This window comes from Conger conger, chromosome 12 (assembly GCF_963514075.1).
Source record: "Conger conger chromosome 12, fConCon1.1, whole genome shotgun sequence".
Lineage (NCBI taxonomy): Eukaryota > Metazoa > Chordata > Actinopteri > Anguilliformes > Congridae > Conger > Conger conger.
Genome location: NC_083771.1, coordinates 7,664,423 through 7,777,381, shown reverse-complemented (window position 1 = coordinate 7,777,381; position 112,959 = coordinate 7,664,423). Strand labels below are relative to the sequence as shown.

Below are 112,959 nucleotides of genomic sequence, written 5' to 3'. Positions count from 1 at the left end.
ACAGAATGCAGGGGGGGGGAAGGCCGAGAGAGCGAGAGCGAGAGTGTCTGGCAAAAATAATGAACTAAAATAATAAAGGCAAAATAAATCAAACAAAACTGTTGCTTTCGCTCTGTCACTTTGCAGCTCTGTTGCTTTTCAGCCCCGTCATGCTGCTAATGCTACCCCGACACGAGAAGCAGTTGTCACACAAACAATGGCAGAACCCATGGAGGCACACATAAATAGTAAACCATCAACTAAACGGCAACGCAAAGTATTTGTTCCTGCATGACTTTAAAATAAAGCACACTTTCATATACTAAAGGCTGCGTGCAAATTGATGTGAAACAATGTTGCCAATGTTATTAGTTAGCTGGGAAGGGCAAATGATCTCTGAAAGTTATCTTCTCTCCACAAACGTTATTTAGGAAAATAAAAAATACCCAAAAATTTGTGAAAGCATTTGAAAATATACCACATTTCCTGACATTTGCAGATTAGCTACCAATGTGGTTAGTTAACGAGCACAGTTAACGAGTGGTATAATTTCTGCCGTTGGGTCAGTGCAGAATTTGGATTGTTCACGTGGTTATATACTTACCACATAAACACCACCAATTCATAGTCAGCCATGTTTTTTTGTTTAATTTGGCGTTGTGCACCTGGAACACTTGGAGGTTGGAAGTTTGATCTCTGATGGTAAGTGGAAAGCAGCATAACTTCCGGAATTGAGTCTGCTTGAATCGTGGAGAAACCATAGGGAGAAACGTTACATGGTTGGAGTAGTCTCAGACAGCCCGCCACACTCTCATTCACACTGCAGACCGCAGCTGAGCTCACAGAGTGGAGTCAAAGGAAGACCTTTCCTATGTGGCTTCCGCAGGCAGTCCATGGACACCCGGTCGACCAGCTGGGGTTGCAAAATGACCACGAAGGATGTGGATCCCGAACAGGCTGATCCCTCCCACACCCTGGGAAACTCAATCACCAATCATATAGCAGCATCACCCTATGGCGCTACCGGCCAGGTGCCCTTGGCACAATCAAAGTACTCAACTGTCCAATGTACCATGTGATACAGTCATGGATTATTTTGCTATCGTCGGTGAAAGGGGGCATAACCACTGTGAAAGCCTTCGGGTCTTTCCTGAGAGGAAGGCTGTTCCAGTCGTAAATGGTAAATGATTTGCATTTATATAGCGCCTTTATCCAAAGCGCTGTATAATTAATGCTTCTCATTCACCCATTCACCCATTCATACACACACCCACACACCGACGGCGATTGGCTGCCAGGTAAGGTGCCGACCAGCTAGTCAGGAGCATTTGGGGGTTAGGTATCTTGTTCAGGGACACTTCGACACAGCCCGGGCGGGGGATCAAACCGGCAACCCTCCGACTGCCAGAGGACTGCTCTTACTGCCTGAGCCATGTCGCCCTCGTAGTCATACTGTATGCTTGTCTATCGGGGTGAACAGGGAGTAGTGGAACGTGTCTATGACCATCTGAAATCTGTGCCTTCGTGCTGTGCAGCACTTGGGCTCACCTCCCCATAAAGACCACCTCCATCATGGGGGAGAGGCTTGAGATGTGGATCCAGATAAGGGCCAGGGCCCCTGGTGCAATCCAGTCCCCTGGGGCATCACTTGGCTTGGCCTGCTCCCCTCCCTCTTCCTGCAATTTGGCACTTCCAGCAGTACCAAGAACGACGGTGACGAGTTGACCGGTCCCTGGTGCTGACCAGGCCTGGGTCAAATTTGTAGGTGTTTTGGGTTCACATACTTTTCTACACCTCTTTGAGCTTGTCTGGTGTATTGGAACCTATTAAATACTGTAAAAAACAGCAATCCCTGCCTTCTGGTACTCTTTGTTGGCTCAACTGCAAGAGGCAAGATCAATTGAGCACAGACAAGTATGGTCTGGTGCAAACGCCTGGGGCTCATTCCAGTCTTTATCTCCTCTGACTTTGTCTGTCCGCCATCTTTAAGGACATTCCAATCTGTTAAATGTTGGTTTTAAAATGTTTTATTGGAAACACCAATGGCACTAGCACCACCACAGGCTCCTTGTATAAGGCATCATTTTTAAAAGAGATTTATGGCATTCTTTGTGACTGATACTCAATCACACATTAAAAAAACATTAAAGGTCACACTCACAATCACATTTACAGTATTTACTGACAGTACAGAGCACTTAAAGTACCAAAACAAAATAGAAAAATTCATATTACAATTCAACAACTGTAAACCTGAGAGATGTGACAGTTTAACTGTCACACACAATATAAATTATCTTTGGATCAGACTTGGTCCTCCTCGGCCACCATCTTCTCGATGGCGGTCCAGTCCAGTTTGCTGAGGATACTGCCAGTGCTCTCAGAGGGGGAGTCCCTGTCCAGCCCCTTCAGCCAGACTCCAGCTCCACTCCCTGGAGCTCCACTCCGCTCTTCCACAGAGCCCTGAGGAGAGAGCACCATACACCAGCGTGACATCCTATCCCACTTACACCCATGAAGAGCATTAGTATTCAACCACTTACGAAGATCTATCCATCTACAAAAAGCCAGGGATAAGCAAGGGCCGAGATTGTTATGATTGAATATAAAAACCTTTAAGCCTTAATTAGGTATGTAAAGGAGACATATCCCCCCACATGAAGGATCTGGATGTATCTAAAGCAGGGGTGTCAAACTAAATTCCCAGGGAGCCACAGTGACTGTGGGGCTTTCAATCAGCTGCCAATTGTGGCCTTGAGAACAAGATGTGTGGATTATTTAGCCAATCAATGACTTGAATGAACCACTGGTGCCAGGAACAACCTAAAAACCAGCAGTCACTGTGGCCCCCCAGCACTGGAGTTGATATCTGTGGTCTAGACAGTACGAGGACTACCGTGATGTGTATGGTGGTTAATGCAGATGAAGACTACAGTCATGTGTATAGTGGTTAATGCAGATGAAGACTACAGTCATGTGTATGGTGGTTAATGCAGATGAAGACTACAGTCATGTGTATGGTGGTTAATGCAGATGAAGACTACAGTCATCTGTATGGGGGTTAATGCAGATGAAGACTACAGTCATGTGTATGGGGGTTAATGCAGATGAAGACTACAGTCATGTGTATGGGGGTTAATGCAGATGAAGACTACAGTCATGTGTATGGGGGTTAATGCAGATGAAGACTACAGTCATGTGTATGGTGGTTAATGCAGATGAAGACTACAGTCATGTGTATGGTGGTTAATGCAGATGAAGACTACAGTCATCTGTATGGGGGTTAATGCAGATGAAGACTACAGTCATGTGTATGGGGGTTAATGCAGATGAAGACTACAGTGATGTGTATAGTGGTTAATGCAGATGAAGACTACAGTCATGTGTATGCTGGTTAATGCAGATGAAGACTACAGTCATGTGTATGGTGGTTAATGCAGATGAAGACTACAGTCATCTGTATGGGGGTTAATGCAGATGAAGACTACAGTCATGTGTATGGGGGTTAATGCAGATGAAGACTACAGTCATGTGTATGGGGGTTAATGCAGATGAAGACTACAGTGATGTGTATAGTGGTTAATGCAGATGAAGACTACAGTCATGTGTATGCTGGTTAATGCAGATGAAGACTACAGTCATGTGTATGGTGGTTAATGCAGATGAAGACTACAGTCATCTGTATGGGGGTTAATGCAGATGAAGACTACAGTCATGTGTATGGGGGTTAATGCAGATGAAGACTACAGTCATCTGTATGGGGGTTAATGCAGATGAAGACTACAGTCATGTGTATGGTGGTTAATGCAGATGAAGACTACAGTCATGTGTATGGTGGTTAATGCAGATGAAGACTACAGTCATGTATATGGTGGTTAATGCAGATGAAGACTACAGTCATCTGTATGGGGGGTAATGCAGATGAAGACTACAGTCATGTGTATGGGGGTTAATGCAGATGAAGACTACAGTCATGTGTATGGTGGTTAATGCAGATGAAGACTACAGTCATGTGTATGGTGGTTAATGCAGATGAAGACTACAGTCATGTGTATGGTGGTTAATTCAGATGAAGACTACAGTCATGTGTATGGTGGTTAATGCAGATGAAGACTACAGTGATGTTTGTGGGGGTTAATGCAGATGAAGACTACAGTGATGTTTGTGGGGGTTAATGGAGATGTGTAGTGTAGTGGGGTCAAGTCTGACCTGGTTGTCCAGGCCAAGCAAGCGTCGGATCTCCAGAGGAGGGTTCCATGGGCTCAGGAGCTGCTCGTCATCACTCTCCTCCTCCACCTCCTCTCTCACTTCCCTCTCTCTTCTCATCCTGTCCTCCTTCAGGGGTGGCCGTATTCCCTTCATCCAGCCTACGGGACAATTACACCATGATATTCCCAAGCCTATCAAAACCTATTCCCATTATCCAGCCTATGAGACAATTGCACCATGACATTCCCAAACCCGTCAAATCCCATTCTCAATATCCAACCTATGAGAAAATAACACCATGATATTCCAAAGCCTGTCAAAACCCATTCCCATTATCCAGCCGATGGGAAAATTACACCATGATATTCCCAAGCCTGTCAAAACCTATTCCCATAATCCAGCCTATGAGAAAATGACACCATGATATTCCCAAGCTAGTCAAAACCTATTCCCATTATCCAGCCAATGAAACAATTACACCATGATATTCCCACTGGTACAGAATCACACAGAGGATGTTTTCAGTGGTTAATTAAATTGCTCTAATTAAGGGGGCAAACCTTTGCCCGGTCTCCTGCCCCTGGTGTCTTGTACACCCCATCTCGTCAGACGGGCATCTGGGAGTGCACCTGCAGGAGCCACAAGGAGTTACAGAAAGAGTTACAGCATACCATCCTACACTTTTAATGCTTCAAGGTTAAACATGTCTTACTCTAGTCACTTGCCAATTGATCAAATCGTAAAAACAAGCCGTACTACTTTTTAAAATATCTCCTCAGTGGATGGCCTCATGTGCCCCCAGGAGCTCGAAACAGCAATTCTACAGTTACTAGTCAAACACCCGACTACTAGGATACCCTGCTACCCCTATATGTGAGGGCTATTCAATGTTTTTTTGATACAGAAATATTTTACAGAAGACTAAGATCCGTAAAGCTGTTGGACCCTTAACCCCACATTGCTGCTTAGTCTAATCAACCCTAAGTCGATTTGGATAAACTAAATGCCAAATTCAACTAAATAACAAATTATTATTTATGATTTACAGAGCAGCAGAAAGGCACCAGGCCTGAACCCCCAGAGAACAGCTCACCAGGTCTGTGCATACGGCGGGTGGTGAGCTGATGTTCTCCACGCTGGGCAGATATGCTCCGTACTCCTGCGGTCCTCCCAGGAGAGGCAGATGTGTGGAACAGAGCGTCCCTCCCCCTCCTCCCCTCAGGCCTGCTGTAGCCGTGAGGAGCAGCCCTGGAACACACACAGCCCTCCGACCTGGTTACACTCACTCACACAACTACAACTCCCAGCACTCACAAAACTACAACTCCCAGCACTCACACAACTACAACTCCCAGCACTCACACAACTACAACTCCCAGCACTCACACAACTACAACTCCCAGCACTCACACAACTACAATTGGAGGAACTCAGGATAAAAAATAATAATGAATGATCTTAATGATCACAACTGAAAGTCGCAGCGTCTGTATACCTATAATTTACCAATATAACTTACAACTTATAAAGAAATCATATTTTGAGTGCACAGCGTCCTTAATACTTTTAAAGGTAATAACGGCACAGAAAGCTGCTGACCTGCGGCTGCTCTGATTGGTGCTTTGTGAGGGGTGGGCCTTGGGCCTGCGGCTGCTCTGATTGGTGCTTTGTGAGGGCTGGGCCTTGGGCCTGCGGCTGCTCTGATTGGTGCTTTGTGAGGGCTGGGCCTTAGTGAGGGTGGGCAGGGCTGGGGACGGCTTGAGCAGCTCTGTAATCAAGCTACAGGCCTCTCGGGCTCTGAGGGTGTGGTGTTCCAGCAGCAATGTCCTGCTCGACAACAAACAACATTAAACACACAGACCTCGACACATACAGTGCTCCAAAATGGCTGCCATGATCAGAAGTGCCGACAGTACAAACTACAAGAACACAAAATCTTCTTTAAGAGTTAAAATGGCAGTTATGTTGGTGAATATTTGCACATGAATATATATATATATATATATATATATTTGTGGGTACAGTTTGTCAAAAGTGAGTCTGTAAGGTAAAATGGTTCCATGAAGCACTCACTTTTCCTTCTTTTCCTTCATTTTCTTGTTGGTAGAAAGATCTCTGGAGGTCAGATTCTGTAGACAGAGCAGATTAACGTAAATACATACAATACTATTTAGACCACTATTTAGCCTATTTGAAGCATATTAATGACTAATTAAAGGAAGGTAGCGTTAAAGACACGGCTTGTTATTCAGTGTACCTTGGGTCAGGCCAGTAACCTTAGGTTTGGTCAGAGACAGTTGAGTCAAGGTCTGATATTATTTTCAGACATATGCAGACCCTGAGAAAAAAAACTAGCCATATTTAATAATATTAATAATAATAATAGAATGGGGTCGTGACCACAGTGAGTCAGGACCTCAGTTTAACATCTCATCTGAAAGACGGCATCTCCGACAGCACAGTGTCCCCATCACTGCACTGGGGCATTGGGATTTATTTCACTAGAGGGAAGATCGTCCCCTACTGGCCCACCAACACTACTTCCAGCAGCAACTTAGTTTTCCCAGGAGGTCTCCCATCCAAGTTCTGACCAAGCCCACACCTGCTTAGCTTCAGCCATTCAGCAGGAGAAGGGTGCATGGTTGTATGGCTGCTTGCATTTAAAATACTTTGATAAGTTTATGACAAAAACCCAGTTTTGTTCTCATCAGTTCTCTGGCTGTTTTGTGAGTTAGCTGAGTTAGCAGATTAGCTGAGTTAGCTGAGTTAGCAGGGACAGGAGGGTTAGTTAGCACAGTCAGCTGGGTTAGCAGAGTCAGCAGGGTCAGCTGGGTTAGCAGGGTTAGCAGGGTCAGCTGGGTTAGCAGGGTTAGCAGGGTTAGCAGAGTCAGCTGAGTCAGCTGGGTTAGCAGAGTCAGCAGGGTCAGCTGGGTTAGCAGAGTCAGCAGGGTCAGCTGGGTTAGCAGGGTTAGCAGGGTTAGCAGGGTCAGCTGGGTTAGCAGGGTTAGCAGGGTTAGCAGAGTCAGATGAGTCAGCTGGGTTAGCAGAGTCAGCAGGGTCAGCTGGGTTAGCAGAGTCAGCAGGGTCAGCTGGGTCAGCTGGGTCAGCAGAGTCAGCAGGGTTAGCAGGGTCAGCTGGGTCGGCTGGGACCACGATGCACAGCCTGACCTGAGTGGACGAAGGTGTGAAGGGCCGGTGCTCTTGCTCTCTCTTCTCCTCCCTCTGTCTGCGGTATTCTGCAATCCTTTCTTTCTGCTTCTTCTTCATCCATGCCCGCAGTTCCTCTCGCTGCTCCTCCTCCTCCACCCCCATGTTGTTCTGCTCACCCCGTCTATTACAGAGTAGAGATGAACCAGACCAGACAGACAAGTATTTGAATCCAAAACAATGATGGATTTGACTCAAGTCTGAAATTAACCAGAAATTAATCGGGACGTTTTAACATCGTCAAACGTTCGACCAGCGACCTGCTAACACACAGTTGTGCATCATGTATGTGACTGGAATATGCTGAGTGATTAGGAGTATTGATTGGCTCCCACTGGGCTGTTACCTGAGAAACCTGTCTCTCAGTGAGTCTGATGGGCCGAGTGAATAGGTGGAGGCACCTCTCAGCCCGCCCAACTCTGTCAGGGTGTCGCCCGTGTCACTCAGGTCCAGAGGCCCGTCTGAAAACCTGAGAGGTCAGAGGCTGGGTGAAACGGTGCAAAACGGGGAGAGTGTGTAACATGGGGATAGTATGTGATACAGGATCGTGTGCGATACAGGATAGTGTGTGATACTGTCCTGATATGGTGATATGGGGCGACATTGGTTCATGATGGTAAGAGCAGTCGTTGCACCAGGGCTGCCGGTTCGATCCTGCCCTGACTGTGTCGAAGTTTCCCTGAGCAAAACACCTATCTCCCAATTGCTCCTGACAAGCTGGTTGGTACCTCGTATGGCAGCCAATCACCGTTGGAGTGTGAGTGTGTGTGTGTGTGTGTGTGTGTGTGTGTATGAAAGGGGGAATGAGAATCATCAATTGTACAGCGCTTTGGATAAAGCTGCTATATCAATGAGAATGTGTGGAAGGGGGACAGAGCGTTCTACTTTAGCACACAGTATATGGATTGAATGCAGCACACACTTACTTTCCAGACCTTTCCATCATGGAATCAAAAGCTGCAAAAGAAATTTACAATTTTAGCCCTCAGTAAACAAGTGATGTCTTGCAGAGGCTAGCAGGTAGTTTGCTCTGACAAAGTTGTGGCATTCAATGCAGAGATTAAATGAAAGGCTAAATTGAATTGTTGTCATTTCACCTCATTACGTAACTAGGCACAAGTGACACAGTGAGAAAGTCCAGAAACCCTTTAAAGGCCTAAAGGTAACATTTGACGGGATACCCTGATTGGACAGCTATGAAAACAGGAAAGAGCTCCTGAAAAGGTACTAATAAACTGGACCCTCACACCTGCAGCACAGGTAACAGCTATGAGATCCCCCTCTAAAAGAATTGGGATTTTGCTTTGGCTACTGAAAACACAGCATTGTATACTAACGTGGCTTTGCGACGATGCACGCTGCCTCTTACCGTCTGCTGATCTTCCCACACCACCCCTGCTGCTGGTGCTCTGCTCCTCCACGTCCCTGAAGCTCACACTGAGGCCCAAAGAGTCCCTGAGGCCCAGACCGAGACGCGAAGAGTTGGGGAGGCTGAGAGGCTGGAGGGTGACAAACACACATCGTATCGGACAGAAACTTCTAGAAACAGCACAGACACAAAGTCGGGTGGGCACGGATGGGGGCGATATGTTTAAACGGCATCATAACTTGGTCATAGGACCAGTTTAGACAAGAAAAACAGCATTAACACGTGCTGAAGTGACAGTCTGAAGACTTTTGACACTTAAGTTTTATTCGAAAAAGAACAGAGATTCCTAGTTCATTAAAGTTTGTGTGTGGCCTACCAACAAAATGGCTTGCGATTAACCCCTTCTGCCCCAGACCAAAAAATAATTCTGGCAAACTCATCGGGTGGGCGACACTAAACTGAATTTGTAAGCAGGAAAAACAAGACAAAACAAAACATCTGTTTAACACATTCACAACAGCAAATCTTTTTAAACCAACACCAGACCAGTGCCTTCACTGTTATTCTATTGGATTAGCATTTAGCATTAGCATTCCCACAGTAGTGTTGCCTCATTTGGACTTTGAATAAAGAGTCTATCCTTTTTCAAATTCCTGGGAGATCGTAATCCGGGCAGCAGGGGTGGGCTACGCACCTCTATCTCCACGAGTAGCCCGAGTGGCTCCTTATCCTGGCCGGGTTCAGAGATGCCCCACAGGCCCGGTATCACAGGGGGACTGGGCCTCTCACTGGGTTCTGGAAGAAGCAAACGGATCATTCCCGGTGTGAAATTACAGAGCGAAGCTGTGCCTTGTAGACGGGTGTAACACACGGCAATAGATAGGAGGCGTGCAGACCTGAATTCGCCAGTGAAATTACAGACACAATACAAGCCCACGGGACAAACGACAAATCAGGCTGCAAACTTGAGATTGTCCTCGTGTATTTTCAAAATAAAATTAATATTCAAAAGTAACTCAATGAAACCATTGACCACAACCTAAATAATGGCAACCTAAAAAACGGAGCTTTAAAAAAAAAATTACTTTTAAAGCTTCAAGGCTTACTGAATTGTATGAGAGTAGCATCTGTAATGGGCTGTGAGCCAAGCAGAAGCAAACTGACACATACAATGAACCATTCAGTGTCACAGGCACTGGAGAATCTGTGTGTCTACCATGGCCTTCATTGTCATTTACTCAGTATGCCCGTGCACACCAAAAACTATAACTCCTGCAATAACGATGTGAGTATCCATGCTGATGAACCAAAACTTTCTCTAAATAGTCTCCCGGCTCTGTCATCTGCCATTTTGAACATGACACCTTGTAAATCTGGATGGATTTCGATTGGCTGTCTGTGTATAAATCGTTTATGCAGCTGGAAAAAAAATCACTCTGAAAGTGATCAACAAAATCGTCCATCATTATCGTTGTCATTATAGGTGTGGACATCCACTTCAGTTAGAACGATAAAAGAAACAAACTTTTTATAGTTAGCTTCATAGTTATAGCTCTTGGTGTGGATGGAGCTCTAGGGTTAGAGTTACCCAGCAGTGTTTCTAGCACAGTCTCCACAGTAATTTCTCAATGTTCTGAAGGGTTAGAGTTGTGTCTAGTGTTTAGAAGGTCAGGGTTAGAGTTACCCAGCTGTGTGTCGAGCACAGTCTCCACAGTCATTTGCTCAGTGGAGGTGTGATTTGGGCCAGGAGCTCCAGGCCGGTGGGTGTGGGGGGAGACGGGGGTGGAGGTCGGCCCGGTCGGGGAGGCAGAAGCCTGGCGGGAGGGCAGGTGCTCCAGCAGATCCTCGTCCTCCAGATTAATCACGTTGATGAAGTGGCGTCCTGCGCTGACCTGAGGGAAGCCATTCTTCATGTTATTGGACACATAATTGCCATGTCCAGTAGGCCTGTAGCTACTAGACCAGGCTCAGTTAAGTAATTGTCTTGGATTCAAACACTTTTCTGTGCTCGATTGATCTTGCCTGGTGCAATTGGGCTAACCAAGAGGACCAGAAGGTGGGGTTCGCATTTCTTGAGAGTATTTCATAGGTTCCAATACACCAGACAAGCTCAGTTAAGCATAGCATAGCATACAAGCATACATGGCCAGCGTATGACCATATACAACATACGAGTGATCAGACCTGGGTCAATTACGTAATTGTTCTGGATTCTATACTTTTCTGGTTGGCTCAATTGCAACAGGCAAGATCAATTGAGCACAGAAAAGTGCAAAACAATTATGAAATTTACCCAGGTGTGCAAGTAATGCTATTTAATGAATAAAAAAGTCAATCTGACCGTGTCCGGTCCCTGCTGGACCGCGCTCTCAGCCTCCCGGGGGAACATAAAAAAAACATTCCAAAACATTACAGAACCTACTCTTCAAATTATTAAAAACTGGTCCATTACAACTGAAGAGTTTTTCATTTGGAGCCAACTGCAGGGATCAGCAACCCTGGGAGTCAGGTGTGAAGACTGTCCGGCCAATCATTAGCAGTAATTACCCGGGAGATAAGAAAACCCGGGCTGGATTTGGATTTGAGGGCCGGAGTTGACGGTCCCCGGCTGAGTCATACCTGCTCATGGGCAGGCCTCGGCCCCCGGGAGACGGTCTTGATCTGGACTGAGATGCAGGAGGCGGAGCCTGAAGTGTACACAGCGTCCTCTCTCCTGCTCTCACCTACAGGACCACAGCGTTACAAACCCTGCTGGACCAGGGGAACATCGGCAGTGGAGGCCTCCAGCCACCACCACAGGCTCCACCATTAAAGCGCAACTACACACAGGCCTGACTCATTTCCACACGTATTTTCACCACATATCAAATGTAACATTACAATTCATAGAAGATCAGTATTGCCTTTTCAATGTCACTGACTAAATGTGCACAGTTTTATCCATTGACAACAGCACATTTTAAGCGATTGCTGGAATGAAAGAACCTAGAAGGATTAATGCTATTCAAATCCTTGCAATCAATATTTCATGTACGGTCCTTGAGGCATAGCAGAATACCTGAAGCTTAAGTCAGAATGTCTCAAACCAGAATTTAATGAATTAAATAAAAACGAATAGGACTTATTTTATAATTTGGTATAATTAAAATATAATTTGGTGTCCTATTGGAGTCAAGTGGGCCACTAATGAATTGAGAAATTGATAGTAGCTAAGGAGAATAAGAGCAGAGCAAGCAATAAACGTAAACATTTAGCACTTATTGCAAATAAAAAACCAAGGTGTTTCACAGAGATAAAATAAGAGCGAGCAAATAAAATAGCATTAAAAAATCTTTGTCAAAACAAATCATGACCATGTGCACTTGCAGGTCCCGCATCAGCCATTGGGGGTCGCTGTTGCAAGATGAGGCCCAGCTGTTAGGCGACCCCTGCTGGTTAATCTGATGCCAGCAAATTGCCTGTTATGCTGAAGTGACTCATCTGTGTAAACCTCCACTTTAACAAGATACATTTTCCATATCAGGGAGAGGAAGCCGCAAAGACAGCCCAAATTGCAGCCTTGTGTTTTTTCAGATAAATATGTTTGTTATGCTGTTATACCAACAGTCTAAACACGCCTGGAAGGCAGAGTTTTGGACTCACCCTCTGGCTCAGGAAGGTCAGTCGTGTCATCCTCGGGGCCTCTGTGAGTGTCCATGGGCCTATTCTCCGGTTCAGAGCCAAACGCCCCCTCCTGGCTGTACTGGTGTACTGCTCTACCCATGTCTGTCTCTGTCTCCACCTCTTCCAGTTCAGATACTCTGTGGAATATCACAGTTACGACTGGCCGCAATGAGCTTTCCGTCCCGGCTGTAGGAGCAGCAGGTGGGGGTGACCCTCTTACCCTGCAGGGAGCGGGGCTTGAACACGGACTTGTGCTTCTTCTCCGAGTTCAGGTCCCAGGTACGCACCGTACTGAGGGGAACGGAGGGGTTTAAACATACATGAATAAGTGCCTGGCTGTGGAACGGTGCAATAAACGCAATGAAAAACATGAAAATGAAATGATAAAGTGCCAATTGAATCATGAATTTCATTTTCGTCTCCGTGCCACTTTGAGGACATGCCTGGTAATAGCACTTATTAGCACTCATTGTGGGATTATATTCATGCATGGTGATTACATGGGTATGACTTCTTACACACCCATCGTTTGAGCACGTCAGGAACTCTTCCTTGATCTTTGGATGCCAGCAGCCACTGTTCAACATTGCAGTGTGACCCTGTTTCAGGGGTCAGAAAAATGTCTCACTTCAATAGCGTTTCACTGGCAACGGAAATATGTCAGAGAATAAAGCAACAGAACACATATTAACCATTTAAGCTGTAAGACCAGAAAAATGTCATTTCAATGTTCCTAACTACACATTCAAATGCGGAAGTACTGGTCACTACTGTTATAACAGGTCTTGACTTACACCCAATCCAAACATGAAGCAACATTAGCAAATGAACAGCCGAATGACAAGAAATAAATCTATAGAACACGTTTGTTTCAATGAAGTCTAGACAACAAACAGAGCGAGCGTTGTCATTCTGGGACCAAATATCACTCGCTCCGTCTCCATTTCAAGAACATTTCACTGGTGCATCCCGCCTCTAAATTGTTCCTCTTGGTGGAAAACCAATGACCCATCGCAAAGGCCACTGGGAAGGAACAAGAGTGCTCGTAGTTTCCATGCATTATGAGAAAAGCTGTATGCCAAATAACTAAGTTTTACAAAATGCCATTTAGAAATACTGACAAATTATTTTCCAGAAAGGAAGATGTCTGTCCAGCGTGTTATCCGATTGGTTCCGATGTCGTCAGGTCGAATCCTCAGATAATATCAAGAGAGGTTTGCGATACGACATTGCCCCCCTGGTCCTACTCTTCTATGGGTGAAAGGGACCCTCTTGGCGATGACCGTACCTTCGTGTTGGCCATGTCCACGATGTACTGATCCCCCTTCACGCACTCCAGAACTGGGAAGCCATCCCGGTCCAGGACCTTAGCCTGAGCACTGCCTGCAACCACCAGGATGACATCGCCCGTGACGCTGTACTGCAGGGACTTTATCTGGTGGCTGTAGGGAGATCAGAGAGAGAGAGAGAAGCTGCCATTTACAGCAGAACTAGAGAGACCACCGTGTACAATTGTACTGGAGAAACTTAAATGGAACAATATTTCGGTCATTGCCAATTTTGCAGAAATAAATAATCAAGAAAAGCAAAAACTTGGATCGACAATTTCATCTTAGAGAGAAATGGCTCTTTTAATCATTTAACTTTCAACATGCAGCTATCAAGTACGTAATTGTGCGGCCAACTAGCTAACCTGAAAGAGATGCAGCTACCAATACATAGCTAAGCTAAACCAACACTTGCAAAGAAACAAACTAACAAAGGGTGTGACACATGGAGTCTTGCTAATAGATACAGAAAAAATATTTAGATAATATTGAAAAATACATAACTGAACGTACCACTCACAGGGCTGCAGGGATCGAAAGGCCTGCAGAGCAGCATCCATCCCGGCAAAGTCCCAAAATCTCACATCATAGTCGTATCCCCCGGTAACCAGCCGAGCACCCGAGGGGTCCAAGCCCAGAGCGGATACCTGAGTGTCACAGGTGAGAGGTAAACATTCCATCTCAGGTAAACATTCAACATTCAGCCACAGGTAAACATTCCATCTCAGGTATACATTCTGACAAAGGTAAACATGAATAATTCGGACACAGGTAAACATTCTGATAAAGGTAAACATTAAACATTCCGTCACAGGTAAACATTCTGATAAAGGTAAACATTACAGAACATGCAAACAGGTTTTGTAGCTAATGATTCCCTGGAGTCAATGACTGAATCTCCTGGCATGGCTTTTACAGTATGAAAGGATGTCTTACCGTTTTTGTGCCATGCTGCAGTGTGATTTCATGCGTGTCTGGAATTCTTTTGACTGGGTTCTGTGAGAAAGGAAAAAAAGAGAACATCGATGGGCTTGTAAACTTTACTTCAATACCCAGAATGCACAGTAATAAATACAAATGGCGTACAGCAATTGAACCCAGGAACAAAAAAACTAAACAAAATGGCCACCAATATGGGCACCAAGAATCATGCCTCGCGGCCCTGCCATGATGTAAACTTGGCTTACAATACAATGGTAGAACCAATGCATTTCATTTAACATTTATGCAAAGTCAACAAGCACATATTAATCATGTGAACAAGAACCACCAAATCTGCTATATCAAAGCATGCCATAGACCTGCACTTCAAGCATTTAAAGTTTGAATGTATAGTTTATGAATGTTATGAATGAACCAGTTCGTAACATTTAGCCAGGACGATACCAAACCACGCATACGTCATCGTCTTCGTCCTGCATGTCTTCCTCGTCATCATCATCGTCCGCCAAACTGCCTCTATACCCCGGAGGAAGTGGGGGGCCCACAATGTCGTCGGGGTCTCCGTGGGTAGCAAGCTTGGAGGGGATGGGGGGGCCAATGAGGTCGGAGCTGGAGTCGGAATCAGAACCACTATCGCTGCTGTCCCCACTGCTGCTACTCTCCTGCGGCCTGCAGGAAGACAGGACGTCAGTGGCTATTCTCCAACTGCAATGCGGCCATTTTGTGAGGACACTGTTATCTGCGCAGAAAAACCCCTTTTTGTGAGGACATTTATCTTGGCAAATCCTATTTTCTGAGGAGAAGAAAATACATGTTTGTGAGGACAACTATTTGGGTAGAAAAACCTGAAGGGCTATTATACATTACTGGCATTTGGCAGAAGCTCTTATCCAGACAGACGTACAGTTGATTAGACTAAGCAGGAGACAATCCTCCCCTGGAGTAATGCACGGTTAAGGGCCTTGCTCAAGGGGCGGATGTTATTGTGGCTACACCGGGGACCACCGATCTTGTGTGTCCCAATCATGTATCTTAACCGGTCGCCCAGGTTTTACATTTACCTTATAAGGTTTTACATTCAAGTTCTATCAAGGCAATCAACCTTTTTCCCCAACTCAGAATGCAAATAATAATTTCTGCATTTCTGCTCAATTCAGGATAATGGAGATTTGAACATATGCCTGAAACAGGCTGCAGTCGACTGCATAACTTCTATCAAGGTGAGTAAGGACCTTTTTTTTACATGCAAAGTACCAAACCACCTACAAAGCCTTCATGAAAGGGTGTTTGCTTTCTTTCATCTCAAAATCTTGAAAACAACCTTGTCCATTTCACTTCCAGGTTTCACAACCTGTACAAGCAGCCTATATCCTGGCGTTAACTGTCCGTGTTGAAGCACATTTAAATGATTTACCTTTTTGCTGCAGGTTTGTCCCTGCAGGTGGATGCAGCTACCGGTCTGACTTTGCTCTTCTGAGAACTCCCTGCTTCCTTCTGCTGGGCTTCATCCTGTCGTCTTTCCTCTAGGCAACACACAACTGTGTTAACTACACACACACACACACACACACACAACTGTGTTAACTATAACCACACTCACACACATACACACACAACTGTGTTAACTATAACCACACTCACACACATAGACACTCGCGCACACGCACAAACACACACAAACACACACAATTTTGTTAACTACACTCACACTCAAACACACAAACACACACACACACACACACACACAACTGTGTTAGCTACACTCACACTGTGCTCAAATGCATAGAATCTCACTCACCTAACGCTCTATTGCTCCTTTCGATTGCTGTTCTCCGGGTCTGCTCAAAGATAGCCTCCAGATCAAAGGTGCGAGCCTTCTTCCCTGATGGGGTAAAAAGAACATTGTCTTTTTTTTATAAGCCCGGCTATAGACGATCCAAACGAGATACTTTGATTTTATTTAATCGAAGTATGTTTGGTAAAAACACATGTAAATCAAAACACCCACTTTAAGATCCCCCTGCTAACATGTGGATGCCCTAAAACCCCAGTTTAATTGTATTTGTCTTATTTTCTGTGCAGCTCAGTTCTTTAAAAGATCAAATCCATCGTTTTGGGGCACCAAACATGACCACAGTCCTGCACTACTCATTTTTGTCATCATGATTTCATTTCTTATACAATTCCCTATCAATACTTTTGAAGAAATGCTTCTTGAAAATAATGTATAAACAAATTAAATCAGAATGGGAAGTAAATTTCAAGTGCTTTACTCTTAACCAACAATCACAATGTTCTGCCTAAAAAGATAATGAATGTGTAATCAATTAGCCTTTCCAAAATGCTTAATAAAAATAATGATAATCCTGAAATTAAGTTGATAGTTTATTCAATCCTGCTGTGGCAGCTGTGGCCGCTTATCTGGGTAGCAATCCAAATGTGAGGGGTAACTGCTATTACTTATATCGTAATAGCAGTTTTCAGACAGAATATTAGGTAAACAGGTGTAATCACAGTTTTCGTTATTTCAATCATTTTCAAAATGAATACATTTGGATGGGAAGGGGCATTTGGATGCATTTTACCTTCACATTTTGCTGTAATGTGTATCAGTTTGTATATCTATGTATAAATATAATAAACAACTGTTGAATTAAGTAGTGCACTCATTAGAAAAACTGATATGCCTTTCGAATGGAAGCACCTCAGTCTATCTTCATCTAGAATTTGGTTAGCAAAAATCCAGCCACGTAAATTGCTTGAATGCCTGTGCACTTTAACCTGATGTAAATCATACTTTTTCGGTCCACATCATTCAGCAATAATATGATCACGTGAATTATTTCTTGCAAGGGGGTAAATATGCCACTTGACAGGAAACGCCCTCGGATTAAAATATTTAGCTTTTACTGTTTTTAAAAGCAGCAGTTGAAGTTAGTAGCCTGTATTATCTGTTTTGGCTGCAATCATTTGTGTTTACCATGCAAGCTTCAGACTATGACGACGTGACCACATTTCTGGGAGAATGGGGATCTTTTCAAAAACGGATTATGTTACTCCTCTGTATAAGCGCAATACCAAACGGGTTGTCACTGTTTTCCATCGTGTTCCTCGCTGACACGCCAGCTCACCACTGCGCGATACCATCAAATGCCAATATTAGCGCGGAATGGATAAACTATTCTATTCCACTGGAAGAAGACAAAGGAGTGATGCGATACAACAAATGCACCCGTTACAAACTGGACGTAATACAACGTCTTTCGGACAATAGATCCGTGCCTGGAATTGACGTGAATGTTACTGAAATAGAGCAAGAAAGCTGTAAGGATGGGTGGGAATACGACAAATCAATTTACGTTTCAACCATAGTGTCCGAGGTAAGTACATACACGCGACTGAAGAGGCTTTAATATTTCATTTCATTACATTACATTACATGGCATTTAGCTAACGCTCTTATCCAGAGCGACGTACAACGAAGTGCGGATCAAACACAAGTGCGAAGAGGACAGTTCCGAGTCCTAGTGTAACCATACAGATATAATCGGAACCCTTGAAGAATACATCAACTTCCAAGCTAGCATACCACAGTTGGCAGCTAGAATACCCTGAGTACAACAATACAATTGCTAATAAAAAAACAACAATATCTATACAACTATATAAGTGCCATTACAGTCTATGGCATATATAAGGCTAATCACGGTGATTATGAGTTGGGGAGGGAAAGGTGTAGTCTGAAGAGATGGGTCTTCAGTCTGCGCGTGAAAGAGGTCAGAGACTCTGCCGTTCTGACATCCACCGGGAGGTCATTCCACCACCGTGGGACCAGGACAGACAGCAGTCACGAGCGAGAAGTGCAGGTGTGGCGAGGGGGAGGCGCCAGACGGCACGAAGTGGCAGAACGGAGGGGTCTTGCTGGTGTATAGGTATTGATAAGTGATTGAATATATAAAGGGGATGATCCCTTAACTGCCTGGTACGCGAGCACCAAAGTTTTAAATTTGATGCGAGCCATAACAGGCAGCCAGTGGAGGTTGCTGAGCAGGGGGGTGACATGTGAATGTCTGGGCATATTGAATACCAGACGGGCTGCAGCATTCTGGATCAGTTGTAGGGGTCTGATGGCAGATGCTGGAAGGCCAGCCAGCAGAGAATAGCAATAGTCCAGGCGGGACAGGACCATTTCAGAAGGAGTTGGGTAGGATCGTCATACAGATTGCATAATAATTAAGATTACACTGGATGAACAGAACACTTAGCCTACTTTAATTGCAGTAATGCACATAAAATATGACAGCAACATATTAAAAAAGGCAAGATAGTTTACTTTACACAATGGTCCAGTTTTCAATATTACCCAAAAAAAATTATGAATATTGCCAGCACAGGGGTTTCATTCATTAAATGGGTAACACTTTACAATAAGGTTTCATGAATTGGTATGAACTAATTAAGTTACATACGTAGTTGCATAACTAGTCTACTACGGAGAAGTTCATCTGTTTTGGTGGTTGGCCAAGTGGCAATTCACTAGCGGTAAAGCCTTCTGTAGACACCAGTGAGATCTTCGCTGCAGCGTCCATCTCTTCTGCGCTTTTAGTAAGCCCATTATCTGACTGGGTATCCATCTCCTCTGCGGGTAGGCTACTGTTAATGCGGCAACATCGTTGTTAGGAGTTTTAAAATAATTTGGGCAGGCGAATGCGTGTCAATGTGTATGTATAAAAAAAAGAAACCAATAGCAGACTCAGGGGTGTTGAAAAAAATAGCAGGTTTTAATTAAGGCAGATTAAGGGGCAGACAGGGTAATCACAAGTTCAAAAACCAGGTGGTCAGTCCAAACAGGCGAAAGTACAAAAGCGTGCTCAAAAAACAGGCAGGGGTCAAACAAGAAAGCAGAAAACAAAAACCAATCCGACAGAATGCCGCAAGGGCTCGGGAACAAGGAGGCTAGAACAAGGGTAAACGAATATCAGGGCTCGGGACTCAAAAACATGATAGGACGAACTAGCGAATTGCAACTGCGAAGGACATGTATAAATGAGACAACCTAGGCGGGGCATGGGAGTGAGGGCGGTGTAACACATGAACATCAGGTGAGAAACATGAACGGCCAATAATACAATAACGAGGGGGAAACGAAAATGCGGACTCGATTCACAAAGGCACACATGTAATACAAACGGCTCCGGACTAGGGAGTAGACGATTGCAGAGTTAAGGAACGTAGTGATAGGGGAGAGCAGGTGCGAAAATTTCGCTGAATCAAGGCAAGCAACTTAGGGATAGAACAGGGAGGTGGAGTTATAGAGCAGTTTTGAAGTAGAGGTAGAGTTAGTCTTGGTTTCGTGATTAAATTACAAATACCCAAAACTAGTGAATGTTAGTTTGTTAGTTCGACGAACATGTTAGTGTGTTAATATAATTAGTAATGTACAAATGCATAGTTGCCAACTTTCACGCTTTCGGCGTGAGACACACGCATTTGCCTGTTTTCACACGCACATGCAAATGCGTGTGTCTCACACCGAAAGCGTGAGAGTTGACAGCTATGCAAATGATATGTTAGTTGGGATTAGTATATTAGTGAAACCCTGAAATGGAGAGAAAGCAGGAAGCAAGAAAAGCGAAACAGAAGGAATCGTGGGTGGGAAACCGGAAAATTCCGAAACCACCCGAATAGTGAAGCACGCAGACAGGAGAGTGATTCGGGATAAGAAAACATTCAGACACAGACATCACAGTGGAAGACGGGTGCAAAGACTAATGAATGTGAACAGAAAACCAGACATGAATATGAAAAATAATCCATTTGCAAAAATACCAAATAAACTAACAGACACAAATCAGGATCATGACAACAGTAAAACTAGTCAACCAAACAACATCATCGGTAACTGAGATCGATGGTTGCCTTGGCCCTAGGCTGCAGCCTGTACAGCCTGTGTGGTTAATCCCAACAGAGTCTGGCGCTGGACTGAGGTCACCTCCAACTTCTCCATCTCCTTCCGCCCCCTCCCACGTTCAATTGTCATCTCTAAGCTGTCATGCGTGTAGCCAATTTATGAACCTTATTGTAAAGTATGACCATGAAATTAAAAGTATAACAGCATGTACATACTGTATGTTAACTTGTGAAAGTCTAACTTGTCCAGTAAATATGTGCTCTGTCCTCAGTGGGATCTGGTATGTGGTGATGCTTGGAAGGTCCCCGTGATCACCTCCACATGCTTCTTTGGCATCTTAGCTGGATCATTTATTTCTGGGCAGCTGTCTGACAGGTAAAATAAAAACAGGCTGGTCTCAGTTTGTAGCTAAACATCTTATTTCATGTTAGTTTAGAGGCATACTATGCAGCATATTCACCTTTAAAACACGAAAAATTATTTTATGCCATAGATCTTTAAATAAATTGTTTTCAGTGTGTTCCAATGAAGCAGGTACATTTTTGAATGTTCAAATTTAGTTTCACATGGAATCCTACAGACATTATAGAAAAACCAGTAATGCCTGTTAGACTATATGGAATTAATTCAGATATGAAAACAAGAAGGAGCCTTTTTAACTGTCAAACTATCTAACCAATGAATAGAGAGAATACTTAAAAATAGGTACGGGGAGCTTTCTTTCACAGACTGTTTTATGTCTTTCTCCTAGGTTTGGGAGGAAAATTGTTCTGTTTGGAACAATTGGACTTCACACTTTGTTCACATTCATCCTGATTTTGTCCACATCCTGGTTTATGTTCTCCGCTCTTTTCTTTTTTGTTGGAATGGGTGGACTTAATACCTTTTTGATAGCATTTGTCCTAGGTAATTATGAGTCTGTGTTGTTGTTCTTCAATATACGGTATGTTAATTGCAAAAAAAAGTAATTGTGACATTTTGCCATCTGATAGTTATTTTGTCAACAACTTTTTTTCATGACCCCCTCCATTATTTTCTCCTGTTTTGAAGGCCCAGTTTTACTGGTCAGCTTCTCCTACTACATTTACATTTACATTTTAGTCATTTGGCAGACACTTTTAATCCAAAGCGACTTACAAGTGCATAGGTTAAAGCAACACATCCATAACTAGTAAAATACACATGAAGTGCTGTTCTAAACATACAGTCATCATAAGTGCAATTAAAAAATATATATATATATATTTTTTGGGACCATCTGGCACTCATCCACCACTACTTGGCTGAACACCTTACAATGAACACACCGAAGAGCCAAAACATTATGACCACTCACAGATGAAGTGAAAAACGGTGATTATCTGGTAACAACAGCGCATGTCAAGGTTTGGGATATATTACACAGTAAGTTGGTTCCAGTAGTCGAGGAGTTGGATGTGGGAGAAATGGGCAGGCGTAAAGACATGAGCGACTTTGAAAAGGGTGCTCCCGGTCAGCATTGGTGAGTACTCACTGGCAGTGGTCCCAGGAGGGACAAACCACAAACTGGCGACAGGACTTGGGCACCCGAGGCTCATCGATGTCCAAGGGCAATGAAGGCTATTAAAAAATCCCCAGATCTCAAATCTCAATCCAATCAAGCATCTGTGGAATGTGCTGGAACAACAAGCTCGATCCATGGCGGCTCCACCTCGCTACCTACAGGACTTAAAGGATCTGCTGCTAACGACTTGGTGCCAGATACCAAGCACCTTCAGAGGTCTTGGAGAGTCCTCCATGGAGGACCACAGCATATGAGACAGGTGGTCATAACATTACATTACATTAATGGCATTTGGCAGACACAGTTGATTAGACTAAGCAGTAGACAATACTCCCCTGGAGCAATGCAGGGTTAACGGCTGTGCAGCTACACTGGGGATCGAACCACTGACCTTGTGGGTCCCAGTCATGGACCTTAACCACTACTCTACAGGCCGCCCCATGTTTCATAATGTTTTGGCTCATCAGTGTATATTTGTAAGTCCAAATAGGTGATTAAAAAGTGGTTGCGATTTTTTGTTTTTTGTATTGTGGGCTTGTGTACACTATTTATCAATGGAAGTGTGTGCATACAACTTTGATAAATGCCACAGAAGATTGCAGGTTTGATCATACACTCAAATCTGAATGGTATTCATGCCAGGTTTAATAGGACAGTATAGCCTCCAATGCATAAAATAGTTACAGTGCTTCACAGGTAAGTGTACTTGCTCACGGGATCATGTGGGACAGTGGTGATTATTCAGGTATTCTTTCATAATGTTTTATATTAATCCTACAGTCTGCAGTTTTCTCTGAAATTGACTTCCTGTTCCCTATATATATTGTCTAAAGGAGCAGAAATTTTGACTCCATGTCTTCGGACCATATACTCCACTGTGGGTATCTCCATTTTCTTTGCCATCGGCTACATGTTGCTTCCGCTGGCAGCCTTCTTCATCAGAGACTGGAGAATGCTGCTGATTGCCATCAATGTCCCAGGAGTTTTCTATCTCCCTCTTTGGAGGTAGGTGCATGATACAAGTGCCATTCAGGTGGGTATTGGCTATCATTTGAGTATTCACTACTTGATGTGTGGAACTGACAGCATTTATGTTGGGACAGGTTGATCCCGGAGTCCCCTCGATGGCTTCTCTCTCAGGGCCGGGTGGAGGAGGCGGAGGCCATTTTGAGAGCCGCTGCCAGGAAGAACAGAGTCACAGCTCCAGAGGTCATCTTTCAGCCTCTCCAGGTCCTGCTAATTCTCCACAGTTGGAACTGCCTGTACTATCCAGTCACAGCGTTGTTCACATTTTAATGAGCATTTTGGTCATCAAGCTTTTGGTCCCAGACTAATGTCTCCAAGGACATTACGGGGACCAATGTCCATGAAAACTGAAAAAAGATGAGTGACAGTGAATCTATGCAGCGTTGGGGTATGTCTTTTTTAGACTTGTTTCTCAACCTGCTTTATGGCCTGACATCTCCAGAAGCTCCATCAATGGCTTTTTTCCATTGTAAAGAGAAGTAATCAACAGTTTTCATTGGGATATCACTCAAGTGTTAAACTCAAATTGGGGCAATTTTGCACTCCCCTGCCCACATCTATGCTCAGGGCACACATCTATTTCACTCATCCCATACGTCAACATGAATATGGGCCTCCATGCATCAGTGGCCAATCCATCACATCTCGATCAAGTGCCATCTTTGCCAGCAGCTGTGTGCTTTGCCATGGTTTCTGTCAGAGACAGCTAGCGACCAAACTTAAAATAGGCTGCTGAACACAAGCCCTGCTAAATAATCACACACGTGTCAAAACCGGTCCATGAATGCCATAATCAGTTATGGGCAAAAGAAGTGTTGAACACTGATATGTCCGTTCGAACCTCACTATCTCCATGTGATAATAAATATATTTTGGATAGTTGACAATTTGTTTTGGGAGTCTGAAATGGGTTAAATTAAACGCATTTGTTGTGACACGTGTTACTGTAGACAGAAAACAAGACAGAAAAATTGAGCCGTCACAACGTCGGTGATCTTGTGAAGTCCAAGAACATCCGCTGGATTACGATCATGCTGAGCTTTGTGTGGTGAGTGTCACGAAACCCTGGACTAATAAATAGCTAAAAATGCAGCAAAAGATTTGCTGTTGTGTAACCCTTATTTATTTGCAAAAGTTGAAACTGATGTCTAAAGCCTCAATGCAGCAAAAATGAAGTAAAGCTACCCATAACATAGGCCTACTGTATATTTTATATTTTATAATTTTATAAGTCTCAACGAAACATGCCAATATTCTTAGGCGAAGTGTCTTTAGCTTTGTGCATGCCATAGATTATAATGGAACTTATATATAGTTTTATATATAGTATTGTTGTACTCTGGGTATTCTAGCTGCCAACCGTGGTATGCTAGTTGGTAAGTTGATGTATTCTTCAAGGGTTCAAGTTTTATCTATATGGTCATGCTAGGAACCAAACTGTCCTCGTCACACTTGTCTCTATAACTGCTCCCAAAGGTCCTTTTCTCTAGCACAGACACCCACGCATCGACTGATGTTCACGTCTGAAGTTTTATTGTCTTCTTTCGTCGGCAAACACCTTGAAAAACGTGTGCGCCTTGTGACCAAACTCAAGGAGTAGTTACATTCACTTTCACACCCTCTCGTCTTTGCTCTTCTGTTCTCTTGCTTTTCATTTACAAAACAACCTTCCTTGTGCAGCTCCCAACAGTTCAAACACCTCTGCCGTTCTCGAATGTTCCGACCAATCCACAGTACTCCAATTAACGCAACTGACTAACGTGACCACAGTATGCTGTCTATGCAAAGGAACTTACACATTCGAACAGTAGGTGTCGCTACTACACAAGATCACAAGAAACCAAACCTTATATTTTCCAAACATTACGAACAAAATGATTGCACAACACCAATCACAATAATCATTCAATTCTCTCCATATTACTCTGCACTTCAAATAATCAGAAAGTCAGGGGACAGCTACACTGCCACCAAAATTACAAAGATTTATGTGAACAGAATGATTAAATCTTGTAATTTTACCATAAGCTGTCAATTAACCTTAACATAAACATTTAGACATCCATCTTTTGGTACTATTTTAATGATAGTTTAGGAACTATTCTCCACTAGAACCACTAGTTTTTGATCAAGAAAGGATGGTTGCGTCAGGCGTTCACCTTTCTTTCCTAGGTTACTTTGCCCTACTTGGATTTTAACTTTTCTCACTAGACCATCATCATCTTCGCTTGTCTCAACGACTCTGGCTAGTTTCCACTCATTTCTAGGAACATTGTCCTCCTTGACAACTACTACATCCCCTACTTCTACATTTCTTCTGGGTGTATGCCACCATTGTCTGAGGCTCACATTGGCCAGGTATTCTTTACGCCATCTGCTCCAGAATTGCTCTGTCAGGTATTGCACTCTCCGCCACCTTTTCCTGGCATACAAATCTTCTCTAACAAACTTTCCAGGAGGCGGAAGAGACACAGAGGTCTTCATTGTGAGTAAATGGTTAGGTGTTAAAGGTTCAACACTCTTGGGGTCACTGATTGTGTTTGTGGTGAGCGGACGATTATTCATGATCGACATAGCCTCTTAAAAGAATGTTCTCAATGAGGTGTCATCTAGTCTTCCAGTAGCTTGTGCCAGGACAGAGCTCATCACGCTCCTTACTGTCTGTATTTGGCGCTCCCAAACACCTCCCATGTGGCTTGCGTCAGGAACATTCATAAAGAAGTCACATTGTTTTCTTGCAAGATAGGTAGAGATCCTCTCTTTGTCTAGTTCCCTAAGACCTTTCTCTAGCTCATTCCTTTCCCCGACGAAATTCGTCCCTTGGTCAGATCGGATCTGTCTTACCGCTCCTCTGATTGCTATGAAGCATCTCAAAGCATTTAAAAAGGCGTCAGTCGTGAGATCCTCCAACATTTCTACTATCCAATATCCGCTGGCCCTGAGTTCGTTCAACGTTTGCCCTCGGCCTTGGTGCTGAGTTTTCTTGTGACAGTGATCGAGTATGAGTTGTGTGACGATAGCTTCCTTAAGAAGGATCACTGGATGTTTCAACTCAAGTGATGCGGAAGATCTTCTCAACCGCCCTCCAACCCTGAGCAGACCATTTTCAAGGATGGGATCAAGTTGGTGTATCTTGTGGCTTTTTGGCAGTTTATCAGATTTGTGACTAAGCCATTTCAGCTCTTCCTCAAAGGCTTCTCTTTGTGCTGCCTTGATGAGCGCAAGAGCGGCTAGTCTTCTTTCCTCTACACTAATAGGCCCTGACCGGTCTTTATGTGCCAGTCTTTGAATCCGAGCGGTAACGTTGAGGGCTGTATTCCAATCTGAGAATCTTGACAACCTTTTGAGGAAGCTGTCTGTTTCAGAGGCTTCTGTTTTCAGGACTTTTACCTCTGGGTCCCCTACAAGAAGCTCTGGGGATTTTTGGTTTGTGACAATCTCTCGTTCCCATAAGAACTTAGGTCCTATGAGCCAATTTGAATCCATGAGCTCTGCCACCGTGAGACCCCTAGATGCAAACTGTCCTGATGTATGAGCATTGCCCATAACCGTTATTGCTAGCATCTGAGAAATGATGCAGCTCAATGTTTTGGATTGTGCCATGGTTCTTAGGAATGAAGCATCTTGGTATTTAGATTTTATGTAGATTCTCCAAGTCATGGAGCCATGTTTCCCATTTTGGCTGTAGTTCAGGAGGGAGAGGATCATCCCAACTAACTCCCCGCTTGCACATCTCTTGAAGCAGTCTTTTCCCATTCAAGATGTAGGGAGAGAGAAATCCTAATGGTCATACACGCTGGCGACTGTTGATAGGATTCCTCATCGTGTGGCTGCCTTTTCATTAAGGATAACATTGAATGAGAACGCATCTGTCTCTATGTTCCACTTTACCCCCAGTACACTCTGCATTGGAAGCTCGTTGTAGTTCAGATCTACATCCTTCACAACGCTGGCACATTCACTCTCTGGAATCGCATCCAAGACTTCTCTGCTGTTGGACACAAATTTGTGCAAGCGTATCTTTCCCTTCGCACACATTTATTGTGCTTCTTTGACTAGCTGCTTGGCTTTCTCAACTGTTTCTATGCTGATAAGCCCATCATCCACGTAGAAATTCTTTCGAATGAAGCTCGCTGCCAGTGGGTAGTCCCTTTCATATTTACTGGCCAGATATTTCATGCCATAGTTGGCACATCCTGGAGAGGATGTGGCTCCAAAGATGTGCACTCGCATGCAATATTCCTTGGGCTCTATTTCTGTGTTCCCATTTTCCCACCACAGGAACCTCATGAAATCCCTATCTTCTGGGCTAACATGGAAGCGGTGAAACATCTTTTCCACATCGCAAATGATTGCAATTTGGTGCTCACGAAATCTACACAGCACCCCAGTCAGAGCATTACTTAAGTCAGGTCCTGTGAGTAGGTGATCATTTAGAGAGGTGTCAAGGTATCTGGCGGAGCAGTCAAATACGACTGATTTTTTCTGGCTTCCTAGGATGGTACACCCTGTGGTGTGGAATGTACCATGTATTGCCCTCTTTCGGTGAGATCTTTACTTCTTCTGCATCACCATCTTTGAAGACACTGTTGATGAATTTCACATAGTCCTCTTTGTACTTGGGACTTTTCTCTAGTTTTCTTTTGAGGTGTTTCAATCGGGCTATAGCGAGCTGCTTGTTGTTCGGAAGCTGTGGACGCTCTTTCCAGTCCTTTCTCATTGTGTTGAACTTTCCCATTCAGTAGCTGTAGAAACTGAATATCTTCTTGGGATATGTTCCTTTCTCTTGGGTTTGTGTCCAGAAAATCTGTTTCCAATGCCTTAATCACAGAGGCAGGTGTAATAGGCGGAAGCTCTTTCACAGAGACGCGATGACAAAACCCTGTGACGTGCCTTGAACTAGTACGAGGTGTTTTGGATCCCACTATACTCCAGCCTAAATCAATCTTGACTGCGTATGGATCATACTCTTCCCCTGATATCACCTCTTTTGGTTTCAGGGCCCTTGCGCAATCATAGCCAATTAGGAGTCCTACAGGACAGTTCAATAGATCTGGCATCTCTTCTGTTATCCTGCGAAGGTGGCTCCACTCTTTCGCTGTTTCACAAGTGGGAATGCTATTTTGATCCAGTGGGATGTATTCTCGAGTGTACACTGGTGGTAACTCAATGCACTCTTGTGAAAGGTACCCTCTCACTTTTAGTCCCACCACTCTTTGACAGTTGACTATTGAACCCCTGTCAGTCATTGTTGACAACTTCAATTTTACAGGTTCTGTGTCTGCTTGCATTTTTCTACACACTTCTTGGTCAATAAATGTATTACTGCTCTGTGTGTCCAGTAATGCATACACCAAGGTTTCTGGGTTGTTTTTTGTTGCACAAGAGAGCCACACCAGAACAATCATTGAAGTATGATCACTGTTGTCCACTCTCACGCTGAGAGTGGAAGCTTTTTCCTCAGTTGGTGGTGCTGCTGCTCTTTCTTCTTTATGACGTTCTTCATGAAGCGGAGAGGGATGGCTCCGCTTGCAAATATTGCAAGTGGCTCTGTTTCGACAGTTTTTAGAGACATGGCCGACTCTGAGGCAACCAAAGCACATGTTGTTGTTAAAGACAAATTGTTTCTTTTCCTCCAGAGGCATTGCTGCAAATTTTTCACATTTATATATGAAGTTATCTTGTTGACAACAGATACATTCTATTTGCCTTTTATTTTGAGTGGCCAGAGGACTGGTTTTGGAACCCTTGTCACGTTCTAATGCACTTGAGTTCTTTGTAGTGGGTTTTGTTTTTTGAGACACCATGGTTGACGTCACCAGGGCGCTGGCTTTGAGGCACTTCTGTTCCCTCCCAAGTTTTTCATCTGAATATTTTAGTGCATGAAGGGAGGAAATCGGATTGCATGCAACGCGTGCCTCCTCTGCCACGAAGTCTGAGAATTCCTTGAAACCTGGATATGGCTTCCCTTCATCCAGTGCTTTAGTGACATACCGGTTCCATCTGGTTGTTGCCCAGTCAGGAAGTTTCTGTAGTAGCTTTTGATTTTCTTCACAATCATCTAAAATCTTTAGACCTTGTACATGGGGCATTGCATTCTTGCAGGAGATGAGGAAATCACTAAACTCCCTTAGTTTAATAGATTCTCTTGGACCAATTTTTGGCCAGCTATTCAGCTTTCCCCGGAATGCTCTTTGGACTACGAAAGAGTGGCTATGTGTTTGATTTGCACTTCGTTGTACATCGCTCTGGATGAAAGCGTCTGCTAAATGCCTGTAATATAATGTAATGTAATGTCAATGTTGTTTTCAAACACTGGTTCAAATAGTTTTAACAGTTAAACCAGAATATTGGCCTGCTTCAGTAGTGACTTTGTACGGACATACACAGTTGGCATACTTTGACAGAAATTTGTTTTCAATGAGCATCCATAATAACACCATGAGGATTGACATAGGATTATATTTGGAAAGAGACAAGACATCAAACTATCTGGATGATAAATAGTACTCCTGGTAAGGGTAAACATAACTTCATTCAATTTTTGGATGAACTGCCCTTTTAACAACTGTTAAAATCCCCCTACCCCCCACCCCCCATCTTTTCAGGATTGCAGTCTCCATTGGGTACTTTGCCTTATCATTGAACTCCTCCAATCTGCATGGTAACCCCTTCCTGAACTGTTTCCTCTCTGCGGCTGTCGAGGTCCCGGGCATCATTCTGTCCTGGCCCTTACTTCGCTCCTGCTCAAGGAGATTGTGCCTCTTTGCTACGTTGTTCCTCGGTGGAGTGCTACCACTGTTTACTCTGCTCATACCAAGAGGTTAGTCAGTCTCGCCATGAGGCATTTTCCATGGCACAGTGCCCCCTACTGGCCAAACATTTATTATTGCAGCAACATTGCTGTGGCAGGTCTTTAAAGGCTAACAGTACTTAAACAACTTCATGAAGTAAAAAAAAAAAAAAATTCAAGCAGAATATGTTTATGTAAATTATTGTTACTCGCAGTATTGTTTGTGCGAGCCGTGTTCAAACAAACCACACTCCATTGTTGTCTCAATATTTTGGATTGTTCTGTTCTGGCATCTCTCTTTATGTGACAGATTTGAAATTGGTATCTATTGCACTGGAGATGATGGGGAAATTTGGATTCTCAGTGGCTTTCACTATCGTGTATCCCTTCACGGCGGAGCTGTACCCCACAGTCCTGAGGAACACCGCGGTGGGCACCTGCTCCATGGCTGCTCGGCTGGGCAGCATTGCTGCCCCCTACTTCCTCTATCTGGGTTAGTGAGCCTTGATACCAGCTCCACACTTTCAGTCAGTGTTTCTTCTTTCACCAGTGCCTGTCTTTCTGCCAGTGTTTACCTTTAAATAAGCATTCCACTTTCACCCTTTCCCCTTTCTCCTTTTCTTCCTCATTCTTCTCTTGTCAGACATGTTGGTCCTCCTCTATTGTGAGACTGATATTCCCTGCTGTCCACCTTTTCCTCACATGGTTTCAGTTGTTCATTCATCAGTATTGAACAAGGGGTGACCCCACTCATCAAAGAATAAGAGATAAAACCTTGTTCCATTTTAATTTGTTAATGATTTGTGTTCTGAATGCTGAAGTTTATTTGCCTGACAGTGGGAAACTCCGCCTTTTCTTCCGTTATGCAGGAACCTATTCCAAGTCCTTGCCGTACATATTAATGGGGGGCCTCTGTGTTTTGGGAGGGTTGCTTAGCCTCCTACTTCCTGAAACCTACGGTATGCCTCTCCCTGAGACCCTCGATCACATGCAGACGATTCAAAGGTAAGGCAGCCACATCTTACAGCATCTGCTCCCTCAGCTGTTAGCACTGTGCTACAGCACTTTCTGAGAGTGAATGTGTGTTGACCTAATGGTTCCTGTGTCCAGGATGAAAATGGGAGAGGATGGGAGAGGATGGTTATAAAATATTCTGAATATTTGGAGAGTAATTATTTAACTAATTTTTTTTTACCCCCATTTTGTTTTCCTCAGGTTTAAAAAGACACAAAATTCAAATACTCTTTCCGGGGATACAACAGCAGTGGAAAATGATTCAGTGTTTTGACTGGATTACATCAACATATTGGAAATTGGATTACATTGGGATTGAGCTATTACTTTTCACGGATATAACGTCTGCACCATCATTAAAAAAACATTTTATACCATCCTGGTATGTATTCATAATATTTTTATTTAGCTGCTGTCAGTGTTGAGTGAGTTACTGGGTTTATCTCTTTTGGCTTTTATTAAACAATGACTATCATAACATAAAATTGATGAGAACCTGAAAGGCCTTGATCAACCCCCTGGTCTCCAACTTGATGGCAACTTTCTGACTTGAGCACATTCAAATTTTGTACCACCCATAAAATTCTGCCTTATGTTTCTATTTCCCACAATTCGTTATACTGAATTCAATCTGCCAGGTTTCCGCCAACTTCTAGATTTGGTTTAAATCTTCTTGGATTACTTTACTAGATTCCAAACTGTTACCTAAACCTCCCAGTTACATCTGGAAATTCAACAAAAGTATTTTCAATGTCACTGTCAAGGTAGTTTTTGTAAACGAGGAAGAGCAGTGGTCCCAACACTGATCCATTACATTACATTATTGGCATTTAGCAGACACTCTTATCCAGAGCGACGCACAGTTGATTAGACTAAACAGGAGACAATCCTCCCCTGGAGCAATGCAGGGTTAAGGGCCTTGCTCAAGGGTCCAACGGCTGTGTGGATCTTATTGCGGCTACACCGGGGATCGAACCACCGACCTTGCGTGTCCCAGTCATTTACCTTAACCACTACGTTACATTTACCTTGACGACTACGTTACATTTACCTTGACGACTACGCTACAGGCCACCCCGTCATGGGATGCCTGTGGGATGTCACTTTCCACAAGACCCTGAGATAAGGTCCCTCCTACTTACCTATTACAGAATGCAGGGGGGGGGAAGGCCGAGAGAGCGAGAGCGAGAGTGTCTGGCAAAAATAATGAACTAAAATAATAAAGGCAAAATAAATCAAACAAAACTGTTGCTTTCGCTCTGTCACTTTGCAGCTCTGTTGCTTTTCAGCCCCGTCATGCTGCTAATGCTACCCCGACACGAGAAGCAGTTGTCACACAAACAATGGCAGAACCCATGGAGGCACACAAATAATAAACCATCAACTAAACGGCAACGCAAAGTATTTGTTCCTGCATGACTTTAAAATAAAGCACACTTTCATATACTAAAGGCTGCGTGCAAATTGATGTGAAACAATGTTGCCAATGTTATTAGTTAGCTGGGAAGGGGCAAATGATCTCTGAAAGTTATCTTCTCTCCACAAACGTTATTTAGGAAAATAAAAAATACCCAAAAATTTGTGAAAGCATTTGAAAATATACCACATTTCCTGACATTTGCAGATTAGCTACCAATGTGGTTAGTTAACGAGCACAGTTAACGAGTGGTATAATTTCTGCCGTTGGGTCAGTGCAGAATTTGGATTGTTCACGTGGTTATATACTTACCACATAAACACCACCAATTCATAGTCAGCCATGTTTTTTTGTTTAATTTGGCGTTGTGCACCTGGAACACTTGGAGGTTGGAAGTTTGATCTCTGATGGTAAGTGGAAAGCAGCATAACTTCCGGAATTGAGTCTGCTTGAATCGTGGAGAAACCATAGGGAGAAACGTTACATGGTTGGAGTAGTCTCAGACAGCCCGCCACACTCTCATTCACACTGCAGACCGCAGCTGAGCTCACAGAGTGGAGTCAAAGGAAGACCTTTCCTATGTGGCTTCCGCAGGCAGTCCATGGACACCCGGTCGACCAGCTGGGGTTGCAAAATGACCACGAAGGATGTGGATCCCGAACAGGCTGATCCCTCCCACACCGTGGGAAACTCAATCACCAATCATATAGCAGCATCACCCTATGGCGCTACCGGCCAGGTGCCCTTGGCACAATCAAAGTACTCAACTGTCCAATGTACCATGTGATACAGTCATGGATTATTTTGCTATCGTCGGTGAAAGGGGGCATAACCACTGTGAAAGCCTTCGGGTCTTTCCTGAGAGGAAGGCTGTTCCAGTCGTAAATGGTAAATGATTGGCATTTATATAGCGCCTTTATCCAAAGCGCTGTATAATTAATGCTTCTCATTCACCCATTCACCCATTCATACACACACCCACACACCGACGGCGATTGGCTGCCATGTAAGGTGCCGACCAGCTAGTCAGGAGCATTTGGGGGTTAGGTATCTTGTTCAGGGACACTTCGACACAGCCCGGGCGGGGGATCAAACCGGCAACCCTCCGACTGCCAGAGGACTGCTCTTACTGCCTGAGCCATGTCGCCCTCGTAGTCATACTGTATGCTTGTCTATCGGGGTGAACAGGGAGTAGTGGAACGTGTCTATGACCATCTGAAATCTGTGCCTTCGCGCTGTGCAGCACTTGGGCTCACCTCCCCATAAAGACCACCTCCATCATGGGGGAGAGGCTTGAGATGTGGATCCAGATAAGGGCCAGGGCCCCTGGTGCAATCCAGTCCCCTGGGGCATCACTTGGCTTGGCCTGCTCCCCTCCCTCTTCCTGCAATTTGGCACTTCCAGCAGTACCAAGAACGACGGTGACGAGTTGACCGGTCCCTGGTGCTGACCAGGCCTGGGTCAAATTTGTAGGTGTTTTGGGTTCACATACTTTTCTACACCTCTTTGAGCTTGTCTGGTGTATTGGAACCTATTAAATACTGTAAAAAACAGCAATCCCTGCCTTCTGGTACTCTTGGTTGGCTCAACTGCAAGAGGCAAGATCAATTGAGCACAGACAAGTATGGTCTGGTGCAAACGCCTGGGGCTCATTCCAGTCTTTATCTCCTCTGACTTTGTCTGTCCGCCATCTTTAAGGACATTCCAATCTGTTAAATGTTGGTTTTAAAATGTTTTATTGGAAACACCAATGGCACTAGCACCACCACAGGCTCCTTGTATAAGGCATCATTTTTAAAAGAGATTTATGGCATTCTTTGTGACTGATACTCAATCACACATTCAAAAAACATTAAAGGTCACACTCACAATCACATTTACAGTATTTACTGACAGTACAGAGCACTTAAAGTACCAAAACAAAATAGAAAAATTCATATTACAATTCAACAACTGTAAACCTGAGAGATGTGACAGTTTAACTGTCACACACAATATAAATTATCTTTGGATCAGACTTGGTCCTCCTCGGCCACCATCTTCTCGATGGCGGTCCAGTCCAGTTTGCTGAGGATACTGCCAGTGCTCTCAGAGGGGGAGTCCCTGTCCAGCCCCTTCAGCCAGACTCCAGCTCCACTCCCTGGAGCTCCACTCCGCTCTTCCACAGAGCCCTGAGGAGAGAGCACCATACACCAGGGTGACATCCTATCCCACTTACACCCATGAAGAGCATTAGTATTCAACCACTTACGAAGATCTATCCATCTACAAAAAGCCAGGGATAAGCAAGGGCCGAGATTGTTATGATTGAATATAAAAACCTTTAAGCCTTAATTAGGTATGTAAAGGAGACATATCCCCCCACATGAAGGATCTGGATGTATCTAAAGCAGGGTTGTCAAACTAAATTCCCAGGGAGCCACAGTGACTGTGGGGCTTTCAATCAGCTGTCAATTGTGGCCTTGAGAACAAGATGTGTGGATTATTTAGCCAATCAATGACTTGAATGAACCACTGGTGCCAGGAACAACCTAAAAACCAGCAGTCACTGTGGCCCCCCAGCACTGGAGTTGATATCTGTGGTCTAGACAGTACGAGGACTACCGTGATGTGTATGGTGGTTAATGCAGATGAAGACTACAGTCATGTGTATAGTGGTTAATGCAGATGAAGACTACAGTCATGTCTATGGTGGTTAATGCAGATGAAGACTACAGTCATGTGTATGGTGGTTAATGCAGATGAAGACTACAGTCATCTGTATGGGGGTTAATGCAGATGAAGACTACAGTCATGTGTATGGGGGTTAATGCAGATGAAGACTACAGTCATGTGTATGGGGGTTAATGCAGATGAAGACTACAGTGATGTGTATAGTGGTTAATGCAGATGAAGACTACAGTCATGTGTATGGGGGTTAATGCAGATGAAGACTACAGTGATGTGTATGGTGGTTAATGCAGATGAAGACTACAGTCATCTGTATGGGGGTTAATGCAGATGAAGACTACAGTCATGTGTATGGTGGTTAATGCAGATGAAGACTACAGTCATCTGTCTGGGGGTTAATGCAGATGAAGACTACAGTGATGTGTATAGTGGTTAATGCAGATGAAGACTACAGTCATGTGTATGCTGGTTAATGCAGATGAAGACTACAGTCATGTGTATGGTGGTTAATGCAGATGAAGACTACAGTCATCTGTATGGGGGTTAATGCAGATGAAGACTACAGTCATGTGTATGGGGGTTAATGCAGATGAAGACTACAGTCATCTGTATGGGGGTTAATGCAGATGAAGACTACAGTCATGTGTATGGTGGTTAATGCAGATGAAGACTACAGTCATGTGTATGGTGGTTAATGCAGATGAAGACTACAGTCATGTATATGGTGGTTAATGCAGATGAAGACTACAGTCATCTGTATGGGGGGTAATGCAGATGAAGACTACAGTCATGTGTATGGGGGTTAATGCAGATGAAGACTACAGTCATGTGTATGGTGGTTAATGCAGATGAAGACTACAGTCATGTGTATGGTGGTTAATGCAGATGAAGACTACAGTCATGTGTATGGTGGTTAATTCAGATGAAGACTACAGTCATGTGTATGGTGGTTAATGCAGATGAAGACTACAGTGATGTTTGTGGGGGTTAATGCAGATGAAGACTACAGTGATGTTTGTGGGGGTTAATGGAGATGTGTAGTGTAGTGTAGTCAAGTCTGACCTGTTTGTCCAGGCCAAGCAAGCGTCGGATCTCCAGAGGAGGGTTCCATGGGCTCAGGAGCTGCTCGTCATCACTCTCCTCCTCCACCTCCTCTCTCACTTCCCTCTCTCTTCTCATCCTGTCCTCCTTCAGGGGTGGCCGTATTCCCTTCATCCAGCCTACGGGACAATTACACCATGATATTCCCAAGCCTATCAAAACCTATTCCCATTATCCAGCCTATGAGACAATTGCACCATGATATTCCCAAGCCTATCAAAACCTATTCCCTTCATCCAGCCTACAGGACAATTACACCATGACATTCCCAAACCCGTCAAATCCCATTCTCAATATCCAACCTATGAGAAAATAACACCATGATATTCCAAAGCCTGTCAAAACCCATTCCCATTATCCAGCCGATGGGAAAATTACACCTTGATATTCCCAAGCCTGTCAAACCCTATTCCCATAATCCAGCCAATGAGAAAATGACACCATGATATTCCCAAACTAGTCAAAACCTATTCCCATTGTCCAGCCAATGAAACAATTACACCATGATATTCCCACTGGTACAGAATCACACAGAGGATGTTTTCAGTGGTTAATTAAATTGCTCTAATTAAGGGGGCAAACCTTTGCCCGGTCTCCTGCCCCTGGTGTCTTGTACACCCCATCTCGTCAGACGGGCATCTGGGAGTGCACCTGCAGGAGCCACAAGGAGTTACAGAAAGAGTTACAGCATACCATCCTACACTTTTAATGCTTCAAGATTAAACATGTCTTACTCTAGTCACTTGCCAATTGATCAAATCGTAAAAACAAGCCGTACTACTTTTTAAAATATCTCCTCAGTGGATGGCAGGTCATGTGCCCCCAGGAGCTCGAAACAGCAATTCTACAGTTACTTGTCAAACACCCGACTACTAGGATACCCTGCCACCCCTATATGTGAGGGCAATTCAATGTTTTTTTCATACAGAAATATTTTACAGAAGACTAAGATCCGTGAAGCTGTTGGGCCCTTAACCCCACATTGCTGCTTAGTCTAATCAACCCTAAGTCGATTTGGATAAACTAAATGCCAAATTCAACTAAATAACAAATGATTATTTATGATTTACAGAGCAGCAGAAAGGCACCAGGCCTGAACCCCCAGAGAACAGCTCACCAGGTCTGTGCAGACGGCGGGTGGTGGGCTGATGTTCTCCACGCTGGGCAGATATGCTCCGTACTCCTGCGGTCCTCCCAGGAGAGGCAGATGTGTGGAACAGAGCGTCCCTCCCCCTCCTCCCCTCAGGCCTGCTGTAGCCGTGAGGAGCAGCCCTGGAACACACACAGCCCTCCGACCTGGTTACACTCACTCACACAACTACAACTCCCAGCACTCACAAAACTACAACTCCCAGCACTCACACAACTACAACTCCCAGCACTCACACAACTACAACTCCCAGCACTCACACAACTACAACTCCCAGCACTCACACAACTACAACTCCCAGCACTCACACAACTACAACTCCCAGCACTCACACAACTACAATTGGAGGAACTCAGGATAAAAAATAATAATGAATGATCTTAATGATCACAACTGAAAGTCGCAGCGTCTGTATACCTATAATTTACCAATATAACTTACAACTTATAAAGAAATCATATTTTGAGTGCACAGCGTCCTTAATACTTTTAAAGGTAATAACGGCACAGAAAGCTGCTGACCTGCGGCTGCTCTGATTGGTGCTTTGTGAGGGGTGGGCCTTGGGCCTGCGGCTGCTCTGATTGGTGCTTTGTGAGGGCTGGGCCTTGGGCCTGCGGCTGCTCTGATTGGTGCTTTGTGAGGGCTGGGCCTTGGTGAGGGTGGGCAGGGCTGGGGACGGCTTGAGCAGCTCTGTAATCAAGCTACAGGCCTCTCGGGCTCTGAGGGTGTGGTGTTCCAGCAGCAATGTCCTGCTCGACAACAAACAACATTAAACACACAGACCTCGACACATACAGTGCTCCAAAATGGCTGCCATGATCAGAAGTGCCGACAGTACAAACTACAAAAACACAAAATCTTCTTTAAGAGTTAAAATGGCAGTTATGTTGGTGAATATAGGCACATGAATATATATATATATATATATATATTTGTGGGTACAGTTTGTCAAAAGTGAGTCTGTAAGGTAAAATGGTTCCATGAAGCACTCACTTTTCCTTCTTTTCCTTCATTTTCTTGTTGGTAGAAAGATCTCTGGAGGTCAGATTCTGTAGACAGAGCAGATTAACGTAAATACATACAATACTATTTAGACCACTATTTAGCCTATTTGAAGCATATTAATGACTAATTAAAGGAAGGTAGCGTTAAAGACACGGCTTGTTATTCAGTGTACCTTGGGTCAGGCCAGTAACCTTAGGTTTGGTCAGAGACAGTTGAGTCAAGGTCTGATATTATTTTCAGACATATGCAGACCCTGAGAAAAAAAACTAGCCATATTTAATAATATTAATAATAATATCCACAGTGAGTCAGGACCTCAGTTTAACATCTCATCTGAAAGACGGCATCTCCGACAGCACAGTGTCCCCATCACTGCACTGGGGCATTGGGATTTATTTCACTAGAGGGAAGATCGTCCCCTACTGGCCCACCAACACTACTTCCAGCAGCAACTTAGTTTTCCAAGGAGGTCTCCCATCCAAGTTCTGACCAAGCCCACACCTGCTTAGCTTCAGCCATTCGGCAGGAGAAGGGTGCATGGTTGTATGGCTGCTTGCATTTAAAATACTTTGATAAGTTTATGACAAAAACCCAGTTTTGTTCTCATCAGTTCTCTGGCTGTTTTGTGAGTTAGCTGAGTTAGCAGATTAGCTGAGTTAGCTGAGTTAGCAGGGACAGGAGGGTTAGTTAGCACAGTCAGCTGGGTCAGCAGGGTTAGCAGAGTCAGCAGGGTTAGCAGGGTCAGCAGGGTCAGCAGGGTTAGCTGGGTTAGCAGGGTCAGCTGGGTCAGCAGGGTTAGCAGGGTCAGCAGGGTCAGCAGGGTTAGCTGGGTTAGCAGGGTCAGCAGGGTCAGCAGGGTCAGCAGGGTTAGCTGGGTTAGCAGGGTCAGCAGGGTCAGCTGGGTCAGCAGGGTTAGCAGGGTCAGCAGGGTCAGCAGGGTTACCTGGGTTAGCAGGGTCAGCAGGGTCAGCAGGGTCAGCAGGGTTAGCTGGGTTAGCAGGGTTAGCAGGGTCAGCAGGGTTAGCAGGGTTAGCAGGGTTAGCAGAGTCAGCAGGGTCAGCAGGGTCAGCAGGGTTAGCAGGGTCAGCAGGGTCAGCAGGGTCAGCAGGGTCAGCAGAGTCAGCAGGGTTAGCAGGGTCAGCAGAGTCAGCAGGGTCAGCTGGGTTAGCAGAGTCAGCAGGGTCAGCAGGGTTAGCAGAGTCAGCAGGGTTAGCAGGGTTAGCAGAGTCAGCAGGGTTAGCAGGGTCAGCAGGGTCAGCAGGGTCAGCAGAGTCAGCAGGGTTAGCAGAGTCAGCAGAGTCAGCAGGGTCAGCAGGGTCAGCAGGGTCAGCTGGGTCAGCTGGGACCACGATGCACAGCCTGACCTGAGTGGACGAAGGTGTGAAGGGCCGGTGCTCTTGCTCTCTCTTCTCCTCCCTCTGTCTGCGGTATTCTGCAATCCTTTCTTTCTGCTTCTTCTTCATCCATGCCCGCAGTTCCTCTCGCTGCTCCTCCTCCTCCACCCCCACGTTGTTCTGCTCACCCCATCTATTACAGAGTAGAGATGAACCAGACCAGACAGACAAGTATTTGAATCCAAAACAATGATGGATTTGACTCGAGTCTGAAATTCACCAGAAATTAATCGGGACGTTTTAACATCGTCAAACTCTCGACCAGCGAACTGCTAACACACAGTTGTGCATCATGTATGTGACTGGAATATGCTGAGTGATTAGGAGTATTGATTGGCTCCCACTGGGCTGTTACCTGAGAAACCTGTCTCTCAGTGAGTCTGATGGGCCGAGTGAATAGGTGGAGGCACCTCTCAGCCCGCCCAACTCTGTCAGGGTGTCGCCCGTGTCACTCAGGTCCAGAGGCCCGTCTGAAAACCTGAGGGGTCAGAGGCTGGGTGAAACGGTGCAAAACGGGGAGAGTGTGTAACATGGGGATAGTATGTGATACAGGATCGTGTGCGATACAGCATAGTGTGTGATACTGTCCTGATATGGTGATATGGGGCGACATTGGTTCATGATGGTAAGAGCAGTCGTTGCACCAGGGCTGCCGGTTCGATCCTGCCCTGACTGTGTCGAAGTTTCCCTGAGCAAAACACCTATCCCCCAATTGCTCCTGACAAGCTGGTTGGTACCTCGTATGGCAGCCAATCACCGTTGGAGTGTGAGTGTGTGTGTGTCTGTGTGTGTGTATGAAAGGGGGAATGAGAAGCATCAATTGTACAGCGCTTTGGATAAAGGCGCTATATCAATGAGAATGTGTGGAAGGGGGACAGAGCGTTCTACTTTAGCACACAGTATATGGATTGAATGCAGCACACACTTACTTTCCAGACCTTTCCATCATGGAATCAAAAGCTGCAAAAGAAATGTACAATTTTAGCCCTCAGTAAACAAGTGATGTCTTGCAGAGGCTAGCAGGTAGCTTGCTCTGACAAAGTTGTGGCATTCAATGCAGAGATTAAATGAAAGGCTAAATTTAATTGTTGTCATTTCACCTCATTACTTAACTAGGCACAAGTGACACAGTGAGAAAGTCCAGAAACCCTTTAAAGGCCTAAAGGTAACATTTGACGGGATACCCTGATTGGACAGCTATGAAAACAGGAAAGAGCTCCTGAAAAGGAACTAATAAACTGGACCCTCACACCTGCAGCACAGGTAACAGCTATGAGATCCCCCTCTAAAAGAATTGGGATTTTGCTTTGGCTACTGAAAACACAGCATTGTATACTAACGTGGCTTTGCGACGATGCATGCTGCCTCTTACCGTCTGCTGATCTTCCCACACCACCCCTGCTGCTGGTGCTCTGCTCCTCCACGTCCCTGAAGCTCACACTGAGGCCCAAAGAGTCCCTGAGGCCCAGACCGAGACGCGAAGAGTTGGGGAGGCTGAGAGGCTGGAGGGTGACAAACACACATCGTATCGGACAGAAACTTCTAGAAACAGCACAGACACAAAGTCGGGTGGGCACGGATGGGGGCGATACGTTTAAACGGCATCATAACTTGGTCATAGGACCAGTTTAGACAAGAAAAAAGCATTAACATGTGCTGAAGTGACAGTCTGAAGACTTTTGACACTTAAGTTTTATTCGAAAAAGAACAGAGATTCCTAGTTCATTAAAGTTTGTGTGTGGCCTACCAACAAAATGGCTTGCGATTAACCCCTTCTGCCCCAGACCAAAAAATAATTCTGGCAAACTCATCGGGTGGGCGACACTAAACTGAATTTGTAAGCAGGAAAAACAAGACAAAACAAAACATCTGTTTAACACATTCACAACAGCAAATCTTTTTAAACCAACACCAGGACCAGTGCCTTCACTGTTATTCTATTGGATTAGCATTTAGCATTAGCATTCCCACAGTAGTGTTGCCTCATTTGGACTTTGAATAAAGAGTCTATCCTTTTTCAAATTCCTGGGAGATCGTAATCCGGGCAGCAGGGGTGGGCTACGCACCTCTATCTCCACGAGTAGCCCGAGTGGCTCCTTATCCTGGCCGGGTTCAGAGATGCCCCACAGGCCCGGTATCACAGGGGGACTGGGCCTCTCACTGGGTTCTGGAAGAAGCAAACGGATCATTCCCGGTGTGAAATTACAGAGCGAAGCTGTGCCTTGTAGACGGGTGTAACACACGGCAATAGATAGGAGGCGTGCAGACCTGAATTCGCCAGTGAAATTACAGACACAATACAAGCCCACGGGACAAACGACAAATCAGGCTGCAAACTTGAGATTGTCCTCATGTATTTTCAAACTAAAATGAATATTCAAAAGTAACTCAATGAAACCATTGACCACAACCTAAATAATGGCAACCTAAAAAACGGAACTTTAAAAAAAAAATTACTTTTAAAGCTTCAAGGCTTACTGAATTGTATGAGAGTAGCATCTGTAATGGGCTGTGAACCAAGCAGAAGCTAACTGACACATACAATGAACCATTCAGTGTCACAGGGACTGGAGAATTACCCATCTGTGTGTCTACCATGGCCTCCACTGTCATTTACTCAGTATTCAGAAGGTTTAAGGCCCGTGCACACCAAAAACTATAACTCCTGCAATAACGATGTGAGTATCCATGCTGATGAACCATAACTTTCTGTAAATAGTCTCCCGGCTCTGTCATCTGCCATTTTGAACATGACACCTTGTAAATCTGGATGGATTTTGATTGGCTGTCTGTGTATCAATCGTTTATGCAGCTGAAAAAAAAATTGCTCTGAAAGTGATCAAAAAAATTGTCCATCATTAGCGTTGTCATTATAGTTGTGGTGTGGACACCCACTACACTAAACTACATATTTATAGTTTGCTTCATAGTTATAGTTCTTGGTGTGGATGGATCTCTAGGGTTAGAGTTACCCAGCAGTGTCTCTAGCACAGTCTCCACAGTAATTTCTCAATGTTCTGAAGGGTTAGAGTTGTGTCTAGTGTTTAGAAGGTCAGGGTTAGAGTTACCCAGCTGTGTGTCTAACACAGTCTCCACAGTCATTTGCTCAGTGGAGGTGTGATTTGGGACAGGAGCTCCAGGCCGGTGGGTGTGGGGGGAGACGGGGGTGGAGGTCGGCCCGGTCGGGGAGGCAGAAGCCTGGCGGGAGGGCAGGTGCTCCAGCAGATCCTCGTCCTCCAGATTAATCACGTTGATGAAGTGGCGTCCTGCGCTGACCTGAGGGAAGCCATTCTTCATGTTATTGGACACATAATTGCCATGTCCAGTAGGCCTGTAGCTACTAGACCAGGCTCAGTTAAGTAATTGTCTTGGATTCAAACACTTTTCTGTGCTCGATTGATCTTGCCTGGTGCAATTGAGCTAACCAAGAGGACCAGAAGGTGGGGTTCGCATTTCTTGAGAGTATTTCATAGGTTCCAATACACCAGACAAGCTCAGTGAAGCATAGCATAGCATACAAGCATACATGGCCAGCGTATGACCATATAAAACATACGACCTGGGTCAATTACGTAATTGTTCTGGATTCTATACTTTTCTGGTTGGCTCAATTGCACCAGGCAAGATCAATTGAGCACAGAAAAGTGTTTGAATCCAAAACAATTATGTAATTTACCCAGGTCTGCAAGTGATGCTATTTAATGAATAAAAATGTCAATCTGACCGTGTCCGGTCCCTGCTGGACCGCGGTCTCAGCCTCCCGGGGGAACTGCAGGTTCAGGAGTACACCAGGACAGGCTGCTGCAGCGGTCTCTACCTGCACCGCACCTGCTGGGGGTGCCAGAGAGAAGCAATCACACTCACCCACAGTCATTTCTGCCGCAGGACGTTAGCGTGAAAGTAATCGTACGAGCCTAAATCGTGACATCGCCAGCAACGCATTTTACCCAGCACACTCCTGGGATTCACTCATTTGTAGTTTCACTGCAGTACGACCTGGCCTAGGGCCAGTATGAGAGCATTCAAACATCTAAGGATTTCTCAAATATAATGGCAAAAGGCTACTTTCCAAAGTAACAGTGGTTTAAATCTGAAAGTTAAGTTTCAATTTCATATCAAAATATAAACAGCGTACAATCTGGACAGCCTACAAGAACGTGAAAAACCAGAATGAAAAGGTTTCCCCTCCATGATAACGGAAGCAGGGGGCGACATAGCATAACATAATAATATAACGTAAAGACAGGACCAGACACAATACCGGAGTCGGTGTTGGTGCTGGCATCGTGGAGCTGGGGCGGTCTCTTCTGCGTGCTGGCGAAGGCGTGGAGCTCGGCTGCAGTGGACAGAGCCCTGGAGATCAGGTCCGGCCCGGCCAGCACGGAGCTGCCCGACTCTGGGAGGAAAAGGCCGAACACCAGCGCTAGGTTCAGTTAGCAGGCAACACTGGCACAGATCAACCCGATCAGATCAATACGCTCAATGCACATTATAATCTGTGAGAGCACCTCTAGAAGCATATTTGTACTTTCCATATATGAAGATGAAAATCTTCACCATGAAAATTTGAATGACATGTTATTTTAATGGCGTTTTCAAATGTCAGAACATTAAGGGAGCATAATTTCAGCGATACCAGTCAGAAGCATTGACTAATTAATAACAATTGCAGACATACTGGTTATTAATATGAACAGGGAAGGGGTTGAGTGCCATTTTGTACAACAGTTATCTTTTGTGGCTTTGAAATAGACACTTATATTTTGATATTTAATTTAGACCATTGTACTGGGATCGTGCCGTAAACAGGTCTCAGTGAAGCTGGCTGAAGGGATGAATGAGCAGATCACAGCTGCCTTCATGAAGAAGCTCACCGTCAACCATGTCTTCCTCCAGCGCTGACCCTGATGGCTCAGCTTTATCAGCCTACAGTAATAAAACAGGAAAAGTGTCAAGCAGCCCACGGAACGCCTTTACCAATGACTATGAGACAGCAGGGCTCCATCTTAAATTTTAGGCTCATATTGAGATTGGAGGCATGGTATAAAAGAGTGGTGTTCCGTTGGTTAACAGGTTATGGCGAAGGAGCGCTGACACCGTACCTCTGTCGGAGAGATGCTGGAATCCTCCGGTCTGCCAAGGCTTCTGCTTTGTCCCTCCTGCTCCCTCTCCTCCCTCCTCTTCTGCCTGCGGACAAAAGACAGCACCGACTCTAAACTGTGAAGGACCTCGAACACCACACATCTAAAGCACTTCTAAAAACATACCTTTATGAGCACAGACAGCACCGACTCTAAACTGGATGGGACATCAGACACCCTGGAGGTCTACACTCTCCCCAACATGAAGTAGGGTTCACACATCTACCGTTGCAGATGATTGGCCAATCCAAATAGGGGTAGAAATTGGGACGTCAGGCTCTAGTTGGGAGCCGATACCTTTAACCCTTTGAAGAGGAGGCCATTTGGAAAGTTCTCAAAATTCCAAGTCAGTGTTCTAGAACTCTTGCTTTCTATCACCAGCTGTGGTTGTGACATCACCATTAGGGCTGCACCATATATTGCATATTGATCACCATCGAAATATGAACATGTGCAATAAACACATCACAAAAGACTGCTTGAACTGTTATGAATAGTATTTATTTAAATTGATGTCCTGTTAAATTGATTGGCTGCAATTTTGTTCAATAAAAGCATGTTGGGAATAAAGTATTAATTTATTTGCATTCAGTGGGCAGTAGCAATGTACCTAAAGCAGGAACACATTAAAACTGTGCACAATTGTTCACTTATCGCAAAGTCATCGCAATATTCAACAATGTTATCGCATATTGCATATTTTCCTCATATCGTGCACCCCTAACTCAGATCACATATGTCTGACCTCACATGAGCGAGCAGAGAATTTACCTTTTGCTGGAGGCGAGTGTATCCTGAGCAGGGTGGGCCTGGGAGGCCATGGTGAGGAGGCGAGGCCCAGCCCTCTCCCCACACTCTGGAGCCCACGCCACCCGCCCCAGGAGCACCTGCAGAGGGGCGAGACGGTGAGCGGGAGGCATAGTGAGGAAAACTCTGGATTGTGTGTGTATGTGCGTGCGTGTGTGTGTGTGTGTATGTGCGTGCGTGCGTGCGTGTGTGTGTGTGTGTGTGTGTGTGTGTGTATGTGCGTGTGTGTGTGTACGTGTGTGTGTATGCGTGTGCGTGTGCGTGTGTGTGTGCGTGTGTGTATGCGTGTGTGCATGTATGTGCGTGTGTGTGCGCGTGTGTGTGTGTGTGCGTGTGTGTGCATGTATGTGTGTGTGCGTGTGTGTGTGTGTGTGTGTGTGTGCGCGTGTGTGTGTGTGTGTGTGTGCGTGTATGCGTGTGTGTGTGTGTGTGTGTATCTGTGTGTGTCCAGAGCTTTATGGTGAATGGGAGGCGTTGGCAGAAGGAGACCCTCATGCACTTGAGTATGATAAGTGGCGGTTGGCATCACATGCACGTGTTGCAGCACACTCCTGATCTAGTGATGAATAATGATCTCTGAATTCTGTTCCTAACCAGCCTGCCACCGTATCGGGCCTGGAGATTTGTTGATGGGATATGACTGTTCAGGTACGTGTTGCTGGGCCTGGAGAGAGTGTGCGTTACAGGACGCAGTAAGCATGCGGTGCCGTGTATTGGATTTGTGTGCTGTACTGTGTACAGTACGTGTGCGACACCTTGCTTGGCTGATCGGGGGCCCTCTGAAGCAGCTGAATGCCAGAGCTGAACGCTGGGAACGCTGGGTGGCCTGGGACCTCAGGAAACCCTGGAGGGCTGGGCACGGAGATCAGAGGCGTGGCGGGGGTGGTGAAGGGGGCGGGAGGGGCAGGCAGGCGGGGCTCGGGGTGAAAGCGCAGCAGCGGGAGGCCGCGGGGCAGGGGCTGCCGGTGGGACGGGGGAGCGAGGATCAGCTGGAGGGGGCCACCCTGACCACTTCCCTGCCCTGGGCCGTCCAGGAGTTTGGGCTGCGCCACCTGACGGACGCTCTGGTCCGGCGGAACCTCGAATGCCCGCTGGGCCGGTTTCCGCCACCCCCTGCCCCCCTCTCTGGGCAGGACGGGGGGGTCTGCGCGGGGGTGCACAAACGCCTCTCTTGGGAGGGGGGGCACGGCAGAGCTGTAGAGGAGGCCTGTGGGGACAGCAGGGGGGGGCAAGGAGGAGCGCGGGGGCAGCTGCAGCAGTTTTAATCCTGTGGGTGCCGGAGGAGGAGTAGCGCTCGAGCCAGCGGCACACAGCAGCGCCAGCCCCTGGTGGCGGACGGGGGTAACGCAGGCGCTTCCCCTCTCCGTCTGGGTTCCCCTCAGTTCCTCCAAACGGACAGGAAGTTCCTGGAGAGCCACAGCGACAGAAATGAATCATAGTCGCGTCGTGATCACTATAAACGTGCCATGGAAACATCATAAATGGCAGAAAATCAAGCAGTTCTCAAGTTTTAAAATTAGGTTCAGAAAATGTAATCAAGTAATTTAGTACAGGGTGTCCAGTCTCATCTCATCTGAGCTGGAGTGGGTGCAGGTTTTTGTTTTAGCCCTGCACTAAGGCATTACATTACATTACATTAATGGCATTTGGCAGACGCTCTTATCCAGAGCGACGTACGACAAAGTGCAAAGTGCATACCCATAACCAGGGATAAGTGCGCTGAAAGACCCTCGACACGAGAGGAAGACCTCTGATTCCACAAATTAACTAATCGTGGTCTCAATCAAGACCTTGAGAAATAGAATCAGGAGGAGCGGTGCTGGGCCCACACCGGCCCTTTTCAGACATTTCATTGTAATCACTTGAGCTTCAGACAGCAGGCAGGCCATGACGAGCTACCTCACTGAGGCTCTCCATGTTGCCCAGGCTCGGACTCTCACTGCTGGGGCTCACAGAGTGGAGAAGCTCCAGCTCATCGGCCTGTCCTGCCCACGGCTGGGTCTCTGGGTCCGGCCCGAGGTTCTGCTCCGTGTGGAGACGCTCCAGTGCATGGGGCTGAGGCGTGGGGACCGGGCCCTGGTTCTGAGGTCCAAACTGGTGTGGGTCTGGTCTGGGTGGGAAAAATGGAGCGCCTGGCTGGTGGGTCTGGATTAATCGGGGCGGATTGGCTGTGGGAATGGGGTACTGGGGGTGATTTAATGGGGGCAGATTAGCTGGGGGAATGGGGTACTGGGGGTGATTTAATGGAGGCAGATTAGCTGGGGGAATGGGGTACTGGGGGTGATTTAATGGGGGCAGATTAGCTGGGGGAATGGGGTACTGGGGGTGATTTAATGGAGGCAGATTAGCTGGGGAAATGGGGTACTGGGACTGGTTTAACTGGGGCAGATTTTCTGTGGGAATGGGGTACTGGGTGTGGTCTAATGGGGGCAGATTGGCTGTGGGAATGGGATAATGGGACTGGTTTAACTGGGACAGATGATCAGTGGGAATGGGATTCTGGTTTAACTGGGACGGATTGGGGAAGGAGGCGGCCACAGTTTGCAGGAGGCTGATGAAGCTCATCTGTTGGAACTGGCGGGAGAGAGAGGAAAAAGAAACACAAACCGTGGGGAACTGTGAACATGACCTGGAGGACCACAGTGTCTGCCGGTTTCCAGGGGCATTAAAATTGATCTTGTAGACACACCCCAAGGCCTTGAATGGCTGCTGATTGAAATTAAACCACATATACCTGAAGTCACTGCTGCTCTCTATGAGTGGAGTCTGTCACCCTTCGTAGATTTAATTGTGTAGATTATAGTTCCACTTTATGAAGAAAATACTGGAGAACGATATATTTCAGTAGCTAGCATGTTAGCAGTAGCTATTAGGTGCATACTACCTACACCAGTAGGCAGATGCTAGCGCTTGCTTGGGACTGTACATTTTTAGCTTGCCACTTTGGGGGTGTTGAAATGGGGGAAATAAACTGAAGGGAATTTTTCAAGCCATGAATTTTATTTAATTTCGCAAAATGACTGAACTGAAATTTAACCCAAGCCTTGAGCATGACTCAAAGTCTAAACAACTTTCTCAACTCCAGTCCCCAGGACCAACTTGCCAGCAGCCTGAAGTGTTATTGCTGAATGTTTCATGTGCAATGTGTAGTTTTTCAGTGGTGTGCAGTTACATTCACCTGCACCAATCTGAACATCTGATCCTGGACCAGCTGCCTGAAGGGGTCTGCTGCTGCTGGAGGAGGCAGCGCCTCAGGGCCCCTCCCCAGCTGCGAGGTGCTGCTGCTGGGGAAACTCGGTACTTGAGGCCCAGGATGCAGGCCTGGCACAGGGCCCGCCTGGATGTTTGGCTCCTGGGCAGGGGCAGGGTCAGGGTCTGGAACCTCGACACTAGTTTGGCTGTAGAGGTGTGAAGACAATTTGGAAAAAGCACAGATCACGAAATACAGCAACCACTGATCAAATAAACATGGCTGCTATGACAGCACCAAGTGAAGCAGAATCACCTTATTTTAAGTCTGTTATAATGAACCTCCTTCTCAGTGGGAGGCTGAATCCTTTAGTTTCCGATTAAAAACATTTGGGGACACAATCTCACAGGAGGAGGCTTTGCATCTGTCCAAGCTACATAAGACTAACTTCGGTTCCATACACACCTAGGGTACAGTCACGTCCTATTACAGTGGTGTCATAGTATGGCATCATATTAAATCTTTCATGCATGACATTTTCTAACTATACTATGTGAGAAGTATGATCATTTCATTGAACGACGGGGAAAAAAATGAAAAACGAAAAGCACTGAACTGAGATGAATCTCCCTCGGTCTCCTCTCTGTCCGACACCAGATCCGCCAGGGTCAGTGTCTGTGAACATGAATGCAAAAAGGGGAACAGACCTAAATGCAAGGGGCTGCACTTCTTCTTTATTCAACAACTTAAATGTAGCTCAGTTAATATTAGACATGGCCCTTGAGGGTGTGAGGGTATTACAAATATGTGATTAGAATCTTCTTTACTGGACGTTATAATGCTGTAGTAACAATAGCTACTGGCAACTGAAAGCAATTATAGAATTGATCAAATTAGAATGTAGAAATACAAACATTAGAATTTTGAAAAAAACATTCCAAAACATTACAGAACCGACTCTTCAAATAATTAAAAACTGGTCCATTACTACTGAAGAGTTTTTAATTTGGAGTTGGGCCAACTGCAGGGATCAGCAACCCTGGGAGTCAGGTGTGAAGACTGTCCGGCCAATCCTTAGCAGTAATTACCCGGGAGATAAGAAAACCCGGGCTGGATTTGGATTTGAGGGCCGGAGTTGACGGTCCCCGGCTGAGTCATACCTGCTCATGGGCAGGCCTCGGCCCCCGGGAGACGGTCTTGATCTGGACTGAGATGCAGGAGGCGGAGCCTGAAGTGTACACAGCGTCCTCTCTCCTGCTCTCACCTACAGGACCACAGCGTTACAAACCCTGCTGGACCAGGAGAACATCGGCAGTGGAGGCCTCCAGCCACCACCACGGGCTCCACCATTAAAGCGCAACTACACACAGGCCTGACTGACTCCCACATGTATTTTCACCACATATCAAATGTAACATTACAATTCATAGAAGATCAGAATTGCCTTTTCAATGTCACTGACTAAATGTGCACAGTTTTATCCATTGACAGCAGCACATTTTAAGCGATTGCTGGAATGAAAGAACCTAGAAGGATTAATGCCATTCAAATCCTTGCAATCAATATTTCATGTACGGTCCTTGAGGCATAGCAGAATACCTGAAGCTTAAGTCAGAATGTCTCAAACCAGAATTTAATGAATTAAATAAAAACGAATAGGACTTATTTTATAATTTGGTATAATTAAAATATAATTTGGTGTCCTATTGGAGTCAAGTGGGCCACTAATGAATTGAGAAATTGATAGTAGCTAAGGAGAATAAGAGCAGAGCAAGCAATAAACGTAAACATTTAGCACTTATTGCAAATAAAAAACCAAGGTGTTTCACAGAGATAAAATAAGAGCGAGCAAATAAAATAGCATTAAAAAATCTTTGTCAAAACAAATCATGACCATGTGCACTTGCAGGTCCCGCATCAGCCATTGGGGGTCGCTGTTGCAAGATGAGGCCCAGCTGTTAGGCGACCCCTGCTGGTTAATCTGATGCCAGCAAATTGCCTGTTATGCTGAAGTGACTCATCTGTGTAAACCTCGACTTTAACAAGATACATTTTCCATATCAGGGAGAGGAAGCCGCAAAGACAGCACAAATTGCAGCCTTGTGTTTTTTCAGATAAATATGTTTGTTATGCTGTTATACCAACAGTCTAAACACGCCTGGAAGGCAGAGTTTTGGACTCACCCTCTGGCTCAGGAAGGTCAGTCGTGTCATCCTCGGGGCCTCTGTGAGTGTCCATGGGCCTATTCTCCGGTTCAGAGCCAAACGCCCCCTCCTGGCTGTACTGGTGTACTGCTCTACCCATGTCTGTCTCTGTCTCTACCTCTTCCAGTTCAGATACTCTGTGGAATATCACAGTTACGACTGGCCGAGCTTTCCGTCCCGGCTGTAGGAGCAGCAGGTGGGGGTGACCCTCTTACCCTGCAGGGAGCGGGGCTTGAACACGGACTCAGGTCCCAGGTACGCACCGTACTGAGGGGAGCGGAGGGGTTTAAACATACATGAATAAGTGCCTGGCTGTGGAACGGTGCAATAAACGCAATGAAAAACATGAAAATGAAATGATAAAGTGCCAATTGAATCATGAATTTCATTTTCATCTCCGTGCCACTTTGAGGACATGCCTGGTAATAGCACTTATTAGGACTCATTGTGGGATTATATTCATGCATGGTGATTACATGGGTATGACTTCTTACACACCCATCGTTTGAGCACGTCAGGAACTCTTCCTTGATCTTTGGATGCCAGCAGCCACTGTTCAACATTGCAGTGTGACCCTGTTTCAGGGGTCAGAAAAATGTCTCACTTCAATAGCGTTTCACTGGCAATGGAAATATGTCAGAGAATAAAGCAACAGAACACATATTAACCATTTAAGCTGTAAGACCAGAAAAATGTCATTTCAATGTTCCTAACTACACATTCAAATGCGGAAGTACTGGTCACTACTGTTATAACAGGTCTTGACTTACACCCAATCCAAACATGAAGCAACATTAGCAAATGAACAGCCGAATGACAAGAAATAAATCTATAGAACACGTTTGTTTCAATGAAGTCTAGACAACAAACAGAGCGAGCGTTGTCATTCTGGGACCAAATATCACTCGCTCTGTCTCCATTTCAAGAACATTTCACTGGTGCATCCCGCCTCTAAATTGTTCCTCTTGGTGGAAAACCAATGACCCATCGCAAAGGCCACTGGGAAGGAACAAGAGTGCTCGTAGTTTCCATGCATTATGAGAAAAGCTGTATGCCAAATAACTAAGTTTTACAAAATGCCATTTAGAAATACTGACAAATTATTTTCCAGAAAGGAAGATGTCTGTCCAGCGTGTTATCCGATTGGTTCCGATGTCGTCAGGTCGAATCCTCAGATAATATCAAGAGAGGTTTGCGATACGACATTGCCCCCCTGGTCCTACTCTTCTATGGGTGAAAGGGACCCTCTTGGCGATGACCGTACCTTCGTGTTGGCCATGTCCACGATGTACTGATCCCCCTTCACGCACTCCAGAACCGGGAAGCCATCCCGGTCCAGGACCTTAGCCTGAGCACTGCCTGCAACCACCAGGATGACATCGCCTGTGACGCTGTACTGCAGGGACTTTATCTGGTGGCTGTAGGGAGATCAGAGAGAGAGAGAGAAGCTGCCATTTACAGCAGAACTATAGAGAGACCACCGTGTACAATTGTACTGGAGAAACTTAAATGGAACAATATTTCGGTCATTGCCAATTTTGCAGAAATAAATAATCAAGAAAAGCAAAAACTTGGATCGACAATTTCATCTTAGAGAGAAATGGCTCTTTTAATCATTTAACTTTCAACATGCAGCTATCAAGTACGTAATTGTGCGGCCAACTAGCTAACCTGAAAGAGATGCAGCTAGCAATACATAGCTAAGCTAAACCAACACTTGCAAAGAAACAAACTAACAAAGGGTGTGACACATGGAGTCTTGCTAATAGATACAGAAAAAATATTTAGATAATATTGAAAAATACATAACTGAACGTACCACTCACAGGGCTGCAGGGATGGAAAGGCCTGCAGAGCAGCATCCATCCCGGCAAAGTCCCAAAATCTCACATCATAGTCGTATCCCCCGGTAACCAGCCGAGCACCCGAGGGGTCCAAGCCCAGAGCGGATACCTGAGTGTCACAGGTGAGAGGTAAACATTCCATCTCAGGTAAACATTCAACATTCAGCCACAGGTAAACATTCCATCTCAGGTATACATTCTGACAAAGGTAAACATGAATAATTCGGACACAGGTAAACATTCTGATAAAGGTAAACATTAAACATTCCGTCACAGGTAAACATTCTGATAAAGGTAAACATTACAGAACATGCAAACAGGTTTTGTAGCTAATGATTCCCTGGAGTCAATGACTGAATCTCCTGGCATGGCTTTTACAGTATGAAAGGATGTCTTACCGTTTTTGTGCCATGCTGCAGTGTGATTTCATGCGTGTCTGGAATTCTTTTGACTGGGTTCTGTGAGAAAGGAAAAAAAGAGAACATCGATGGGCTTGTAAACTTTACTTCAATACCCAGAATGCACAGTAATAAATACAAATGGCGTACAGCAATTGAACCCAGGAACAAAAAAACTAAACAAAATGGCCACCAATATGGGCACCAAGAATCATGCCTCGCGGCCCTGCCATGATGTAAACTTGGCTTACAATACAATGGTAGAACCAATGCATTTCATTTAACATTTATGCAAAGTCAACAAGCACATATTAATCATGTGAACAAGAACCACCAAATCTGCTATATCAAAGCATGCCATAGACCTGCACTTCAAGCATTTAAAGTTTGAATGTATAGTTTATGAATGTTATGAATGAACCAGTTCGTAACATTTAGCCAGGACGATACCAAACCACGCATACGTCATCGTCTTCGTCCTGCATGTCTTCCTCGTCATCATCATCGTCCGCCAAACTGCCTCTGTACCCCGGAGGAAGTGGGGGCCCCACAATGTCGTCGGGGTCTCCGTGGGTAGCAAGCTTGGAGGGGATGGGGGGGCCAATGAGGTCGGAGCTGGAGTCGGAATCAGAACCACTATCACTGCTGTCCCCACTGCTGCTACTCTCCTGCGGCCTGCAGGAAGACAGGACGTCAGTGGCTATTCTCCAACTGCAATGCGGCCATTTTGTGAGGACACTGTTATCTGCGCAGAAAAAACCCTTTTTGTGAGGACATTTATCTTGGCAGAAAAATCCTATTTTCTGAGGAGAAGAAAATACATGTTTGTGAGGACAACTATTTGGGTAGAAAAACCTGAAGGGCTATTATACATTACTGGCATTTGGCAGAAGCTCTTATCCAGACAGACGTACAGTTGATTAGACTAAGCAGGAGACAATCCTCCCCTGGAGTAATGCACGGTTAAGGGCCTTGCTCAAGGGGCGGATGTTATTGTGGGTACACCGGGGACCACTGATCTTGTGTGTCCCAATCATGTATCTTAACCGGTCGCCCAGGTTTTACATTTACCTTATAAGGTTTTACATTCAAGTTCTATCAAGGCAATCAACCTTTTTCCCCAACTCAGAATGCAAATAATAATTTCTGCATTTCTGCTCAATTCAGGATAATGGAGATTTGAACATATGCCTGAAACAGGCTGCAGTCGACTGCATAACTTCTATCAAGGTGAGTAAGGACCTTTTTTTTTACATGCAAAGTACCAAACCACCTACAAAGCCTTCATGAAAGGGTGTTTGCTTTCTTTCATCTCAAAATCTTGAAAACAACCTTGTCCATTTCACTTCCAGGTTTCACAACCTGTACAAGCAGCCTATATCCTGGCGTTAACTGTCCGTGTTGAAGCACATTTAAATGATTTACCTTGAGGTTTTTGCTGCAGGTTTGTCCCTGCAGGTGGATGCAGCTACCGGTCTGACTTTGCTCTTCTGAGAACTCCCTGCTTCCTTCTGCTGGGCTTCATCCTGTCGTCTTTCCTCTAGGCAACACACAACTGTGTTAACTACACACACACACACACACACACACACAACTGTGTTAACTATAACCACACTCACACACATACACACACAACTGTGTTAACTATAACCACACTCACACACATAGACACTCGCGCACACGCACAAACACACACAAACACACACAATTTTGTTAACTACACTCACACTCAAACACACAAACACACACACACACACACACACACACACACACACACAACTGTGTTAGCTACACTCACACTGTGCTCAAATGCATAGAATCTCACTCACCTAACGCTCTATTGCTCCTTTCGATTGCTGTTCTCCGGGTCTGCTCAAAGATAGCCTCCAGATCAAAGGTGCGAGCCTTCTTCCCTGATGGGGTAAAAAGAACATTGTCTTTTTTTTATAAGCCCGGCTATAGACGATCCAAACGAGATACTTTGATTTTATTTAATCGAAGTATGTTTGGTAAAAACACATGTAAATCAAAACACCCACTTTAAGATCCCCCTGCTAACATGTGGATGCCCTAAAACCCCAGTTTAATTGTATTTGTCTTATTTTCTGTGCAGCTCAGTTCTTTAAAAGATCAAATCCATCGTTTTGGGGCACCAAACATGACCACAGTCCTGCACTACTCATTTTTGTCATCATGATTTCATTTCTTATACAATTCCCTATGAATACTTTTGAAGAAATGCTTCTTGAAAATAATGTATAAACAAATTAAATCAGAATGGGGAGTAAATTTCAAGTGCTTTACTCTTAACCAACAATCACAATGTTCTGCCTAAAAAGATAATGAATGTGTAATCAATTAGCCTTTCCAAAATCCATCCATCCATCCATCCATTATCTGAACCCGCTTATCCTGATCAGGGTCGCAGGGGGGCTGGAGCCTATCCCAGCATACATTGGGCGAAAGGCAGGAATACACCCTGGACAGGTCGCCAGTCTATCTCAGGGCACACACACCATTCACTCACACACTCATACCTACGGGCAATTTAGACTCTCCAATCAGCCTAACGTGCATGTCTTTGGACTGTGGGAGGAAACCGGAGTACCCGGAGGAAACCCACGCAGACACGGGGAGAACATGCAAACTCCGCACAGAGAGGCCCCGGCCGACGGGGATTCGAACCCAGGACCTCCTTGCTGTGAGGCGGCAGTGCTACCCACTGCACCATCCGTGCCGCCCAGTTTTCGTTATTTCAATCATTTTCAAAATGAATACATTTGGATGGGAAGGGGCATTTGGATGCATTTTACCTTCACATTTTGCTGTAATGTGTATCAGTTTGTATGTATAAATATAATAAACAACTGTTGAATTAAGTAGTGCACTCATTAGAAAAACTGATATGCCTTTCGAATGGAAGCACCTCAGTCTATCTTCATCTAGAATTTGGTTAGCAAAAATCCAGCCACGTAAGTTGCTTGAATGCCTGTGCACTTTAACCTGATGTAAATCATACTTTTTCGGTCCACATCATTCAGCAATAATATGATCACGTGAATTATTTCTTGCAAGGGGGTAAATATGCCGCTTGACAGGAAACGCCCTCGGATTAAAATATTTAGCTTTTACTGTTTTTAAAAGCACCAGTTGAAGCACCAGTTGAAGTTAGTAGCCTGTATTATCTGTTTTGGCTGCAATCATTTGTGTTTACCATGCAAGCTTCAGACTATGACGACGTGACCACATTTCTGGGAGAATGGGGATCTTTTCAAAAACGGATTATGTTACTCCTCTGTATAAGCGCAATACCAAACGGGTTGTCACTGTTTTCCATCGTATTCCTCGCTGACACGCCAGCTCACCACTGCGCGATACCATCAAATGCCAATATTAGCGCGGAATGGATAAACTATTCTATTCCACTGGAAGAAGACAAAGGAGTGATGCGATACAACAAATGCACCCGTTACAAACTGGACGTAATACAACGTCTTTCGGACAATAGATCCGTGCCTGGAATTGACGTGAATGTTACTGAAATAGAACAAGAAAGCTGTAAGGATGGGTGGGAATACGACAAATCAATTTACGTTTCAACCATAGTGTCCGAGGTAAGTACATACACGCGACTGAAGAGGCTGGAATATTTCATTTCATTACATTACATTACATTACATGGCATTTAGCTGACGCTCTTATCCAGAGCGACGTACAACGAAGTGCGGATCAAACACAAGTGCGAAGAGGACAGTTCCGAGTCCTAGTGTAACCATACAGATATAATCGGAACCCTTGAAGAATACATCAACTTCCAAGCTAGCATACCACAGTTGGCAGCTAGAATACCCTGAGTACAAAAATACAATTGCTAATAAAAAAACAACAATATCTATACAACTATATAAGTGCCATTACAGTCTATGGCATATATAAGGCTAATCATGGTGGTGAGTTAGGGAGGGAAAGGTGTAGCCTGAAGAGACTCTGCCGTTCTGACATCCACCGGGAGGTCATTCCACCACCGTGGGACCAGGACAGACAGCAGTCACGAGCGAGAAGTACAGGTGTGGCGAGGGGGAGGCGCCAGACGGCACGAAGTGGCAGAACGGAGGGGTCTTGCTGGTGTATAGGTATTGATAAGTGATTGAATATATAAAGGGGATGATCCCTTAACTGCCTGGTACGCGAGCACCAAAGTTTTAAATTTGATGCGAGCCATAACAGGCAGCCAGTGGAGGTTGCTGAGCAGGGGGGTGACATGTGAATGTCTGGGCATATTGAATACCAGACGGGCTGCAGCATTCTGGATGAGTTGTAGGGGTCTGATGGCAGATGCTGGAAGGCCAGCCAGCAGAGAATAGCAATAGTCCAGGCGGGACAGGACCATTTCAGAAGGAGTTGGGTAGGATCGTCATACAGATTGCATAATAATTAAGATTACACTGGATGAACAGAACACTTAGCCTACTTTAATTGCAGTAATGCACATAAAATATGACAGCAACATATTTAAAAAGGCAAGATAGTTTACTTTACACAATGGTCCAGTTTTCAATATTACCCAAAAAAATTATGAATATTGCCAGCACAGGGGTTTCATTCATTAAATGGGTAACACTTTACAATAAGGTTTCATGAATTGGTATGAACTAATTAAGTTACATACGTAGTTGCATAACTAGTCTACTACGGAGAAGTTAATCTGTTTTGGTGGGTTGGCCAAGTGGCAATTCACTAGCGGTAAAGCCTTCTGTAGACACCAGTGAGATCTTCGCTGCAGCGTCCATCTCTTCTGCGCTTTTAGTAAGCCCATTATCTGACTGGGTATCCATCTCCTCTGCGGGTAGGCTACTGTTAATGCGGCAACATCGTTGTTAGGAGTTTTAAAATAATTTGGGCAGGCGAATGCGTGTCAATGTGTATGTATAAAAAAAGAAACCAATAGCAGACTCAGGGGTGTTGAAAAAAATAGCAGGTTTTAATTAAGCCAGATTAAGGGGCAGACAGGGTAATCACAAATTCAAAAACCAGGTGGTCAGTCCAAACAGGCGAAAGTACAAAAGCGTGCTCAAAAAACAGGCAGGGGTCAAACAAGAAAGCAGAAAACAAAAACCAACCCGACAGAATGCCGCAGGGGCTCGGGAACAAGGAGGCTAGAACAAGGGTAAACGAATATCAGGGCTCGGGACTCAAAAACATGATAGGACGAACTAGCGAATTGCAACTGCGAAGGACATGTATAAATGAGGCAACCTAGGCGGGGCATGGGAGTGAGGGCGGTGTAACACATGAACATCAGGTGAGAAACATGAACGGCCAATAATACAATAACGAGGTGGAAACGAAAATGCGGACTCGATTCACAAAGGCACACATGTAATACAAACGGCTCCGGACTAGGGAGTAGACGATTGCAGAGTTAAGGAACGTAGTGATAGGGGAGAGCAGGTGCGAACATTTCGCTGAATCAAGGCAAGCAATTTAGGGATAGAACAGGGAGGTGGAGTTATAGAGCAGTTTTGAAGTAGAGGTAGAGTTAGTCTTGGTTTCGTGATTAAATTACAAATACCCCAAACTAGTGAATGTTAGTTTGTTAGTTCGACGAACATGTTAGTGTGTTAATATAATTAGTAATGTACAAATGCATAGTTGCCAACTTTCACGCTTTCGGCGTGAGACACACGCATTTGCCTGTTTTCACACGCACATGCAAATGCTTGTGTCTCACACCGAAAGCGTGAGAGTTGACAGCTATGCAAATGATATGTTAGTTGGGATTAGTATATTAGTGAAACCCTGAAATGGAGAGAAAGCAGGAAGCAAGAAAAGCGAAACAGAAGGAATCGTGGGTGGGAAACCGGAAAATTCTGAAACCACCCGAATAGTGAAGCACGCAGACAGGAGAGTGATTCGGGATAAGAAAACATTCAGACACAGACATCACAGTGGAAGACGGGTGCAAAGACTAATGAATGTGAACAGAAAACCAGACATGAATATGAAAAATAATCCATTTGCAAAAATACCAAATAAACTAACAGACACAAATCAGGATCATGACAACAATAAAACTAGTCAACCAAACAACATCATCGGTAACTGAGATCGATGGTTGCCTTGGCCCTAGGCTGCAGCCTGTACAGCCTGTGTGGTTAATCCCAACAGAGTCTGGCGCTGGACTGAGGTCACCTCCAACTTCTCCATCTCCTTCCACCCCCTCCCACGTTCAATTGTCATCTCTAAGCTGTCATGCGTGTAGCCAATTTATGAACCTTATTGTAAAGTGTGACCATGAAATTAAAAGTATAACAGCATGTACATACTGTATGTTAACTTGTGAAAGTCTAATTTGTCCAGTAAATATGTGCTCTGTCCTCAGTGGGATCTGGTATGTAGTGATGCTTGGAAGGTCCCCGTGATCACCTCCACATGCTTCTTTGGCATCTTAGCTGGATCATTTATTTCTGGGCAGCTGTCTGACAGGTAAAATAAAAACAGGCTGGTCTCAGTTTGTAGCTAAACATCTTATTTCATGTTAGTTTAGAGGCATACTATGCAGCATATTCACCTTTAAAACACGAAACATTATTTTATGCCATAGATCTTTAAATAAATTGTTTTCAGTGTGTTCCAATGAAGCAGGTACATTTTTGAATGTTCAAATTTAGTTTCACATGGAATCCTACAGACATTATAGAAAAACCAGTAATGCCTGTTAGACTATATGGAATTAATTCAGATATGAAAACAAGAAGGAGCCTTTTTAACTGTCAAACTATCTAACCAATGAATAGAGAGAATACTTAAAAATAGGTACGGGGAGCTTTCTTTCACAGACTGTTTTATGTCTTTCTCCTAGGTTTGGGAGGAAAATTGTTCTGTTTGGAACAATTGGACTTCACACTTTGTTCACATTCATCCTGATTTTGTCCACATCCTGGTTTATGTTCTCCGCTCTTTTCTTTTTTGTTGGAATGGGTGGACTTAATACCTTTTTGATAGCATTTGTCCTAGGTAATTATGAGTCTGTGTTGTTGTTCTTCAATATACGGTATGTTAATTGCAAAAAAAAGTAATTGTGACATTTTGCCATCTGATAGTTATTTTGTCAACAACTTTTTTTCATGACCCCCTCCATTATTTTCTCCTGTTTTGAAGGCCCAGTTTTACTGGTCAGCTTCTCCTACTACATTTACATTTACATTTTAGTCATTTGGCAGACACTTTTAATCCAAAGCGACTTACAAGTGCATAGGTTAAAGCAACACATCCATAACTAGTAAAATACACATGAAGTGCTGTTCTAAACATACAGTCATCATAAGTGCAATTTAAAAAAAAATATCTATTTTTTTTTTGGGACCATCTGGCACTCATCCACCACTACTTGGCTGAACACCTTACAATGAACACACCGAAGAGCCAAAACATTATGACCACTCACAGATGAAGTGAAAAACGCTGATTATCTGGTAACAACAGCGCATGTCAAGGTTTGGGATATATTACACAGTAAGTTGGTTCCAGTAGTCGAGGAGTTGGATGTGGGAGAAATGGGCAGGCGTAAAGACATGAGCGACTTTGAAAAGGGTGCTCCCGGTCAGCATTGGTGAGTACTGGCAGTGGTCCCAGGAGGGACAAACCACAAACTGGCGACAGGACTTGGGCACCCGAGGCTCATCGATGTCCAAGGGCAATGAAGGCTATTAAAAAATCCCCAGATCTCAAATCTCAATCCAATCAAGCATCTGTGGAATGTGCTGGAACAACAAGCTCGATCCATGGTGGCTCCACCTCGCTACCTACAGGACTTAAAGGATCTGCTGCTAACGACTTGGTGCCAGATACCAAGCACCTTCAGAGGTCTTGGAGAGTCCTCCATGGAGGACCACAGCATATGAGACAGGTGGTCATAACATTACATTACATTAATGGCATTTGGCAGACACAGTTGATTAGACTAAGCAGTAGACAATACTCCCCTGGAGCAATGCAGGGTTAACGGCTGTGCAGCTACACTGGGGATCGAACCACTGACCTTGTGGGTCCCAGTCATGGACCTTAACCACTACTCTACAGGCCGCCCCATGTTTCATAATGTTTTGGCTCATCAGTGTATATTTGTAAGTCCAAATAGGTGATTAAAAAGTGGTTGCGATTTTTTGTTTTTTGTATTGTGGGCTTGTGTACACTATTTATCAATGGAAGTGTGTGCATACAACTTTGATAAATGCCACAGAAGATTGCAGGTTTGATCATACACTCAAATCTGAATGGTATTCATGCCAGGTTTAATAGGACAGTATAGCCTCCAATGCATAAAATAGTTACAGTGCTTCACAGGTAAGTGTACTTGCTCACGGGATCATGTGGGACAGTGGTGATTATTCAGGTATTCTTTCATAATGTTTTATATTAATCCTACAGTCTGCAGTTTTCTCTGAAATTGACTTCCTGTTCCCTATATATATTGTCTAAAGGAGCAGAAATTTTGACTCCATGTCTTCGGACCATATACTCCACTGTGGGTATCTCCATTTTCTTTGCCATCGGCTACATGTTGCTTCCGCTGGCAGCCTTCTTCATCAGAGACTGGAGAATGCTGCTGATTGCCATCAATGTCCCAGGAGTTTTCTATCTCCCTCTTTGGAAGTAGGTGCATGATACAATTGCCATTCAGGTGGGTATTGGCTATCATTTGAGTATTCACTACTTGATGTGTGGAACTGACAGCATTTATGTTGGGACAGGTTGATCCCGGAGTCCCCTCGATGGCTTCTCTCTCAGGGCCGGGTGGAGGAGGCGGAGGCCATTTTGAGAGCCGCTGCCAGGAAGAACAGAGTCACAGCTCCAGAGGTCATCTTTCAGCCTCTCCAGGTCCTGCTAATTCTCCACAGTTGGAACTGCCTGTACTATCCAGTCACAGCGTTGTTCACATTTTAATGAGCATTTTGGTCATCAAGCTTTTGGTCCCAGACTAATGTCTCCAAGGACATTACGGGGACCAATGTCCATGAAAACTGAAAAAAGATGAGTGACAATGAATCTATGCAGCGTTGGGGTATGTCTTTTTTAGACTTGTTTCTCAACCTGCTTTATGGCCTGACATCCCCAGAAGCTCCATCAATGGCTTTTTTCCATTGTAAAGAGAAGTAATCAACAGTTTTCATTGGGATATCACTCAAGTGTTAAACTCAAATTGGGGCAATTTTGCACTCCCCTGTCCACATCTATGCTCAGGGCCTCACACAAGCTGAGAATTTCACTCATCCCTTACGTCAACATGAATATGGGCCTCCATGCATCAGTGGCCAATCCATCACATCTCGATCAAATGCCATCTTTGCCAGCAGCTGTGTGCTTTGCCATGGTTTCTGTCAGAGACAGCTAGCGACCAAACTTAAAATAGGCTGCTGAACACAAGCCCTGCTAAATAATCACACACGTGTCTGTCAAAACTTGAATGAATGCCATGAATGCCATAATCAGTTATGGGCAAAAGAAGTGTTGAACACTGATATGTCCGTTCGAACCTCACTATCTCCATGTGATAATAAATATATTTTGGATAGTTGACAATTTGTTTTGGGAGTCTGAAATGGGTTAAATTAATCGCATTTGTTGTGACACGTGTTACTGTAGACAGAAAACAAGACAGAAAAATTGAGCCGTCACAACGTCGGTGATCTTGTGAAGTCCAAGAACATCCGCTGGATTACGATCATGCTGAGCTTTGTGTGGTGAGTGTCACGAAACCCTGGACTAATAAATAGCTAAAAATGCAGCAAAAGATTTGCTGTTGTGTAACCCTTATTTATTTGCAAAAGTTGAAACTGATGTCTAAAGCCTCAATGCAGCAAAAATGAAGTAAAGCTACCCATAACATAGGCCTACTGTATATTTTATATTTTATAATTTTATAAGTCTCAACGAAACATGCCAATATTCTTGGGCGAAGTGTCTTTAGCTTTGTGCATGCCATAGATTATAATGGAACTTATATATAGTTTTATATATAGTATTGTTGTACTCTTGGTATTCTAGCTGCCAACCGTGGTATGCTAGTTGGTAAGTTGATGTATTCTTCAAGGGTTCAAGTTTTATCTATATGGTCATGCTAGGAACCAAACTGTCCTCGTCACACTTGTCTCTGTATAACTGCTCCCAAAGGTCCTTTTCTCTAGCACAGACACCCACGCATCGACTGATGTTCACGTCTGAGGTTTTATTGTCTTCTTTCGTCGGCAAACACCTTGAAAAACGTGTGCGCCTTGTGACCAAACTCAAGGAGTAGTTACATTCACTTTCACACCCTCTCGTCTTTGCTCTTCTGTTCTCTTGCTTTTCATTTACAAAACAACCTTCCTTGTGCAGCTCCCAACAGTTCAAACACCTCTGCCGTTCTCGAATGTTCCGACCAATCCACAGTACTCCAATTAACGCAACTGACTCACGTGACCACAGTATGCTGTCTATGCAAAGGAACTTACACATTTGAACAGTAGGTGTCGCTACTACACAAGATCACAAGAAACCAAACCTTATATTTTCCAAACATTACGAACAAAATGATTGCACAACACCCATCACAATAATCATTCAATTCTCTCCATATTACTCTGCACTTCAAATAATCAGAAAGTCAGGGGACAGCTACACTGCCACCAAAATTACAAGGATTTATGTGAACAGAATGATTAAATCTTGTAATTTTACCATAAGCTGTCAATTAACCTTAACATAAACATTTAGACATCCATCTTTTGGTACTATTTTAATGATAGTTTAGGAACTATTCTCCACTAGAACCACTAGTTTTTGATCAAGAAAGGATGGTTGCGTCAGGCGTTCACCTTTCTTTCCTAGGTTACTTTGCCCTACTTGGATTTTAACTTTTCTCACTAGACCATCATCATCTTCGCTTGTCTCAACGACTCTGGCTAGTTTCCACTCATTTCTAGGAACATTGTCCTCCTTGACAACTACTACATCCCCTACTTCTACATTTCTTCTGGGTGTATGCCACCGTTGTCTGAGGCTCACATTGGCCAGGTATTCTTTACGCCATCTGCTCCAGAATTGCTCTGTCAGGTATTGCACTCTCCGCCACCTTTTCCTGGCATACAAATCTTCTCTAACAAACTTTCCAGGAGGCGGAAGAGACACAGAGGTCTTCATTGTGAGTAAATGGTTAGGTGTTAAAGGTTCAACACTCTTGGGGTCACTGATTGTGTTTGTGGTGAGCGGACGATTATTCATGATCGACATAGCCTCTTAAAAGAATGTTCTCAATGAGGTGTCATCTAGTCTTCCAGTAGCTTGTGCCAGGACAGAGCTCATCACGCTCCTTACTGTCTGTATTTGGCGCTCCCAAACACCTCCCATGTGGCTTGCGTCAGGAACATTCATAAAGAAGTCACATTGTTTTCTTGCAAGATAGGTAGAGATCCTCTCTTTGTCTAGTTCCCTAAGACCTTTCTCTAGCTCATTCCTTTCCCCGACGAAATTCGTCCCTTGGTCAGATCGGATCTGTCTTACCGCTCCTCTGATTGCTATGAAGCATCTCAAAGCATTTAAAAAGGCGTCAGTCGTGAGATCCTCCAACATTTCTACTATCCAATATCCGCTGGCCCTGAGTTCGTTCAACGTTTGCCCTCGGCCTTGGTGCTGAGTTTTCTTGTGACAGTGATCGAGTATGAGTTGTGTGACGATAGCTTCCTTAAGAAGGATCACTGGATGTTTCAACTCAAGTGATGCGGAAGATCTTCTCAACCGCCCTCCAACCCTGAGCAGACCATTTTCAAGGATGGGATCAAGTTGGTGTATCTTGTGGCTTTTTGGCAGTTTATCAGATTTGTGACTAAGCCATTTCAGCTCTTCCTCAAAGGCTTCTCTTTGTGCTGCCTTGATGAGCGCAAGAGCGGCTAGTCTTCTTTCCTCTACACTAATAGGCCCTGACCGGTCTTTATGTGCCAGTCTTTGAATCCGAGCGGTAACGTTGAGGGCTGTATTCCAATCTGAGAATCTTGACAACCTTTCGAGGAAGCTGTCTGTTTCAGAGGCTTCTGTTTTCAGGACTTTTACCTCTGGGTCCCCTACAAGAAGCTCTGGGGATTTTTGGTTCGTGACAATCTCTCGTTCCCATAAGAACTTAGGTCCTATGAGCCAATTTGAATCCATGAGCTCTGCCACCGTGAGACCCCTAGATGCATGGTCTGCAGGATTTTGACTTGTTTCGACGTAGAACCATTGACTTGGATCTGTTGTCTCTCTGATTCTCTGGACACGGTTAACGACAAACACATGACAGCGCTGGGCTTCGTTCTTCATATACCCGAGCACTACCTGTGAATCTGTCCAGAAAAACTCCCGATCTATTTTCAGTTCGAGCTCTTCTCTTAGAGTGTTGCTTACCGCAGCGGAGACTGTAGCTGCAGTGAGCTCGAGGCGTGGTATGGTGACAACATTTATGGGTTAACTTTGGTGACTTTTGCTCTGTTTGTTTGTTTGTTCAAAAAAAAAAAAAAATAACAAAAAAAAAAAAAAAAAGGCCCTTGTCCTTATCTTTGTTGTACAGGTAGCAGTTGAAATTGTACTTACCTCTCGGGTCTTTCAGCGAACTTATCCCTGGTTATGGGTATGCACTTTGTTGTACGTCGCTCTGGATAAGAGCGTCTGCCAAATGCCAATAATGTAATGTAATGTAATGGGTGCCACTCTGGCCTTGCCCATGACCAGTGCACAATGCACTTGTTCATCAGCAACAATCCTGATGTATGAGCATTGCCCATAACCGTTATTGCTAGCATCTGAGAAATGATGCAGCTCAATGTTTTGGATTGTGCCAAGGTTCTTAGGAATGAAGCATCTTGGTATTTGGATTTTATGTAGATTCTCCAAGTCATGGAGCCATGTTTCCCATTTTGGCTGTAGTTCAGGAGGGAGAGGATCATCCCAACTAACTCCCCGCTTGCACATCTCTTGAAGCAGTCTTTTCCCATTCAAGATGTAGGGAGAGAGAAATCCTAATGGTCATACACGCTGGCGACTGTTGATAGGATTCCTCATCGTGTGGCTGCCTTTTCATTAAGGATAACATTGAATGAGAACGCATCTGTCTCTTTGTTCCACTTTACCCCCAGTACACTCTGCATTGGAAGCTCGTTGTAGTTCAGATCTACATCCTTCACAACGCTGGCACATTCACTCTCTGGAATCGCATCCAAGACTTCTCTGCTGTTGGACACAAATTTGTGCAAGCGTAGCTTTCCCTTCGCACACATTTCTTGTGCTTCTTTGACTAGCTGCTTGGCTTTCTCGACTGTTTCTACGCTGATAAGCCCATCATCCACGTAGAAATTCTTTCGAATGAAGCTCGCTGCCAGTGGGTAGTCCCTTTCATATTTACTGGCCAGATATTTCATGCCATAGTTGGCACATCCTGGAGAGGATGTGGCTCCAAAGATGTGCACTCGCATGCAATATTCCTTGGGCTCTATTTCTGTGTTCCCATTTTCCCACCACAGGAACCTCATGAAATCCCTATCTTCTGGGCTAACATGGAAGCGGTGAAACATCTTTTCCACATCGCAAATGATTGCAATTTGGTGCTCACGAAATCTACACAGCACCCCAGTCAGAGCATTACTTAAGTCAGGTCCTGTGAGTAGGTGATCATTTAGAGAGGTGTCAAGGTATCTGGCGGAGCAGTCAAATACGACTGATTTTTTCTGGCTTCCTAGGATGGTACACCCTGTGGTGTGGAATGTACCATGTATTGCCCTCTTTCGGTGAGATCTTTACTTCTTCTGCATCACCATCTTTGAAGACACTGTTGATGAATTTCACATAGTCCTCTTTGTACTTGGGACTTTTCTCTAGTTTTCTTTTGAGGTGTTTCAATCGGGCTATAGCGAGCTGCTTGTTGTTCGGAATCTGTGGACGCTCTTTCCAGTCCTTTCTCATTGTGTTGAACTTTCCCATTCAGAAGCTGTAGAAACTGAATATCTTCTTGGGATATGTTCCTTTCTCTTGGGTTTGTGTCCAGAAAATCTGTTTCCAATGCCTTAATCACAGAGGCAGGTGTAATAGGCGGAAGCTCTTTCACAGAGACGCGATGACAAAACCCTGTGACGTGCCTTGAACTAGTACGAGGTGTTTTGGATCCCACTATACTCCAGCCTAAGGTGGCTCCACTCTTTCGCTGTTTCACAAGTGGGAATGCTATTTTGATCCAGTGGGATGTATTCTCGAGTGTACACTGGTGGTAACTCAATGCACTCTTGTGAAAGGTACCCTCTCACTTTTAGTCCCACCACTCTTTGACAGTTGACTATTGAACCCCTGTCAGTCATTGTTGACAACTTCAATTTTACAGGTTCTGTGTCTGCTTGCATTTTTCTACACACTTCTTGGTCAATAAATGTATTACTGCTCTGTGTGTCCAGTAATGCATACACCAAGGTTTCTGGGTTGTTTTTTGTTGCACAAGAGAGCCACACCAGAACAATCATTGAAGTACGATCACTGTTGTCCACTCTCACGCTGAGAGTGGAAGCTTTTTCCTCAGTTGGTGGTGCTGCTGCTCTTTCTTCTTTATGACGTTCTTCATGAAGCGGAGAGGGATGGCTCCGCTTGCAAATATTGCAAGTGGCTCTGTTTCGACAGTTTTTAGAGACATGGCCGACTCTGAGGCAACCAAAGCACATGTTGTTGTTAAAGACAAATTGTTTCTTTTCCTCCAGAGGCATTGCTGCAATTTATTATATATAACATTTATATATGAAGTTATCTTGTTGACAACAGATACATTCTATTTGCCTTTTATTTTGAGTGGCCAGAGGACTGGTTTTGGAACCCTTGTCACGTTCTGATGCACTTGAGTTCTTTGTTGTGGGTTTTGTTTTTTGAGACACCATGGTTGACGTCACCAGGGCGCTGGCTTTGAGGCACTTCTGTTCCCTCCCAAGTTTTTCATCTGAATATTTTAGTGCATGAAGGGAGGAAATCGGATTGCATGCAACGCGTGCCTCCTCTGCCACGAAGTCTGAGAGTTCCTTGAAACCTGGATATGGCTTCCCTTCAGCCAGTGCTTTAGTGACATACCGGTTCCATCTGGTTGTTGCCCAGTCAGGAAGTTTCTGTAGTAGCTTTTGATTTTCTTCACAATCATCTAAAATCTTTAGACCTTGTACATGGGGCATTGCATTCTTGCAGGAGATGAGGAAATCACTAAACTCCCTTAGTTTAATAGATTCTCTTGGACCAATTTTTGGCCAGCTACTCAGCTTTCCCCGGAATGCTCTTTGGACTACGAAAGAGTGGCTCTGTGTTTGATTTGCACTTCGTTGTACATCGCTCTGGATGAAAGCGTCTGCTAAATGCCTGTAATATAATGTAATGTAATGTCAATGTTGTTTTCAAACACTGGTTCAAATAGTTTTAACAGTTTAACCAGAATATTGGCCTGCTTCAGTAGTGACTTTGTACGGACATACACAGTTGGCATACTTTGACAGAAATTTGTTTTCAATGAGCATCCATAATAACACCATGAGGATTGACATAGGATTATATTTGGAAAGAGACAAGACATCAAACTATCTGGATGATAAATAGTACTCCTGGTAAGGGTAAACATAACTTCATTCAATTTTTGGATGAACTGCCCTTTTAACAACTGTTAAAATCCCCCTACCCCCCACCCCCCATCTTTTCAGGATTGCAGTCTCCATTGGGTACTTTGCCTTATCATTGAACTCCTCCAATCTGCATGGTAACCCCTTCCTGAACTGTTTCCTCTCTGCGGCTGTCGAGGTCCCGGGCATCATTCTGTCCTGGCCCTTACTTCGCTCGTGCTCAAGGAGATTGTGCCTCTTTGCTACGTTGTTCCTCGGTGGAGTGCTACCACTGTTTACTCTGCTCATACCAAGAGGTTAGTCAGTCTCGCCATGAGGCATTTTTCATGGAACAGTGCCCCCTACTGGCCAAACATTTATTATTGCAGCAACATTGCTGTGGCAGGTCTTTAAAGGCTAACAGTACTTAAACAACTTCATGAAGTAAAAAAATAAAATTCAAGCAGAATATGTTTATGTAAATTATTGTTACTCGCAGTATTGTTTGTGCGAACCGTGTCCAAACAAATCACACTCCATTGTTGTCTCAATATTTTGGATTGTTCTGTTCTGGCATCTCTCTTTATGTGACAGATTTGAAATTGGTATCTATTGCACTGGAGATGATGGGGAAATTTGGATTCTCAGTGGCTTTCACTATCGTGTATCCCTTCACGGCGGAGCTGTACCCCACAGTCCTGAGGAACACCGCGGTGGGCACCTGCTCCATGGCTGCTCGGCTGGGCAGCATTGCTGCCCCCTACTTCCTCTATCTGGGTTAGTGAGCCTTGATACCAGCTCCACACTTTCAGTCAGTGTTTCTTCTTTCACCAGTGCCTGTCTTTCTGCCAGTGTTTACCTTTAAATAAGCATTCCACTTTCTCCTTTTCTTCCGTGTCCTCCTCTATTGTGAGACTGATATTCCCTGCTGTCCACCTTTTCCTCACATGGTTTCAGTTGTTCATTCATCAGTATTGAACAAGGGGTGACCCCACTCATCAAAGAATAAGAGATAAAACCTTGTTCCATTTTAATTTGTTAATGATTTGTGTTCTGAATGCAGAAGTTTATTTGCCTGACAGTGGGAAACTCCACCTTTTCTTCCGTTATGCAGGAACCTATTCCAAGTCCCTGCCGTACATATTAATGGGGGGCCTCTGTGTTTTGGGAGGGTTGCTTAGCCTCCTACTTCCTGAAACCTACGGTATGCCTCTCCCTGAGACCCTCGATCACATGCAGACGATTCAAAGGTAAGGCAGCCACATCTTACAGCATCTGCTCCCTCAGCTGTTAGCACTGTGCTACAGGACTTTCTGAGAGTGAATGTGTGTTGACCTAATGGTTCCTGTGTCCAGGATGAAAATGGGAGAGGATGGGAGAGGATGGTTATAAAATATTCTGAATATTTGGAGAGTAATTATTTAACTAATTTTTTTTTACCCCCATTTTGTTTTCCTCAGGTTTAAAAAGACACAAAATTCAAATACTCTTTCCGGGGATACAACAGCAGTGGAAAATGATTCAGTGTTTTGACTGGATTACATCAAGATATTGGAAATTGGATTACATTGGGATTGAGCTATTACTTTTCACGGATATAACGTCTGCACCATCATTAAAAAAACATTTTATACCATCCTGGTATGTATTCATAATATTTTTATTTAGCTGCTGTCAGTGTTGAGTGAATTACTGGGTTTATCTCTTTTGGCTTTTATTAAACAATGACTATCATAACATAAAATTGATGAGAACCTGAAAGGCCTTGATCAACCCCCTGGTCTCCAACTTGATGGCAACTTTCTGACTTGAGCACATTCAAATTTTGTACCACCCATAAAATTCTGCCTTATGTTTCTATTTCCCACAATTTGTTATACTGAATTCAATCTGCCAGGTTTCCGCCAACTTCTAGATTTGGTTTAAATCTTCTTGGATTACTTTACTAGATTCCAAACTGTTACCTAAACCTCCCAGTTACATCTGGAAATTTAACAAAAGTATTTTCAATGTCACTGTCAAGGTAGTTTTTGTAAACGAGGAAGAGCAGTGGTCCCAACACTGATCCATTACATTACATTATTGGCATTTGGGAGACACTCTTATCCAGAGCGACGCACAGTTGATTAGACTAAACAGGAGACAATCCTCCCCTGGAGCAATGCAGGGTTAAGGGCCTTGCTCAAGGGTCCAACGGCTGTGTGGTTCTTATTGCGGCTACACCGGGGATCAAACCACCGACCTTGCGTGTCCCAGTCATTTACCTTAACCACTACGTTACATTTACCTTGACGACTACGCTACAGGCCACCCCGTCATGGGATGCCTGTGGGACGTCACTTTCCACAAGACCCTGAGATAAGGTCCCTCCTACTACTCTTTATGTTCAATCCCGTGACCTGTTCCAAACACACTCTGAAATGGCTCCTGTAATCCTACTGTCACATATCAGAGGATAGACGAGCTAGACACTGGGGGATATGGAAATTACGGATTGCACCAGCGTTTTTATTACAGAATGCAGGGGGGGGGGAAGGCAGAGAGAGCGAGAGCGAGAGTGACTGGCAAAAATAATGAACTAAAATAATAAAATAATAAAGGCAAAATAAATCAAACAAAACTGTTGCTTTCGCTCTGTCACTTTGCAGCTCTGTTGCTTTTCAGCCCCGTCATGCTGCTAATGCTACCCCGACACGAGAAGCAGTTGTCTCATGTCACACAACAATGGCAGAACCCATGGAGGCACACATGGAGGCACACATAAGTAGTAAACCATCAACTAAACGGCAACGCAAGTATTTGTTCCTGCATGACTTTAAAATAAAGCACACTTTCATATACTAAAGGCTGCGTGCAAATTGATGTGAAACAATGTTGCCAATGTTATTAGTTAGCTGGGAAGGGCAAATGATCTCTGAAAGTTATCTTCTCTCCACAAACGTTATTTAGGAAAATAAAAAATACCCCAAAATTTGTGAAAGCATTTGAAAATATACCACATTTCCTGACATTTGCAGATTAGCTACCAATGTGGTTAGTTAACTAGCACAGTTAACGAGTGGTATAATTTCTGCCGTTGGGTCAGTGCAGAATTTGGATTGTTCACGTGGTTATATACTTACCACATAAACACCACCAATTCATAGTCAGCCATGTTTTTTTTCATGTTTTAATTTGGCGTTGTGCACCTGGAACACTTGGAGATGGAAGTTTGATCTCTGATGGTAAGTGGAAAGCAGCATAACTTCCGGAATTGAGTCTGCTTGAATCGTGGAGAAACCATAGGGAGAAACGTTACATGGTTGGAGTAGTCTCAGACAGCCCGCCACACTCTCATTCACACTGCAGACCGCAGCTGAGCTCACAGAGTGGAATCAAAGGAAGACCTTTCCTATGTGGCTTCCGCATGCAGTCCATGGACACCCGGTCGACCAGCTGGGGTTGCAAAATGTCCACGAAGGATGTGGATCCCGAACAGGCTAATCCCTCCCACACCCTGGGAAACTCAATCACCAATCATATAGCAAGCATCACCCTATGGCGCTACCGGCCAGGTGCCCTTGGCACAATCAAAGTACTCAACTGTCCAATGTACCATGTGATACAGTCATGGATTATTTTGCGATCATCGGTGAAAGGGGGCATAACCACTGTCAAAGCCTTTGGGTCTTTCCTGAGAGGAAGGCTGTTCCAGTCGTAAATGGTAAATGATTGGCATTTATATAGCGCCTTTATCCAAAGCGCTGTACAATTAATGCTTCTCATTCACCCATTCACCCATTCATACACACACCCACACACCGATGGCGATTGGCTGCCATGCAAGGTGCCGACCAGCTAGTCAGGAGCATTTGGGGGTTAGGTGTCTTGTTCAGGGACACTTCGACACAGCCTGGGCAGGGGATCAAACCGGCAACCCTCCGACTGCCAGACGACTGCTCTTACAGCCTGAGCCATGTCGCCCTCGTAGTCATACTGTATGGTTGTCTATCGGGGTGAACAGGGAGTAGTGGAACGTGTCTATGACCATCTGAAATCTGTGCCTTCGTGCTGTGCAGCACTTGGGCTCACCTCCCCATAAAGACCACCTCCATCATGGGGGAGAGGCTTGAGATGTGGATCCAGATAAGGGCCAGGGCCCCTGGTGCAATCCAGTCCCCTGGGGCATCACTTGGCTTGGCCTGCTCCCCTCCCTCTTCCAGCAATTTGGCACTTCCAGCAGTACCAAGAAGGACGGTGATGAGTTGACCGGTCCCTGGTGCTGACCAGACCTGGGTCAAATTTGTAGTTGTTTTGGGTTCACATACTTTTCTACACCTCTTTGAGCTTGTCTGGTGTATTGGAACCTATTAAATACTGTAAAAAACGGCAATCCCTGCCTTCTGGTACTCTTGGTTGGCTCAATTGCAAGAGGCAAGATCAATTGAGCACAGACAAGTATGGTCTGGTGCAAACGCCTGGGGCTCATTCCAGTCTTTATCTCCTCTGACTTTGTCTGTCCGCCATCTTTAAGGACATTCCAATCTGCTAAATGTTGGTTTTAAAATGTTTTATTGGAAACACCAAAGGCACTAGCACCACCACAGGCTCCTTGTATAAGGCAAGATTTATGGCATTCTTTGTGACTGATACTCAATCACACATTAAAAAAACATTAAAGGTCACACTCACAATCACATTTACAGTATTTACTGCGAGTACAGAGCACTTAAAGTACCAAAACAAAATAGAAAAATTCATATTACAATTCAACAACTGTAAACCTGAGAGATGTGACAGTTTAACTGTCACACACAATATAAATTATCTTTGGATCAGACTTGGTCCTCCTCGGCCACCATCTTCTCGATGGCGGTCCAGTCCAGTTTGCTGAGGATACTGCCAGTGCTCTCAGAGGGGGAGTCCCTGTCCAGCCCCTTCAGCCAGACTCCAGCTCCACTCCCTGGAGCTCCACTCCGCTCTTCCACAGAGCCCTGAGGAGAGAGCACCATACACCAGGGTGACATCCTATCCCACTTACACCCATGAAGAGCATTAGTATTCAACCACTTACGAAGATCTATCCATCTACAAAAAGCCAGGGATAAGCAAGGGCCGAGATTGTTATGATTGAATATAAAAACCTTTAAGCCTTAATTAGGTATGTAAAGGAGACATATCCCCCCACATGAAGGATCTGGATGTATCTAAAGCAGGGGTGTCAAACTAAATTCCCAGGGAGCCACAGTGACTGTGGGGCTTTCAATCAGCTGCCAATTGTGGCCTTGAGAACAAGATGTGTGGATTATTTAGCCAATCAATGACTTGAATGAACCACTGGTGCCAGGAACAACCTAAAAACCAGCAGTCACTGTGGCCCTCCAGCACTGGAGTTGATATCTGTGGTCTAGACAGTGGACTACAGTGGTGTGTATGGTGGTTAATGCAGATGAAGACTACAGTCATGTGTATGGTGGTTAATGCAGATGAAGACTACAGTCATGTGTATGGTGGTTAATGCAGATGAAGACTACAGTCATGTATATGGTGGTTAATGCAGATGAAGACTACAGTCATCTGTATGGGGGTTAATGCAGATGAAGACTACAGTCATGTGTATGGGGGTTAATGCAGATGAAGACTACAGTCATATGTATGGTGGTTAATGCAGATGAAGACTACAGTGATGTTTGTGGGGGTTAATGCAGATGAAGACTACAGTGATGTTTGTGGGGGTTAATGGAGATGTGTAGTGTAGTGTAGTCAAGTCTGACCTGTTTGTCCAGGCCAAGCAAGCGTCGGATCTCCAGAGGAGGGTTCCATGGGCTCAGGAGCTGCTCGTCATCACTCTCCTCCTCCACCTCCTCTCTCACTTCCCTCTCTCTTCTCATCCTGTCCTCCTTCAGGGGTGGCCGTATTCCCTTCATCCAGCCTACGGGACAATTACACCATGATATTCCCAAGCCTATCAAAACCTATTCCCATTATCCAGCCTGAGACAATTGCACCATGATATTCCCAAGCCTATCAAAACCTATTCCCTTCATCCAGCCTATGAGACAATTACACCATGATATTCCCAAGCCTATCAAAACCTATTCCCATTATCCAGCCTATGAGACAATTGCACCATGACATTCCCAAACCCGTCAAATCCCATTCTCAATATCCAACCTATGAGAAAATAACACCATGATATTCCAAAGCCTGTCAAAACCCATTCCCATTATCCAGCCGATGGGAAAATTACACCATGATATTCCCAAGCCTGTCAAAACCTATTCCCATAATCCAGCCTATGAGAAAATGACACCATGATATTCCCAAGATAGTCAAAACCTATTCCCATTATCCAGCCAATGAAACAATTACACCATGATATTCCCACTGGTACAGAATCACACAGAGGATGTTTTCAGTGGTTAATTAAATTGCTCTAATTAAGGGGGCAAACCTTTGCCCGGTCTCCTGCCCCTGGTGTCTTGTACACCCCATCTCGTCAGACGGGCATCTGGGAGTGCACCTGCAGGAGCCACAAGGACCCGACAGAAAGAGTTACAGCATACCATCCTACACTTTTAATGCTTCAAGATTAAACATGTCTTACTCTAGTCACTTGCCAATTGATCAAATCGTAAAAACAAGCCGTACTACTTTTTAAAATATCTCCTCAGTGGATGGCCTCATGTGCCCCCAGGAGCTCGAAACAGCAATTCTACAGTTACTAGTCAAACACCCGACTACTAGGATACCCTGCTACCCCTATATGTGAGGGCTATTCAATGTTTTTTTGATACAGAAATATTTTACAGAAGACTAAGATCCGTAAAGCTGTTGGACCCTTAACCCCACATTGCTGCTTAGTCTAATCAACCCTAAGTCGATTTGGATAAACTAAATACCAAATTCAACGAAATAACAAATTATTATTTATGATTTACAGAGCAGCAGAAAGGCACCAGGCCTGAACCCCCAGAGAACAGCTCACCAGGTCTGTGCATACGGCGGGTGGTGAGCTGATGTTCTCCACGCTGGGCAGATATGCTCCGTACTCCTGCGGTCCTCCCAGGAGAGGCAGATGTGTGGAACAGAGCGTCCCTCCCCCTCCTCCCCTCAGGCCTGCTGTAGCCGTGAGGAGCAGCCCTGGAACACACACAGCCCTCCGACCTGGTTACACTCACTCACACAACTACAACTCCCAGCACTCACAAAACTACAACTCCCAGCACTCACACAACTACAACTCCCAGCACTCACACAACTACAACTCCCAGCACTCACACAACTACAACTCCCAGCACTCACACAACTACAATTGGAGGAACTCAGGATAAAAAATAATAATGAATGATCTTAATGATCACAACTGAAAGTCGCAGCGTCTGTATACCTATAATTTACCAATATAACTTACAACTTATAAAGAAATCATATTTTGAGTGCACAGCGTCCTTAATACTTTTAAAGGTAATAACGGCACAGAAAGCTGCTGACCTGCGGCTGCTCTGATTGGTGCTTTGTGAGGGGTGGGCCTTGGGCCTGCGGCTGCTCTGATTGGTGCTTTGTGAGGGCTGGGCCTTGGTGAGGGTGGGCAGGGCTGGGGACGGCTTGAGCAGCTCTGTAATCAAGCTACAGGCCTCTCGGGCTCTGAGGGTGTGGTGTTCCAGCAGCAATGTCCTGCTCGACAACAAACAACATTAAACACACAGACCTCGACACATACAGTGCTCCAAAATGGCTGCCATGATCAGAAGTGCCGACAGTACAAACTACAAAAACACAAAATCTTCTTTAAGAGTTAAAATGGCAGTTATGTTGGTGAATATTTGCACATGAATATATATATATATATATATATATATATATATATATATATATTTGTGGGTACAGTTTGTCAAAAGTGAGTCTGTAAGGTAAAATGGTTCCATGAAGCACTCACTTTTCCTTCTTTTCCTTCATTTTATTGTTGGTAGAAAGATCTCTGGAGGTCAGATTCTGTAGACAGAGCAGATTAACGTAAATACATACAATACTATTTAGACCACTATTTAGCCTATTTGAAGCATATTAATGACTAATTAAAGGAAGGTAGCGTTAAAGACACGGCTTGTTATTCAGTGTACCTTGGGTCAGGCCAGTAACCTTAGGTTTGGTCAGAGACAGTTGAGTCAAGGTCTGATATTATTTTCAGACATATGCAGACCCTGAGAAAAAAAACTAGCCATATTTAATAATATTAATAATAATATCCACAGTGAGTCAGGACCTCAGTTTAACATCTCATCTGAAAGACGGCATCTCCGACAGCACAGTGTCCCCATCACTGCACTGGGGCATTGGGATTTATTTCACTAGAGGGAAGATCGTCCCCTACTGGCCCACCAACACTACTTCCAGCAGCAACTTAGTTTTCCCAGGAGGTCTCCCATCCAAGTTCTGACCAAGCCCACACCTGCTTAGCTTCAGCCATTCAGCAGGAGAAGGGTGCATGGTTGTATGGCTGCTTGCATTTAAAATACTTTGATAAGTTTATGACAAAAACCCAGTTTTGTTCTCATCAGTTCTCTGGCTGTTTTGTGAGTTAGCTGAGTTAGCAGATTAGCTGAGTTAGCTGAGTTAGCAGGGACAGGAGGGTTAGTTAGCACAGTCAGCTGGGTTAGCAGAGTCAGCAGGGTCAGCTGGGTTAGCAGGGTTAGCAGAGTCAGCTGGGTTAGCAGGGTTAGCAGGGTTAGCAGAGTCAGCTGAGTCAGCTGGGTTAGCAGAGTCAGCTGGGTTAGCAGAGTCAGCAGGGTTAGCAGAGTCAGCTGGGTTAGCAGAGTCAGCAGGGTCAGCAGGGTCAGCAGGGTTAGCTGGGTTAGCAGGGTCAGCAGGGTCAGCAGGGTTAGCTGGGTTAGCAGGGTCAGCAGGGTCAGCAGGGTTAGCAGAGTCAGCACAGTCAGCACGGTCAGCAGAGTCAGCTGGGTTAGCAGAGTCAGCAGGGTCAGCAGAGTCAGCAGGGTCAGCAGGGTTAGCTGGGTTAGCAGAGTCAGCTGGGTTAGCAGGGTCAGCAGGGTCAGCTGGGTCAGCTGGGTTAGCAGAGTCAGCAGAGTCAGCAGGGTCAGCAGGGTCAGCAGGGTTAGCTGGGTTAGCAGGGTCAGCAGGGTCAGCAGGGTTAGCAGAGTCAGCTGGGTTAGCAGAGTCAGCACAGTCAGCACGGTCAGCAGAGTCAGCTGGGTTAGCAGAGTCAGCAGGGTCAGCAGAGTCAGCAGGGTCAGCAGGGTCAGCAGGGTCAGCTGGGTTAGCAGAGTCAGCTGGGTTAGCAGGGTCAGCAGGGTCAGCTGGGTCAGCTGGGTTAGCAGAGTCAGCTGGGTTAGCAGAGTCAGCAGAGTCAGCTGGGTTAGCAGAGTCAGCTGGGTCAGCTGGGTTAGCAGAGTCAGCAGGGTCAGCTGGGTTAGCAGAGTCAGCTGGGTTAGCAGGGTCAGCAGGGTCAGCTGGGTCAGCTGGGTTAGCAGAGTCAGCTGGGTTAGCAGAGTCAGCTGGGTTAGCAGAGTCAGCTGGGTCAGCTGGGTCAGCAGAGTCAGCAGAGTCAGCAGGGTCAGCAGGGTTAGCAGAGTCAGCTGGGTCAGCTGGGTTAGCAGGGTTAGCAGAGTCAGCTGGGTTAGCAGAGTCAGCTGGGTTAGCAGAGTCAGCAGGGTCAGCAGGGTCAGCTGGGTTAGCAGGGTTAGCAGAGTCAGCTGGGTTAGCAGAGTCAGCTGGGTTAGCAGGGTCAGCAGGGTCAGCAGGGTCAGCAGGGTTAGCTGGGTTAGCAGAGTCAGCAGGGTTAGCAGAGTCAGCTGGGTTAGCAGAGTCAGCAGGGTCAGCTGGGTTAGCAGGGTTAGCAGAGTCAGCTGGGTTAGCAGAGTCAGCTGGGTTAGCAGAGTCAGCAGGGTCAGCAGGGTCAGCTGGGTTAGCAGGGTTAGCAGAGTCAGCTGGGTTAGCAGAGTCAGCTGGGTTAGCAGGGTCAGCAGGGTCAGCAGGGTCAGCAGGGTTAGCTGGGTTAGCAGAGTCAGCAGGGTTAGCAGAGTCAGCTGGGTTAGCAGAGTCAGCTGGGTTAGCAGAGTCAGCAGGGTCAGCTGGGTTAGCAGGGTTAGCAGGGTTAGCAGGGTCAGCAGGGTTAGCTGGGTTAGCAGAGTCAGCAGGGTTAGCAGAGTCAGCTGGGTTAGCAGAGTCAGCTGGGTTAGCAGGGTCAGCAGGGTCAGCTGGGTTAGCTGGGTTAGCAGAGTCAGCAGGGTTAGCAGAGTCAGCTGGGTTAGCAGAGTCAGCTGGGTTAGCAGAGTCAGCAGGGTCAGCTGGGTTAGCAGGGTTAGCAGGGTTAGCAGGGTCAGCTGGGTTAGCAGGGTTAGCAGGGTTAGCAGAGTCAGCTGAGTCAGCTGGGTTAGCAGAGTCAGCAGGGTCAGCTGGGTTAGCAGAGTCAGCAGGGTCAGCAGGGTCAGCAGGGTCAGCACGGTCAGCTGGGTCGGCTGGGACCACGATGCACAGCCTGACCTGAGTGGACGAAGGTGTGAAGGGCCGGTGCTCTTGCTCTCTCTTCTCCTCCCTCTGTCTGCGGTATTCTGCAATCCTTTCTTTCTGCTTCTTCTTCATCCATGCCCGCAGTTCCTCTCGCTGCTCCTCCTCCTCCACCCCCATGTTGTTCTGCTCACCCCGTCTATTACAGAGTAGAGATGAACCAGACCAGACAGACAAGTATTTGAATCCAAAACAATGATGGATTTGACTCAAGTCTGAAATTAACCAGAAATTAATCGGGACGTTTTAACATCGTCAAACGTTCGACCAGCGACCTGCTAACACACAGTTGTGCATCATGTATGTGACTGGAATATGCTGAGTGATTAGGAGTATTGATTGGCTCCCACTGGGCTGTTACCTGAGAAACCTGTCTCTCAGTGAGTCTGATGGGCCGAGTGAATAGGTGGAGGCACCTCTCAGCCCGCCCAACTCTGTCAGGGTGTCGCCCGTGTCACTCAGGTCCAGAGGCCCGTCTGAAAACCTGAGGGGTCAGAGGCTGGGTGAAACGGTGCAAAACGGGGAGAGTGTGTAACATGGGGATAGTATGTGATACAGGATCGTGTGCGATACAGGATAGTGTGTGATACTGTCCTGATATGGTGATATGGGGCGACATTGGTTCATGATGGTAAGAGCAGTCGTTGCACCAGGGCTGCCGGTTCGATCCTGCCCTGACTGTGTCGAAGTTTCCCTGAGCAAAACACCTATCCCCCAATTGCTCCTGACAAGCTGGTTGGTACCTCGTATGGCAGCCAATCACCGTTGGAGTGTGAGTGTGTGTGTGTGTGTGTGTGTGTATGAAAGGGGGAATGAGAAGCATAAATTGTACAGCGCTTTGGATAAAGGCGCTATATCAATGAGAATGTGTGGAAGGGGGACAGAGCGTTCTACTTTAGCACACAGTATATGGATTGAATGCAGCACACACTTACTTTCCAGACCTTTCCATCATGGAATCAAAAGCTGCAAAAGAAATTTACAATTTTAGCCCTCAGTAAACAAGTGATGTCTTGCAGAGGCTAGCAGGTAGTTTGCTCTGACAAAGTTGTGGCATTCAATGCAGAGATTAAATGAAAGGCTAAATTGAATTGTTGTCATTTCACCTCATTACGTAACTAGGCACAAGTGACACAGTGAGAAAGTCCAGAAACCCTTTAAAGGCCTAAAGGTAGCATTTGACGGGATACCCTGATTGGACAGCTATGAAAACAGGAAAGCGCTCCTGAAAAGGAACTAATAAACTGGACCCTCACACCTGCAGCACAGGTAACAGCTATGAGATCCCCCTCTAAAAGAATTGGGATTTTGCTTTGGCTACTGAAAACACAGCATTGTATACTAACGTGGCTTTGCGACGATGCATGCTGCCTCTTACCGTCTGCTGATCTTCCCACACCACCCCTGCTGCTGGTGCTCTGCTCCTCCACGTCCCTGAAGCTCACACTGAGGCCCAAAGAGTCCCTGAGGCCCAGACCGAGACGCGAAGAGTTGGGGAGGCTGAGAGGCTGGAGGGTGACAAACACACATCGTATCGGACAGAAACTTCTAGAAACAGCACAGACACAAAGTCGGGTGGGCACGGATAGGGGCGATATGTTTAAACGGCATCATAACTTGGTCATAGGACCAGTTTAGACAAGAAAAACAGCATTAACACGTGCTGAAGTGACAGTATGAAGACTTTTGACACTTAAGTTTTATTCGAAAAAGAACAGAGATTCCTAGTTCATTAAAGTTTGTGTGTGGCCTACCAACAAAATGGCTTGCGATTAACCCCTTCTGCCCCAGACCAAAAAATAATTCTGGCAAACTCATCGGGTGGGCGACACTAAACTGAATTTGTAAGCATGAAAAACAAGACAAAACAAAACATCTGTTTAACACATTCACAACAGCAAATCTTTTTAAACCAACACCAGGACCAGTGCCTTCACTGTTATTCTATTGGATTAGCATTTAGCATTAGCATTCCCACAGTAGTGTTGCCTCATTTGGACTTTGAATAAAGAGTCTATCCTTTTTCAAATTCCTGGGAGATCGTAATCCGGGCAGCAGGGGTGGGCTACGCACCTCTATCTCCACGAGTAGCCCGAGTGGCTCCTTATCCTGGCCGGGTTCAGAGATGCCCCACAGGCCCGGTATCACAGGGGGACTGGGCCTCTCACTGGGTTCTGGAAGAAGCAAACGGATCATTCCCGGTGTGAAATTACAGAGCGAAGCTGTGCCTTGTAGACAGGTGTAACACACGGCAATAGATAGGAGGCGTGCAGACCTGAATTCGCCAGTGAAATTACAGACACAATACAAGCCCACGGGACAAACGACAAATCAGGCTACAAACTTGAGATTGTCCTCGTGTATTTTCAAAATAAAATGAATATTCAAAAGTAACTCAATGAAACCATTGACCACAACCTAAATAATGGCAACCTAAAAAACAGAACTTAAAAAAAAAAATTACTTTTAAAGCTTCAAGGCTTACAGAATTGTATGAGAGTAGCATCTGTAATGGGCTGTGAACCAAGCAGAAGCTAACTGACACATACAATGAACCATTCAGTGTCACAGGGACTGGAGAATTACCCATCTATGTGTCTACCATGGCCTCCACTCTCATTTACTCAGTATTCAGAAGGTTTATGGCCCGTGCACACCAAAAACTATAACTCCTGCAATAACGATGTGAGTATCCATGCTGATGAACCATAACTTTCTGTAAATAGTCTCCCGGCTCTGTCATCTGCCATTTTGAACATGACACCTTGTAAATCTGGATGGATTTTGATTGGCTGTCTGTGTATCAATCGTTTATGCAGCTGAAAAAAAAATCACTCTGAAAGTGATCAAAAAAATTGTCCATCATTAGCGTTGTCATTATAGTTGTGGTGTGGACATCCACTTCAGTTAGAACGATAAAAGAAACAAACTTTTTATAGTTAGCTTCATAGTTATAGTTCTTGGTGTGGATGGATCTCTAGGGTTAGAGTTACCCAGCAGTGTTTCTAGCACAGTCTCCACAGTAATTTCTCAATGTTCTGAAGGGTTAGAGTTGTGTCTAGTGTTTAGAAGGTCAGGGTTAGAGTTACCCAGCTGTGTGTCGAGCACAGTCTCCACAGTCATTTGCTCAGTGGAGGTGTGATTTGGGACAGGAGCTCCAGGCCGGTGGGTGTGGGGGGAGACGGGGGTGGAGGTCGGCCCGGTCGGGGAGGCAGAAGCCTGGCGGGAGGGCAGGTGCTCCAGCAGATCCTCGTCCTCCAGATTAATCACGTTGATGAAGTGGCGTCCCGCGCTGACCTGAGGGAAGCCATTCTTCATGTTATTGGACACATAATTGCCATGTCCAGTAGGCCTGTAGCTACTAGACCAGGCTCAGTTAAGTAATTGTCTTGGATTCAAACACTTTTCTGTGCTCGATTGATCTTGCCTGGTGCAATTGAGCTAACCAAGAGGACCAGAAGGTGGGGTTTGCATTTCTTGAGAGTATTTCATAGGTTCCAATACACCAGACAAGCTCAGTGAAGCATAGCATACAAGCATACATGGCCAGCGTATGACCATATAAAACATACGACCTGGGTCAATTACGTAATTGTTCTGGATTCTATACTTTTCTGGTTGGCTCAATTGCACCAGGCAAGATCAGTTGAGCACAGAAAAGTGTTTGAATCCAAAACAATTATGTAATTTACCCAGGTCTGCAAGTGATGCTATTTAATGAATAAAAATGTCAATCTGACCGTGTCCGGTCCCTGCTGGACCGCGCTCTCAGCCTCCCGGGGGAACTGCAGGTTCAGGAGTACACCAGGACAGGCTGCTGCAGCGGTCTCTACCTGCACCGCACCTGCTGGGGGTGCCAGAGAGAAGCAATCACACTCACCCACAGTCATTTCTGCCGTAGGACGTTAGCGTGAAAGTAATCGTACGAGCCTAAATCGTGACATCGCCAGCAACGCATTTTACCCAGCACACTCCTGGGATTCACCCATTAGTTTCACTGCAGTACGACCTGGCCTAGGGCCAGTATGAGAGCATTCAAACATCTAAGGATTTCTCAAATATAATGGCAAAAGGCTACTTTCCAAAGTAACAGTGGTTTAAATCTGAAAGTTAAGTTTCAATTTCATATCAAAATATAAACAGCGTACAATCTGGACAGCCTACAAGAACGTGAAAAACCAGAATGAAAAGGTTTCCCCTCCATGATAACGGAAGCAGGGGGCGACATAGCATAACATAATAATATAACGTAAAGACAGGACCAGACACAATACCGGAGTCGGTGTTGGTGCTGGCATCGTGGAGCTGGGGCGGTCTCTTCTGCGTGCTGGCGAAGGCGTGGAGCTCGGCTGCAGTAGACAGAGCCCTGGAGATCAGGTCCGGCCCGGCCAGCACGGAGCTGCCCGACTCTGGGAGGAAAAGGCCGAACACCAGCGCTAGGTTCAGTTAGCAGGCAACACTGGCACAGATCAACCCGATCAGATCAATACGCTCAATGCACATTGTAATCTGTGAGAGCACCTCTAGAAGCATATTTGTACTTTCCATATATGAAGATGAAAATCTTCACCATGAAAATTTGAATGACATGTTATTTTAATGGCGTTTTCAAATGTCAGAACATTAAGGGAGCATAATTTCAGCGATACCAGTCAGAAGCATTGACTAATTAATAACAATTGCAGACATACTGGTTATTAATATGAACAGGGAAGGGGTTGAGTGCCATTTTGTACAACAGTTATCTTTTGTGGCTTTGAAATAGACACTTATATTTAATTTAGACCATTGTACTGGGATCGTGCCGTAAACAGGTCTCAGTGAAGCTGGCTGAAGGGATGAATGAGCAGATCACAGCTGCCTTCATGAAGAAGCTCACCGTCAACCATGTCTTCCTCCAGCGCTGACCCTGATGGCTCAGCTTTATCAGCCTACAGTAATAAAACAGGAAAAGTGTCAAGCAGCCCACGGAACGCCTTTACCAATGACTATGAGACAGCAGGGCTCCATCTTAAATTTTAGGCTCATATTGAGATTGGAGGCATGGTATAAAAGAGTGGTGTTCCGTTGGTTAACAGGTTATGGCGAAGGAGCGTTGACACCGTACCTCTGTTGGAGAGATGCTGGAATCCTCCGGTCTGCCAAGGCTTCTGCTTTGTCCCTCCTGCTCCCTCTCCTCCCTCCTCTTCTGCCTGCGGACAAAAGACAGCACCGACTCTAAACTGTGAAGGACCTCGAACACCACACATCTAAAGCACTTCTAAAAACATACCTTTATGAGCACAGACAGCACCGACTCTAAACTGGATGGGACATCAGACACCCTGGAGGTCTACACTCTCCCCAACATGAAGTAGGGTTCACACATCTACCGTTGCAGATGATTGGCCAATCCAAATAGGGGTAGAAATTGGGACGTCAGGCTCTAGTTGGGAGCCGATACCTTTAACCCTTTGAAGAGGAGGCCATTTGGAAAGTTCTCAAAATTCCAAGTCAGTGTTCTAGAACTCTTGCTTTCTATCACCAGCTGTGGTTGTGACATCACCATTAGGGCTGCACCATATATTGCATATTGATCACCATCGAAATATGAACATGTGCAATAAACACATCACAAAAGACTGCTTGAACTGTTATGAATAGTATTTATTTAAATTGATGTCCTGTTAAATTGATTGGCTGCAATTTTGTTCAATAAAAGCATGTTGGGAATGAAGTATTGATTTATTTGCATTCAGTGGGCAGTAGCAATGTACCTAAAGCAGGAACACATTAAAACTGTGCACAATTGTTCACTTATCGCAAAGTCATCGCAATATTCAACAATGTTATCGCATATTGCATATTTTCCTCATATCGTGCACCCCTAACTCAGATCACATATGTCTGACCTCACATGAGCGAGCAGAGAATTTACCTTTTGCTGGAGGCGAGTGTATCCTGAGCAGGGTGGGCCTGGGAGGCCATGGTGACGAGGCGAGGCCCAGCCCTCTCCCCACACTCTGGAGCCCACGCCACCCGCCCCAGGAGCACCTGCAGAGGGGCGAGACGGTGAGCGGGAGGCATAGTGAGGAAAACTCTGGATTGTGTGTGTATGTGCGTGCGTGTGTGTGTATGTGCGTGCGTGCGTGTGTGTGTGTGTGTGTGTGTGTGTGTGTGCGTGTATGTGCGTGTGTGTGTGTACGTGTGTATGTATGCGTGTGCGTGTGTGTGTGCGTGTGTGCATGTATGTGCGTGTGTGTGTGCGCGTGTGTGTGTGTGTGCGTGTGTGTGCATGTATGTGTGTGTGCGTGTATGCGTGTGTGTGTGTGTGTATCTGTGTGTGTCCAGAGCTTTATGGTGAATGGGAGGCGTTGGCAGAAGGAGACCCTCATGCACTTGAGTATGATAAGTGGCGGTTGGCATCACATGCACGTGTTGCAGCACACTCCTGATCTAGTGATGAATAATGATCTATGAATTCTGTTCCTAACCAGCCTGCCACCGTATCGGGCCTGGAGATTTGTTGATGGGATATGACTGTTCAGGTACGCGTTGCTGGGCCTGGAGAGAGTGTGCGTTACAGGACGCAGTAAGCATGCGGTGCCGTGTATTGGATTTGTGTGCTGTACTGTGTACAGTACGTGTGCGACACCTTGCTTGGCTGATCGGGGGCCCTCTGAAGCAGCTGAATGCCAGAGCTGAACGCTGGGAACGCTGGGTGGCCTGGGACCTCAGGAAACCCTGGAGGGCTGGGCACGGAGATCAGAGGCGTGGCGGGGGTGGTGAAGGGGGCGGGAGGGGCAGGCAGGCGGGGCTCGGGGTGAAAGCGCAGCAGCGGGAGGCCGTGGGGCAGGGGCTGCCGGTGGGACGGGGGAGCGAGGATCAGCTGGAGGGGGCCACCCTGACCACTTCCCTGCCCTGGGCCGTCCAGGAGTTTGGGCTGCGCCACCTGACGGACGCTCTGGTCCGGCGGAACCTCGAATGCCCGCTGGGCCGGTTTCCGCCACCCCCTGCCCCCCTCTCTGGGCAGGACGGGGGGGTCTGCGCGGGGGTGCACAAACGCCTCTCTTGGGAGGGGGGGCACGGCAGAGCTGTAGAGGAGGCCTGTGGGGACAGCAGGGGGGGGCAAGGAGGAGCGCGGGGGCAGCTGCCGCAGTTTTAATCCTGTGGGTGCCGGAGGAGGAGTAGCGCTCGAGCCAGCGGCACACAGCAGCGCCAGCCCCTGGTGGCGGACGGGGGTAACGCAGGCGCTTCCCCTCTCCGTCTGGGTTCCCCTCAGTTCCTCCAAACGGACAGGAAGTTCCTGGAGAGCCACAGCGACAGAAATGAATCATAGTCGCGTCGCGATCACTATAAACGTGCCATGGAAACATCATAAATGGCAGAAAATCAAGCAGTTCTCAAGTTTTAAAATTAGGTTCAGAAAATGTAATCAAGTAACTTAGTATTTAGTACAGGGTGTCCAGTCTCATCTTATCTGAGCTGGAGTGGGTGCAGGTTTTTGTTTTAGCCCTGCACTAAGGCATTACATTACATTACATTAATGGCATTTGGCAGACGCTCTTATCCAGAGCGACGTACGACAAAGTGCAAAGTGCATACCCATAACCAGGGATAAGTGCGCTGAAAGACCCTCGACACGAGAGGAAGACCTCTGATTCCACAAATTAACTAATCGTGGTCTCAATCAAGACCTTGAGAAATAGAATCAGGAGGAGCGGTGCTGGGCCCACACCGGCCCTTTTCAGACATTTCATTGTAATCACTTGAGCTTCAGACAGCAGGCAGGCCATGATGAGCTACCTCACTGAGGCTCTCCATGTTGCCCAGGCTCGGACTCTCACTGCTGGGGCTCACAGAGTGGAGAAGCTCCAGCTCATCGGCCTGTCCTGCCCACGGCTGGGTCTCTGGGTCCGGCCCGAGGTTCTGCTCCGTGTGGAGACGCTCCAGTGCATGGGGCTGAGGCGTGGGGACCGGGCCCTGGTTCTGAGGTCCAAACTGGTGTGGGTCTGGTCTGGGTGGGAAAAATGGAGCGCCTGGCTGGTGGGTCTGGATTAATCGGGGCGGATTGGCTGTGGGAATTGGATTCTGGGTCTGGATTAAGAGGGGCTGATTAGCTGTGGGAATGGGGTACTGGGGGTGATTTAATGGGGGCAGATTAGCTGGGGGAATGGGGTACTGGGGGTGATTTAATGGAGGCAGATTAGCTGGGGGAATGGGGTACTGGGACTGGTTTAACTGGGGCAGATTTTCTGTGGGAATGGGGTACTGGGTGTGGTCTAATGGGGGCAGATTGGCTGTGGGAATGGGATAATGGGACTGGTTTAACTGGGACAGATGATCAGTGGGAATGGGATTCTGGTTTAACTGGGACGGATTGGGGAAGGAGGCGGCCACAGTTTGCAGGAGGCTGATGAAGCTCATCTGTTGGAACTGGCGGGAGAGAGAGGAAAAAGAAACACAAACCGTGGGGAACTGTGAACATGACCTGGAGGACCACAGTGTCTGCCGGTTTCCAGGGGCATTAAAATTGATCTTGTAGACACACCTCAAGGCCTTGAATGGCTGCTGATTGAAATGAAACCACATATACCTGAAGTCACTGCTGCTCTCTATGAGTGGAGTCTGTCACCCTTCGTAGATTTAATTGTGTAGATTATAGTTCCACTTTATGAAGAAAATACTGGAGAACGATATATTTCAGTAGCTAGCATGTTAGCAGTAGCTATTAGGTGCATACTACCTACACCAGTAGGCAGATGCTAGCGCTTGCTTGGGACTGTACATTTTTAGCTTGCCACTTTGGGGGTGTTGAAATGGGGGAAATAAACTGAAGGGAATTTTTCAAGCCATGAATTTTATTTAATTTCGCAAAATGACTGAACTGAAATTTAACCCTAGCCTTGAGCATGACTCAAAGTCTAAACAACTTTCTCAACTCCAGTCCCCAGGACCAACTTGCCAGCAGCCTGAAGTGTTATTGCTGAATGTTTCATGTGCAATGTGTAGTTTTTCAGTGGTGTGCAGTTACATTCACCTGCACCAATCTGAACATCTGATCCTGGACCAGCTGCCTGAAGGGGTCTGCTGCTGCTGGAGGAGGCAGCGCCTCAGGGCCCCTCCCCAGCTGCGAGGTGCTGCTGCTGGGGAAACTCGGTACTTGAGGCCCAGGATGCAGGCCTGGCACAGGGCCCGCCTGGATGTTTGGCTCCTGGGCAGGGGCAGGGTCAGGGTCTGGAACCTCGACACTAGTTTGGCTGTAGAGGTGTGAAGACAATTTGGAAAAAGCACAGATCACGAAATACAGCAACCACTGATCAAATAAACATGGCTGCTATGACAGCACCAAGTGAAGCAGAATCACCTTATTTTAAGTCTGTTATAATGAACCTCCTTCTCAGTGGGAGGCTGAATCCTTTAGTTTCCGATTAAAAACATTTGGGGACACAATCTCACAGGAGGAGGCTTTGCATCTGTCCAAGCTACATAAGACTAACTTCGGTTCCATACACACCTAGGGTACAGTCACGTCCTATTACAGTGGTGTCATAGTATGGCATCATATTAAATCTTTCATGCATGACATTTTCTAACTATACTATGTGAGAAGTATGATCATTTCATTGAACGACGGGGAAAAAAATGAAAAACGAAAAGCACTGAACTGAGATGAATCTCCCTCGGTCTCCTCTCTGTCCGACACCTGATCCGCCAGGGTCAGTGTCTGTGAACATGAATGCAAAAAGGGGAACAGACCTAAATGCAAGGGGCTGCACTTCTTCCTTATTCAACAACTTAAATGTAGCTCAGTTAATATTAGACATGGCCCTTGAGGGTGTGAGGGTATTACAAATATGTGATTAGAATCTTCTTTACTGGACGTTAGAATGCTGTAGTAACAATAGCTACTGGCAACTGAAAGCAATTATAGAATTGATCAAATTAGAATGTAGAAATACAAACATTAGAATTTTGAAAAAAACATTCCAAAACATTACAGAACCGACTCTTCAAATAATTAAAAACTGGTCCATTACTACTGAAGAGTTTTTCATTTGGAGTTGGGCCAACTGCAGGGATCAGCAACCCTGGGAGTCAGGTGTGAAGACTGTCCGGCCAATCATTAGCAGTAATTACCCGGGAGATAAGAAAACCCGGGCTGGATTTGGATTTGAGGGCCGGAGTTGACGGTCCCCGGCTGAGTCATACCTGCTCATGGGCAGGCCTCGGCCCCCGGGAGACGGTCTTGATCTGGACTGAGATGCAGGAGGCGGAGCCTGAAGTGTACACAGCGTCCTCTCCCCTGCTCTCACCTACAGGACCACAGCGTTACAAACCCTGCCGGACCAGGAGAACATCGGCAGTGGAGGCCTCCAGCCACCGCCACGGGCTCCACCATTAAAGCGCAACTACACACAGGCCTGACTCATTTCCACATGTATTTTCACCACATATCAAATGTAACATTACAATTCATAGAATATCAGTATTGCCTTTTCAATGTCACTGACTAAATGTGCACAGTTTTATCCATTGACAACAGCACATTTTAAGCGATTGCTGGAATGAAAGAACCTAGAAGGATTAATGCCATTCAAATCCTTGCAATCAATATTTAATGTACGGTCCTTGAGGCATAGCAGAATACCTGAAGCTTAAGTCAGAATGTCTCAAACCAGAATTTAATGAATTAAATGAAAACGAATAGGACTTATTTTATAATTTGGTATAATTAAAATATAATTTGGTGTCCTATTGGAGTCAAGTGGGCCACTAATGAATTGAGAAATTGATAGTAGCTAAGGAGAATAAGAGCAGAGCAAGCAATAAACGTAAACATTTAGCACTTATTGCAAATAAAAAACCAAGGTGTTTCACAGAGATAAAATAAGAGCGAGCAAATAAAATAGCATTAAAAAATCTTTGTCAAAACAAATCATGACCATGTGCACTTGCAGGTCCCGCATCAGCCATTGGGGGTCGCTGTTGCAAGATGAGGCCCAGCTGTTAGGCGACCCCTGCTGGTTAATCTGATGCCAGCAAGTTGCCTGTTATGCTGAAGTGACTCATCTGTGTAAACCTCGACTTTAACAAGATACATTTTCAGACGTTCCATATCAGGGAGAGGAAGCCGCAAAGACAGCACAAATTGCAGCCTTGTGTTTTTTCAGATAAATATGTTTGTTATGCTGTTATACCAACAGTCTAAACACGCCTGGAAGGCAGAGTTTTGGACTCACCCTCTGGCTCAGGAAGGTCAGTCGTGTCATCCTCGGGGCCTCTGTGAGTGTCCATGGGCCTATTCTCCGGTTCAGAGCCAAACGCCCCCTCCTGGCTGTACTGGTGTACTGCTCTACCCATGTCTGTCTCTGTCTCTACCTCTTCCAGTTCAGATACTCTGTGGAATATCACAGTTACGACTGGCCGCAATGAGCTTTCCGTCCCGGCTGTAGGAGCAGCAGGTGGGGGTGACCCTCTTACCCTGCAGGGAGCGGGGCTTGAACACGGACTTGTGCTTCTTCTCCGAGTTCAGGTCCCAGGTACGCACCGTACTGAGGGGAGCGGAGGGGTTTAAACATACATGAATAAGTGCCTGGCTGTGGAACGGTGCAATAAACGCAATGAAAAACATGAAAATTAAATGATAAAGTGCCAATTGAATCATGAATTTCATTTTCGTCTCCGTGCCACTTTGAGGACATGCCTGGTAATAGCACTTATTAGCACTCATTGTGGGATTATATTCATGCATGGTGATTACATGGGTATGACTTCTTACACACCCATCGTTTGAGCACGTCAGGAACTCTTCCTTGATCTTTGGATGCCAGCAGCCACTGTTCAACATTGCAGTGTGACCCTGTTTCAGGGGTCAGAAAAATGTCTCACTTCAATAGCGTTTCACTGGCAATGGAAATATGTCAGAGAATAAAGCAACAGAACACATATTAACCATTTAAGCTGTAAGACCAGAAAAATGTCATTTCAATGTTCCTAACTACACATTCAAATGCGGAAGTACTGGTCACTACTGTTATAACAGGTCTTGACTTACACCCAATCCAAACATGAAGCAACATTAGCAAATGAACAGCCGAATGACAAGAAATAAATCTATAGAACACGTTTGTTTCAATGAAGTCTAGACAACAAACAGAGCGAGCGTTGTCATTCTGGGACCAAATATCACTCGCTCTGTCTCCATTTCAAGAACATTTCACTGGTGCATCCCGCCTCTAAATTGTTCCTCTTGGTGGAAAACCAATGACCCATCGCAAAGGACACTGGGAAGGAACAAGAGTGCTCGTAGTTTCCATGCATTATGAGAAAAGCTGTATGCCAAATAACTAAGTTTTACAAAATGCCATTTAGAAATACTGACAAATTATTTTCCAGAAAGGAAGATGTCTGTCCAGCGTGTTATCCGATTGGTTCCGATGTCGTCAGGTCGAATCCTCAGATAATATCAAGAGAGGTTTGCGATACGACATTGCCCCCCTGGTCCTACTCTTCTATGGGTGAAAGGGACCCTCTTGGCGATGACCGTACCTTCGTGTTGGCCATGTCCACGATGTACTGATCCCCCTTCACGCACTCCAGAACCGGGAAGCCATCCCGGTCCAGGACCTTAGCCTGAGCACTGCCTGCAACCACCAGGATGACATCGCCCGTGACGCTGTACTGCAGGGACTTTATCTGGTGGCTGTAGGGAGATCAGAGAGAGAGAGAGAAGCTGCCATTTACAGCAGAACTAGAGAGACCACCGTGTACAATTGTACTGGGGAAACTTAAATGGAACAATATTTCGGTCATTGCCAATTTTGCAGAAATAAATAATCAAGAAAAGCAAAAACTTGGATCGACAATTTCATCTTAGAGAGAAATGGCTCTTCATGGCTCTTCAACATGCAGCTATCAAGTACGTAATTGTGCGGCCAACTAGCTAACCTGAAAGAGATGCAGCTACCAATACATAGCTAAGCTAAACCAACACTTGCAAAGAAACAAACTAACAAAGGGTGTGACACATGGAGTCTTGCTAATAGATACAGAAAAAATATTTAGATAATATTGAAAAATACATAACTGAACGTACCACTCACAGGGCTGCAGGGATCGAAAGGCCTGCAGAGCAGCATCCATCCCGGCAAAGTCCCAAAATCTCACATCATAGTCGTATCCCCCGGTAACCAGCCGAGCACCCGAGGGGTCCAAGCCCAGAGCGGATACCTGAGTGTCACAGGTGAGAGGTAAACATTCCATCTCAGGTAAACATTCAACATTCAGCCACAGGTAAACATTCCATCTCAGATATACATTCTGACAAAGGTAAACATGAATAATTCGGACACAGGTAAACATTCTGATAAAGGTAAACATTAAACATTCCGTCACAGGTAAACATTCTGATAAAGGTAAACATTACAGAACATGCAAACAGGTTTTGTAGCTAATGATTCCCTGGAGTCAATGACTGAATCTCCTGGCATGGCTTTTACAGTATGAAAGGATGTCTTACCGTTTTTGTGCCATGCTGCAGTGTGATTTCATGCGTGTCTGGAATTCTTTTGACTGGGTTCTGTGAGAAAGGAAAAAAAGAGAACATCGATGGGCTTGTAAACTTTACTTCAATACCCAGAATGCACAGTAATAAATACAAATGGCGTACAGCAATTGAACCCAGGAACAAAAAAACTAAACAAAATGGCCACCAATATGGGCACCAAGAATCATGCCTCGCGGCCCTGCCATGATGTAAACTTGGCTTACAATACAATGGTAGAACCAATGCATTTCATTTAACATTTATGCAAAGTCAACAAGCACATATTAATCATGTGAACAAGAACCACCAAATCTGCTATATCAAAGCATGCCATAGACCTGCACTTCAAGCATTTAAAGTTTGAATGTATAGTTTATGAATGTTATGAATGAACCAGTTTGTAACATTTAGCCAGGACGATACCAAACCACGCATACGTCATCGTCTTCGTCCTGCATGTCTTCCTCGTCATCATCATCGTCCGCCAAACTGCCTCTGTACCCCGGAGGAAGTGGGGGGCCCACAATGTCGTCGGGATCTCCGTGGGTAGCAAGCTTGGAGGGGATGGGGGGGCCAATGAGGTCGGAGCTGGAGTCGGAATCAGAACCACTATCGCTGCTGTCCCCACTGCTGCTACTCTCCTGCGGCCTGCAGGAAGACAGGACGTCAGTGGCTATTCTCCAACTGCAATGCGGCCATTTTGTGAGGACACTGTTATCTGCGCAGAAAAACCCCTTTTTGTGAGGACATTTATCTTGGCAGAAAAATCCTATTTTCTGAGGAGAAGAAAATACATGTTTGTGAGGACAACTATTTGGGTAGAAAAACCTGAAGGGCTATTATACATTACTGGCATTTGGCAGAAGCTCTTATCCAGACAGACGTACAGTTGATTAGACTAAGCAGGAGACAATCCTCCCCTGGAGTAATGCACGGTTAAGGGCCTTGCTCAAGGGGCGGATGTTATTGTGGCTACACCGGGGACCACCGATCTTGTGTGTCCCAATCATGTATCTTAACCGGTCGCCCAGGTTTTACATTTACCTTATAAGGTTTTACATTCAAGTTCTATCAAGGCAATCAACCTTTTTCCCCAACTCAGAATGCAAATAATAATTTCTGCATTTCTGCTCAATTCAGGATAATGGAGATTTGAACATATGCCTGAAACAGGCTGCAGTCGACTGCATAACTTCTATCAAGGTGAGTAAGGACCTTTTTTTTACATGCAAAGTACCAAACCACCTACAAAGCCTTCATGAAAGGGTGTTTGCTTTCTTTCATCTCAAAATCTTGAAAACAACCTTGTCCATTTCACTTCCAGGTTTCACAACCTGTACAAGCAGCCTATATCCTGGCGTTAACTGTCCGTGTTGAAGCACATTTAAATGATTTACCTTGAGGTTTTTGCTGCAGGTTTGTCCCTGCAGGTGGATGCAGCTACCGGTCTGACTTTGCTCTTCTGAGAACTCCCTGCTTCCTTCTGCTGGGCTTCATCCTGTCGTCTTTCCTCTAGGCAACACACAACTGTGTTAACTACACACACACACACACACACACACACAACTGTGTTAACTATAACCACACTCACACACATACACACACAACTGTGTTAACTATAACCACACTCACACACATAGACACTCGCGCACACGCACAAACACACACAAACACACACAATTTTGTTAACTACACTCACACTCAAACACACAAACACACACACACACACACACACGCACACAACTGTGTTAGCTACACTCACACTGTGCTCAAATGCATAGAATCTCACTCACCTAACGCTCTATTGCTCCTTTCGATTGCTGTTCTCCGGGTCTGCTCAAAGATAGCCTCCAGATCAAAGGTGCGAGCCTTCTTCCCTGATGGGGTAAAAAGAACATTGTCTCTTTTTTATAAGCCCGGCTATAGACGATCCAAACGAGATACTTTGATTTTATTTAATCGAAGTATGTTTGGTAAAAACACATGTAAATCAAAACACCCACTTTAAGATCCCCCTGCTAACATGTGGATGCCCTAAAACCCCAGTTTAATTGTATTTGTCTTATTTTCTGTGCAGCTCAGTTCTTTAAAAGATCAAATCCATCGTTTTGGGGCACCAAACATGACCACAGTCCTGCACTACTCATTTTTGTCATCATGATTTCATTTCTTATACAATTCCCTATGAATACTTTTGAAGAAATGCTTCTTGAAAATAATGTATAAACAAATTAAATCAGAATGGGGAGTAAATTTCAAGTGCTTTACTCTTAACCAACAATCACAATGTTCTGCCTAAAAAGATAATGAATGTGTAATCAATTAGCCTTTCCAAAATGCTTAATAAAAATAATGATAATCCTGAAATTAAGTTGATAGTTTATTCAATCCTGCTGTGACAGCTTTGGCCGCTTATCTGGGTATCAATCCAAATGTGAGGGGTAACTGCTATTACTTATATCGTAATAGCAGTTTTCAGACAGAATATTAGGTAAACAGGTGTAATCACAGTTTTCGTTATTTCAATCATTTTCAAAATGAATACATTTGGATGGGAAGGGGCATTTGGATGCATTTTACCATCACATTTTGCTGTAATGTGTATCAGTTTGTATGTATAAATATAATAAACAACTGTTGAATTAAGTAGTGCACTCATTAGAAAAACTGATATGCCTTTCGAATGGAAGCACCTCAGTCTATCTTCATCTAGAATTTGGTTAGCAAAAATCCAGCCACGTAAATTGCTTGAATGCCTGTGCACTTTAACCTGATGTAAATCATACTTTTTCGGTCCACATCATTCAGCAATAATATGATCACGTGAATTATTTCTTGCAAGGGGGTAAATATGCCACTTGACAGGAAACGCCCTCGGATTAAAATATTTAGCTTTTACTGTTTTTAAAAGCAGCAGTTGAAGTTAGTAGCCTGTATTATCTGTTTTGGCTGCAATCATTTGTGTTTACCATGCAAGCTTCAGACTATGACGACGTGACCACATTTCTGGGAGAATGGGGATCTTTTCAAAAACGGATTATGTTACTCCTCTGTATAAGCGCAATACCAAACGGGTTGTCACTGTTTTCCATCGTGTTCCTCGCTGACACGCCAGCTCACCACTGCGCGATACCATCAAATGCCAATATTAGCGCGGAATGGATAAACTATTCTATTCCACTGGAAGAAGACAAAGGAGTGATGCGATACAACAAATGCACCCGTTACAAACTGGACGTAATACAACGTCTTTCGGACAATAGATCCGTGCCTGGAATTGACGTGAATGTTACTGAAATAGAGCAAGAAAGCTGTAAGGATGGGTGGGAATACGACAAATCAATTTACGTTTCAACCATAGTGTCCGAGGTAAGTACATACACGCGACTGAAGAGGCTGGAATATTTAATTTCATTACATTACATTACATGGCATTTAGCTGACGCTCTTATCCAGAGCGACGTACAACGAACTGCGGATCAAACACAAGTGCGAAGAGGACAGTTCCGAGTCCTAGTGTAACCATACAGATATAATCGGAACCCTTGAAGAATACATCAACTTCCAAGCTAGCATACCACAGTTGGCAGCTAGAATACCCTGAGTACAACAATACAATTGCTAATAAAAAAACAACAATATCTATACAACTATATAAGTGCCATTACAGTCTATGGCATATATAAGGCTAATCACGGTGATTATGAGTTGGGGAGGGAAAGGTGTAGTCTGAAGAGATGGGTCTTCAGTCTGCGCTTGAAGGAGGTCAGAGACTCTGCCGTTCTGACATCCACCGGGAGGTCATTCCACCACCGTGGGACCAGGACAGACAGCAGTCACGAGCGAGAAGTGCAGGTGTGGCGAGGGGGAGGCGCCAGACGGCACGAAGTGGCAGAACGGAGGGGTCTTGCTGGTGTATAGGTCTTGATAAGTGATTGAATATATAAAGGGGATGATCCCTTAACTGCCTGGTACGCGAGCACCAAAGTTTTAACAGCCATAACAGGCAGCCAGTGGAGGTTGCTGAGCAGGGGGGGTGACATGTGAATGTCTGGGCATATTGAATACCAGACGGGCTGCAGCATTCTGTATCAGTTGTAGGGGTCTGATGGCAGATGCTGGAAGGCCAGCCAGCAGAGAATAGCAATAGTCCAGGCGGGACAGGACTATTTCAGAAGGAGTTGGGTAGGATCGTCATACAGATTGCATAATAATTAAGATTACACTGGATGAACAGAACACTTAGCCTACTTTAATTGCAGTAATGCACATAAAATATGACAGCAACATATTTAAAAAGGCAAGATAGTTTACTTTACACAATGGTCCAGTTTTTAATATTACCCAAAAAAATTATGAATATTGCCAGCACAGGGGTTTCATTCATTAAATGGGTAACACTTTACAATAAGGTTTCATGAATTGGTATGAACTAATTAAGTTACATACGTAGTTGCATAACTAGTCTACTACGGAGAAGTTCATCTGTTTTGGTGGGTTGGCCAAGTGGCAATTCACTAGCGGTAAAGCCTTCTGTAGACACCAGTGAGATCTTCGCTGCAGCGTCCATCTCTTCTGCGCTTTTAGTAAGCCCATTATCTGACTGGGTATCCATCTCCTCTGCGGGTAGGCTACTGTTAATGCGGCAACATCGTTGTTAGGAGTTTTAAAATAATTTGGGCAGGCGAATGCGTGTCAATGTGTATGTATAAAAAAAGAAACCAATAGCAGACTCAGGGGTGTTGAAAAAAATAGCAGGTTTTAATTAAGGCAGATTAAGGGGCAGACAGGGTAATCACAAGTTCAAAAACCAGGTGGTCAGTCCAAACAGGCGAAAGTACAAAAACGTGCTCAAAAAACAGGCAGGGGTCAAACAAGAAAGCAGAAAACAAAAACCAACCCGACAGAATGCCGCAAGGGCTCGGGAACAAGGAGGCTAGAACAAGGGTAAACGAATATCAGGGCTCGGGACTCAAAAACATGATAGGACGAACTAGCGAATTGCAACTGCGAAGGACATGTATAAATGAGACAACCTAGGCGGGGCATGGGAGTGAGGGCGGTGTAACACATGAACATCAGGTGAGAAACATGAACGGCCAATAATACAATAACGAGGGGGAAACGAAAATGCGGACTCGATTCACAAAGGCACACATGTAATACAAACGGCTCCGGACTAGGGAGTAGACGATTGCAGAGTTAAGGAACGTAGTGATAGGGGAGAGCAGGTGCGAACATTTCGCTGAATCAAGGCAAGCAATTTAGGGATAGAACAGGGAGGTGGAGTTATAGAGCAGTTTTGAAGTAGAGGTAGAGTTAGTCTTGGTTTCGTGATTAAATTACAAATACCCAAAACTAGTGAATGTTAGTTTGTTAGTTCGACGAACATGTTAGTGTGTTAATATAATTAGTAATGTACAAATGCATAGTTGCCAACTTTCACGCTTTCGGCGTGAGACACACGCATTAGCCTGTTTTCACACGCACATGCAAATGCGTGTGTCTCACACCGAAAGCGTGGGAGTTGACAGCTATGCAAATTATATGTTAGTTGGGATTAGTATATTAGTGAAACCCTGAAATGGAGAGAAAGCAGGAAGCAAGAAAAGCGAAACAGAAGGAATCGTGGGTGGGAAACCGGAAAATTCCGAAACCACCCGAATAGTGAAGCACGCAGACAGGAGAGTGATTCGGGATAAGAAAACATTCAGACACAGACATCACAGTGGAAGACGGGTGAAAAGACTAATGAATGTGAACAGAAAACCAGACATGAATATGAAAAATAATCCATTTGCAAAAATACCAAATAAACTAACAGACACAAATCAGGATCATGACAACAATAAAACTAGTCAACCAAACAACATCATCGGTAACTGAGATCGATGGTTGCCTTGGCCCTAGGCTGCAGCCTGTACAGCCTGTGTGGTAAATCCCAACAGAGTCTGGCGCTGGACTGAGGTCACCTCCAACTTCTCCATCTCCTTCCGCCCCCTCCCACGTTCAATTGTCATCTCTAAGCTGTCATGCGTGTAGCCAATTTATGAACCTTATTGTAAAGTATGACCATGAAATTAAAAGTATAACAGCATGTACATACTGTATGTTAACTTGTGAAAGTCTAACTTGTCCAGTAAATATGTGCTCTGTCCTCAGTGGGATCTGGTATGTAGTGATGCTTGGAAGGTCCCCGTGATCACCTCCACATGCTTCTTTGGCATCTTAGCTGGATCATTTATTTCTGGGCAGCTGTCTGACAGGTAAAATAAAAACAGGCTGGTCTCAGTTTGTAGCTAAACATCTTATTTCATGTTAGTTTAGAGGCATACTATGCAGCATATTCACCTTTAAAACACGAAAAATTATTTTATGCCATAGATCTTTAAATAAATTGTTTTCAGTGTGTTCCAATGAAGCAGGTACATTTTTGAATGTTCAAATTTAGTTTCACATGGAATCCTACAGACATTATAGAAAAACCAGTAATGCCTGTTAGACTATATGTAATTAATTCAGATATGAAAACAAGAAGGAGCCTTTTTAACTGTCAAACTATCTAACCAATGAATAGAGAGAATACTTAAAAATAGGTACGGGGAGCTTTCTTTCACAGACTGTTTTATGTCTTTCTCCTAGGTTTGGGAGGAAAATTGTTCTGTTTGGAACAATTGGACTTCACACTTTGTTCACATTCATCCTGATTTTGTCCACATCCTGGTTTATGTTCTCCGCTCTTTTCTTTTTTGTTGGAATGGGTGGACTTAATACCTTTTTGATAGCATTTGTCCTAGGTAATTATGAGTCTGTGTTGTTGTTCTTCAATATACGGTATGTTAATTGCAAAAAAAAGTAATTGTGACATTTTGCCATCTGATAGTTATTTTGTCAACAACTTTTTTTCATGACCCCCTCCATTATTTTCTCCTGTTTTGAAGGCCCAGTTTTACTGGTCAGCTTCTCCTACTACATTTACATTTACATTTTAGTCATTTGGCAGACACTTTTAATCCAAAGCGACTTACAAGTGCATAGGTTAAAGCAACACATCCATAACTAGTAAAATACACATGAAGTGCTGTTCTAAACATACAGTCATCATAAGTGCAATTAAAAAAAATATATATATTTTTTTTTTGGGACCATCTGGCACTCATCCACCACTACTTGGCTGAACACCTTACAATGAACACACCGAAGAGCCAAAACATTATGACCACTCACAGATGAAGTGAAAAACGCTGATTATCTGGTAACAACAGCGCATGTCAAGGTTTGGGATATATTACACAGTAAGTTGGTTCCAGTAGTCGAGGAGTTGGATGTGGGAGAAATGGGCAGGCGTAAAGACATGAGCGACTTTGAAAAGGGTGCTCCCGGTCAGCATTGGTGAGTACTCACTGGCAGTGGTCCCAGGAGGGACAAACCACAAACTGGCGACAGGACTTGGGCACCCGAGGCTCATCGATGTCCAAGGGCAATGAAGGCTATTAAAAAATCCCCAGATCTCAAATCTCAATCCAATCAAGCATCTGTGGAATGTGCTGGAACAACAAGCTCGATTCATGGCGGCTCCACCTCGCTACCTACAGGACTTAAAGGATCTGCTGCTAACGACTTGGTGCCAGATACCAAGCACCTTCAGAGGTCTTGGAGAGTCCATGCCTCCATGGAGGACCACAGCATATGAGACAGGTGGTCATAACATTACATTACATTAATGGCATTGGGCAGACACAGTTGATTAGACTAAGCAGTAGACAATACTCCCCTGGAGCAATGCAGGGTTAACGGCTGTGCAGCTACACTGGGGATCGAACCACTGACCTTGTGGGTCCCAGTCATGGACCTTAACCACTACTCTACAGGCCGCCCCATGTTTCATAATGTTTTGGCTCATCAGTGTATATTTGTAAGTCCAAATAGGTGATTAAAAAGTCTTTGCGATTTTTTGTTTTTTGTATTGTGGGCTTGTGTACACTATTTATCAATGGAAGTGTGTGCATACAACTTTGATAAATGCCACAGAAGATTGCAGGTTTGATCATACACTCAAATCTGAATGGTATTCATGCCAGGTTTAATAGGACAGTATAGCCTCCAATGCATAAAATAGTTACAGTGCTTCACAGGTAAGTGTACTTGCTCACGGGATCATGTGGGACAGTGGTGATTATTCAGGTATTCTTTCATAATGTTTTATATTAATCCTACAGTCTGCAGTTTTCTCTGAAATTGACTTCCTGTTCCCTATACATATTGTCTGAAGGAGCAGAAATTTTGACTCCATGTCTTCGGACCATATACTCCACTGTGGGTATCTCCATTTTCTTTGCCATCGGCTACATGTTGCTTCCGCTGGCAGCCTTCTTCATCAGAGACTGGAGAATGCTGCTGATTGCCATCAATGTCCCAGGAGTTTTCTATCTCCCTCTTTGGAGGTAGGTGCATGATACAAGTGCCATTCAGGTGGGTATTGGCTATCATTTGAGTATTCACTACTTGATGTGTGGAACTGACAGCATTTATGTTGGGACAGGTTGATCCCGGAGTCCCCTCGATGGCTTCTCTCTCAGGGCCGGGTGGAGGAGGCGGAGGCCATTTTGAGAGCCGCTGCCAGGAAGAACAGAGTCACAGCTCCAGAGGTCATCTTTCAGCCTCTCCAGGTCCTGCTAATTCTCCACAGTTGGAACTGCCTGTACTATCCAGTCACAGTGTTGTTCACATTTTAATGAGCATTTTGGTCATCAAGCTTTTGGTCCCAGACTAATGTCTCCAAGGACATTACGGGGACCAATGTCCATGAAAACTGAAAAAAGATGAGTGACAATGAATCTATGCAGCGTTGGGGTATGTCTTTTTTAGACTTGTTTCTCAACCTGCTTTATGGCCTGACATCTCCAGAAGCTCCATCAATGGCTTTTTTCCATTGTAAAGAGAAGTAATCAACAGTTTTCATTGGGATATCACTCAAGTGTTAAACTCAAATTGGGGCAATTTTGCACTCCCCTGTCCACATCTATGCTCAGGGCCTCACACAAGCTGAGAATTTCACTCATCCCTTACGTCAACATGAATATGGGCCTCCATGCATCAGTGGCCAATCCATCACATCTCGATCAAATGCCATCTTTGCCAGCAGCTGTGTGCTTTGCCATGGTTTCTGTCAGAAACAGCTAGCGACCAAACTTAAAATAGGCTGCTGAACACAAGCCCTGCTAAATAATCACACACGTGTCTGTCAAAACTTGAATGAATGCCATGAATGCCATAATCAGTTATGGGCAAAAGAAGTGTTGAACACTGATATGTCCGTTCGAACCTCACTATCTCCATGTGATAATAAATATATTTTGGATAGTTGACAATTTGTTTTGGGAGTCTGAAATGGGTTAAATTAAACGCATTTGTTGTGACACGTGTTACTGTAGACAGAAAACAAGACAGAAAAATTGAGCCGTCACAACGTCGGTGATCTTGTGAAGTCCAAGAACATCCGCTGGATTACGATCATGCTGAGCTTTGTGTGGTGAGTGTCACGAAACCCTGGACTAATAAATAGCTAAAAATGCAGTAAAAGATTTGCTGTTGTGTAACCCTTATTTATTTGCAAAAGTTGAAACTGATGTCTAAAGCCTCAATGCAGCAAAAATGAAGTAAAGCTACCCATAACATAGGCCTACTGTATATTTTATATTTTATAATTTTATAAGTCTCAACGAAACATGCCAATATTCTTGGGCGAAGTGTCTTTAGCTTTGTGCATGCCATAGATTATAATGGAACTTATATATAGTTTTATATATAGTATTGTTGTACTCTGGGTATTCTAGCTGCCAACCGTGGTATGCTAGTTGGTAAGTTGATGTATTCTTCAAGGGTTCAAGTTTTATCTATATGGTCATGCTAGGAACCAAACTGTCCTCGTCACACTTGTCTCTGTATAACTGCTCCCAAAGGTCCTTTTCTCTAGCACAGACACCCACGCATCGACTGATGTTCACGTCTGAGGTTTTATTGTCTTCTTTCGTCGGCAAACACCTTGAAAAACGTGTGCGCCTTGTGACCAAACTCAAGGAGTAGTTACATTCACTTTCACACCCTCTCGTCTTTGCTCTTCTGTTCTCTTGCTTTTCATTTACAAAAGGTGTCATCTAGTCTTCCAGTAGCTTGTGCCAGGACAGAGCTCATCACGCTCCTTACTGTCTGTATTTGGCGCTCCCAAACACCTCCCATGTGGCTTGCGTCAGGAACATTCATAAGGAAGTCACATTGTTTTCTTGCAAGATAGGTAGAGATCCTCTCTTTGTCTAGTTCCCTAAGACCTTTCTCTAGCTCATTCCTTGCCCCGACGAAATTCGTCCCTTGGTCAGATCGGATCTGTCTTACCGCTCCTCTGATTGCTATGAAGCATCTCAAAGCATTTAAAAAGGCGTCAGTCGTGAGATCCTCCAACATTTCTACTATCCAATATCCGCTGGCCCTGAGTTCGTTCAACGTTTGCCCTCGGCCTTGGTGCTGAGTTTTCTTGTGACAGTGATCGAGTATGAGTTGTGTGACGATAGCTTCCTTAGGAAGGATCACTGGATGTTTCAACTCAAGTGATGCGGAAGATCTTCTCAACCGCCCTCCAACCCTGAGCAGACCATTTTCAAGGATGGGATCAAGTTGGTGTATCTTGTGGGTTTTTAGCAGTTTATCAGATTTGTGACTAAGCCATTTCAGCTCTTTCTCAAAGGCTTCTCTTTGTGCTGCCTTGATGAGCGCAAGAGCGGCTAGTCTTCTTTCCTCTACACTAATAGGCCCTGACCGGTCTTTATGTGCCAGTCTTTGAATCCGAGCGGTAACGTTGAGGGCTGTATTCCAATCTGAGAATCTTGACAACCTTTCGAGGAAGCTGTCTGTTTCAGAGGCTTCTGTTTTCAGGACTTTTACCTCTGGGTCCCCTACAAGAAGCTCTGGGGATTTTTGGTTCGTGACAATCTCTCGTTCCCATAAGAACTTAGGTCCTATGAGCCAATTTGAATCCATGAGCTCTGCCACCGTGAGACCCCTAGATGCATGGTCTGCAGGATTTTGACTTGTTTCGACGTGGAACCATTGACTTGGATCTGTTGTCTCTCTGATTCTCTGGACACGGTTAACGACAAACACATGACAGCGCTAGGCTTCGTTCTTGATATACCCGAGCACTACCTGTGAATCTGTCCAGAAAAACTCCCGATCTATTTTCAGTTCGAGCTCTTCTCTAAGAGTGTTGCTTACCGCAGCGGAGACTGTAGCTGCAGTGAGCTCGAGGCGTGGTATGGTGACAACATTTATGGGTTAACTTTGGTGACTTTTGCTCTGTTTGTTTGTTTGTTCAAAAAAAAAAAAAAAATCTTATCTTTGTTGTACAGGTAGCAGTTGAAATTGTACTTACCTCTAGGGTCTTTCAGCGAACTTATCCCTGGTTATGGGTATGCACTTTGTTGTACGTCGCTCTGGATAAGAGCGTCTGCCAAATGCCAATAATGTAATGTAATGTAATGGGTGCCACTCTGGCCTTGCCCATGACCAGTGCACAATGCACTTGTTCATCAGCAACAATCCTGATGTATGAGCATTGCCCATAACCGTTATTGCTAGCATCTGAGAAATGATGCAGCTCAATGTTTTGGATTGTGCCAAGGTTCTTAGGAATGAAGCATCTTGGTATTTGGATTTTATGTAGATTCTCCAAGTCATGGAGCCATGTTTCCCATTTTGGCTGTAGTTCAGGAGGGAGAGGATCATCCCAACTAACTCCCCGCTTGCACATCTCTTGAAGCAGTCTTTTCCCATTCAAGATGTAGGGAGAGAGAAATCCTAATGGTCATACACGCTGGCGACTGTTGATAGGATTCCTCATCGTGTGGCTGCCTTTTCATTAAGGATAACATTGAATGAGAACGCATCTGTCTCTTTGTTCCACTTTACCCCCAGTACACTCTGCATTGGAAGCTCGTTGTAGTTCAGATCTACATCCTTCACAACGCTGGCACATTCACTCTCTGGAATCGCATCCAAGACTTCTCTGCTGTTGGACACAAATTTGTGCAAGCGTAGCTTTCCCTTCGCACACATTTCTTGTGCTTCTTTGACTAGCTGCTTGGCTTTCTCGACTGTTTCTAAGCTGATAAGCCCATCATCCACGTAGAAATTCTTTCGAATGAAGCTCGCTGCCAGTGGGTAGTCCCTTTCATATTTACTGGCCAGATATTTCATGCCATAGTTGGCACATCCTGGAGAGGATGTGGCTCCAAAGATGTGCACTCGCATGCAATATTCCTTGGGCTCTATTTCTGTGTTCCCATTTTCCCACCACAGGAACCTCATGAAATCCCTATCTTCTGGGCTAACATGGAAGCGGTGAAACATCTTTTCCACATCGCAAATGATTGCAATTTGGTGCTCACGAAATCTACACAGCACCCCAGTCAGAGCATTACTTAAGTCAGGTCCTGTGAGTAGGTGATCATTTAGAGAGGTGTCAAGGTATCTGGCGGAGCAGTCAAATACGACTGATTTTTTCTGGCTTCCTAGGATGGTACACCCTGTGGTGTGGAATGTACCATGTATTGCCCTCTTTCGGTGAGATCTTTACTTCTTCTGCATCACCATCTTTGAAGACACTGTTGATGAATTTCACATAGTCTTCTTTGTACTTGGGACTTTTCTCTAGTTTTATTTTGAGGTGTTTCAATCGGGCTATAGCGAGCTGCTTGTTGTTCGGAAGCTGTGGACGCTCTTTCCAGTCCTTTCTCATTGTGTTGAACTTTCCCATTCGGTAGCTGTAGAAACTGAATATCTTCTTGGGATATGTTCCTTTCTCTTGGGTTTGTGTCTAGAAAATCTGTTTCCAATGCCTTAATCACAGAGGCAGGTGTAATAGGCGGAAGCTCTTTCACAGAGACGCGATGACAAAACCCTTTGACGTGCCTTGAACTAGTACGAGGTGTTTTGGATCCCACTATACTCCAGCCTAAATCAGTCTTGACTGCGTATGGATCATACTCTTCCCCTGATATCACCTGTTTTGGTTTCAGGGCCCTTGCGCAATCATAGCCAATTAGGAGTCCTACAGGACAGTTCAATAGATCTGGCATCTCTTCTGTTATCCTGCGAAGGTGGCTCCACTCTTTCGCTGTTTCACAAGTGGGAATGCTATTTTGATCCAGTGGGATGTATTCTCGAGTGTACACTGGTGGTAACTCAATGCACTCTTGTGAAAGGTACCCTCTCACTTTTAGTCCCACCACTCTTTGACAGTTGACTATTGAACCCCTGTCAGTCATTGTTGACAACTTCAATTTTACAGGTTCTGTGTGCATGCAACGCGTGCCTCCTCTGCCACGAAGTCTGAGAATTCCTTGAAACCTGGATATGGCTTCCCTTCATCCAGTGCTTTAGTGACATACCGGTTCCATCTGGTTGTTGCCCAGTCAGGAAGTTTCTGTAGTAGCTTTTGATTTTCTTCACAATCATCTAAAATCTTTAGACCTTGTACATGGGGCATTGCATTCTTGCAGGAGATGAGGAAATCACTAAACTCCCTTAGTTTAATAGATTCTCTTGGACCAATTTTTGGCCAGCTACTCAGCTTTCCCCGGAATGCTCTTTGGACTATGAAAGAGTTGCTCTGTGTTTGATTTGCACTTCGTTGTACATCGCTCTGGATGAAAGCGTCTGCTAAATGCCTGTAATATAATGTAATGTAATGTCAATGTTGTTTTCAAACACTGGTTCAAATAGTTTTAACAGTTTAACCAGAATATTGGCCTGCTTCAGTAGTGACTTTGTACGGACATACACAGTTGGCATACTTTGACAGAAATTTGTTTTCAATGAGCATCCATAATAACACCATGAGGATTGACATATGATTATATTTGGAAAGAGACAAGACATCAAACTATCTGGATGATAAATAGTACTCCTGGTAAGGGTAAACATAACTTAATTCAATTTTTGGATGAACTGCCCTTTTAACAACTGTTAAAATCCCCCTACCCCCCACCCCCCATCTTTTCAGGATTGCAGTCTCCATTGGGTACTTTGCCTTATCATTGAACTCCTCCAATCTGCATGGTAACCCCTTCCTGAACTGTTTCCTCTCTGCGGCTGTCGAGGTCCCGGGCATCATTCTGTCCTGGCCCTTACTTCGCTCGTGCTCAAGGAGATTGTGCCTCTTTGCTACGTTGTTCCTCGGTGGAGTGCTACCACTGTTTACTCTGCTCATACCAAGAGGTTAGTCAGTCTCGCCATGAGGCATTTTCCATGGCACAGTGCCCCCTACTGGCCAAACATTTATTATTACAGCAACATTGCTGTGGCAGGTCTTTAAAGGCTAACAGTACTTAAACAACTTCATGAAGTAAAAAAATTAAATTCAAGCAGAATATGTTTATGTAAATTATTGTTACTCGCAGTATTGTTTGTGCGAACCATATTCAAACAAACCACACTCCATTGTTGTCTCAATATTTTGGATTGTTCTGTTCTGGCATCTCTCTTTATGTGACAGATTTGAAATTGGTATCTATTGCACTGGAGATGATGGGGAAATTTGGATTCTCAGTGGCTTTCACTATCGTGTATCCCTTCACGGCGGAGCTGTACCCCACAGTCCTGAGGAACACCGCGGTGGGCACCTGCTCCATGGCTGCTCGGCTGGGCAGCATTGCTGCCCCCTACTTCCTCTATCTGGGTTAGTGAGCCTTGATACCAGCTCCACACTTTCAGTCAGTGTTTCTTCTTTCACCAGTGCCTGTCTTTCTGCCAGTGTTTACCTTTAAATAAGCATTCCACTTTCTCCTTTTCTTCCGTGTCCTCCTCTATTGTGAGACTGATATTCCCTGCTGTCCACCTTTTCCTCACATGGTTTCAGTTGTTCATTCATCAGTATTGAACAAGGGGTGACCCCACTCATCAAAGAATAAGAGATAAAACCTTGTTCCATTTTAATTTGTTAATGATTTGTGTTCTGAATGCAGAAGTTTATTTGCCTGACAGTGGGAAACTCCACCTTTTCTTCCGTTATGCAGGAACCTATTCCAAGTCCCTGCCGTACATATTAATGGGGGGGCTCTGTGTTTTGGGAGGGTTGCTTAGCCTCCTACTTCCTGAAACCTACGGTATGCCTCTCCCTGAGACCCTCGATCACATGCAGACGATTCAAAGGTAAGGCAGCCACATCTTACAGCATCTGCTCCCTCAGCTGTTAGCACTGTGCTACAGCACTTTCTGAGAGTGAATGTGTGTTGACCTAATGGTTCCTGTGTCCAGGATGAAAATGGGAGAGGATGGGAGAGGATGGTTATAAAATATTCTGAATATTTGGAGAGTAATTATTTAACTAATTTTTTTTTACCCCCATTTTGTTTTCCTCAGGTTTAAAAAGACACAAAATTCAAATACTCTTTCCGGGGATACAACAGCAGTGGAAAATGATTCAGTGTTTTGACTGGATTACATCAAGATATTGGAAATTGGATTACATTGGGATTGAGCTATTACTTTTCACGGATATAACGTCTGCACCATCATTAAAAAAACATTTTATACCATCCTGGTATGTATTCATAATATTTTTATTTAGCTGCTGTCAGTGTTGAGTGAATTACTGGGTTTATCTCTTTTGGCTTTTATTAAACAATGACTATCATAACATAAAATTGATGAGAACCTGAAAGGCCTTGATCAACCCCCTGGTCTCCAACTTGATGGCAACTTTCTGACTTGAGCACATTCAAATTTTGTACCACCCATAAAATTCTGCCTTATGTTTCTATTTCCCACAATTTGTTATACTGAATTCAATCTGCCAGGTTTCCGCCAACTTCTAGATTTGGTTTAAATCTTCTTGGATTACTTTACTAGATTCCAAACTGTTACCTAAACCTCCCAGTTACATCTGGAAATTTAACAAAAGTATTTTCAATGTCACTGTCAAGGTAGTTTTTGTAAACGAGGAAGAGCAGTGGTCCCAACACTGATCCATTACATTACATTATTGGCATTTGGGAGACACTCTTATCCAGAGCGACGCACAGTTGATTAGACTAAACAGGAGACAATCCTCCCCTGGAGCAATACAGGGTTAAGGGCCTTGCTCAAGGGTCCAACGGCTGTGTGGTTCTTATTGCGGCTACACCGGGGATCGAACCACCGACCTTGCGTGTCCCAGTCATTTACCTTAACCACTACGTTACATTTACCTTGACGACTACGCTACAGGCCACCCCGTCATGGGATGCCTGTGGGACGTCACTTTCCACAAGACCCTGAGATAAGGTCCCTCCTACTACTCTTTATGTTCAATCCCGTGACCTGTTCCAAACACACTCTGAAATGGCTCCTGTAATCCTACTGTCACATATCAGAGGATAGACGAGCTAGACACTGGGGGATATGGAAATTACGGATTGCACCAGCGTTTTTATTACAGAATGCAGGGGGGGGGAAGGCAGAGAGAGCGAGAGCGAGAGTGACTGGCAAAAATAATGAACTAAAATAATAAAGGCAAAATAAATCAAACAAAACTGTTGCTTTCGCTCTGTCACTTTGCAGCTCTGTTGCTTTTCAGCCCCGTCATGCTGCTAATGCTACCCCGACACGAGAAGCAGTTGTCTCATGTCACACAACAATGGCAGAACCCATGGAGGCACACAAAAGTAGTAAACCATCAACTAAACGGCAACGCAAGTATTTGTTCCTGCATGACTTTAAAATAAAGCACACTTTCATATACTAAAGGCTGCGTGCAAATTGATGTGAAACAATGTTGCCAATGTTATTAGTTAGCTGGGAAGGGCAAATGATCTCTGAAAGTTATCTTCTCTCCACAAACGTTATTTAGGAAAATAAAAAATACCCAAAAATTTGTGAAAGCATTTGAAAATATACCACATTTCCACATTTGCAGATTAGCTACCAATGTGGTTAGTCAACGAGCACAGTTAACGAGTGGTATAATTTCTGCCGTTGGGTCAGTGCAGAATTTGGATTGTTCACGTGGTTATATACTTACCACATAAACACCACCAATTCATAGTCAGCCATGTTTTTTTGTTTAATTTGGCGTTGTGCACCTGGAACACTTGGAGATGGAAGTTTGATCTCTGATGGTAAGTGGAAAGCAGCATAACTTCCGGAATTGAGTCTGCTTGAATCGTGGAGAAACCATAGGGAGAAACGTTACCTGGTTGGAGTAGTCTCAGACAGCCCGCCACACTCTCATTCACACTGCAGACCGCAGCTGAGCTCACAGAGTGGAATCAAAGGAAGACCTTTCCTATGTGGCTTCCGCATGCAGTCCATGGACACCCGGTCAACCAGCTGGGGTTGCAAAATGTCCACGAAGGATGTGGATCCCGAACAGGCTAATCCCTCCCACACCCTGGGAAACTCAATCACCAATCATATAGCAAGCATCACCCTATGGCGCTACCGGCCAGGTGCCCTTGGCACAATCAAAGTACTCAACTGTCCAATGTACCATGTGATACAGTCATGGATTATTTTGCTATCATCGGTGAAAGGGGGCATAACCACTGTGAAAGCCTTTGGGTCTTTCCTGAGAGGAAGGCTGTTCCAGTCGTAAATGGTAAATGATTGGCATTCATATAGCGCCTTTATCCAAAGCGCTGTACAATTAATGCTTCTCATTCACCCATTCACCCATTCATACACACACCCACACACCCACACACCGATGGCGATTGGCTGCCATGCAAGGTGCCGACCAGCTAGTCAGGAGCATTTGGGGGTTAGGTGTCTTGTTCAGGGACACTTCGACACAGCCCGGGCAGGGGATCAAACCGGCAACCCTCCGACTGCCAGACGACTGCTCTTACAGCCTGAGCCATGTCGCCCTCGTAGTCATACTGTATGGTTGTCTATCGGGGTGAACAGGGAGTAGTGGAACGTGTCTATGACCATCTGAAATCTGTGCCTTCGTGCTGTGCAGCACTTGGGCTCACCTCCCCATAAAGACCACCTCCATCATGGGGGAGAGGCTTGAGATGTGGATCCAGATAAGGGCCAGGGCCCCTGGTGCAATCCAGTCCCCTGGGGCATCACTTGGCTTGGCCTGCTCCCCTCCCTCTTCCTGCAATTTGGCACTTCCAGCAGTACCAAGAAGGACGGTGATGAGTTGACCGGTCCCTGGTGCTGACCAGACCTGGGTCAAATTTGTAGTTGTTTTGGGTTCACATACTTTTCTACACCTCTTTGAGCTTGTCTGGTGTATTGGAACCTATTAAATACTGTAAAAAATGGCAATCCCTGCCTTCTGGTACTCTTGGTTGGCTCAATTGCAAGAGGCAAGATCAATTGAGCACAGACAAGTATGGTCTGGTGCAAACGCCTGGGGCTCATTCCAGTCTTTATCTCCTCTGACTTTGTCTGTCCGCCATCTTTAAGGACATTCCAATCTGCTAAATGTTGGTTTTAAAATGTTTTATTGGAAACACCAAAGGCACTAGCACCACCACAGGCTCCTTGTATAAGGCAAGATTTATGGCATTCTTTGTGACTGATACTCAATCACACATTAAAAAAACATTAAAGGTCACACTCACAATCACATTTACAGTATTTACTGAGAGTACAGAGCACTTAAAGTACCAAAACAAAATAGAAAAATTCATATTACAATTCAACAACTGTAAACCTGAGAGATGTGACAGTTTAACTGTCACACACAATATAAATTATCTTTGGATCAGACTTGGTCCTCCTCGGCCACCATCTTCTCGATGGCGGTCCAGTCCAGTTTGCTGAGGATACTGCCAGTGCTCTCAGAGGGGGAGTCCCTGTCCAGCCCCTTCAGCCAGACTCCAGCTCCACTCCCTGGAGCTCCACTCCGCTCTTCCACAGAGCCCTGAGGAGAGAGCACCATACACCAGGGTGACATCCTATCCCACTTACACCCATGAAGAGCATTAGTATTCAACCACTTACGAAGATCTATCCATCTACAAAAAGCCAGGGATAAGCAAGGGCCGAGATTGTTATGATTGAATATAAAAACCTTTAAGCCTTAATTAGGTATGTAAAGGAGACATATCCCCCCACATGAAGGATCTGGATGTATCTAAAGCAGGGGTGTCAAACTAAATTCCCAGGGAGCCACAGTGACTGTGGGGCTTTCAATCAGCTGCCAATTGTGGCCTTGAGAACAAGATGTGTGGATTATTTAGCCAATCAATGACTTGAATGAACCACTGGTGCCAGGAACAACCTAAAAACCAGCAGTCACTGTGGCCCTCCAGCACTGGAGTTGATATCTGTGGTCTAGACAGTGGACTACAGTGATGTGTATGGTGGTTAATGCAGATGAAGACTACACTGATGTGTATGGGGGTTAATGCAGATGCAGACTACAGTGGTGTGTATGGTGGTTAATGCAGATGAAGACTACAGTCATGTGTATGGTGGTTAATGCAGATGAAGACTACAGTCATGTATATGGTGGTTAATGCAGATGAAGACTACAGTCATCTGTATGGGGGTTAATGCAGATGAAGACTACAGTCATGTGTATGGTGGTTAATGCAGATGAAGACTACAGTCATGTGTATGGTGGTTAATGCAGATGAAGACTACAGTGATGTTTGTGGGGGTTAATGGAGATGTGTAGTGTAGTGTAGTCAAGTCTGACCTGGTTGTCCAGGCCAAGCAAGCGTCGGATCTCCAGAGGAGGGTTCCATGGGCTCAGGAGCTGCTCGTCATCACTCTCCTCCTCCACCTCCTCTCTCACTTCCCTCTCTCTTCTCATCCTGTCCTCCTTCAGGGGTGGCCGTATTCCCTTCATCCAGCCTACGGGACAATTACACCATGATATTCCCAAGCCTATCAAAACCTATTCCCATTATCCAGCCTATGAGACAATTGCACCATGATATTCCCAAGCCTATCAAAATCTATTCCCTTCATCCAGCCTATGAGACAATTACACCATGATATTCCCAAGC

General features: G+C 44.9%; 7 protein-coding genes and 1 pseudogene across 9 annotated transcripts in view; 3 read left to right on the top strand and 5 right to left on the bottom strand.

Annotated features, from left to right (window-relative positions):
- Window positions 1–2,143: 2,143 nt before the first annotated feature.
- On the bottom strand, window positions 2,144–16,205 carry LOC133141459 (uncharacterized). The gene is made up of 20 exons (XM_061262032.1): window positions 16,153–16,205; window positions 15,156–15,366; window positions 14,692–14,751; window positions 14,269–14,402; window positions 13,716–13,869; window positions 12,950–13,026; window positions 12,585–12,718; window positions 11,384–11,487; window positions 10,449–10,656; window positions 9,459–9,559; window positions 8,765–8,894; window positions 8,322–8,352; window positions 7,742–7,864; window positions 7,357–7,519; window positions 6,262–6,317; window positions 5,788–6,015; window positions 5,282–5,436; window positions 4,749–4,817; window positions 4,189–4,346; window positions 2,144–2,442 (listed from the first exon to the last, which is right to left on the bottom strand). The coding sequence occupies exons 1-20, from the start codon at window positions 16,203–16,205 to the stop codon at window positions 2,284–2,286; spliced, it is 2,508 nt and encodes an 835-aa protein (XP_061118016.1). The 3' UTR covers window positions 2,144–2,283.
- Window positions 16,206–17,630: 1,425 nt separating this feature from the next.
- LOC133142060 (organic cation/carnitine transporter 2-like) lies at window positions 17,631–31,550 on the top strand. 2 transcript variants are annotated; one of them, XM_061263006.1, is made up of 10 exons: window positions 17,631–18,077; window positions 20,880–20,983; window positions 21,360–21,514; window positions 22,985–23,156; window positions 23,255–23,381; window positions 24,128–24,225; window positions 29,786–30,000; window positions 30,281–30,463; window positions 30,840–30,975; window positions 31,186–31,550. In XM_061263006.1, the coding sequence occupies exons 1-10, from the start codon at window positions 17,679–17,681 to the stop codon at window positions 31,256–31,258; spliced, it is 1,662 nt and encodes a 553-aa protein (XP_061118990.1). In that variant the 5' UTR covers window positions 17,631–17,678; the 3' UTR covers window positions 31,259–31,550. The 2 variants fall into 2 exon arrangements, with proteins under 2 accessions (XP_061118990.1, XP_061118989.1); XM_061263005.1 differs by lacking the exons at window positions 20,880–20,983; window positions 21,360–21,514 and having other exon boundaries at window positions 17,991–18,077; window positions 31,186–31,546.
- Window positions 31,551–34,120: 2,570 nt separating this feature from the next.
- Window positions 34,121–51,163, bottom strand: LOC133141458 (nascent polypeptide-associated complex subunit alpha, muscle-specific form-like). Its single transcript, XM_061262031.1, has 23 exons — window positions 51,043–51,163; window positions 50,020–50,123; window positions 49,476–49,534; window positions 48,848–49,067; window positions 47,569–48,243; window positions 46,425–47,075; window positions 45,634–45,749; window positions 44,824–44,908; window positions 44,596–44,647; window positions 43,983–44,117; window positions 43,446–43,552; window positions 42,790–42,997; window positions 41,788–41,888; window positions 41,094–41,223; window positions 40,651–40,681; window positions 40,077–40,199; window positions 39,692–39,854; window positions 38,316–38,371; window positions 37,844–38,071; window positions 37,290–37,363; window positions 36,755–36,823; window positions 36,134–36,291; window positions 34,121–34,572 (listed from the first exon to the last, which is right to left on the bottom strand). The coding sequence occupies exons 1-23, from the start codon at window positions 51,161–51,163 to the stop codon at window positions 34,414–34,416; spliced, it is 3,825 nt and encodes a 1,274-aa protein (XP_061118015.1). The 3' UTR covers window positions 34,121–34,413.
- Window positions 51,164–51,216: 53 nt separating this feature from the next.
- LOC133141457 (WD repeat-containing protein 70-like) lies at window positions 51,217–54,830 on the bottom strand (annotated as a pseudogene).
- Window positions 54,831–56,520: 1,690 nt separating this feature from the next.
- On the top strand, window positions 56,521–70,529 carry LOC133105454 (organic cation/carnitine transporter 2-like). The gene is made up of 10 exons (XM_061215582.1): window positions 56,521–56,919; window positions 59,688–59,791; window positions 60,168–60,322; window positions 61,789–61,960; window positions 62,059–62,185; window positions 62,951–63,048; window positions 69,028–69,242; window positions 69,520–69,702; window positions 70,040–70,175; window positions 70,386–70,529. Exons 1-10 carry the CDS (start codon window positions 56,521–56,523, stop codon window positions 70,456–70,458), a joined length of 1,662 nt encoding a protein of 553 aa, XP_061071566.1. The 3' UTR covers window positions 70,459–70,529.
- A 3,170-nt stretch (window positions 70,530–73,699) lies between these two features.
- LOC133141456 (uncharacterized) lies at window positions 73,700–94,456 on the bottom strand. Its single transcript, XM_061262029.1, has 29 exons — window positions 94,404–94,456; window positions 93,397–93,607; window positions 92,933–92,992; window positions 92,510–92,643; window positions 91,963–92,116; window positions 91,197–91,273; window positions 90,832–90,965; window positions 89,623–89,726; window positions 89,079–89,137; window positions 88,451–88,670; window positions 87,217–87,846; window positions 86,066–86,716; window positions 85,349–85,464; window positions 84,539–84,623; window positions 84,311–84,362; window positions 83,706–83,840; window positions 83,172–83,275; window positions 82,521–82,728; window positions 81,505–81,605; window positions 80,810–80,939; window positions 80,367–80,397; window positions 79,793–79,915; window positions 79,408–79,570; window positions 76,844–76,899; window positions 76,399–76,581; window positions 75,893–76,047; window positions 75,359–75,427; window positions 74,679–74,836; window positions 73,700–73,898 (listed from the first exon to the last, which is right to left on the bottom strand). The coding sequence occupies exons 1-29, from the start codon at window positions 94,454–94,456 to the stop codon at window positions 73,740–73,742; spliced, it is 4,515 nt and encodes a 1,504-aa protein (XP_061118013.1). The 3' UTR covers window positions 73,700–73,739.
- A 1,425-nt stretch (window positions 94,457–95,881) lies between these two features.
- On the top strand, window positions 95,882–108,506 carry LOC133105455 (organic cation/carnitine transporter 2-like). 2 transcript variants are annotated; one of them, XM_061215583.1, is made up of 10 exons: window positions 95,882–96,328; window positions 99,122–99,225; window positions 99,602–99,756; window positions 101,232–101,403; window positions 101,502–101,628; window positions 102,394–102,491; window positions 107,016–107,230; window positions 107,508–107,690; window positions 108,028–108,163; window positions 108,374–108,506. In XM_061215583.1, the coding sequence occupies exons 1-10, from the start codon at window positions 95,930–95,932 to the stop codon at window positions 108,444–108,446; spliced, it is 1,662 nt and encodes a 553-aa protein (XP_061071567.1). In that variant the 5' UTR covers window positions 95,882–95,929; the 3' UTR covers window positions 108,447–108,506. The 2 variants fall into 2 exon arrangements, with proteins under 2 accessions (XP_061071567.1, XP_061071568.1); XM_061215584.1 differs by lacking the exons at window positions 99,122–99,225; window positions 99,602–99,756 and having other exon boundaries at window positions 96,242–96,328.
- Window positions 108,507–111,427: 2,921 nt separating this feature from the next.
- Window positions 111,428–112,959, bottom strand: part of LOC133141455 (uncharacterized) — a 17,994-nt gene continuing 16,462 nt past the window's right edge. The window contains exons 19-20 of the mRNA XM_061262028.1: window positions 112,647–112,804; window positions 111,428–111,866 (exon numbers count right to left, since the gene is read on the bottom strand). Of these exons, the coding sequence (XP_061118012.1) occupies window positions 111,708–111,866; window positions 112,647–112,804 (317 nt within the window). The 3' untranslated portion in view covers window positions 111,428–111,707. The remainder of the gene's footprint in view (window positions 111,867–112,646; window positions 112,805–112,959) is intronic.

What these genes read in the sequence shown, in the direction of transcription:
- LOC133141456 (XM_061262029.1), bottom strand. Translation starts at nt 94,456, where the DNA reads ATGAAGCCCAGCAGAAGGAAGCAGGGAGTTCTCAGAAGAGCAAAGTCA. An exon ending in CCGCCGTATGCACAGACCTG is followed by an intron (nt 75,428 to 75,892) that starts GTGAGCTGTTCT and finishes TGGCTCCTGCAG; the next exon opens with GTGCACTCCCAGATGCCCGT. An exon ending in GGGCAGGAGACCGGGCAAAG is followed by an intron (nt 74,837 to 75,358) that starts GTTTGCCCCCTT and finishes ATTGTCCCGTAG; the next exon opens with GCTGGATGAAGGGAATACGG.
- LOC133141459 (XM_061262032.1), bottom strand. Translation starts at nt 16,205, where the DNA reads ATGAAGCCCAGCAGAAGGAAGCAGGGAGTTCTCAGAAGAGCAAAGTCA. An exon ending in TGTGGGAAGATCAGCAGACG is followed by an intron (nt 8,353 to 8,764) that starts GTAAGAGGCAGC and finishes TTTCTTTTGCAG; the next exon opens with CTTTTGATTCCATGATGGAA. An exon ending in GGGCAGGAGACCGGGCAAAG is followed by an intron (nt 4,347 to 4,748) that starts GTTTGCCCCCTT and finishes ATTGTCCCGTAG; the next exon opens with GCTGGATGAAGGGAATACGG.
- LOC133105455 (XM_061215583.1), top strand. Translation starts at nt 95,930, where the DNA reads ATGCAAGCTTCAGACTATGACGACGTGACCACATTTCTGGGAGAATGG. An exon ending in TTTCAACCATAGTGTCCGAG is followed by an intron (nt 96,329 to 99,121) that starts GTAAGTACATAC and finishes CTCTGTCCTCAG; the next exon opens with TGGGATCTGGTATGTAGTGA. An exon ending in CCCCTACTTCCTCTATCTGG is followed by an intron (nt 107,691 to 108,027) that starts GTTAGTGAGCCT and finishes TCCGTTATGCAG; the next exon opens with GAACCTATTCCAAGTCCCTG.
- LOC133142060 (XM_061263006.1), top strand. Translation starts at nt 17,679, where the DNA reads ATGCAAGCTTCAGACTATGACGACGTGACCACATTTCTGGGAGAATGG. An exon ending in TCATCTTTCAGCCTCTCCAG is followed by an intron (nt 23,382 to 24,127) that starts GTCCTGCTAATT and finishes GTGTTACTGTAG; the next exon opens with ACAGAAAACAAGACAGAAAA. An exon ending in CCCCTACTTCCTCTATCTGG is followed by an intron (nt 30,464 to 30,839) that starts GTTAGTGAGCCT and finishes TCCGTTATGCAG; the next exon opens with GAACCTATTCCAAGTCCTTG.
- LOC133105454 (XM_061215582.1), top strand. Translation starts at nt 56,521, where the DNA reads ATGCAAGCTTCAGACTATGACGACGTGACCACATTTCTGGGAGAATGG. An exon ending in TTTCAACCATAGTGTCCGAG is followed by an intron (nt 56,920 to 59,687) that starts GTAAGTACATAC and finishes CTCTGTCCTCAG; the next exon opens with TGGGATCTGGTATGTAGTGA. An exon ending in CCCCTACTTCCTCTATCTGG is followed by an intron (nt 69,703 to 70,039) that starts GTTAGTGAGCCT and finishes TCCGTTATGCAG; the next exon opens with GAACCTATTCCAAGTCCCTG.
- LOC133141458 (XM_061262031.1), bottom strand. Translation starts at nt 51,163, where the DNA reads ATGGGTAGAGCAGTACACCAGTACAGCCAGGAGGGGGCGTTTGGCTCT. An exon ending in GGCTACTCGTGGAGATAGAG is followed by an intron (nt 41,224 to 41,787) that starts GTGCGTAGCCCA and finishes GTCACCCTCCAG; the next exon opens with CCTCTCAGCCTCCCCAACTC. An exon ending in TCACACCTTCGTCCACTCAG is followed by an intron (nt 38,372 to 39,691) that starts GTCAGGCTGTGC and finishes CTCTGTCTACAG; the next exon opens with AATCTGACCTCCAGAGATCT.